Source organism: Erpetoichthys calabaricus, chromosome 12 (assembly GCF_900747795.2).
Source record: "Erpetoichthys calabaricus chromosome 12, fErpCal1.3, whole genome shotgun sequence".
NCBI classification, from domain to species: Eukaryota; Metazoa; Chordata; class Cladistia; order Polypteriformes; family Polypteridae; genus Erpetoichthys; species Erpetoichthys calabaricus.
The window spans coordinates 4,531,378-4,659,379 of record NC_041405.2 but is presented as its reverse complement, the minus strand read 5'-3'; the positions used below and the strand labels follow the sequence as shown (position 1 = coordinate 4,659,379).

Below are 128,002 nucleotides of genomic sequence, written 5' to 3'. Positions count from 1 at the left end.
TCTACCTGCCTGGAGGAGATAGAGGCATGGATGAGGCTCAATTTTCTTCAGTTGAACAGATCCAAAACAGAAGCCATCTTAGTTGGTACATCACATCATCTTCGCTCTTCTACCATCACCAGTATTACTTTCTCTGGCCAAAATATTCCTCTTTCCTCATCTGTTACTAATTTGGGTGTTAGAATGGACTCCCAACTTACTTTTGACACCCACATCAAATATCTCTGTAAGTCATCTTTTTACCATCTCAAGAACATCGCCAAACTCCGCCCATTACTCACCCTGGCAGATGCAGAGAAGCTCGTCCATGCCTTTGTCTCTTCCAGGCTGGATTACTGTAATGCACTCCTCATTGGGATTCCTGGCAAGAGTATCCAGAGACTCCAGTATATTCAGAACAGCGCTGCCAGGATCCTGATGAGGGTGCGAAAGTATGATCACATCACCCCAATCCTGAAAACCCTTCACTGGCTCCCTGTTTCATTCAGAATAGAGTACAAGGTCTCCCTTCTTACCCATCAGTGCATTTATGGACATGCCCCTCTTTATCTACAGGAACTCCTTACCCCCCATAACTCCTTACGTTCCCTCCGCTCTGTACTCACTAACACTCTTCAAGTCCCCAGAACTAAGCTCAGCAGCATGGGTGACAGGGCGTTTTCATCGGTGGCGCCGAGGCTGTGGAATGCCCTCCCTGATTACCTGAGAGCCCCACAGTCGACTGAGGCCTTTAAGCGAAACCTAAAAACTCATCTTTTTAGAAAGTCATTTTGTTAAAGTATTTTATAGACTCTTCTGTTCTTTTTTTTTATTTTATTATTCTATTTTTACTCTGTAGCACTTTGGGATTGCTAAAATATAAAGTGCAATATAAATAAAATTTATTATTATTATTATTATTACACAAGTAGGGCGGTCTTAAAAGAGTGCGGTGGTCGGACGAGGCAGTCAATGCGGGGTAGCGCTGAGCCCTCATTTTGAACACACACAGTATATATTTTTAAAAGTCAATTCTTAATTTTAATAATAAAGTGTTACATACGAAATTGAACAAAATATACGCAAGTGTCCAAAATATTTTAAAATGTATATAACAAAACAATACGTTCAAAAATTCATTTTTAGCCATCTATGTTACAAACTATAAATACGAACATCAACGGCATATTAAAATCTTAAACATATAGTATATAAACAATCAACATGTGAGTAGTTTAAGAAAATATTCAATATTAAAATAATACAATATATAACCTTAAAAGTAAAGGAGAGACTTGAGTGAAATGAAACTCTTCAAACAGGATCATTTCAGGACGTTATTAGAGTTCATAATTATTAAGGAATACTAATAATTCTTTAAAAAAACTGATGATATTTAGAAATTTGTGTTTAATGTATTTGGCTAAAATTACAATATTGTTGATCAAAACATATTTCATTCTTAATATTTTGCTTAACTGCTTTACAGTGGAAAAATATATCATTTCTGTAGTTTTTATATCATTCAAATAAAAAAGTCAATGAGGATAAACAGTTCTAATTTGGGGTGTTCGTAAGAAATGCAATGATTTACCTCAGGAGGTAGAAATACATAATAAACAAGAATAAGTACAACATATATTTGAAATATAAAACTGTGTGCTTCAGTTTAAATGTTTACATTTTCTTCACTCTAATAGAAATGTGTCATTTGTTACCTTCTGATAGAGGTCCATACAGGGTTAGATCCCTAGTAAAGAATCAAAAATCACATTGTGTTTGTAATCACTGCCCGTGAAGTCATCCAAAATGATCCCCCGTGTACTTATGTTTGATATGTGTCTTTTTGAACCTTCTGGGAATGGCTATGACAAGCTGTAAAGGATAAAATCTCAATAATAGGATCATGTTTGTGATCAGCAACCTTGAAACAGCCCAAAACGACACTCCGCATGTCTGTATTACATATCTCCACTTTCTCAAAGTTTTGTGAAAAGGAATAACTCTGATCCCTCATATCCCATTATGGGGTGAGCTCCTGTGCTCGGTTCATGTGGCCTGCACAACTCCTAGTCCTTCTGATCATTTTGCTGAACACACCTATTAGTTTACTCTTAATTACAATGATTAGTAAAATCATCAAAAAAGTGAGGGTTTTTCAGGTGTGGAGGGCCATAAATAAGGGGCAACCCAAAAAAGCTCGACATCCAGGAATTCTGCTGTGATGGGGTTCAGGTTAATTGAAGTGGAGAAAGGCTTGCGGCAGGTTAAAACAAACCAGATGGTATATCAGGTCGGCTCTTAAAATCTTGCTTTAAGCAGCTCTCTCCAGTTTTTCAATTGCTTTTTAACTGGTTTCTGACCTGTGGTATTGTACCTAATCTGTGGAAACAATCAATCATTACCCCTGTATCTAAGGTTTCTAGGCCAAGCTGTTTAAATGAATACAGACCAGTGGCACTTACCTCTATTCCAATGAAATACTTTGAACATTTGGTAAAAAACATTTTAATGACAGACACTTTTTGAAATGTGCAGCTCCCCTTCTTTGTTGTTTGCTGTGATTTATAGACCTCCTGTAATTAATGATATCTTCATTTCTGAATTCTCTGATCTCCTGGCTGATATTACCCTCTCCCATGACAAAGTGTTTATTGTTGGTGATTTTAACATTCACGTTTGTTGTCAATCGAAACCTTTTTATCACTATTGGACTCATTTGATTTTGTCCAGCATATTAATACACCAACTCACTCTCTCGGTCACACCCTTGGTCTCGTTCTTACACATGATATTTCAGTTAATAATAATGATTTATATGATGTTTCTTTTACTGATCACTTTTCTATAATGATGGATTTGAATATTATTGTTGATGTTCCTACTACTAGTTGTGCTCCATGCTGTTCTCGCTTTTTAAATTCTTCTATTATATCCGATTTTAAAGCCATATTCTCTAGTCTTGATGTACATGTCCAATATGATGGTATCGATGATTCTGTCTTAGAATTTAATTCTTCTTGTAAAACGGTTTTAGACTCAATTGCTCTGCTCACGATACGCTGTAATAAGGGAAGACCTGCTCCCTGGCTAAATGAAACTATGTGACCGCTACGCTGCGCTTCTGTCGAATTGCGGAATGGCGTTGGAAAAAAGATGGACTGATAGTTTCTAAACAGATTTTTAGGACTTCTCTATTAAACTTCCAGGTTGCAGTTAAGAAAGCTAAACAGGATATCTTTGCTGATTTATTATCCTGTCATTCTAAGAATCCTAGGGTCCTATTTAATTCAATTAATGCGGCCATTCACCCTCATTCTGTGACAGGATTAAATAGTACTGTTCTATCATGTGAGCAGTTTCTTTCATTCTTTGTCAGTAAAATTGATACAATCCGCTGTGGTATTGTTCAAACTGGCTATGAACTTCCTACTGTCTTGGAATCTTTTGATCTTGTCTCACTTTCACAGTTAAAAAGAACCATTGGCACCCTTAAACAAACTCTCAGTCCTCTTGATATTGTACCACCACGCCTCTTAGTGGAAGCCTTTGATGTTTTGGGCCCATCTTTACTCGTCATTATCAATGGTTCCATTAGTGCGGGGGTTGTGCCCTCATTTTTTAAACATGCTGAGGTGCGTCCCTGTCTAAAAAAGGCAGAATTAGCTCCTGGAGTTTTAGCCAGTTTTTGCCCAATTTCCCAAATGCCATTTCTGGCTAAAATATTAGAAAGAATTATTTACAATCAATTGGTTGATCACCTTAACTCCAATAATTTGTTTGAGATCTATCAATCTGGCATTAGGCATTATCATGGTGTTGAGACAGCCATCCTGCAAGTATTCAATGACATCTCTATTATTACTGACTCAGGTGGCGCTGCAGTCCTTGTCCTCCTTGACCTGTCCGCTGCCTTTGACACTTTGAGATATTGCTGTTGTGGTTTGAACATCTTGTTGGGCTTAAAGGGGCTGCTCTTAACTGGTTCAGGTCATATCTAACTGGTAGACACTTTTCAGTGACTTTAAATTCCTCTTTTTCGCCTACTGCTCCTCTCAAATGTGGTGTTCCTCAGGGATCCATTTTGGGTCCTATTTTATTTTCTACTAGTCATTTAGCCCGTTACAATAACGGGTGCTAGAACAGTAGTGCATAAACATTAGTAGGAACAGTCTATATTAAATGGCAAGGGACCTTGACCTCATTCTGTTTGTTGGTCGTATTTTTCTTTGTCTTTCAGCCTTTCTTTTGTTGATGTTTACTTGCTGAGCTGACCGTTCTTCGTGGGCTGCCGCCGTGTATTGTGTGTCTTTAATTTTCTGTGACAGTAATACTGTCTTGTACGTCCGCTGGCTTGTACGTCCGTAATATACCTTTAATTTTCTCTGGCGGTAGTACAGGCGTGCGTGTCAGTAATATGCCTTTAATTTTCTCTGACAGTAATACTGGCTTGTATGTGGCTGTAATATGCGTCACTGTATTGTGTACCTTTAATTTCCTTTTGCAGTAATACTGGTTTGTATTTCCGTAAAACGCCTGTGATTTTCTCTGACAGTAATATCGCGCATCGCACCGTGCCCCGCGCATGCGCACTTCGCCAGAAGACACACACACACGGACACCTGGACGCACACAGGGATTTTATTATTTGGCTGTAATATGCGTCACTGTATTGTGTACCTTTAATTTCCTCTCGCAGTAATACTGGTTTGTATTTCCATAAAACACCTGTAATTTTCTCTGACAGTAATATCGTGCATCGCACCGTGCCCCGCGCATGCACACTTCACCAGAAGACACACACACACGGACACCTGGACGCACACAGGGATTTTATTAACAAGGATATACCTTCACCCTATTGGAGATATTTTTAGGAAATTTAACATTTCTTTTCACTGCTATGCTGATGACACACAGGTTTATATTCCCGTCTGCAACTCTGCAATGAATCAACTGCCTTTTTCAACTAAGATCCTGGATGGCTAATAATTTTCTTGATCTGAATCAAAATAAAATGGAGGTGCTTATAGTGGGTTCATCAGCTAAAGCCCAAATTGGTCTTGGACTTCTCAGCTCTTTCTCTGTCTTTTGCAAACCTCAAGTCTGCAGTCTTGGTGTTATCTTTGACAGTAACCACTCTTTTGAGAAACAGATTAATTCTGTAGTCAAGAGTTGCTTTTTCCAGCTTTGTCTTTTAGGTAAGATCAAGCCTTTTTTATCATCTAGGGATCTTGAGAAAGCTACTCATGCTTTTCTCGCCTTGATTACTGCAACTCACTGTATTCTGGGATTAGAAAATCCCTGATACGCAGGTTACAGTTGGTCCAGAATGCTGCCACTTGCTTTCTGTTTGACGCAAGAAAGTCTGATTCTGTTTCTCCAATATTAGCTTCTTTACACGGGCTGCCTGTCAGTTTTTGAATTGATTTTAAAATCTTGCTGCTAGTTTTTAAATCTTTACATGGGCTTGCTCCTGCCTAGTTATCTGAATTGTGTGCTTTACACCAGCCATCTAGAGTGCTTAGATCTTCTGGTCAGTTGTCTCTTGTCCCTTGTACCAAGTGTAAAACTAAGGGGGACAGGCCTTTTGCAGCTGCTGCTCCTCACCTGTGGAACTCTTTACCTCATCACATAAAGGAGTCGTCTACAATTCAGAACAAGATTAAAGACTCATTTCTATTTACTTTCCATGACCTTCAGTAATACTGATGGTTTCCTCATTGTGATTATGTACTCTTACTTCTATTTTTTATTTATTTTATTTATTTATTTCTATTTATGTTATTTATGTTAATTGTATTTTTTTTTCTTCTTTTATTGTAAAGCACTTTGGCCACAGCATTCCTATGTTGTTTTAAATGTGCTATATAAATAAATTGACATTGACAACAATCAATTTGCTTACTGTGCAAACAGAAGTGTGGACAATGCTCTGCTTGTTATCTTACATCAAATCTACACCTTTCTTGATCAGCCTGGTTCATATGTCAGAGCACTATTTTTGGATTTTTCTTCAGCGTTCAATACCATACAGCCTCATATACTGATCAGGAAATTGAACAGTATGAATGTAAACCCATTTATTACACTATGGATTCAGGACTTTCTTTTAAATCGTTCACAGACAGTTAAAGTATAGGACACTTTTTCAATAGTCATTCATTCAAACACAGGAGAGGTGAAAAAGAGAGTGCAGGCAGGGTGGAATGGGTGGAGAAGAATGTCAGGAGTAATTTGTGACAGATACCAAGAGTGAAAGGGAAGGTCTACATGTGAATTTCCCATTGGGATTAATAAAGTATCTATCTATCTATCTATCTATCTATCTATCTATCTATCTATCTATCTATCTATCTATCTATCTATCTATCTATCTATCTATCTATCTATCTATCTATCTATCTATCTATCTATCTATCTATCTATCTATCTATCTATCTATCTATCTATCTATCTATCTATCTATCTACAGGACGGTAGTGAGACCAGCTATGTTATATGGGTTGGAGACGGTGGCACAGGAGACAGAGCTGGAGGTAGCAGAGTTAAAGATGCTAAGATTTGCGTTGAGTGTGACGAGGATGGACAGGATTAGAAATGATGACATTAGAGGGTCAGCTCAAGTTGGACGGTTGGGAGACAAAGTCAGAGAGGCGAGATTGCATTGGTTTGGACATGTGCAGAGGAGAGATGCTGGGTATATTGGGAGAAGGGTGCTAAGGATAGAGCTGCCAGGGAAGAGGAGAAGAGGAAGGCCTAAGAGAAGGTTTATGGATGTGGTGAGAGAGGACATGCAGATGATGGGTGTAACAGAACAAGATGCAGAGGACAGAAAGATATAGAAGAAGATGATCCGCTGTAGCAACCCCTAACGGGAGCAGCCGAAAGAAGAAGAAGATTCATTCAGACACAGGAAGTCCACAGGGGTGTGTCTTATCACCATTACTGCTGACTCTGTACACAAGTGACCTGAGACAGAACAATGACCACTGCTCCATTATCAAGCATGCTGATGACACCATGCTCATAGGAGGCATATCTGGGGAGGATGAAAGCCACTACTTAAATCAAGTGGACTGTATGGTAAACCGGTGCAATAAAAACTCTCTCACACTCTGGTTGTAAAAAAGACCAAAGAAATGATATTTGATTTTAAGAGACAGAAATCTGTATGTTCACCCATTGTAGTTCTGGGAGAGGAGGTAGAAATAGTGACTGAATATAAATACTTAGGAACTAACCTAGATAACAATCTTAACTGGAATATTAATACAAAAAAAATATTCTTTAAATGCAACCAGCGCTTATTTCTCCTCCATAAACTCAAACTATTTAAAGTAGACAAGGACCTCATGATGTCCTTTTATCGCAGTGTGATCCAGTCTGTGATCACTTTCAGTTTCATTGCTTGGTTTAATAGTCTGACAAACCAAAACTCAAAAAAGCTCCAGCAGATTACGAAGTATGCAGCTAAAGTTATTGGGGCTGATGTAGATGATGTGACTAGTGTGTGTCAAAGGGCAATGTTAATCCATCCATCCATCCATCCATTGTCTCCCGCTTATCCGAGGTCGGGTCGCGGGGGCAGCAGCTTGAGCAGAGATGCCCAGACTTCCCTCTCCCCGGCCACTTCTTCTAGCTCTTCCGGGAGAATCCCAAGGCGTTCCCAGGCCAGTCGAGAGACATAGTCCCTCCAGCGTGTCCTGGGTCTTCCCCGGGGCCTCCTCCCGGTTGGACGTGCCTGGAACACCTCACCAGGGAGGCGTCCAGGAGGCATCCTGATCAGATGCCTGAGCCACCTCATCTGACTCCTCTCGATGCGGAGGAGCAGCGGCTCTACTCTGAGCCCCTCCCGGATGACTGAGCTTCTCACCCTATCTTTAAGGGAAAGCCCAAACACCCTGCGGAGGAAACTCATTTCAGCCGCTTGTATTCGCGATCTCGTTCTTTCGGTCACTACCCATAGCTCATGACCATAGGTGAGGGTAGGAACATAGATCGACTGGTAAATTGAGAGCTTCGCCTTGCGGCTCAGCTCCTTTTTCACCACGACAGACCGATGCAACGCCCGCATTACTGCGGATGCCGCACCGATCCGCCTGTCGATCTCACGCTCCATTCTTCCCTCACTCGTGAACAAGACCCCGAGATACTTGAACTCCTCCACTTGGGGCAGGATCTCGCTACCAACCCTGAGAGGGCACTCCACCCTTTTCCGGTTGAGGACCATGGTCTCGGATTTGGAGGTGCTGATTCTCATCCCAGCCGCTTCACACTCGGCTGCGAACCGATCCAGAGAGAGCTGAAGATCACGGCCTGATGAAGCAAACAGGACAACATCATCTGCAAAAAGCAGTGACCCAATCCTGAGCCCACCAAACCGGACCCCCTCAACACCCTGGCTGCGCCTAGAAATTCTGTCCATAAAAGTTATGAACAGAATCAGTGACAAAGGGCAGCCCTGGCGGAGTCCAACTCTCACTGGAAATGGGTTCGACTTACTGCCGGCAATGCGGACCAAGCTCTGGCACTGATCGTACAGGGACTGAACAGCCCTTATCAGGGGGGCCGGTACCCCATACTCTCGGAGTACCCCCCACAGGATTCCCCGAGGGACACGGTCGAATGCCTTTTCTAAGTCCACAAAACACATGTAGACTGGTTGGGCAAACTCCCATGCACCCTCCAGGACCCTGCTAAGGGTATAGAGCTGGTCCACTGTTCCGCGACCAGGACGAAAACCACACTGTTCCTCCTGAATCCGAGGCTCGACTATCCGACGAACCCTCCTCTCCAGGACCCCTGAATAGACTTTTCCAGGGAGGCTGAGGAGTGTGATCCCTCTGTAGTTGGAACACACCCTCCGATCCCCCTTCTTAAAGAGGGGGACCACCACCCCGGTCTGCCAATCCAGAGGCACTGTCCCTGATGCCCATGCGATGTTGCAGAGGCGTGTCAGCCAAGACAGTCCTACAACATCCAGAGCCTTGAGGAACTCCGGGCGTATCTCATCCACCCCCGGGGCCCTGCCACCAAGGAGTTTTTTGACCACCTCGGTGACCTCAGTCCCAGAGATGGGGGAGCCCACCTCTGAGTCCCCAGGCTCTGCTTCCTCATTGGAAGGCATGTTAATGGGATTGAGGAGGTCTTCGAAGTATTCCCCCCACCGACCCACAGCGTCCCGAGTCGAGGTCAGCAGCGCACCATCCCCACCATATACAGTGTTGACACTGCACTGCTTCCTCTTCCTGAGACGCCGGATGGTGGACCAGAATCTCCTCGAAGCCGTCCGAAAGTCATTCTCCATGGCCTCCCCAAACTCCTCCCACGCCCGAGTTTTTGCCTCAGCAACCACCAAAGCCGCATTCCGCTTGGCCTGCCGGTACCTATCAGCTGCCTCCGGGGTCCCACAGGACAAAAGGGTCCTGTAGGACTCCTTCTTCAGCTTGACGGCATCCTTCACCGCCGGTGTCCACCAGCGGGTTCGGGGATTGCCGCCACGACAGGCACCGACCACCTTACGGCCACAGCTCCGGTCAGCTGCCTCAACAATAGAGGCACGGAACATGGCCCATTCGGACTCAATGTCCCCCACCTCCCTCGGGATGTGGTCGAAGTTCTGCCGGAGGTGGGAGTTGAAGCTACTTCTGACAGGGGGCTCTGCCAGACGTTCCCAGCAGACCCTCACAACACGTTTGGGCCTACCACGCCTGACCGGCATCCTCCCCCACCATCGAAGCCAACTCACCACCAGGTGGTGATCAGTTGACAGCTCCGCCCCTCTCTTCAGCCGAGTGTCCAAGACATGTGGCCGCAAGTCCGACGACACAACCACAAAGTCGATCATCGAACTGAGGCCTAGGGTGTCCTGGTGCCAAGTGCACATATGAACACCCCTATGCTTGAACATGGTGTTCGTTATGGACAATCCGTGACGAGCACAGAAGTCCAATAACAAAACACCGCTCGGGTTCAGATCAGGGGGGCCATTCCTCCCAATCACGCCCTTCCAGGTCTCACTGTCATTGCCCACGTGAGCATTGAAGTCTCCCAGCAGAACGAGGGAGTCCCCAGAAGGTATGCCCTCTAGCACCCCCTCCAGGGACTCCAAAAAGGGTGGGTACTCCGAACTGCTGTTCGGTGCATACGCACAAACAACAGTTAGGACCCGTCCCCCCACCCGAAGGCGAAGGGAGGCTACCCTCTCGTCCACCGGGGTAAACCCCAATGTACAGGCTCCAAGTTGGGGGGCAATAAGTATACCCACACCTGCTCGGCGCCTCTCACCGGGGGCAACTCCAGAGTGGTAGAGAGTCCAGCCCCTCTCAAGGAGATTGGTTCCAGAGTCCAAGCTGTGCGTCGAGGTGAGCCCGACTATATCTAGCCGGAACCTCTCAACTTCGCGCACTAGCTCAGGCTCCTTCCCCTTCAGAGAGGTGACATTCCACGTCCCAAGAGCCAGTTTCTGTAGCCGAGGATCGGACCGCCAAGGTCCCCGCCTTCGGCCACCACCCAACTCACACTGCACCCGACCTCCTTGGCCCCTCCCATAGGTGGTGAGCCCATGGGAAGGGGGACCCACGTTGCCTCTTCGGGCTGTGCCCGGCCGAGCCCCATGGGTGCAGGCCCGGCCACCAGGCGCTCGCCATCGAGCCCCACCTCCAGGCCTGGCTCCAGAGTGGGGCCCCGGTGACCCGCGTCCGGGCAAGGGAAAACGCCGTCCAAAATGGTTTTTCTTCATAGGAGGTTTGTTTAACCGCTCTTTGTCTCATCCCTCACCTAGGACCAGTTTGCCTTAGGTGGCCCTACCAGGGGCATAAAGCCCCGGACAACAGAGCTCCTAGGATCATTGGGACACGCAAACCCCTCCACCACGATAAGGTGACGGTTAAAGGAGGGGGGGTAATGTTAAAGAAAGTGGAAATCATCTCAACTGATGACAGACATCCATTACACGTAAAACTAAACTTCAGTAAATCAGGAAGGAGAGTCGCTTTGAAAACCCACACAAATCGCACCAGAAACTCCTTTCTTCCTTGTGCCATATGACTTTTCAATAAGAAATATCGGAGATAATGATTAAGGTTTTGATATATATCCTGTAACCTTTTTTGGTGTAAATATGCATTATCTAACTCCTTACCTTAACCTGTGTCTGTTATTAGATGCAACTGAGAAGGCAAATTTCATGTTTTCTTGTGTAAACATGACTAAATAAAGAAACCTTAAATCTTGCATAACTGGACATAAAGACGAGTCCAATGGCTTATCAAATGTGGGGTCTTTCTCATACTTTGAGTCAGGAAGTGCCAGACCATAAACAATAAAAAAAAAGAAGTGATTTCAAAGCATTCAGAAATACTTCTTATAAGCACAACAATTATTACAGTCTAAATTAAATTTCAACCTTAAAAAGACATTAAAAGGACATGTATCTTTCAAAATGGTGACTGATCTCAGAGGCCCCTTGGCACTCCTGAAATCCACCACTGGCTCTTTTGTTTTGCTGATGTTGAGTTGCAGGTTGTTGTCCTCCACAACCTCCCTGTACTCGGACTCATCTGTGTGATTAATGCAACCTGTGAAGGACGAGTCATCTGAAAATGTCTATAGATGGCAAGCGCTGCTGTTGTGCTGGAAGTCTGTTGTGTAGAGGCTGACGAGGAAGGAAGACAGGACGGCTCTCTGAGGTGCCAGTTCACTTAACCGGCAATGTCTTTGGACAGTGGGAGGAAACCTATATAGACACGGGAAGAACGTTCAAACTCCTGTATGGGATATGTCTCAAATAATAATAACAATAAAAAAATCATCAGAAATGAAGGAGGTGTAATTATTAGATTTGTTCTGGTAGAAGAAAATAACATCCTTTAATTTGAAAAAAATGAAATAACTCAATTTCTGGGCAATCCAAGTAGACATTTCTTTCCATAAGTTTCTTGAGACAGGAGAATGAAAAGAAAAAAAAAGGCAGTGAACATTTTCTGGTAATGAATTACAAAAGATGCAATTAATATCTATATCTAGAAACATTTTACTTCTAAGGACATTATCTGGGAAAATTTTATATTGGATTTCACATTAACTTTGCTAAAACAGGATCATTCTTAGCAATTAACCAAGCTTTCTGACAATTCTATGCTGCTGCTGGAGTATGTGAATTTCCCCTTCGGATTAATAAAGCATCTATCTATCTGTCTATCTATCTAATTAATTTTATCTTTAATAATGCCTTACTCATAAACTATACACTCTTGGATTTGATAAAGGGACATGCATCTGGATACATTTATTATTACATTTTTGTTTGGAGTGTCCATAAGATAGATCTGGAATACTTAGGAAGCTGAATGATAATACTTACTAAACATTAATACAGCAAGTTCACTGGAATAGCATTTAAAACTAAAACGAATTTCAAAAAAGATACAGAGAAACCATATGTTAATATAAATTTGTAATGTAAAATATTGTCATCAATGTCAAATAGGTACAAAATAAAAATAACATTATTATTATTCCAGGCAGCCAAAATGAAGATATATTTCATACAAAATACATTTATTCCAGATAGTAACTTTATTTGGTGAAAAAAATTAGAAAGAAAGAAAGAAAGAAAGAAAGAAAGAAAGAAAGAAACCGTAATTTTTCTGCTTTTAGCACTTTAGCCAAAAATTTTACAAAGAACCTGAATCTTTAAAACAGATTGACGAAAAATGAAGGAAGGATCGTTTCTACAAAAGTACATAGGATATAATGGCTCTGTGCAAAAATCACGAATTACTTTATTTGACAAAATCTTTACTTATACAATACAATACAATACAGTTTATTTTTGTATAGCCCAAAATCACACAGGAAGTGCCGCAATGGGCTTTAACAGGCCCTGCCTCTTGACAGCCCCCCAGCCTTGACTCTCTAAGAAGACAAGGAAAAACTCCCAAAAAAACCTTGTAGGGAAAAAATGGAAGAAACCTTGGGAAAGGCAGTTCAAAGAGAGACCCCTTTCCAGGTAGGTTGGGCGTGCAGTGGGTGTCCAAAGAAGGGGGTCAATACAATACAATGCAGTTCACAGAACAGAACAATTCCTCAATATAGTAAGAAATAAAAAATATAAATTTTAGAAGTACAGAGCAGAATTTAACAGTAGATGATATATCCTATGATAAGATTTGGATTTGTGTAGAGTCCTGGAGACCTCATCCTTCAAGCTGCCTCCCCCATTTGGCCATTCCACGGCTAAAATAGTGCTGGGCCAGCCAATCCGATGAAAGGACCCCTCTTTCCCACGATTCCTGCGATCCTCCATCTGGGATGACTTTTCCTTAGGCAGACAAAACAACTTGGCAGGTGGGCCATGGCACCAAGTGCCACATTTGAGTACCGAGAAGAAAAACAGAATAAGTGAGGGTTAGTATACAATTATAACTGTCAAGTTACTTATGTTTAAGTGCTAATGACTAACAACAGAGATGCAGTCTGTACAGTTAATCAGCAGCTCTAGTCAGGATATGCTAAACTGAAGTAGTGAGTCTTCAGCCGGGATTTAAAAGCTGAGACCGAATGGGCATCTCTTATAGTAGCAGGCAGACCATTCCACAGTTTAGAGGCCCTGTAACTAAAAGCTCGACCTCCCATTGTTATTTTATTAATCCTTGGAATCATAAGCAGACCGGCATCTTGAGATCTTAATGTGCGCTCAGGTTTGTAAGTCATGATAAGTTCAGACAAGTAAGCCGGACCTCGACCATTTAATGCTTTATATGTTAAAAGAAGGATTTTGAAATCTGCCCTAAACTTAACCGGGAGCCATTGTAAGGATTTAAGAACTGGAGTTATGTGTTCGTATTTTCTTGTTCTTGTAATAATTCTCGCAGCCGCATTTTGGATTAACTGGAGGCTGTATAAAGAACAGTTTGAACATCCAGTGAACACCGCATTGCAGTAGTCAATCCTACTAGAGATAAATGCATGAATTAGTTTCTCAGAATCCTGTTTATTTAAAAAGCGCCTTAATTTCCTAACATTTTTAAGATGGAAGAAACATGTTTTGGACAACTTTGTAATATGTGCTTTAAATGACATGCTAGAGTCAAAGATAACTCCTAGATTGCGGGCTGATTCAGTAAAATTGACTGGGATTCCCACTGAGTTAAAGGATGACAAAATATTGTTGTGATCAGCATCATTCCCTCCAACAATTAACATCTCTGTTTTATCTGTATTTAAAGACAAGTAGTTCTTATTCATCCACTCCTTTAATTCACTAACACAACTAATTAAAGACAACATTGGAGAAACTTCATTTGATTTAAATGAAAGGTATAACTGGGTGTCATCTGCATACGAGTGAAAATTAACATTATGTTTCCTAATGAGAGATCCCAGTGGAAGCATGTACAGTGAAAACAGTAAAGGTCCCAGTACTGAGCCCTGCGGGACACCATATTGAACTTCTGTGTATAATGATGGAGTACTGTCAGCACATTTCTGTACATATTGGAATCGATTTGATAAGTAAGAACTAAACCAAGCGAGCACGGTGCCTGTAAACCCAACATCATTTTCTAGCCTGTGCAGTAAAATAGAATGGTCGATGGTGTCAAATGCTGCACTTAAGTCCAACAACATAATTACAGTGGATTATACAATACTCATCACCAATATGTAAAAGTGGAAAGAAGAATTTCGTGTTTTTAATCATCGGAATAAAAGAAGCTGGAATACTCTTAATATGCTTACGAATTGCTGGGCAAACTTTGTTCTTCAAGTACTGTGATGTTTTGCGTCGCGTCGTTCTTTAACTCCACCCCCTTCCTTTTGTTTTACCACGCCCTCCTCTCAAAGAGCTGCTACCGTAAACTGAAGCTCTCTGCTGAAGACGTCAATAAGAGGGCGTGACTAATCGAGACTGATGGAAGGGTCACAAAAGTTCGTTTTTTGGCGCGAGCTGCAGCCGCTCAGGAAGAGAACAAGCGGCGGAGTTGTGTCAGTGGCGTTTGGAGTTTACAAAACAACAAGAAACATTTCTTTATCCCGGCTTGGGCAATGGCTTGTGCTTACCGACTCTACTCTCCCCTCATTTCGGTTTTCTATTTAATCTGAAAAGCCGGAAGTATGCTGTAGTTATGTTTGCCAGGCAGATTCTTTAAATTCCATTTCTGGCTGCGGTAGAGGTAAGAAACTTAGTTCATTCTTTTCTCCCGATTGATAACAACGCAGATTGCTATGAAAAGCAGTCGATTATAACTGCACGCTTGCCTGGAGTGGTTTTTTAATTTTTTGCGCATGCCATTATGTCACCTGAAAGTGTCGATTAAAGACAAACGTAGAGTTTTACAGTTTTAATCTTCCCGTGTATACAGACGAGGAGGAGGCCCCTCCCCTCCATCTTGGTGTCGTCGTGTCGTGTCTGTCGTGTCGTGTCGTATGTTTGAACTGGCTAATTTTAAGTGCAGCCTCACCAGATGGCCATTGGGGTTTGACAGCTGCAGTAGCCCGAGCTGGAATTCACAAAAAATGTTTTATCGGTAGATTGTTCGAAATTGTAATTTGGTCTGATAGCATTCCTTTTCACCTGCAGCTCCTTATTGATATCCGATAACAGTATATCCAGGACGGGTGTTTGGATTGTGGGGCGCCGGGTGTCACTTTTTCCTAGTCCGAGGGAGGGCTGCTTAACACGACTTCGGACGTTTGGTTCGAGCGAACCGGTTCCACTGGTGGCCGCCGCTTTCACATTCACACTGAAGTGGTGTGACTGGAGCTTCCAGGGCTATGGAAAACCCTCTTAACCACACTCGATTTTTCGGTTTTGGCTGGCTTGGACAGTCGTAGTTGTGGGGTTTGGCCGGGAATGTTAGTATTACCTGTCATTCACAGATTTTTGACAATAAAAACTCAAGTAGGACAATTTTATGGGACGATAGTTAGGAAAGCAATGACCCTTCAGAAGAAGAAAGATACACGTTTAAGGTAAATATTTAATGGGGGCGGTGGCGAGGGGTTATCGGCGCTGCTGGTATGGAGACCTGGGTTCAGTGTAAAGTTTGCATGTTCATGTGTGTATAGGTTGTGGGTTTGCCCCCACAGTCCAAAGACCTTCAGGTTAGGAGGACTGGCGAAGCTAAATTGTCCAACGTGTGTCATTTTGTGATGTACTGGCATCCTGACTGGGGACTGTTCCTGCCTAACCCCCAGTGCTTGCTGGGATAGGCTCTAGTTTCCCCTTGACCCTGCTCAGGATAAGCTGGTTTGGAAAGTTTAGACAGATATTTAAGAAGGTCAGTAACTCTTTGGTGTGACTCAATGTCCATGACACCTTACTAAAAAATAGACCTACTATGTGGTTAGAAAGAGAGCAACAAATAAATTGAAAATAAAGTTTAAAAGTTATTATCAAGATAAAAGGTTAAATACAGAATGCCACTGAAAAGGGAAGAGTAAGTAACATGTGGCGAAAGGGAAGGAACGGATGAAGTTAGTGCAGATGAAAGGAGAAAAGGTATAGGAAAAAGCTGCCATTAGAGAAGATGGAGGGAGACATTTAAAAAAAGCTTGTTGGTCATTAGGGCCTGGAGAAATCTGTGAACTCAGGCTGAGTATGAGCTTAGATTCTTTTGTTTGAAAAGGGTCTTTAAAGCCCTGTGAAAGAGCACAAATGGAGAGATCAGTATGGCTGTGATCAAGGGATGTGAAGTGTCCTGCAGAATGCTTTGTAAGGCCTCAGACATTCTGCCTGAAATTGTCAGCTAGCCGTCACCTATGTTGATGGCTGGACTCTACCTAGAAGAAATGCAGCAGATAAGATTTTTAGACTTGCAGGGGGCCCCTTCTTTGATACTGAGTTTACCAGAGGAGCCACATACAATGACGTCACCAATGACACACTTGTATACACTCCGGTATCGTTCTGTTACTGGTGCAAAAGCTGGTGTCCGTACAGACGTCAAAATGTTAGTAACAATGCAACACTGTCATAGACACAAGACAAGGTCTCGTCCTGGAATGGATGACAGTCGAGCACAGGATATGCTTTCACAGCAAGCCAGCTTATCGATGGCTATCGAGCTAGTGGCATTATTGAAAGGAATCTTCTCAGTATCCGTTAACAATATTATGGTTAAACAGTGCCTCACGATACAAGGCATTGGTGAAAAACTAGCAATTCTTTGCACTTGGTGGCAAAGATGGGTACTGCCCAGGGTGTGGTGAAATTGCTAATTAACTGGAACAAATGAAAGGAGATGGGCTAAATGAGACCAAAAATGAAGTAAAAAAACTAAAACAGTTTTAAAAAGACATGGTGGTTCTCGAGGCCTGGCTAATCCATCCTTGTTCTTTTTATTTAACTAGAGGAAAATTTTTGCACGTGCGTTAGAATGTTAAAGCTAATGGGTGCTGTAGTCTATCCACATGGAGTTTCCAGAAGGACCGTTTTGTGTCTTTTGGGGCCTGATAATGTATTTTGTGGGCGGAATGGTGAGTAGAAACTGTAGCAATTATCAAAGAGCAAATTCGGGGCAATGAAAGCCATTTATGCAGTGAATTGCACTGAGCTGCACCCGGAAATGAGCTTTACGAATTTGTTTGGTGTAAATTTACACATTAAAAAAAAAAAAAGCCAGGAAAGAGTGGCAGGAAATTTTAACATATGACTAGAGGCTATTCAGTTCAACAAGCTTGTTAGATTAAACAACAGATAAAAGACCCTCCTGCCCCCACTGTCTGAAGCTTTGTGGCATGAGGGCCAAACATATAACCCTGAGGGAGCATTATCTTTATTTTGGAGTGAGAGAAAGAAGGTTTCCCAATATTTTCTTCAAGAAGAAGCATAAAAATGGCCCTTGTTCTGTAATCTTGAGAGATGTGGGCTGCAGTCTTCAGGACAGACCTGGGGCCTCATGTATAAACGGTGCATGCTCAAATTGCAATGTATAAAACCTAAACTTGGCGTAAAGCCGCGCACATTTTTATGGTAGCTAAATGCTTGGCGTACGCAAGTTCTCCGCTTGGTTTTGCAAACTGGCGGCACCCACCGTCAAAGCAGTGCTACTGTTCCAGTATGGTTTCCCTTTCTTTTTTAGATCCACATCCCTGACGCGGCTTTATAAATACACTGAAATTAACCGCATATTGTTTATTTGTTTAATGCATCTGATTGTAATTAACCTGTAACAATAGAATGGTCCACAGAATAGTCAAACTATTCTAAGTACCATAATTGCTTTAGCGTTGTTACTCTCACTGCACCTTCTTCTTCTTCTTCTTTCGGCTGCTCCCGTTAGGGGTTGTCACAGTGGATCATCTTTTTCCATATTACCACTCGGAGTATTTTTATCATTGTATCTAAGTGGGGAATCACAGATCTACAGCAGCTGATTGGTTAGAGAATTATCGATATACAGCATCAAGCACACGCTGCCTCAGCCATGCTGCCTATTTGAACTGCTCTCATACGGCAAACGCTTCAGAGCTTTTCCTGTACGGACCTCGCAGTTCAGAAACAGTTTCATCCCAAGAACTCTAAATGCACTCAGTCCATCAAGTGCTCCTTGTAGAACTGTTTGTACTTATAAGTACAATTACCTCATTGTAAACTTGCGATACAGTTATAATATTGCACAACTTGAGCCACTTTATAAAGCGCGTATTTACATATGATGACGATATCATTTTTAAGATGAAATGCAGCAAAATATGTTTATTATATTGTACAGATAAAACTTTAACTTCATTTAAATAATCTGTATTGTTAATAATTAAACATGTGAGGACATGGTGCCACAGTGCTAGCGAGGAGCTGGTGCTCCGTTCACGGATTGTTCCTGCCTCGCGCTGTATTCTTGCTGGTGCTGACGTGACACTGGAAGGATAGATGGACAGAATAATTAAACATGTACTACGAAGATATTTCAATGTTCCTTAAAAGTTTTGAAGAATCGGCGTTCTAAGCTTATAGATAGCTTAACGTCTATTACAGAGATGATTGTGTGGCGATTGGGTATTTGGAGAAAGAAAACTAAGGACAGGAATTGGGGGTTAGTACGTTTGAAAGAGACAGTACTGCTGAAATAAATTATTTCATCGAAGGTTGCGCACGGCGCAGCAAGCATCTTGCGTGAGGCAGGAACAATCACTGCACCACCGTGTTCCCATGTTTAATACATGCTTTAATCCCTATTATCATGAAAATGATATCAAGTATACATTTCAGTATTTTAATTATTCAGAGAGCTGTAATATCATGAATGTAATGGATTCTGTGTCCTGTCGGTGGAAGGGAAAGCCCGTTTAAGAAGCACATAGTGATTCACACACACAGAGCACACAGAAGATCAAATACAAAACAAAGCATTTAACGTACCACATTAGTTACAATGAGATTTGAGAAACTAGTAAATTAAACGATTTTAAGTTGAAGTTTATGATGTTCTACTTTAATGATTATTTTAAAGACAAAATAAACTGTGATTAAAATGGAAATTTCAAGATTACAGTTGACATTTCGAGCTTTTTTCATACTGTGTACCAATTTTTTTTTTTTTTTTTTTTTTCCCTCTGTACCCTAATAAGCTTTCATATGACACTCGGATGGTGAGCTACAACTTGCCTTTTCACGGCGACTTTGATATCTGACAACTTCTTTTTTTATTTCGGGTACTGTGCGACTTTGTGAACTTGAACTTTTGAGTTTCTCCATCACTCAATGTCCCTCAATCAACTTCCTTTTGTTGTTTATACCACTGTTTAAACCAACAAATAGTACGTTTTTCTTTGCCTCCACTTAGTATTCGCTGAAATTCTTCTATTTCTCCCATGTTTTTGCCATTGTCTTTTCACAGAATGCTGAGCTTGAGGGCTATTTATATTGATTTGCATATTCAAAGAGGTATAATTCTGGGAGGAGATGGGGCGGGACAGCAGGCACGTGCACGTGCGTTACTTTTCACGCTGACCGGGATTTATGTACTAGAAGAATGTGGAAGTTGGTGAATGCACAGATTTGTGCATCTGGATTTTTTTGTGCATATGCACATTTCCGCTTTTGTCCTTACGCCATGTTTTAGTGTGAATTCTACACACAGCATTATGCATGAGGCACCTGGTGATCTGCCATCTTTAGACTGAAAGTGGTCTTCATTCCCTGTGAGTGGAGCGAGTCCTCTTCACCAGTGTATTTGAGTTTGGTTTCTGACAAGGTACAAAAATGTCGGAGTTGTGCTTGATTGTATTGTACGAGAATCAACCCGTCGGAGCCAAGGAGCTTCTTCTATGCATAACATGTTGATATTTGCAGCGTGAATTATGCAATTTTCTATTTTTCCCCATGGATTATGAATTGGCCGTCTTTGCCGCTGGTCAGGCCCCAGGTACAGACTGGCCTGTCTCTGTGATGATGTGAGACAGAAAGGGAATGGCACCCTGAGTGATTTCCAACCAGTGACATTTGGAAATAGAAAGTTTTATTATAAACGTCAGCTGTCCTGCACAGTCCCTTTCCTCCTTCCTCTGTCTATTCAGGACCATTTGGCCGTCACACCACTCGAATTGCAGATGGGTTATAACCTCAGGTTATAAGTTTTCAAGGATTACTCATAGTGATAGCTGCAAGTGTTAATTTTATATATATCGTCTGATATTTTATTTAATGCATGTGTTGAACTGATTATCTTTCATTGGTATTGTACCACTGACAGAAGTCTGTAGGGAATGTTCAAGTAAGAACCTTCTTGTACTGTGTACGAAAGACGGGTGCATACAAATGTGGGCACATTAGAGGACTGTTGTAGTAAAATGCTAATACGTGAGAACTTCACCACATGTTCAAACTTGTTTGTTCTGATCGTACGTGTATGCTTTAGCATCAAATGATCTGTTTTTTATTTTCTCCTATACATAGTATAGAGAAAGTATAGGAATTGTGAAAATATTCGACCTCGAGATTTTGATGAATCTTAACGTTTTAGGCCTTCCTGAGTCTGAAAATACAATTTTTTGGAAATGATGTCTGTCTGTTTTTAAACACGATAATTCGAAAGCTTTGCCCTCCTTGGTCAGTGAGATTTTGTACAACTGCTTTATATCAAAAATAAGCAATCCTGTCAACTTTTCGGGCACTTCCGGCAACCGGACATGGTACTTTAACTGAATACTTTTGTGAATTTTCAAGTAAACTATGGTTATAATTACAGATAGGTGATTCAAATTTGGTTTAGATATATAAAACTAGCTGTGTAAGCCTGTGCTGTAAAAAGCCTGGGGTCCTGGAAACTATTGAAATCGTCACAAAATAAACTGAAATGCAGAGATGTCGGGTAATTGAAAGGAACTACTCTGGGCGTCTCCCTCCTAGGAGGATTAGTTTTGCCAACATGTTTGCCTCGCTTGTGCATTAGCAGCAGGAGGAAAAGTAAAACGGATACCGTTTTGCCGATGTTAGCGGCTAAGCGACTGTCTTTCTTCGGAGGTTTTGTTTTGCCGATGTGTTTGCCTCGCTTGTGTTATTAGCGGCTAAGCGAGTTTCTGTTTCCTAGGTGGCGGAACCCTTACCCCGACTCTACCTCTCACTTCCAGGACGGACGGACAGAAACACACTTCAGTGTGTAGATGTTTATATATAAGATGACTAGCAAAATACCCGTGCTTCGCAGCGGAGAAGTAGTGTGTTAAAGAGGTTATGAAAAAGAAAAGGAAACATTTTAAAAATAACGTAACATGATTGTCAATGTAATTGTGTTGTCATTGTTATGAGTGTTGCTATACACACACACACACATAAACATATATATACATATCTACATATATATATATATATATATATATATATATATATATATATATATATATATATATATATATATATATATACACATCCACATCCATATATATATATATATATATACACACATACATACACACACACATATACATATATACATATACACATACATACATACACATACACACACACATACATATATATATATATATAATATACACACACAGACACATATATATACATATATATTTACATATCTACATATATACACATATATATATATATATATATATATATCTAGACATACATATAAAAATACATTGACACACATACATATCTACATATATATATGTAATTGTGTTGTCACTGTTATGAGTGTTGCTGTCATATATATATATATATATAATATACACACACACACATAAACATATATATACATATACAGTAATCCCTCGCTATATTGCGCTTCGCCTTTCGCGGCTTCACTCTATCGCGGATTTTATATGTAAGCATATTTAAATATATATTGCAGATTTTTTGCTGGTTCGCGGATTTCTGCGGACAATGGGTCTTTTAATTTCTGGTACATGCTTCCTCAGTTGGTTTGCCCAGTTGATTTCATACAAGGGACGCTATTGGCAGATGGCTGAGAAGCTACCCAACTTACTTTTCTCTCTCTCTCTCGCGCTGACTCTCTCTGATCCTGACGTAGGGGGTGTGAGCAGGGGGGCTGTTCGCACACCTAGACTATACGGACGCTCGTCTAAAAATGCTGAAAGATTATCTTCATGTTGCTACCTTCTGTGTGCAGCTGCTTCGTGAAGCGACATGCTGCAAGGTGCTTCGCATACTTAAAAGCTCAAAGGGCATGTATTGATTTTTCTCTGTCTCTCTCTCTCTCTCTCTCTCCCTGCTCCTGACGGAGGGGGTGTGAGCTGCCTCCTTCAACAGCTTTGTGCCGCGGTGCTTCGCATACTTAAAAGCCAAACAGCCCTATTGATTTGTTTGCTTCACTCCTTTGAAGAGGAAGATATGTTTGCATTCTTTTAATTGTGAGACGGAACTGTCATCTCTGTCTTGTCATGGAGCACAGTTTAAACTTTTGAAAAAGAGACAAATGTTTGTTTGCAGTGTTTGAATAACGTTCCTGTCTCTCTACAACCTCCTGTGTTTCTGCGCAAATCTGTGACCCAAGCATGACAATATAAAAATAACCATATAAACATATGATTTCTACTTCGCGGATTTTCTTATTTCGCGGGTGGCTCTGGAACGCAACCCCCGCGATGGAGGAGGGATTACTGTACATATATACATATATATACATATGTACATATACACATATACACATATACACATCTACATATATATACACATACATACATACACATACATATATATATACACACATACATACATACATACATACATACACACACACACATATATATATATATATATATATATATATATATATATATATATATATTTATATATCTACATATATATATATATATATTTATATATCTACATATATATATATATATATTTATATATCTACATATATATATATATATATATTTATATATCTACATATATATACACATATATATATATATATCTACATATATATACACATATATATATACATATCTACATATATATACACATATATATATATACATATCTACATATATATATACACATCTACACATATATACACATATATATATACATATCTACATATATCTAGACATACGTATATACATACATACATTGACATATATATATATATATATATATATATATATATATATATCTATCAAATCAGTGTCAACCTTTTGTAGGGTCTGTCCCCGAGACTTATTAATTGTCATTGCGAAGCAGAGCCTTAGTGGAAATTGGAGGCGTTTGAATTGAAATGGGAGATCAGAGGGTATAACGGGGATGCGAGGAATAAAAACTCTCTCCCCTGAGCCACCGCCAGTAAAAATAGTTGCCTGAATGAGGTTCTTTTGCAGACACGTGACCTGAAGTCTCGTGCCATCACAAAGTTTCAGTGGCTGTACGGAAATCCACAATCGGATTGTGGATTGTTTTCATACCTTATCAATTGTGTAATGTGTTTTTTGAACAGGTTTGATTCATTGAAGTGATCACTCCTGCTGCGTTCAGTCACTTCACGTGAGCCGCTCTCTTGTGTGATGTTGCGATGTCCACGGGTTTATTTAATGTTAGCTAAGACCCGGCAGTTAAAAGTTTCTCGCTACAGCAATTTTAACTCTGTCACAAAGAGATCCAAACTGTCGTTTATACCTCGTGTCTTCTCATTAAACTTGTATGTCGCGAATATGGCATTGCAAACGGCAGCGGGTCAGTTCACGTGCTTTCATGGGAGGCGTGATGACGCGATATATTTTGATATATATCAAAATACCCGCGCTTCGCAGCGGCGAAGTACTGCTTTAAAATTTTTATTAAGAAGAAAAGTAAACCTTTTTAAACTGAGGGAAAATGAATCAATAATTATTTCTTAAGGATCTCTTTGTATACCACATTGTCAGTTCGCCCTTCCGGTTGTAATATGACCAAGCTGTGTGCTGAGCTTACTCTTGAGTATGAAATCTAACGTGGTTTGTGCCCTTCAGAATGAAAACAGTTTGCATTCACCTTTTTAATAAAAGGCGAGCTTTTAAGCCTGAGAAATCACCCCGTAAATGCACACGTTTAATTGCACGTGTTAATATGTATGCTTACACAGTATTAAAAGACACTCAACAACGTCATTTACCTTTGTTCCCGCGTTTGATAAAAGGCGAGCTTTTAAGCCTGAGAAATCACCCCGTAAATGCACACGTTTAATTGCACATGTGTTAATATGTATGTTTACACAGTATTAAAAGACACTCAAAAATTAACGTCATTTACCTTCGTTCCCGCGTTTGACTCGTGCTGTAAATCTCTTCCTTGTTTTTAGTTCACGTGATTACGTAGGAGGCGTGATGACGCGATATGTGACTCCGCCTCCTCCATTAGAGTATATGGACAAAAAACAGGTTCCAGTTAAGACCATTACGCGTAGAATTTCGAAATGAAACCTGCCTAACTTTTGTAAGTAAGCTATAAGGAATGAGACTGCCAAATTTCAGCCTTCTATCTACACGGAAAGTTGGAGAATTAGTGATGAGTGAGTCAGTCAGTCAGTCAGTGAGTCAGTGAGGGCTTTGCCTTTTATTAGTATAGATAAAAAGCAAACAGATATGAAATTTGAGAAAAATGACTCAACCGGAAGTTATTTTATTTAAACAACCATCCAAATTTTTTGTATTATGAAAATATAAATGTGTACACGATATTAAAAACTGTATTCAATATAACACATATTCTTTCAATAACTATTGTTAATTTTTATTTTAATTTATACATCATCAGTTTAATAATAACGTGTAAAAATTGAACATGCCATGTAAATATAAAGATGTGATGGGAACAATAAGCTGCTACGTCCCCGTCGTGTTCCTGGTAATACGTTTAATTTAGATTTTTTTTTCCTTCCCACCATCATTATCATAATTAAATGTCGCTAAATGCAGTTTTTCCTAGAGCAATGTATTGCAACAAATATTATATAATACTAAAACTTTTTCTGTGTTTTTAGGTGACTATAACTCTTTTTACTTTGCACGTAATCGAGGTAATGCATGTGTAATCGTGAAAAAATTCCACTACCGTTTTCAACCTCCCTAAGTGAGAAAATATAATTTTAATATAAAGTGCAATTATAAATAGAGATAAATGATTGTGTATCGATATTAGCAGACAAAGGGATATGATATTTGAGAAATATTGAATAACTGATAGTGGTTCTGTTGACCTTATCCTCTATTTCAGTATACGAGAAAGTCGAGGGGAGGACACTCCAGATTTTTTTATTTAACAGAATTATGGACTTTTTAAGTTGTACTAACATGTCGCCTATATTTTTATTTCTCCTACACAGTGTAATGTCTGCATTGTTCAACAGAAGCAGGAGATGGCCCTGCTTTTCTTGCATTATGGATCTCCTACAAGGGCTTCAGCTGCTCTGTGTGATTTATGAACTGCACCTAAACCACTGAAATGCGTGCCGAAGACCTCCACAGAGAGCACAGCCATGTTTTAAACCATCTTCCAGAAACGAATTAGATGACGCCAGTGTCATTCACAATGCCAATGCCTCCTGAACCAAAAGTTCTCCACACACCCATTCCTGTACCCATTTTCTTTAATGAAGGGAGGACCTTCTCCTTAAAGAAGAGGGCGCCAGCCAATGGCTCATCTTCCACGGCAAATGCCCTTTGCCAGTCTCTTCCTCCCCGCCCTCCTTCCAAGGGTTGTGCTCCTGTCAGCCGTATGTTCCTCAACCATGAGTACTCATGGAGCCATCCTCGTCCCCGTGGAGTCTCATTCCGGAAGTCAGCTGAGCAGAACTTGTCTTTCAGTCATTATGACGAGAGCAAAAAGGAGTCTTACTTTCAGCAGTGTTTCCAGTGCATCTGCATACTGGGCAGGGGATCATTTGGAGAAGTCTATAAGGTACGTTTTTACATGTGTCTTCCTGTGGTGTTTTCTGTAGGTGCTGTGTCTATGGCAGGGGTGCCCAACTCCAGTCCTGCAGGTTTTCATTCTAACCCTTTTCTTAATTAGTGACCTGTTTTTGCTGCTAATTAACTTCTTTTGAATTCATTTTATTTGACTTGCTCTTGAAGACTCGGACCCCTCAATTGTTTCTTTTTCCTTAATTGGCAGCCAAACAATATTGAGATACAAAATGAGCCAAAACAGGACCAGCAAACTGCGACCATCATACAATATCTGAAAATAAAGAAAGGTGAAGGTCTCAGGAATGCTGATCTGCTCTTAGAAAAGAGAAAATCCACAATTTCGGAAATGTCTGCTATCGCACATTGAGAGCAGCAACAAGCCATGGAATTAAAGAACGGGTTTAATTAACGACAAGACTCAGCGCCTCATTAAGCAACTGGTCGGAGTGAAATTGGTTGGAGTGTGAGGCCCTGACTTAGTTGGTCTTCTGTTGGCTCACTCACTTCACATTTCACTTCTGTTTGGGTGCCATTTAAGGAAAGAAATGAAGCAACTCAGAGGAATGATGAAGAAATTCAGGAAAACATTTCTTTAAAACCAAGTCAATTAAAATTAATTCAAAAGAAGTTAATTAACAGCAAAAACAGATCACTAATTAAAAAAAGGGTTAGAATGAAAACCTGCTGCCACTGCAGCCCTCCAGGACTGGAGTTGGGCACCCCTGGTCTATGGATTATTCCTGATGCTTTATAGGAATTGGGTTCAGTTTGGTGGGAAATTGTAATAGCAACTATACCCCACTCAGTACACTCAAAAGTGAGACTTCAGCTGTTGAATCTACTCTAGTCAAGTCTTATTGGAGCTTATTTGGAAAAGCAGTAGCTTTGGACTTGGATTAATGTCTCCATAATGTGGTCTATGATGTTCTAGCATTTGCAAAGTACAATAAGTGTGGTAGCCCTATTCTACAACCTTCAAAGCTGAAAATTCTCCTCAGTTATTCCATAATTCTATGTAACACATCTTATCACTCCCACCTCCTTCCACATTCTAAAAATGTTAATAATCTCTATATATACAGTATATATATATATATATATATATATATATATATATACAGTATATATAACGCCTGCCTGTATGTCTGTCCGCTTTTCACGAGAGAACTACTTAACGGATTTAGATTGGGTTTTTTTTTTTTTTTTTATATATATATATATATATATAATTTGCTTGAACATTCCGGTTGATTTTGCGACTTCACTCTTCGAGCTAAGAATCATAGTTCACTCGTAGGAGCAATATATTTGTGCTAATCCGAGAGAGAGGCTGCAAGCCAATGTGAGGCGGAAGCATGACATTAGGAGTGGGGAGCCAGGCAGGGCCCTTGTCACTCACACGCCAGACTCTGTTCGAGTTGGCCTACCTCTGTGTTTTGGAGTGTACATGGCCTCCACTTAGCTAGCGATGTTTGTTTATTGACTTTTAAAGTTTGTCCTGTTTCACGTGGAGCCACGGGGGACAGCTAGTTTGTATATATGGGTGGGTATGTGTGTCCGGTAGTGAACTGGAGTCCTATTCACAGCTGGTTCCTCCATTATTCTTGATGCTGTTTGGATAATCTGAATCAAAATATCGTTATCATGAGGCAAACATCTTATCAGGTTAAAATATTTACAGCAGTTATTATGAGCGAGCCTCTGTGCTCGCTTTGCTCGCCTACCCCTCGGCCTGCGCTACACGCCAGCCACTTCACATCTCTGCTGGCATGCGTATGTGGATTTCACTTTCACCAAACAACAAATCTTTTAATTCTCGCGGATACGCCTCTTCGTTGCGAAGAAACACTACTTTTCCCTGATGGCAACGCGAATTAGACGATCTACAAGTGTCTGACTTAAAGTTTAAATCCGAACAATATATTCAATCTCTTTTCGCTGTTCCGTTATTTCACTGAGTAATAATTTCCGCTTGTTAGTGCTAATGCGATCTTTACTATCAGTTTTTTGAGACTTTCGAATTTTAGTTCTTTCATAATCTCTAACCTGCTCTTCATGTGTATCGCGGCACTGTTTTTGAACCTATTTATGGCGTTCTACTTTATCTACTCTTTGTCTTTTTTATTTCCGACCCTGCTTGGAGCTGAGAGTCCAGGAACTGTGTCTGACAATAGCATTCACACGAATGAGAAGTGCATGGACCGTGGGTGCACCAGCCACTTTGCATCTCTGCTGCATGCGTATGTGGATTTCACTTTTAACAAACAACCAGTCTTTTAATTCTCTCAGATACGCCTCTTCATTGGGAAGAAACACTACTTCTCCCTGATGGCAACACGAATTAGACGATCTATAACTGTCCGACTTAAAGTTTAAATCTGAACAATATATTCAATCTCTTTTCACTGTTCCGTTATTTCACTGAGTAATAATTTCCATTTGTTTGTGCTAACGTGATCTTTACTATCATTTTATTGAGACTTTTGAATTTTAGTACTTTCATTATCTCTAACCTGCTCTGCATGTGTACCACGCCAACGTTTTTCAATTCTTTACAACGTTCTACTTTGTCATCTACTCTTTGTCTTTTATTTCAGGCCCCAGGTATGGTTAAATCCCTTGGCTCAAAGACTCGTCTCGCGGGACGTGAAAGTGTCTCTCTGAGAAAGATCACGTTTCGTCTCTAAAAAGTCTCGTCTCCCAAGATTTTTTTATTATAATAGAGAGAAAAGCTCTTGATCTAGAGTGTGTGTATGTGTGTATGTATATGTATATGTATATTATATATATATATATATATATATATATATATAAAATGTGTGATTTTGGTTTTGTTGGGTTAACTTTAAAGCATATTATTTCATGTCAAATTGCCTAGATGTAATTTTCAGTCCAGAGGCCATTACATTTCATGTTTTCTGCAGCTGTCAAGTGAATAACGTATATTTTTTTTACTGAAAGATCTCTTGTCAGATATTTGTCAAAGGTGCCAATCAAACGCAGGCATTTATTTCACTTTTTTGTTTTTTATTTTTACTCCTACACAGACATTGTTGCTTGTATTGCATTAAGTTTTAATTGTCTGGTGATCCTCTTCAGGTTCGGAGCCTTGAAGACGGACAGCTTTATGCAGTCAAGTGTTCCATGGAACGTTTCCGGGGTGTGGGAGACCGGCAGCAAAAGCTGCAGGAGGTGCTAAAACATGAGCGCCTACCCCCTCATCCAAACTGTGTTACTTTCAAGAAAGCCTGGGAAGAAAAAGGACGGCTGTACATCCAGACTGAGCTGTGCCAGGGCAGCCTGCAGCAGCTGCTCCCATCTAGTGAAGGTGAGGTCTGGGATATCCTCTCTGACTTACTTTGTGCTCTACGTCATCTGCACAGTCACAACATGCTCCATCTGGACATTAAGCCTGCCAATGTTTTCCTGTCTACTTCTGGCCGGTGCAAACTTGGAGATTTCGGCTTGGTCTTGGACCTAGGGGACAAGAAGGATGGCATGGAAGGTGATCCCCGCTACATGGCTCCTGAACTGCTGCAAGGAAAGTTTACACCTGCTGCTGATGTTTTCAGGTAATAGAACATAAGGATAAGATTAGTGGGTAAGCTGGTCATTAGAGAAGAAAGGTGTGCTGACTGCATGTTGTACTGTGGCCTCTGTTCTAACGAACACTGGAGGCCATGATTAACATCCTTTTGCTTTCCGTAGCTTGGGTATGACAATTTTGGAACTGGCGTGCAACATAGAATTGCCTAAAGGAGGTGACGCCTGGCAGCAACTACGGCAGGGATATCTCCCCCCAGAGATAACTTCAGGTATTAAGACGTCCCCATCTAGATTTTGCAATATTGAAAATGGCAACATTAATTCTCATACTCTCTCCATTATGCATGTAGGCCTGTCTCCCATGATGCTGAACATTTTACAGATGATGTTGCATCCCAATCCATCGAAGCGGGCCACTGTCTTCCAGCTCTGCAGCCTTCCATTTATCAGACGTATCCTCTGGAAGCGGAATCTGTCACTAAAGCTGAAGGAGTCTCTAAGAAGCATGCAGGCTGCCATCCAGGTACTGTGAGAGTCAGGAACAGTCTGTCTCTGTGTTAGCTGTTCTTCAGAGGCTGCAGATGAGGTAATAGCTTGAGATGATGCCACTTGATGTGTGGAAATGACTGGCTTCTTTATAACATACCACTATTTAAAAATGCTTGCCACCATACTGTAAGCATAGAAGGCAACACATTCATTTATATTCTGAGGCTAAAGTCTACACGCAGCTTCAGCCCTCTTGTACATGCTGCATTGTGATCTGCGGTGGACATGATAAGGCGGGTTATAAGTGCATTTTCAATTTTTAGAAAAAATGAAGTGGAAGAGTACATGGCCAGATTTGTTTAGGTTCGCAATAAAAAGGTAAACTCAATGGGGTCTGGTCTTATGTGTTCTGGGATGCTTGCACTGTTGTAATAATGCAACAATAGTGACACATTTGGCAGCCATGCAAACAATTCAGACGTCAGGTGGTCAGCCAGACATTTCATGATCGTTGTGGCAGGTAGGCACTTGCACAACATCTACTTCACCGTTTTGCACCGTTCACTGTAGTGACCCCCATCCTTTTGTCATCAGGTGAAACTTTGGTTTGGACAAAGGGTTGATGGCTCTGTCCACAGTATAGGTTGATTTTCATGCATATTGGGCCCATGCTTTTGGCGTTGTTTCTACATTTTTTTTTTTGTCACAGAGTGCATGAATAAAAGACAACACACTGTATAGTATTTTATGGTTCTGAGCAGCTGCTGGAGCAAAGGGCGCAAAGAGTAGCCAGTTGATTTGCTTGTCAAGGTACCAAAATTACAACACAAGTCCAAATGTAAATTAAAAATGTCTCTCTCTCTCCCCTTAAACATCAGTGGATTATGTCCCTGGTGTGTTGGTCCTGGTTCTCCCTTATACCCCTACCTCCACGATGGAAGCTCAAGCAGCCGGAGACACCTACTCGCAGTGAAAGCAGCTCCAGCTACAGCGACACACAGCAAGATAGTCTCAAGGACGAGGTCTTCCATTTCCCGCTACCCCAATTAGATGTTTCACCCATCATTCTGAGGAGGTACGTTATTGTTTTTATTAGATTCTGCCATTGTTGTCAACTTGGCTTCCTTGTGTGCTTCCTATGTTACTGGACTCTCTGTGGAGTTGGCCCTTTGCTTTTATAGTCATTAATAAGAAGATGCCTTCCATGTCCATCTTTTTGCCATCTCTGTTTTGACATAATGTCTACAATTGGAGGAACTGGAATCAGTGCAATTTAGAATTGCAGTATTTTATTGTTATCTTCATAAATGGCTAGTTTCTAGTGGGTGTTCCTAGGCATCACATGTAGTGGACTGTTCTTAAACACATTTTTGCAGTTCCCCTAAAATACAGAGCCTTCAGAAAGTAATGAAAAACATTCACTTTTTTCAAATGTGTTATGTTTCAGTCTAGTGATTAAAATCATTTAAATTCACTTTTTCCCCACATCAAACAACACTCAGTATCCTAGAATAACAAAACAAAAATGGGATTTTAGGAAAAATATCTTAATATTATATAAGAAAATCCTGAGACAAGAGGAGACTTTGGCCAAGAGATTTTTTCAAATCACGCCCTGCTCTCAACCTTATTCCACCACACCCACAGTAATCTCACATCTCATACGTGTGAAAGCTTTTGACAGACACAGTTCCTGCTCTCTCAGCTCTTATAAATTTTAACGTTTTCCTCACTTTAAGTTCCCAATTAAGACGTATTACGTCCAAATCTTTTTGAACAATTTCATCATGAAGGGTTATCAACAGAAAAAATTAGTACATTGGCAATCCTAGCACCAAGAAACGATGAAGTCAAACGAATTAACGCCAACAAATGTCGATCGGTTACACGGCAGATTGGTTAAGTGCGTATCGATAGACTATGCTGAGACAGTTGATGGTGATGGTGCAAAAGATGAAAACATCAACATACAATATCAAAAAGAATATCTATAACTGTTAACACTGTCTGGTCTTCCACCACACGAATTACTGTAGAAAGAAGGATGTATACAAGAAAAGTAATGTAGTACATCTTCCACAGATAACATTAGACACCCAAGGAGATCTTGATATGCCATTCGTATTAAAATGTTAACAGTTTCCCGTTTAGAATTGCTTTTGCAAAGACAATTAACAAATCTCAAAGCCAAACATTCAAAAAAGTCGTTTTCTTTAATAGAGAGAAAGAAACGAAATTCAAACACGAACAGTTATACGTTGCGTGGTCACGATGTAAGTCCAAACACAGAATCAAAATTCAATGCGATATTGGCGAAAATTGAATTAAAAAAATTTTTACTGAAGTTTTACAGTAAAAGTGTAAGTTTAAAAAGTATTTGCATGCTAATTTCAAAGCCAAACAGAACAAAGTCGTATTGCGCACTGAATAAATCTAACGCAACATGAAACATAATTTACTTTCAACTTATTATATTTTACTATTTTTTAATATGGTTAATTACTCACTGTAATGCAAATAGTTCTATTATGCATATGTAACAATTCACATGAAAATAACAATTTGTTAAAATTGTACATCCGCATCCCCATACGCGAGCAGCAGAACTGCAAAGAGGCTAATGCATAGTGCCTGCTTGGAGGTTGCCGAGCAAAGTGAGCAGGGGGCAAAGTCCCCTAGTTATTTAAAGAAAAAAAAAAAAAATCTGAAATATCACATTGACATAAGTATTCAGACTCTTTGCCATTGACACTTGAAATCTGACTCGGGCGCATCTTATTATATTGATCATCATTGAGATGTTTCTGTTCATTTGCAAAGGCACACATTTGTTTAAAGAAGGTCCTAACAGAGCATAAAACCAAGCCATGAGGTTGAAGGGATTGCAGAGCTTAGATACAGGAACTGAAGTTTCACATTGACACAAGTGTTCTGACTGTTTGCTATAAAACTTAATCTGGCTTAGGTTCGCCACATTACACCAGTCATTGTTGAGATGTTTTTGTATACCTTGCTTGGAATCCAGGAGTGACTGATTGAAATGGTTAAAACTGATCAGTAAAGGCCCAGACCTGCCTGTAGAATGTCCTACAGTTTGAGATTGAAGGAATTACTTTCAGAGCTTAGAGAAAAGAGTGTGTCAAGGCACAGATATGGAGAATATAACAGACAAATTCTGCAGAGTTGTCAGATGCAAAGGTGCCTCCATAATTCTTAAATCTCTCTATTATAATAAAAATAATCCTGGGACGAGACGTGACTTTTTCAGAGAGATACTTTCACATCCCGCCAGATGAGACTTTGTGCCAAAAGATTTAACCAGACCCGGGGCCGGAAATAAAAGACAAAGAGTAGATCACAAAGTAGAACATCGTAAAGAATTCAAAAAAGTTGGTGCAATACACATGCAGAGCAGGTTAGAGATAATGAAAGCAATCAAATTCGAAAGTCTCAAAAAACTGATAGTAAAGATCACATTAGCGCAAACAAACGGAAATTATTACTCAGTGAAATAACGGAACAGCAAAAAGAGATTGAATATATTGTTCGGATTTAAACGTTAAGTTGGAGACTTGCAGATCATGTAATTCGTGTTGCCATCAGGGAAAAGTAGTATTTCTTCCCAATGATAAGGTGTATCTGCGAGAATTAAAAGATTTGTTGTTTGGTGAAAGTGAGCGACAGAGACGTGAAGTGGCAGCCCGGGTGGGCAAGCAAAGCGAGCAGGGGGGCAAAAAAAAACAAAAAAAAAAACCCCTCTTCCTAGAACTGGCCACCAAGCCAAACTGAGCAGTCACTGGAGAAGAGTCACGGTAAGAGAGGTGACCAAGAAACTGTTTGTCACTGGATTGGATTAGCTCCACGGGAACTGTGTGGAGATGAGAGAAACTGCAAGAAGTAACAGCCATCACTGCAACACTCCACCAGTCTGGGCTTTATAACAGAATGGCCAGATGGAAGACATTCTTCTCTAAAAGACAAATGAAAGCCCACTGGGAGTTTACAAAAAGGCCCCTAAAGGGCTTGCAGACTGTGAGAAACAATGTGATGAAACCAAAATTGAACTGCTAGCCTTCAACTCTTAGGATCATGTCCAGACAAAATCAGACCCAACTCCTAACCTGTGCAGTAACATTCCAGCATTAAATCATGGTAGTGGCAGCATCATGCTGTGGGGTTATTTTTCAGCAACATGGACTGGGAGACAAATCAGGGTCAAAGGAAAGCTGAATGGACTAAAGCAGGGGTAGGCAACGTCGGTCCTGGAGTGCCACAGTATGTGCAGGTTTTTGTTCCAACCCAGTTCCTTAACGAGAACTCAATTATTGCTGATGAAGCACATATTGCTTAAGTGACATTTTAATGCTTCATTTTAGTGGTCTCGCTTGTTAAGGTTCTCCAACCTTAATTGCTTATTTCAATCTTAAACTGCTGCATTCAGTGTTTTAATTGCTCCTTATTAGCAATAAGATGTAAAAGACAAAGCAGCCAGCAGTTCTCCAGCTAGCTTTTTTCCAATTACATCTGTGTGTGTTGATCATGCACGGTTTGATTTAATAAAACACTAAATAGAAAAATGTGACAGACTGAAAATGATCTGTTTTAGGCTTCACATCATTTGGATGATATCCTTGGAAAGGAAAAAAATCTACGATATAAAAGCCTTACATTGCACAGACTAACAAGCCATAAAATTAAATAAGGTCTGAGATTGGCAATGATTGGTTTCTAATTAAGCAATTGGGTTGGAATGAAAACCTGCACATACTGTGGCACTCCAGGACCGACGTTGCCTACCCCTGGACTAAAGTACAGAAATATCCTTAAAGCAAACATGCTGCAGGGCACTCTGAACCTCACACCTTCCAACAGGACAAAGCAAAGACAACACAGGAGGGGCTTGGGGTCAACTCTGTGAACGTTCTGGAGTCCTAATCACATACAATCATTTAAATTGACCACAGATTGTCTTCAAACAAGGTTTGGAAACATCTCAATGGTGATTAATAAAATACGATGCACCTGAACCAAATTTTAAGCGTCATATCGAAGGGTCTGAATACTTATGTCAATGTAATGCTGCAGTTGTTTTGTAAATTTTGCTGTAATTTTAAAAATTTTTTTTTTTTTTTTTTTGCTCTGTAATTCTGTGATATTGAATGTTGCTTGATGAGGGGAAAAAATTAATTTAAATGATATCAACATTAGGCTACAACATAAGAAAATTTGAAACAAATGAAGGAGTCAGAACGCTGGAAAAGGTGCAAGGCTGTAAGGAAATGGTGGCCAATGCCCACCTTATACCTGTTTGGAAAAATAGACCTACTGTATGTGTTATTTCCCATTTCTTCCAACAGTGGTTGTCATTCTCCTGCCTTGCCAAGCAGATTGTCACTGGGCAGCACCTCCACTCCGCAGCATTTATATCGTGAAATTGATCACAACCACATAGAGAGGTAAGAACTCTTTATCATTACTTCTCATTCTCCATCTCTTCATATAGCCAGGATTGTTTTTTGTCTAACTGAGCTCTCCAGATGTACATATTAACCCTAAATAAAATGACCATTCATTTAAGTATTTCTCTTGGATTGTGTCTTTCCCCCTGGATAAATAGGCAAAGATTGTGTTTTTCTGTTCAAGAAATTGGGCATAACACGGTATTATATGGTTGAGGTGCGGAAATTGTCTTCTTTGCAGAGTGAAGTTTAAGCAAAATTACCAGAATATTATATGAGATCATAAAGGGTGATGGAACCAGTTAGTTTTCTTCCTGGATATAATGTTTTTATTTACAATTCCCATGGGTGACATTTAAAAGCAAAGGTGTGCTGTTAAGTGAGCATTCGACTTGCTTTTGTTTTCAAATGATTCCACTGCATTGTGCGTACTTGGCGACCTTTCTCTTCCAAAGTAGATCCTTGCCCCTCACATACAGTGGTGCGTAGGAGGTAAACTTCAAAATTACCGCAGTAATGAAACAACCAAAGTTTAACTTGGGTACATTTATTCATTGGTGAATGGCACCATTGGAATAAACAGAGCTGGCACAGTTTTCAGGACTCCAATTAGTCATTAAGACAATTGCATACACCAGCAATTCACTGCATAGGCATACAGTACATAAACTGAAGGTATTAAAGGCACGTTTTGTTTTAGTACGCATTCAGTGTAAAACATCAGTCAAGTATCGCCTCATTTCAATATCTAAACCACCAATGGAACCTGAGACATACATTTCCTGGCTTACTCACATTACTCAAATACCACGTGTCTATTTGGCACAGTCACGTCTATGGTTCTCAAATAACGTGAGCTCAGTTTTTGCCTGACCCCTGATTCATACTTAATGATATGTAGTTACACCTCACATTCACTAATTTTGTTTTCTGAAGGTAGAAGAGGTATTGAAGTCCCTGACAGAACACCTGTTACAGCTCAAACTGTGCATTCTACCACGGCTTAAATATCTGTAAGACTACTGCATTCTGCCACCTCCATAGTGGATCCTCATTAACACTCACAGGAGGGGGGCTTCAAAACATAAGTAATGGGAACTGAAAGCTCTCATCATGCAGTGCGCTTTATCTTTGATCCATTTTAAAATATTAAGATATCTTTACATGAAGATACTGTTTTTAAGTAGTACAAGTCCTGTTTGATTTCAGCACAATATTTTAGAAATCAACACTTTTCAGATATGTTTTCATTAAATAGGTATAAATAAGTAAATTATTTTATGGCAGTTTACAGCATTTTAACCAAATGTTCATTGGGAGGCCACAAGACAAATTTAGTTTTTTCAGCTGTTTCCAGCAGGGGGTGCAAGATCCACTGGAAGTTTGTTGTAGATCTAGTTACCAAGAAGAATGCAAACCAGGACGTCCACTCCAATCCTCGAAAAGAGAAAATACAATTGTATGAAATCAGGGAAAGGATTGTACTTCACTTGTTTGCTTATTTTCTTTTAAGGAATGATTCCTTAACTTCTCTATTAAGAACAGCTAAAAAAATCCCATTGCAAAATGGATGATTGCAGTAAGGTCTTTTAAAACTCTGTATATTTACATACAGTTCGTATGGTCTGGAACGGATTAATTGTATTTACATACAATCCTATGGGAGAAATTGCTTCGGTTCACGACCAAATCGGTTTACAACCAGACTTTGGGAACGAATTATGGTCGTGAACCGAGGTTCCACTGCATTCTTTTCGGTTATGACGCATGACTGCGTCCACCATCGCAAACTGTTTTACACGCCATGGTCTTAGAGTTGGTGGGCGGGTCTCTGTGAGTTGCTCTTGCGAGCGGGCACATGACCAGGCAGTGTGTATGCTTCGAGAACGAAGGTGGACGTGGCAGGACCATCTAAGAAGAGGCATGTTTGTCGCGGATGTGAATCGCTGTATGCGGCGTGTAAAACAGTTTGCGAGGGGTATCCAATGCTCTTAGAGTTGGTGGGCAGGTCTCTGTTAGATGCTCTTGCGAGTGGGCACATGACCAAGCAGTGTGTATGCTCTGAAAGCAAGGGTGGACGCGAAAGCACCATCTAAGAAGAATCATATTTGTTGCGGATGTGAATCGCTGTATGCAGCGTGTAAAACAGTTTGCAAGGGGTATTCCATGGTCTTAGCAGTGTCTATACTTCGATGTGAATCGCTGTATGCAGCGTGTAAAACGCTGTATTGTATGTTGCCCTCTCCAGAGTTACATCTTTTCATTCACCTACAGTCGTATCCTCAAAACCAACCCCATTTGGACAACTGTGTCTTTCAGGAAGTGTTCACCCATCAATACATAATTATATGGCGTATGCTACACCGCGGGTTGGCTAGTTTATATATATTTTTAGGCTTTATAAACCTTTCCCACACTCTTATAGACACTTCCTATGGTCTTAAATACTTTCTACACTCTTAAACCTACATAATTTTAACAACATCTAAAATTCTATATGGGTACTCACCAGTACCCATCCATCACCCAATAGTATATATATATAAATATATATTTAAAAAACCCGCGAAACAGTGAAGCCGCAATAGGTGAACCGCGATATGGCGAGGGACGACTGTGATATATATATATAATAAAAATATGATAGAGGGAGAGAGATAGTAGGGGGGCCTAACCCCTAGTTGCGGCCAGAATATTAGTAAAATCTGTAAATGTACAAAAGAAACATTATTATTTAATGGAGTAAAAATCATGAAATGAGAATAAAATATTTTGTCTCTTACCGATTGGAGTATTCCCGTTAAACTGAGGTCCACTATGCTCGATGAGTATTTATAAGAGACTAAATAAATGATCCATTCATTTTAACTGACATTCTTATAGATAAAAAAACTTTTTTTTTTTTTTAAATTTACTCATTTAAACAACTGGAAAAATCATGTGAAAACTAAAGTGGTATGCAATGGATCAGCGTAACTCGACCTTCAGCTAACTAAATCCCCTAAATACAAACATTGGCATTATGAATAGATCATTTTTTTTAATAGTTTGTTCCAGTGAAAGAAAGTTTACTCGATCAAAACTAATGTAATTTATTGAATTAAATTCTTTAAATAAATTATTGAAATAATGATTTATTGAAATTAAAAAACACGACTTTTTTGATTTTAAAAACCACAACTTTCTTGATATTTTAATTTATAATTTAAAAATGGAAGAAGAATCTGAAAATCTAACATCACATTAAAGTTTGATAAATTCTGAAAAGAATGATACCAAACATATATATGTAGGTTTTAAAATAAGCCCGATTTAAAGCATAACAAAAAAGTGACATAAAATCGTTGCACTTTTAGGCTTAGGATTTTATATATATATATATATATATTTATATATTATATATATATATATATATATATATATATATATATATATATATATATATATATATATATATATATATATATATATATACATACACGCTCCATTCTTCCCTCACTCGTGAACAAGATCCCGAGATACTTGAACTCCTCCACTTGAGGCAGGATCTCGCTACCAACCCTTTTCCGGCTGAGGACCATGGTCTCGGATTTGGAGGTGCTGATTCTCATCCCAGCCGCTTCACACTCAGCTGCGAACTGATCCAGAGAGAGCTGAAGATCACGGCCTGATGAAGCAAACAGGACAACATCATCTGCAAAAAGCAGTGACCCAATCCTGAGCCCACCAAACCGGACCCCCTCAACACCCTGGCTGCGCCTAGAAATTCTGTCCATAAAAGTTATGAACAGAATCGGTGACAAAGGGCAGCCTTGGCGGAGTCCAACTCTCACTGGAAACGGGTTTGACTTACTGCCGGCAATGCGGACCAAGCTCTGGCACCGATCGTACAGGGACCGAACAGCCCTTATCAGGGGGGCCGGTACCCCATACTCTCGGAGTACCCCCCACAGGATTCCCCGAGGGACACGGTCGAATGCCTTTTCCAAGTCCACAAAACACATGTAGACTGGTTGGGCAAACTCCCATGCACCCTCCAGGACCCTGCTAAGGGTATAGAGCTGGTCCACTGAGATCGACAGGCGGATCGGTGCGGCATCCGCAGTAATGCGGGCGCTGCATCGGTCTGTCGTGGTGAAAAAGGAGCTGAGCCGCAAGGCGAAGCTCTCAATTTACCAGTCAATCTATGTTCCTACCCTCACCTATGGTCATGAACTATGGGTAGTGACCGAAAGAACGAGATCGCGAATACAAGCGGCTGAAATGAGTTTCCTCCGCAGGGTGTCTGGGCTTTCCCTTAAAGATAGGGTGAGAAGCTCAGTCATCCGGGAGGGGCTCAGAGTAGAGCCGCTGCTCCTCCGCATCGAGAGGAGTCAGATGAGGTGGCTTGGGCATCTGATCAGGATGCCTCCTGGACGCCTCCCTGGTGAGGTGTTCCGGGCACGTCCAACCGGGAGGAGGCCCCAGGGAAGACCCAGGACACGTTAGAGGGACTATGTCTCTCGACTGGCCTGGGAACGCCTTGGGATTCTCCCGGAAGAGCTAGAAGAAGTGGCCGGGGAGAGGGAAGTCTGGGCATCTCTGCTCAAGCTGCTGCCCCCGCGACCCGACCTCGGATAAGCGGGAGACAATGGATGGATGGATGGATATACATACAGTGGAACCTCTAGATACGAGTTTAATTCGTTCCAGCACTGAGCTTGTATAGCGAATTTCTCGTATCTAGAACAAATTTCCCCATTGAAAATAATGGAAATCCAGTTAATCCGTTCCGCACCCCAAATATATTAACATAAAAATCAATTTTCCTAACAAATAACACTGATAAATTATATATACTGTAGTCTACCTTTAATAAATAACACTGGTAAATAATAACTGATTATTAAAAGAATCAAAACAGGTGTCCAAAGTGCAGTAGAGCATTCAATAAATCTTTAAATAAATAATCCTTAAAACAGTTGTGAAGTGGTTTAAAATACACAAAAATAACAATCCTTTAACACGAGGTTAAAACGTCAAAAGGATGCAGTCTTTAAAAAACAGATGACAATCCCCAGTGCTTCTTCTCTGTTAGCGTCTCACCTGCGGACCTTGCAACAGGCGAGACACTCTTAATGCAGCTGACCTTCGCTATACCGTCCTGCTTCAGCTGTTTGGCTCGCCTGTTCAGCTCACTGTTCAGCTACATGCGAGCCTGCACTTGCTCGCTCGCTCGCTCTCCCGCACCGACTTCCTTCCTTCCTTCCTGCCTGCCTTCTCTCTCTCTTTTCTTTTACTTCTTCTCCCCCTTAACCGGCTCGCGCTTCTCTATATATGCGGGGAGGACATGGCAGCTGCAGCCCATCAGCCACAGGAACAATCATGGATGTGGGCAGTTTCCCACCTGTGCACTTAAGTGAGAAACGCAGACACCGCAGATCGCGGCTCGCAACTGCTACCACGCCCCCTCGCTAAGCCGCGAGCTATACCCACAGCCTGGCTAGTGGCTCGTTACGCGAGCCAATGCTCGCATTTAGATCTTAATTTTTCGCTCATACTTTCCTCGTATTTTGAATTTCTCGTATACAGAGGTGATCGTATCTCGAGGTTCCACTGTATGTATATATATATATATATATATATATATATATATATATATATATATATATATATATATATATATATATAAAATATAATACACACATATATATAATATATAATAATATTCATAAATATTGTGGTAGATGGCCGGTTGGTCATCCCAGCCAATACCCCCAGGCCGCTAGATGGAGCCCTCCCTGTAGCATGGAAGTGCCCCGAAGACCAGCAGGGAATTATGGACAATGGAGTTTTTATTCCCAACCCTGCTGGACACCATGGGGCCCACCAGAGGATGCTGCAGGGAGGCTCAAGGACTTATACGTACCCTATAACCCGGAAGTACGTCATGATCACATGACCAGAAGGAACGACGTGCTTCCGGGTTGAAGAAAAGGACTTTTTATCTGACCCGGAAGTGATAAGGAATCATGGACTGTAGGATGGGAAACACTTCCGGGTCAGGGAATATAAAAGGACTGTGGGAAGTGTCTGGGCTTTGAGAGCCCTGTCACAGGTGGCTGGGTGCGGTCAGCAATCAGCCGCCTATTTAAGGAGCCGCCTTCCTGCAATCAAGGCTGGAGTCGGGTGAGGAGGAAGACGAGGTCGGTGCAGAGGAGGCGAGGAGAGGCCCGAATGAGAGTGTTGTGTGAGAAGAAGAAAGTGGCTATTGAGAGCCTGGACTTTGGGAGACTGTGGGGCTTGGTGGCGGTGCACATAGTGACTTTGTATATAGTAGTATTGTGAATAAACGTGGTGATGAGTGAATCGGTGTCCGCCTGTGTGTGTCCGGGCCGTCCTATTTCACAGCCCTTACTAATCATTAGTATGAAAACAAGTTGTCTTTGCAAAAAGATTACAAAATCAATGCTTTGAATATCATTATAAGACACCCATAACCAAACAAATCTTTTGAGTGCAATTAATTTGTATAATTTATGAGAAAAAACTGCAGTATAGTATGGTTCTTTGATCTGTCACACAATAGAATTCTTTGTGGCACTTTCTTTTGGCAAAATGAAACCATAGTAAAGATAAAGGCCAATTAAAATTAGGAACTATTGCCACACAATATCCTGTCCAACACACACTTCAGACCTGATGATATCACAAACACTGCCACATATAGCACCAGTCCTTTAGTGTTACTGTCAAGTAGGGTTGAGGAGAGGGGAACAGGTGCATGTGTGACACTTACAGACTCGCTTTGTTGAAGTTCAGCTCACCAATGAGCAAAAAGCAGCCCTTTGTCTTCTCTGAGGCAGTTTGTCAAGTGATCTTCAAACATTTTGGTGGCTTTACACTACTGGTTATTCGGCAACACAGCAAATCATGTTCTTATTGCCGCCAGTTCTCAAAAATTCCTATTGCCGTGTGCTGCTCAATCTTTTCCTTTAATAATTCCTTCCATTAATTTACCTGTGATGCATGTTAAGCTTACTGGCTTAGAGTTATTGGATCTTCCCGATCACCCTTTTTATATAATGGAATAGTTTTTGCTATTTTCCCGTCCTTAGAAATTTTCCCCAGTGTGCAGTGACTTTCTTAAAAATATGTGTCAAGGGTTTATATCTGTACTCGCACACCTCCTTTAGTTCTCGAGGATAAATGTTATCTGGTCATGATGATTTGTTAGATTTCAGCCTACAAGATCTAAGCAGCATTTCTCCCTCTTCTTCACTTTCCAAATCACTCAATACCTCCTTAGTAGTCCCTGTTACTGCTGGGAGCTTAACCACTTTCTCACATGTGAAAACTTTATAAAAATGTAAGTTTAGAGCAGGAGTCGTCAAGTCCAGTCCTGGAGGACCACCGTGGCTGCAGGTTTTCATTCTAACCCTTTTTTTAATGAGTGCCCTATTTGTGCTGCTAATTAACTTTTTGTGAATTAATTTTAATTGAATTGCTTTTTTAAGATTAACTCCCCTGAATTTCTTCATCGTTCCTCTGAATTTCTTCATTTCTTTCCTTAAATGGCACCCAAACAGAAATGAAATGTGAAGTGTGGAAGCCAACTAAGTCAGGGCCTCAAACTCCAACCAATTTCTCTCCAACCAGCTGCTTAATGAGGGGCCGATTCTTGTCGTTAATTAAACCCGCTCTTTAATTTTGTGGCTTTGTTGCTGCTCTTGTGGTGCATTAGCAGACATTTCTGAAACTGTTGATTTTTCTCTTTCAATGAGCACCGTTAAAATTTTTGTGAACCTGAGCAGATCGACATTTCTGAGACCTTCACCCTTCTTTATTTTCAGATATTGTATGATGGACACCAGTTGTTTTGGCTCATTTTGTATCTCATTATTATTTGGCTGCTAATTAAGGAAAAAGAAACCATTAAGGGGTCTGAGTCTTCAAGAGCAAGTCGGTGAAAATTAGATCAAAAAAAGTTAATTAGCAAAAACAGGTCACTCATTAAGAAAAGTGTTAGAATGAAAACCTGCAGCCACTAAGGTCCCACCAGGACCGGAGTGGGCGACCCCTGGTTTAGAGTATTTGCCATTTCACTGTCTCTATTTTTTAATTCCCCCATACTATTCCTGATAGTGTTCTTTGCAATGTGATCTTAAGGAACACAAAACGAGCCTCTGCTGAGTGCCACTGAAACTGACCCCACCATGGGTCACTGGTTTCACTGTGGCACAAGTCTCTAGCTGCAGTGCAGCTGCTCCTCTACCACTCTGACAAAAACGAGACCATCAGCAGAATGAAAGTCATGCAGTCAGACTTATACTTTGAGCAGCTTTCCTACCTAGTCATGAGACATGCATTCTCCTGATTTGCAAATTACTTGCATTGTTTTTATTTTTTTCTGAAATTACTTTTCCCTTATTGTGGACAAATTATGCATTTTCTATCCTGGAATTAAGTACCCTTATTAACATTTGATCCTCTAATCTAGGTCTGAAGACTGTGGCCCGGACATGAGCTGGATTAGCGGTTCTTCTGAGAGCACTTCCCCTGTGCGGACGCCCTCTTGTAGCAGTAGCAGCAGCCCAATGGGAGATGACCTTAATCACAGGAAGCAACGACGGCCAGGCTTTGAGCCCAAGAACCTGCTGAGCTTGTTTGAGGAGGCTTCCATGGAGGAATGAAGTGTCTCCTTTTTGACTTGTTTTGCACTGGAGCCAGAGAGACACTTGGAACACAAGTTCCCTTTAGGCTGTACCTGTTTTGCACATCTGATCCTTAAAAAGTGACTTTATTTCCTTTAAACACACACACACATGACAGTCATGCAGTGCAGTATCCCTGCTGTCAGGCCAGGCAGCTTAGACAAGTCGAACATCCTGTGCTTTGTATGGCAGGTTGGTCTCGCTCCAGCTTGGCCTTTGAGAGCTTGCTGGATTGTGCTCTTTCTCAAGGTCTGAGCCGTGGCTGCATGGCACGGTGCCCAAATTAAAACAAGGGAACATTGCTTGTTTGACAAAAGCAGTCTGTCTTGCCTGCCAGGTCAGTGTTAGTAATTCTGGTGCTTCTGAACTGCCTTTTAGGAACTGGTAGCTATTGGTGTGAACATACACTGTAGCAGATGCATTTAGGGGTTCGAAGAGTGGAGTCTCCTAAATATCAGGAGCTTGGCAATTTCATTGCCTGGGTGTTTACAGACTTGGAGCTTAAAGGCTAGGAACTGAGAATATCCGAATGACTTCCCAGGGAACACATTTGTGAATTCTGGTTTAGTCTGTAAAAGAATAATGTCAAGTAAAAGCTACTGACTTGTGGCATTTCATGCTTTACACTTTCAAGAGCCTAGTATGTTTTGTAAATAAGTAGAGTTTCTGGTAGCAGGTCACAGCAGCAAACTGTGTCTTCAGTACATGCTGTCACGCTTATAACATGTGTTGTCTGGCGGGTATAAGAAGTAGTTGTGGATTATTACACATCACCCAGTATCCTCTGTTGGGTTTGTATGGTAGTTTCTTGGGGACCCTTTGCTGTCCGACCATGCTTCGATCCCAAGAGTGTGTGTTTCATTTCTTCAGGTCATAACGTTTTCAGCTTTGCAGTATATCATTTGATTTTGCAGTGACTTTGCTTTGTGATAGTTAATTACCTGCCTTTGTTCTTTTTGCTTTGTTTGTCCCCTGATATGTTATATTAAAACAAAAGTATCAATTTTTATTAAATAAAGTTGGGGAAAAGGGAGCAACTTTATCAAATGATGTCAAATGTGTTTTACATGAAAAAATAAATCAATACAATGGGTTTCTACTAATAGGCTTTGGTTAGAACAAAACAGGTAGCAACAGTGGATGGATAGGAACACAAGTTTGATAAATGAGAGGAGACCCTTAAGTCTGTCGTGCGTGTTTGGGTAGCTACGGAGTCCCAGTGCCTCATTTCAGGTACTTTGTAGAAGTGGTTTGGATTTCCACTTCGACTCCATGACTCGGTCGTTGGTTTCACGTTGCTGTGACTGTTTGTGTGAAGAAGTACTTCCTGCCTTCAGTTATAAATGCACTTTGCTTTAACTTGCATTAAGTGTCCTCAAGCTTATCATTCCCAGTTTAATCAAAGGAATTCTGCCTGATAAACCTGGACAGGTTTGAGAATCTGAAGACCTTTTATTAGGTCCCCAGGTGTAAAGAAGTTTTAATTCCCTGAGGCTAACACAGCAAGACATGCATTTTAGTCCAGCTGTGACGGTCGCTCTTGTCTGCACAGCTTCTGGAGCTGCTGTCTGTTTTTCAGTGTGGTTGTGCACAGATGCCATCTCACTAGTGTACTCTGCTTCTGAGCATAACAAATATACAGGCTTTAAAAAAAAAAAATATTAAAATGTAAAAAGAACAATAACATGGAGCTCAACAAATACAAGATACAATTTTGAGTAGATTATGCAGTATATAGTTAAAAAAATAAAAAATCAACTCTCCATGTCCTGGTGAATTAAATATCATACTGACAGGTTGCAGGTGCGTAAAGGCCCTAGTAGGCAGAGTGAGAGAGAAAGAAAAGATAATAGGAGTAAGTCCATCCAGTCCTCCAACAAACGGGCAGCAGCAACATCCATGGACTTGTAAACAATGTGGTTTACAGCATACCCTAACATTTTATTTGCCTGTTTAATTGCTACAGCACATTGACTAGACCAGGGGTCCCCAACTCCGGTCCTGGAGGGCCCCAGTGGCTGCAGGTTTTCGTTCTAACCATTTTCTTGTTAAAATGTTTTGAGGACCTGAGTGGATCAGCATTCCCGAGAACGTCATCTTTCTTTATTTTCAGATATTGTATGATGGACACAGTTTGCTGGTCATGTTTTGACTCATTTTATATCTCATTATTGTTTGGCTGCTAATTACGGAAAAAGAAACAATTAAGGGGTTTGAGTCTTCCAAGAGCAAGTCAATTAAAATGAATAGAAAAGAAGTTAATTAGCAGCAAAAACAGGTCACTATTTAAGAAAACAATTAGAATGAAAACCTGCAGCCACTGCAGCCCTCCAGGACTGGAGTTGGGGCCCCCTAGACTAGAGAGTGAGAATGTTGTGTCAAGTTTTAAGCTGCCGGATCCTTTTCTGAGTCTGCTACCTGTAATTCACCGCCACTTTTAACATTGGACAACACTTTTTTCAGATGTTTTGCTTACAGAAAAACTTCTGGTGATTATGATAGCTTTAAGCTGAAAGCAATTATGGTTTGCAATTATGCAATTTGGAGAAATGTGACATTAACGTTTAATTGAATTTAGCGTGTTTTCTCTTGATTTAGTTCTGTTGAGCTAAACATGTTCTGCTGCCGATTTTTGTTTGTACTCCAAATCTGATGCTTCTCGTTTCAGTGTCTGACTATAAGCCAACTGTCTTATCGTGAAGTTTGTTAAACTTATCTGGAACATTTATTGGGTTCATGTACTCTCATCCTTGAGATTAACATACACCCAGATACATATAACGATCCTCGACAGACAAAGACTCAAGTGGTGCCAATTGCCAGTCACTCCGCAATATTCCACATCGGCTTCACTGTCACCTGCTCTAACAAACCTGCGGGTGTCGTCATGACACACATAAAAGCGCAGCTATTTTCGTTAGATGCCACTTACTAACCAAACAATGTCTTGCTTTTACTGCAGTTGTTCAGATTATTGACGAACGATTTACACCCTGTGATAAAGAAGGTAGCGATTTCACTCACAATTGGGTACCTTTTTGTTATTTCAATCACTTTACATAAGAGACAAAGTATTGAAAACATAAAAACCAACATGGTGTTTATTAATGTATAACAATACCAAATAGAAGAAAATAAAACAGAAAAGCAAAGTCTTTGAAAAAGCTCCCAGAAAATCAGAAATGTCAAGTGGTGGGTGTTGTCCTGGGCGGCTTTTGATTCAGTGATTAGTGTTATTCATACTGTAGGTTACGTTCTTCAACGTCCAAGTGAAATAGTCACAGGTCTCTTGACATTGGATGTCCCTTCTTTCGTCGCCTTTCTGCCGTTTTCTTCTTCTTGGTCCGTCAGCCAGCCATATTGATGTTGAAATGCACGCATGGGGTTTCAGGACATGTGCCATTGCTCGCATTTGATTGGTTATCTTGCCCAGATGACGAATGACTCATGTCGAAGTGTTTGATCTTTTAATTAACTCCGCACTCCTTCCTTTCCCAATTCTGTAATTCCTACTCGTATGGTGTCCATCCTTTCTCAGGTTATAAACTAATTAAAACAAGTTCTGTGGCATCTGTACTTATTTTGCATGCCCAGGTCGTAAACTGCTTGGAAAAGAAATCGACTGAAAACAAATGCATAAATTATAGGTACGATACAAAAGGATGCTTGCAATGCCTACAATTAAAGTCCTGTAAATTCAGTTCATCCTGGCTCGTTTGAGCAAAATAATTACAATTTTAATATAAACAGTCTGCTGTTCAAAAATTGAACATTTTTCCACACCAAGAGACCAACCTTTATGGTTACCCCTTGCCCTCATACTGGTTTTCCTTAATTGCAATGCCCTGGTGAAACCTTTGTTTTCATCAGGGACGGCTCCAAGACTAGCGCTGTGAATCTTTAGTGACATGTTGCACGCCATTGGTTGTTTATACTGGAAGCATTTTGTCAACCAGCTCGACATAGCTGGCAAGAAAAATTCTCCAGAACATCCTCGAATTGACTTTAATGCAATTCCCCTAACCAGTGGCACTACTTTTAGACCATCACAGATATTCCTGTTGTAGTTGTGCTGTATATGTGTACTGGGAGCTAAGCATTCTATAACATATATGTATGTGACAAATCTTCAAAGCAAACTGCAAAAATGGGTGATTGCGATAAAATAGTACTCTATGTGATAAGATAATTTAAAGACGTGAGCAGTAGGTGAAAATCCATAATTATTTGGGAAGCAAAATGTTTTTTGTCCTGTGTAATTAACGTTCCTTTTGCCTGCACTTTCCCACATTAAATGGAGTTTTCCAAGATTCTGCCCAGTGTTGTTCCAGAACTTTCCTAGTTGTTTTTGATACCAGATCAGTATTTGCCGTTCCCCAAGTCGTAGCTGTCATCTGCACAAATGGATGGATAAAGCGGAAAAAAATAGAATAGGAACAGAGCAGATTGAAACATCTCAACCCTCAGAGTACAGCACATACATTAGGACTGGAGGCTCGGATACAAAAATTGTGGAAGACATCTGTGTATCGATTAAACAGTGAGTGAATTTTTTTTGTGTGTGTGATTTCCATGTTGTCGGACCACAGCCACTTGTCACTCTGCTTTTATTTCAGATAAGTGCCGTCCAACAGAAAAGACGCTTGGCAGTTCACCTTGTGCTTGGTTAAAACACGCGTAACTGTGTTGAATTCCTGCAATTCGAGGCCAGCACTGTGTGTCTAGGAAGGACAGCAATATCAGGTAAAAAAATAAAAGTCACAGATGCATAATTCATTATTAGTGTTGGAAGTCATTCAATATAATAGAATCATTTAAGCCTGTGGTTGCATTAAAATGATATCGGAGCACTTCGAAGACAACAAATAACACTGATATTACAACCTCTGCATATCTGAGGCTGGTTCGTAACACAGGACTTTGATAAACTAGAGGAGGCCATTCAGTCCATCAAGCCCGTTTGTTTACCTAATAGCTAAGCTGCTTTAATAAACTCATCCAGATTCTTCTTAGCGCTTCAACTCCACGTCTTGTAGTTTGTTCCAGATTCCCACAACTCTTTGCTTAAAGAAGAGCCTCCTGGCTTCAGTCCGACTCCTAAATGCACTTCCCTGTAATTTCCACCGATGTCCTCAAGTGTGTAATTCACCCTTAAGCTGCCTCTCTGTATTTGACTACACTCATCCTCCCCTCCATCCTGACCAGTCTCCTTGTCCCTACAGCCTTATAACAGTGACGCTGCACCATAAGGATGGTATTGGGAAGGTAAAGAGCAAAGCCTGGTCTCTGTCAGACATAGTGCTTGGAGTTCTGCCCAAAGAGTTCAATTTTTGTCTCATCTGACCAGAGAATCTTTTCCATCAAACTCGGAGTCCTTTAATAAAGTGCCATATGCCTTTTCCTCAACAGTGGCCTTCATCTAACCGTTCTGCCATAAACACCTGATTGATGGAATCCTTCCAACAAGTTCTCCCATTTCAACGGAGGACTTCTGAACCTCTCTTAGAGTGACCAGTAGGCTTTTTGCACAGTTTATAAGTGCCAGAAGCCATGACATTTTCTGGAGCTGTTGTGGTAATATCTTTGTCAAAGCTAAGGTGCTGGGCTCAATGGTACTCTTCCTATCATATTTAAAATGGGCCTGGTTAGTCAGTTTGGCCGAATGGCCAACTCTAGAAAGACTCGTAGTGGTTCCAAACTTCAGGGTGGCCACTGTCCTCCTGGGAATGCTGAAAGCATTAGAAATGGTTTTATCCCCTTGCCCTGATCTCTGCCTCACCACAATTTGATCATGAGGTTCAACAGAGAGTTCCTGGGACTTCATGGCCTGAGTTTTGTCCTGAAATGCTGTGTGAATTGTGGGACCTTCTATACACAGGTACATGTGGGCCAGTCTTAATAATGTGCAATCAATTCAGTTTGCCTTAGGTGGGCTCCAGTCACGTTCTCAACACATCTGAAGGAGAATTAGATGAGATAAACTTAACTAATTCCAAGGAGAAATTTAGATGCATACATCACCAGAAACATAAAAACAAAGACATGGACTCAGGGGACAAATAATACAATCAAGCAATGATTAGATAAATAAATGAATAATAAATGAATTAAAGCAAATGGGGTGCACAGAAGCACGACTTTGTAGTGCCACAGCAAAGGGTCTAAATACTTACAAGGAGTGAGAGGTTTCAGTTTTTGATTTAAAATAAATTTGCAAGCATTCCTGAAAACATGTTTTCACTTTGTCATTATGGGTTATTCAGTGTAGATTGATAGGCAAAAATGGCAAATGTATCCATTTAAAATTAAATGTACAACACGATAAAGTGTGCAGAAAATGATGGGGTCTGAATTCTCGCTGAATCCACTGTATGTAATAAATACAAACACAAAAAAAATTACCTTTAAACATATATAGATAGATATAGATAGATAGTTACTTTATTAATCCCAAGGGGAAATTCACTGTACGTATGTGTGTGTGCGTGTGTGTGGGTGTGTGTATATATTATATATATCTCTGGCCAAACAGAAGGTAGGTACACTCCAACATCAAACGTTTCCACTGTAACTGATTGTGTTGAGCTCTGACTGAAGAGCGTCCCCCGCGTTGGGAGAAGAGCATGTGGCCGTGATATCTCTGCCAGTGAGCAGCTACCCTCTAAAACACATGGAGTTCTGATCTCTCTCTTAAAAACGTCAAACGTTACTCTTTAAAAATCCCTAGATGATAATGTCTGCTGAACAAACAGGTATTGCTAGCTAAGGGGAGGCAAAGTGCGCTCCAACACATGGCGAGTGGTAGAGCGACTTGTATGGAGAATGGCATGGAAGTGAGGAGGCCCCGACCGGCTCCCCACTCCTCTGCCCGCAGCCTTTGTCTCGGATTTGCATAAATAAGTCGGTACCGCAAACGAACTATGATACTTAGCGCAATGAGAGAAGTTGTAAAATCAACCGGAATGTTCAAGCAAGTTATAGAAAAAAAAACCAGATCTAAATCCGTGAAGTAGTTCTCTTGTGAAAAGAAAATCAGACCCCAACTTATACGCCCGTTCAGAAATAAAACACTTACATTTTTTATTTAGTTATTTACCGTTTTTACTCGTGTATCACGCGCCCTTGTGTAAGACGCGACCCTAATTTTTACAAAGAAAATCACGAAAACCATTTTGCCCTGTGTACGACATGCGTTGTGATTGTATAGGAAGCGTTTAGGGCACGTTTTCCGCAAAATGCCCTTCTGTTTTTGTTGCACGACAAAAGTTTTTCTTTCTTCCGTCACGAGAGAGAGAGAGAGCCCAAGTAGAAGAAGTAAACATTACAGAAAACAATTTCCTCGTGTATGATGCGCACCTGATTTTCTAATGCTAATTTTCGGGGAAAAATGTGCGCGTGGTACATGCGTAAATACAGTATTTTTTTACATCTTCTTTCCTCCTCCAGTCTCACACCAGTTTCTCAGACACATCAAATTTTGCTGCAGCAGCGCAGTTACCAATTTCTTTCACCACTTCAACGACTTTTAAGTTAAAACCACTTTGTATTTTCTTCTGATCGAACACTCCATCGTAGATATGAGATGCTCTTACGATAAAGGTGAATGAGGGTGTGAGATACACAAAAGAGTCCAAACGTCGCTTCGGAATAGTTCGGGTATCACCGTGTGGTCATGTAGGCACAATACATAGGAAAAAAAAAAGGCTGTGGGCTCCGTGGTTACTCTCTCAGGTGGGCGTTAGCATATCATAATCTCTTGGACCAATAGCGTGAGTTTTCCACATTCGACTTATACCAACAACATTACCGGATAGTATATGGTAAAATCAAGCCCCGACTTATCTGCGGGATAACTTAAATGCGAGTATATACGGTATATATATATACATCGCCACTCTCCAGCATCTTGCACCATGACTAGCGAGTGTCACTTCTGTCCTTCTTAATTGAGAAATCGCCGAGAATTACCATTAAAATGTTTAGATTTTATTAACACTTTAACCACTGCTCCTCCTCAATGCTTCATACAGTATTGTTTGTGGTAAAAGAAACTTCTTAAAGAACAATATCCAACAGCGTGACACCTTAAAAGACAAAGAAAAACACAGCGTTTTTGAGCAAACAGTAGCACAGTTTATAGCTGCAAGAAGTCACAACATGTTCAGTAGCCTTTGTGGTAACATCTTGGTCAAAGTTAAGCTGCTGGCTTCAACGGTACTTTGGTGTCATAGTTAAAATGGAAGCATGTGGTTAACATTCTGGTGCAATTTAAGCAGTGTGTTTGGGGAAAAAACTCCTCCAGCAGCCAATCAAAATCTATTGACACATGCAAGAGGACTTTTTGGACTTTTAATTCACTTCAAATGAAGGTAGTGGATCAGACTATCAAAACCTGCAAATGAAAACACAGGATATACCGTTATGTAATTATGCAGAGGGGCAGATCGTAAGAACAAAGGAGGAATTACTTTTGGTTGTCCTTATTAAAATGGAATTATTTAGTCAGAAGTAAAAGAGATTAAGGTATTACTTTTCATTTATCCTTCCTAATTCTACAAGCAATAAGCTACAGTTTATTTTTGAATATGTGAATCATTGTCAGCAGACCGCATTTATGATGATAAATGAAACTCTTCTTCTGTATCATACAATACATGGTATGTGCTTCTTTATAAAGTAGATCAATATAATAATTTTACAGTACATTATAGCCTTTTCAATCGCACTGAATCGAGTTCATGTATAGGGGACTAACCCGGCACCATCAAGAACAAGGCAGGCACAAACTCTGGCTGGAGCGCCACTCCATTACAGGGCTCGCTCAAAGTCAGGCTCACCCGGAGCCAAATAGGAAGGCTGCCAAATAACCTGCCATGCAAAGTGAATTGCCGTGGACTCCCACCACAAAGCAACTCCATTCAAAGATTTGTACTGTGATGAACTACTAGTGGTCAGCCACAAACCCCACGGCATCTGGCTCAGAATCGGTCTCCTGGCAGAGTGAGCTAATAGGAGAACTCATCTTCTCGACTGTGTAGGGGGACCGCTTCTGAACACTGCGAGCAGCAGGCTTCCTGATGACGTCAGCTGAACTCTCGCTCTGTCATTTTCCAGAGGTCAGGCCGTGCTTCTGGTTTCTGCTGCTCTAAGCAAAGGCCATGTGGGGAGAGCAAAGACCAAGCCAGGCCAGAGATTAATCATCATGAGACAGAGAGCCACCAGGTAGTAAGCATGTTGACACAAGATGAGCAGCTGCTGCTTAGGTTGTACTCGTATTTTTGCCACACTCATTTTATTTTGTTTATTATTTTGGGTATACTATCTATAATACATGATGAATAAGTGTGTAACTTTCTTTTCTGTTAGTAATCTATTGACTATCTAATTGCCTTTTACAGCTGTTAATGAAAGGGGTACAGTAGCAGCCAACCCAGACGGTGTGATAAGAGTATAGAATTTGGAGCATTTTATTCAGGTCTTCATAACAGAGAGTAAAAAAGGGGAGAATATGGTCAGCCAAGGACCCAACTGCAAGTAAACACACGTCTTTTAGGTATGAGAGTAAAATACACACAGACACTGAGAGAACATAAAGACTGCACTTAGATGGTGGCTCACCAGAGCATTTGAAATCCAGGGCACCACGTCAGTGAGGCTGCAGCACCACCAAAAGGGGATGCCCATTATAACACTGTACATGAGAAAGCTGGGTCTGAGGCTTTGCCACCCAGTAACTGAGGCCCACAAAAGGAGACACTGCACACAGACTTAAAAATATAAACTTTGTGTTTATTTCTCCATTTTACAGGTGGATGACAGCTTATTTATGATGACATTGTTTAAATGCTGGGACAAATTAGCATTTCCCACAGGACCTGCAGCAAAGTGTCAGCAAGTAGTATTGGGCATAGATGTATGTGGATGGACTAAAGTGCACAAGGTGGCAACTGACCTCCTGGACCCTGCACTCTTCCTCCCCCAATGCCATATTGGTCTGCTGCCCACACCCAGTATGAATTTGATGCTCCTGAATGAGGGTGAGTCCAAGTGCGATTTTAATTTTTCGGAACACGGTGAATTTTGACACCTCCTGTGATAGATGTTCATAGTGTGGGAAAATGGTGGGGTGGACACTGGTCACCTTGAGCTTTCACATCAGAAGAACGGGACCTACTGAAAGAAGCATGGCTTAAACTAAGCCTAGTGATGGGACTGGAGACAAAGTTTAACTGGAAATGTTAATGGAGTATTAATGGGCCCCCTCCAACCTTTGTTCCCGGAGGCTACTGCATAGATGTTACAGGTTAGGCCATGCTTCCTTCATCAGAATATCTGTCAGTCTCTTTTATAGTTGGGCATGATTAAAAGAAGAAGTGGCTTTGCTTCTTCATCTTTATTGTTCAGACAGATTCATGGGCTGCAGGTTTCAAAATGACTTGCACAGGAGCTGCGCTTTTGCAGCCAAGGTACAACATGCCAGTCGTCATTCAACCCTCACTCTGGCGCACTGCCATTCTGATGCACAATATAAATTTACATAAGTGCTCCTTGTTAATGCACTGCCCGCAAAAGCTGCCGATGTAGCAACATCTGCTCTGCAGCGGCCTTCCTGAGGCTGTGCAGCTGGGCATCTCACATTTCTGTCTCCGTCACCTCACATCCTGAGGTGCACTGTTACTTACTGTAAGTGAAGGGCACACGGGGGCACCTCTAAACATGGTGGATTTATTTGAAAGCCTGGACAATTTTGAGTAAGGGTCATCTTTGCCATGCTAGAACACTGGGTATAGAAGTAATATTTCATCTCCTGGAGCATGAAATTCTTGAGTTACCTAACCTTTCATCCAATAGATATCGGGCCAAAAGCTTTATTCAGTCAAGGTGGAACACATGCACACGCGGCCTAAACTTCAGACAGGTCTGACAAAAGCAAACAAATCTGTTAATTCTGCAACTAGTGGTGCACCTCAATTTTGTTTGTACCCCTTACCCTCCCTCCACTGGGCACAAACTGTACCTTTACATGCTACCACTTCCAACAGCCGACATGACTGTCCCATCCACATTGACATCCTCAGTAATACCAATGGACATGCCCCATTACCATGCAGCTGTTGATACACAACCTCTTTTTTCAGATGCATTCTTAAGTTACGTCCACACTACTACATTTTCATTTAAAAATGGTGTAATTTCATAAAAACGACCTTCATCCATGCTACCGTTTTCGCAACGTTTATTAAAATAGTTTTGTCCAAACCAAAACCAAAAACACATGTGATGGGTGCAGTGGCAAAAACTTTTTGAAGGGATGGTAAAGCCACCAGCCACAGCGTTTATCGCAAAAATGTTAGTCTTTTACTTATTACATTTAGCACATGAATGCAGCATTCTGACTCTACAAAACACAATTTAGATGCAGACAAACAAGGCCCATGAGAAAAACTCCTGTTTGTGACATTGGCTGTGAAGTGTGACCAGATCACGGAATGAGATGTTATAATGAGTGGGAAGTGATACGTAGTATGAACAAAATATAATCAGAGTGCGATTACAGTCTGCGTCTCTAAAAGTCTGCGTTTGCATCCATCCACATTGTAACACCAAGCCAGCGTTTTCTGAAGTATACGACTCTGGAGAGCATTTTCCTAAAATCTTTGTTTTCTTGGGTTAGAAATGCAAGGGTAGTGTGAACGAAAGACAAAAGATTAAGCAGTAGTGTGGATGTAAGCTTAAGAGCACCTCCAGACTTCAGGCTAAACCTTCCCTCTCCTCTTCTAGTGGACCTACCTCTCTGTCTTCTGGTTCTTATACCCCACCTGTAATAGCTGACATGCACCACTTCTGCACCACCCCTATTACCAGACACACCAATCACGGCCATCTTCGCCAGAAGACTCACCTCCTTATGATTTATCTGCTACCACAAGTCTTTTACTCTGCCAGACCACTCTTTAGAATTGCCTCCTCTGATTGTTGGACACACCCCTTCTCCCCCCACCTCATTTTTTTTTTTACCTGGACTACACTTAGTCCACACCTCTATTATCCCCATCTCCACTGGTGTAGCTGTTACTGCACAGCCCTGCCCCTTTGCCAGCCCCATTCTTTTACACCACCTCCTACAGTAAGCACTTCTGCTTCGCCTCTAATGGCAGACTTGCCTCTTATGGTGCCCAAGTGCCCAACAAGCTTCTTTAAGCTGCCTGCAAGGTGTGGCAAACCCTGCAATATACCCCCCTATGTCTACTTATGCCCACATTACTCCATTTCACTAACGAGCCAGCGTTCATGTTAATAGTAGCTAATCTTTTTTTGCCGTCTTACAATGAATACTTTTGTCTTTGCCCTTTCATTAAACTTTGTGAAATCATTCTTTGATAAAACGGAATAAGTTGGGATGAAGAAAGTGCTGGTTGGGCATCTGTCCCTCCTTGATTATAGTGCATTGCAGAAAACCAAAGGGGGCTAGCACAGTGGCGCCAGTTCTCATTTCATTCAACAAAGTAGTTGTACTAAAATGCAAATTTGGGCCGCAACCACATTCCAAAAGGTGGCATGCTAAATGTTTCTAGAAACTTCTATCTAATGCAAGCCTACCTCCATCGGTGGACCCTACAGTGTCCAATCAGTGACAATTTTGACTTTCATCAGATGCAGATTAGCAAACAAGTCAGTGGACATTCTCAGATACTGAAAGGAAGACTCGTGAAGGGCTTGACTGGTGTAATTGATATGAAAATATCCAACCACAAGTTCTCTGTCTGAAGGGCAGGCTCAACATATTGGAATCCAACCTGTGATGGATTGAACTCTGTCACTGGCACAAGAGCATCCTATATGAGGATGTCCTGTCTCTGAAAGGTGGACTGAACCTATTAGCACCAGACACCTGAGATGATTGTGTCCGTCTCTCTGAGTGAAGGTCAAGCTCATCCTATCAGCATCATACATGCAAGAATATAAACTAATGAGATAGACACAAGAGAAGTTCAATCAGTGGAGATTCTCCAACTGAAGTGTGGACTATCAAACTTACTGAGAAGACAAATTGATGTGATGGACCCACTATTTCCCAATCAGTAGGAACACTTTCTGAAGGCCAAGCTCTCCTCAAAGTTATAAAACCCACGAGATGACAAGCCAATACATGACACGTGTTAACTTGTAATGAGTGGAAGTTCTGTCCTGCATGGAGTAGGCTCCTGATTGGGTGTAAAGATATCAGATCAATGGTGGACTCTCAGAGATTTGGGACGGATGGATGTGAAGTCAGTGGAAGCTCTATGTCCCACTAATGAGACAAATGCAAGGATGTCCGGTCCATGGAAGATCTCTCTCTGAAAGGCGGGTTATTGTTTAGAACATCACACACTGCTGATCCAGTCAGCGGTGGGTACATCTTTTCAAGATGGTGAGGTAATGATCCGCCATGGAGCTGCCACTGTCAACATTTGACTGAGAAATCTTCCATTGGGTAACTGCCCAGGTTTTACTCGGCCACCTTTAAAGAGGATCCAGGTGCTTGGTAGAATGAAGGACAAGTGAGTGCCTTTGTAGGGGTGACAGTGGGGGGGATTCGGGAAAATAAAAGTATTCTAGTAAGTGACAGCACCCACTCGCACCCTAACCCAAGCCTTGCCTGCCACTTTGCTGCTTAGCTGTCACCCGCCATAACAGCTCCATTGAAGAATGCCTGAGTGTTTAGTTACACATTACTCTTGCAATGTATTTTGTCTAACTCACAACTAGTTTCATATAATAAAACCATTTTTTTTTTTTGCATTTGACCCCAAAAGCCCTTAATACTGAATTATATTGCATTTCTAAAAAATAATAAATACTGTACATAAGGTAATAATTAGCATTTTATCTAATAGTAATAATACTTCTCAAATGCATCATGCCCACTTTGGCCAAGTTCGTGCGTCTCCTTCTGCTCCATACATTCCCATGTGGCCTAAGAGAGGGGTAACTGACACCACCCACAAACCCCCCATTACTGGACGTAACTCCTTTTTGTTTTAGTGAATGTTTTGCACTTGGCCCCCCACCACTTCTACTCCATTTTCAATCTTCTTGCTGAGACTATGGTAGTACTTGACCCATAATCCGCTATGCTAACCCTAGAAAGCACACTGCTTAGTATATTATTAATAAGAATACTTGTCATAGATTAGTTAATTTTGAATTTTCCGGAAGTTTCTGTCAAGTCGACACATTTTTTTTTTCTTTGCTGCTCCAAAAAGGTTACAGACTTGCTCAGAGGCGGCTGTGCAGTACTGGCTCTTCTTGATTTGATAACAACTCGCTCTTCTAATGGGGGTCCTACCACTTTTTAGATGGACACATCCATACTGACTCAGTCCATCTGTTACTTCAATTATTAGACTCGTACAGTGCTGGTCCAGATTAAAATGGCTTCTAGTTTGAGATATTAATCCAGGGGTTCTCTGTTAAATCCATTTTCATACAGAATCTTGTAAATCTCCTCTGGTCAAACATGACTTTTCTGATTTCTGTGGACCATGTACAAATGGGTGTTTGGATGTGAGAAAAAGAGAGAGTCGTATTTGGTCAAACTGGTTCTATGAGATAGACCTATTTTGGATCAGGACCACTCCTAACACTTGTTCCCATTTTGATCCAAAACGATCCACGGTTACTTCTGACAAGATGATCACAGAATCACTCTTTGGGGTCTAGTCCAAAGAGACTTGGCTTTTGGGTAGGAGACCAACTCCTTTGGGGTTTGTTTGTTCCAGACAGGTTGACTTTTTCTATTCTGAGACATCGGAGACCATCATGCTAAACAAGCTCATCTGATTTGGGACCGGTTTTGTCAGGTTTCTGTTGGATTGAGGCAAACCCATTGTTTGTTTGGTAAGATTTTGGATTGAGATCTGCTTCATCAAGACTATGATTACTTGTGTAGATCTGATTTTATTAGGGTTAGTTCTTCTGGCCTGATGCAGACTTTTCTTGTGGCCTTTGGCCAGATAGATCTTTGGGATTCAAAATTTGAATTGGTCACATTGGATACATTGATATAGACTCATCTGGGGCTTCATTTGATAAATGAGTTTTGCTTTGAGGCAGACTTCTTTAGAGGGGGTTCCTTCTGGTGTAATCTCCTGGTTTCATATAGACCATTTCAGAGTTTATTTCTTCAAGTTGGTTACTTGTGGAATACGACTGGTACCTCCTGGTTTTATACTGATCCAAATCAGAATTCCATCAGTTGTTTTCTTTGATTTTTGTATATCCGGTCCCATGGTGTGATACTGAATCAGTGATGTTTCTATCAGAAGTTATTTTAAATCTCCTCTATATTTGGTACCATCTCACTGGATTTTTTTCAAGTTTGAGCTTCTTTCACAAATAATTTAGAGAGGGTCTTTCTGTTCTCAATCTCATCTAGGTCTACTTTAGTGGGCTTTTCTGGTTAGAGTCAAACTCCTTCACGGTAAGTTTGGTCAGATGGATTCTTTCTGGTGTGAAACCTCATACCATCACTCATTCTCCCCATCTGACAAAGACCGTTTCAGGGTTTACTTGGTCATTTGGGGGCTTCTTCTAGTGTGAAACAGACTTGCTTAGATCAGGTCCACTTAGGCTGGATTTCCTGATTGCTGGTCCCACCTGAAGTTTCCTTTGACCCACCTCTATATCCAGTCCTATCAAATTGGGTTCTGATTCTGTTTAAAGACCAACATTTAAAGAATTTGATCAAGCTGGATCCTTCTGGTTCGAGACTCGCCTAGGTCTGATTCTAGTTAGAGCCCAGCTTCTTCAGGGTGTATTTGTTTCTTTTTAGTTTGAGATCTGGTTCATTCAGCCATTGTTCTCAAGGTTTGACACACATCTGTTTCATGGGTTATGTTTTTATGTGGAACAGACTTGCTTAGACTAGGACTTCTCGAACTGAATCTCCTAGTTGGTGGCTGCTTCCGAAGGTATCTTTGACTCTGGCTGTGGGTTTATCTAATTTAAGATAAGATGTTCTACGAGGATCTTTCTGGTTTGGTACTTCTATAGGTCTGATTCAGTCCCAAAAGGCTCTTCTAGCCAGAGACAGGTGTCCATGAAGTTTATTTATTGGTATTGTTTGTTTAGCGAAGGTGGTCCACTACAGACTGTTTCTTCCTGGCTTAATAGAGATACCAATCAGGATGGTGGTTTTATCAGAAATTATTTTTTGACATAATGTAGGTTCTCCTATATCAGATTCACCCTGAGTTCTTCCATTTTGAAGCAGACTCTCTCCAGTTTTGCACAGAAGGGAACCTAATTCCTAGGCTTAATTCAGTCCCACAAGCTCTTCTGTTTAGATTGGGTTCTTCTGGATCCACACAGATTCTTCAGGGTTTGTTTGATTAATTGAACAAATTAAACACTTTTTGGTTTAGGCCAGGTCCACTCAGACTGCTCCCTCACTGGAGGTTTCATCACAGGGTACTTTTGACTGAATTCTGCCCCAGTAAATCCATTCCTGGCAGACTAGGCTCTTCCGGTTTAAAGCAGACACTAAGTGGAGTTGACCTGGCTTTATCCTTCTGGTTTCAGACTTGTTTAGGCCCGATTCGGTCCCACAGGGCACTTCTGTTTAGAGACAGACTCCTTCAGGTTATGTTTGGGCAGATAGGTTCTTTCTGGTTTGAAATTTGGTCAGCCATTGTTCTCCTGGTCTGATTAGAGACTTGTGTGGTTTATTTGGTCAATTTAGTTAATCCTAGCGAGGGACACACTTCTTTAGTCCAGACTCGGTCTGCTTCCATCTGGATTGATGCTGATCTGCTAGAGTTTGCCTCGGGTTAGAGTTTACTGGTCATTCAAGTTACTTATGATCTAAAACCAACTTCTCTGTCTCCAGTCCTATCAAGGGTAGTTCTTCTGGTTTGGGATGCATTCTTGGAGGATTTGTTCAGACAATACTTGATAGTTGTGTAGACCTAATTTAGTCCCGCAGGACTCTTCTAGGAAGCTGACAGACTCCTTCATGGTTTTTTAGTTCAATGGGTTTCTTCTGGTGTGATTTCTTTAGGCCAGGTCCACTTAGACTACTTGATACTGGTTTCATACAGGGTGGTGTTTCTTTTGACTCCTATCTGTCCAGTCCTGTTGCACCGGTCCCTTCTAGTTTAATACAGACGCACTCATGGATTCATTGGAAGTTAGTTATTTTTCACTGAACCCGGGCTCTTATATATTTTGCCCTATCAGTCTCGGTCCTGCTGGTTTAAGACTCACTCTACAAGGACTTGTTTGGACAGGATTCTTCAGGCTTGACCTTTGTCTAAGCCCGATTTGTTCCCACTGGTCTGTTCTACATAGCTGACAGACCCCTCCAACGCTTGCTCGTTCTGGATGAGTTAGTTCTGGCTTGAGGTCTACTTCTACCATAAACTGCATTCTTCTGGTCTGAGGTGGGTTCATCCTGGACTTGCTGTGCTGAGTGGGTTTGTTTTGTTACCTGGCATCATTGTGGTTTAATACTCTTCAAAGGCTGCTCCATTCTTCTTCTTACCAGCTTGGTTGAAAGCAAATTCATTACAAGTGTTGGGTGTGCAGGGCCTGGCAAAGGAGAGTCCAGTGCTTTGCAAAGTGGATAGTGAGCTCCCACAGGACTCACGATTCATCATTTGAGTGCCTGTTGTGCACTTGTTTGGGACCAAAGGACGTATTGATTTGAGAGTTCGGCTGAGGTCAAAGGTCATTCAACTGGACATCGGTGGCTACTGATCCAGAGCAGGTCATCCAGCACACCCCAGTGCAGGTACATAATGGAGCCCACCACCAGTACATGCATAATCTGGTGGCTGTTACACCAATAGTCAAACTTGCCGGGCCGCCAGCGCTCGGGCACACGTGTGATGTTGATGAGCCCACCGAGCAGAGCTAGGAAGTCCATGATAAAGTACTGCTGCAGTGAGGTGGGGCTGCCTGTGCCAAGGCCAACCCAACGTAGGTAGAAGAAGAAAAAACGGAAGAGTGCCTGCCAGGCAAAGGACTGCAACCGGCGCACGCTGCTCCGTGCCGTCACAGCACAGTAGATGGAGTAGGCTGACAGGATGATGTAGGCAAGTAGCGCCACACTGCGGGTGGATGGGTAGCAGAGCAGAGTGGTGTAGACAATCGGTAGGGCACCTGCGGGGGGCACAGGAGGAGACATTAAGAGGGATACAATACAATACAACGTTTATTTATATAGCACATTTTCGTACAAAAAGTAGCTCAAAGTGCTTTACGTAATGAAGAAAAGAAAAATAAAAGACAAAATAAGAAATTAAAATAAGACAACATTAGTTAACATAGAAAAGGAGTAAGGTCCGATGGCCAGGGTGGACAGAAAAAACACAAAAAAAAAAAACTCCAGAAGGCTGGAGAAAAAAAGTAAAATCTGTAGGGGTTCCAGGCCACGAGACCGCCCAGTCCCCTCTGGGCATTCTACCTAACATAAATGAAATAGTCCACTTTGTAGTTAGGGTTCTCACGGAGTCACTTGATGATGATGGTCATACAGACTTCTGGCTTTTAATCCAATGGCAGGGCAAGAGAAAGAAAGGCAGACACATAGTCATGAATGGCCAGAGGCATAGACAGACACACGCAGTCATGCCCGGCTAGTCACAAAACTGACGGATGGACAGACGGAGAGTCCGGCGTGACAGTTTACTAGATGGACAGACAAACAGATGCAGTCATGCCTGGCCAGTCACTAGACAGACAGTGAGCACGACAAGTCATTAGACGGACAGAGATAGACACACGCCGTCATGCCTGACCAGTCTCCAAGACAGACAGAGAGCCTTGGGCCTGACAACTCATTAGATGGACAGACAGATGTGGTCATGTCTGGCAAATCACAAAATGGACAGGCATTCAGGCATAACAATTCACTAGATGGACAGACAAACACTGGCCTGTCCAGCTAGTCACTAAGTGGACACATTGACGCATCTGAAATGTCTTCAGATGCACTGAATGGACAGACAAATGCACAGTCATATTTGGCTGTCACCACAAAGGCAGAAAGATAGTCAGACAGACAGACATACAGACACAGCCATGCCAAGCCAGTCACTACAGTACATGAATAGAGTCAGACAAACAGTCACACTGGTTATCATATGTAGACAGACGGACAACGATACCCAGTCCATCTCTAGCTGGTCAGACTAGACAGACAGACAGACAGACAGTCAGGCATTGGTAATTAACTAGACGGACAGATACAGCCATGACCAGCTAGTCAGTAAGTGGACACACAGACACATCTGGAATGTCTTCAGATGCACCGAATGGACAGACAGGTACACAGTCATATCTGACTGTCACCACATATGCTGAAAGATAGTCAGATGTGACCGTTCACAAGATGGACAGACAGACGCAGCCATGCCATGCCAAGCCAGTCACTAGATAAATAGAGTGAGACAAACAGTCACACTGGTCATCATAAATAGACAGACGGATAACGATACCCAGTGCGTGTCTAGCTGGTCAGACAGTCAGGCATGGTAATTCACTAGACGGACAGACACATCCATGTCACTAAGTGGACACACAGACACCCCTGGGATGTCTTCAGATGCACACACAGAGAGTCACACATGATAAATCACTAGATGGACAGACAGCCCTGTAATATCTGGCTGTCACCACACAGAAGAAAGGTAGTCAGGTATGACAGTTCACTAGACAGACAGACAGACACAGCCTTGCCTAGCCAGTCACTTGATTAACAGAGTCAGACAAACAATCACACCTGCCAGCTCAGATAGACAGACTGACAACCACACCTAGTCCATCACTAATTGGACAGACAGATGGACACATTCCTGTCAAGCCAGTCACTAGACAGACAAACAGACAGGCATGGGACGGACAGACACAGCCATGTCCAGATTGTCACTAAGTGAGCACACAGTCACACCTGGAACGTCTTTAGATGCACAAACAGACACATGTGACAAATCACTAGTTAGACAGACAGACAGACATACAGTCAAACCTAAAGAGAAATCAGATTGGCACAAAAACAGTGAAATTTGAACACTTACTAGACAGACACACACAGGCCTGCCGGGCCAGTCATTAGCTAGATGTCCAGACAGATGGTCAGACATGACAATTCACAAGATGGACAGAGAGACAGACAGACATACGGACATAGAAAGATTGACCCCCCCAGCTCTCCCGATTGGCTAATGGACAGACAGACAGACACACTTGTGCCACTGGCCTAAGAGAAAGACAAACAGGTGACCAGCGCACAGTGTCCACTCACCCAGCGTGTTGATCATGCAGATGCCACACATGTCCAGGGTGAGCAGCGTGTGGTAGATGGGCGCTCCTCCTTCATGGTTCATAAACAAGTGGTAGAGCACACTGCCCAGCTGGGGGGACAAGCATGCCAAGAAGTGCACAACACCCAGCCAGGTGACGGTGATCTGCGCCCAGGGGATGTTGAGGGGCAGCAGGAAGAGGAAGCAGAGCAGCGGGATCCCTGTGGCAAGACAGGAGGAATTGAGACATAAGACAGTAAAAAAAAAAAAAGGCTGTTGGACCAGGCTGGCATCAATTCAGTGAGGACAGTAAGGAGGAGGAGGACAGAATGAAAAGAAACATCACAATCATTTTAAGTGGAGTGGATAGATGAGAACTACTTGTCTTTAAACACAGATAAAACAGAGATGTTAATTGTTGGAGGGAATGACGCTGATCACAACAATATTTTGTCATCATTTAACTCAGTTGGAATCCCCATTAATTTTACTGAATCAGCCCGCAATCTAGGAGTTATCTTTGACTCTAGCATGTCATTTAAAGCACATATTACAAAGTTGTCCAAATCGTGTTTCTTCCATCTTAAAAATGTTGCGAAATTAAGGTGCTTTCTAAATAAACAGGATCGTGAAAAATGATTTAATATTTATTTCTAGTAGGATTGACTACTGCAATGCAGTGTTAACTGGATGTTCAAACTGTTCTTTATACAGCCTCCAGTTAATCCAAAATGCGGCTGCGAGAATTATTACAAGAACAAGAAAATATGAACACATCACTCCGGTCCTAGAGTCGTTACACTGGCTCCCGGTTAAGTTTAGGGCAGATTTCAAAATCCTCCATTTAACATATAAAGCATTAAATGGCCGAGGTCCGGCTTACTTGTATGAACTTATCATGACTTGCAAACCAGAGCGCACATTAATAATAATAAATAATAATAATAATACATTTTATTTATATAGCGCCTTTCCCATGCTCAAGGCACTTACAGAATAAATAAAGAACGGCAGAATATACAGTATATAGCATTGCATTAAGATCTCTAGACGCCGGTCTGCTTATGATTCCAAGGATTAATTAAATAAATGGTGGGAGGTCGACTGTGGTGGGTTGGCACCCTGCCCGGGATTGGTTCCTGCCTTGTGCCCTGTGTTGGCTGGAATTGGCTCCAGCAGACCCCCGTGACCCTGTGTTTGGATTCAGCGGGTTGGACAATGGATGGATGGACAGTAGGAGGTCGAGCTTTTAGTTACAGGGCCCCTAAACTGTGGAGTGGTCTGCCTGCTACTATAAGAGACGCCCCTTCGGTCTCAGCTTTTAAATCCTGGCTGAAGACTCACTACTTCAGTTTAGCACACCCTGACTAGAGCTGCTGATTAACTGTACAGACTGCATCTCTGTTGTTAGTTATTAGCACTAAAACATCAGTAACATGATAGATATAATTTGTTACTAACCCTCACCTATTCTGTTTCTCTTCTCGGTACTCAAATGTGCCACTTGGTGCCACGGCCCACCTGCCAAGTTGTTTTGCCTGCTTAAGGTAAAGTCATCCCTGATGGAGGATCGCAGGAATCGTGGGGTAGAGGGGTCCCTTCATTGGATTGGCTGGCCCAGCGTTGGCCAAATGGGGGAGGCAGCTTGATGGCTGAGGTCTCCAGGACTCTAAACAAATCCATATCATATTATGGGATATCATCTACTGTTAAATTCTGCTCCATACTTGTAAAATTTTTATTTTTATACTGTATTGAGGATTTGTTCTGTTCTGTGTATTATATTGTATTGACCCCCTTCTTTTTGACACCCACTGCACACCTGAAAAGGGGTCTCTCTCTGAACTGCCTTTCCTGAGGTTTCTTCAGTTTTGTTTTGCCCTACAAGGGTTTTTTTTGGGAGTTTTTTCTTGTCTTCTTAGGCTGGGGGGCTGTCAAGAGGCAGGGCCTGTTAAAGCCCATTGTGACACTTCTTGTGTGATTTTGGGCTATACAAAAATAAATTGTATTGTATAAGTGTTATCAACCAAGCCGGACTCTCTGGGGACCTTGGTGGCCCCTGGTGGATTAAAGTACACATGGCACCCCCAGCTGCCAGGTCCTCCAGCAGGTGATCAGAAGAGTAAAGGAGCTACTGTAGGTCGGGGGGCTAAAAGGCGGGTTCTAGTGGAACAGTTATGCCCCCTTGAAAAGGATGCCAGGAGCTTTGGAATCTTGAGCTTTTGGAAGGGAAAAGGCAATGCTAAAAGCAACATCAGTTGTTTACTGGCATCGTCACGCTGTTTGGCTCCAGCTGTTGGAGGAAAGCCTGGGGAGAGACTGAGAGAAAAAAAAAAAGCCATCTTTCCTTGCCAACTATGCCACCCCACAGAGCCAGCTTTGTTCAACAGGACAAAAAAGAAAGCAAGCCTCCAAAACAGTGACCTAGTCTGTGCCAGTGGGAATGGGGACTGTCCCTTGGGGTGCGGTGGCTTAGGAGTGAGACTTGCTGTGGGGAGCATGGGTACATGTCTCTGGGCCCGGGCATGGATACTGGACATTGCTGTTTGTTTTATTGGGAGGGATGCCCTGTGTTGGAGCTCAGACCAGCAGCCTACTTGAAGAAGACGTGCTAGTCGAATGTCTGCACACAAAAAAAAAAAAACAAAACTGTATCATATGATGGAAATGTCGCACCCCTGAGAAATAAAAAGGCCTGGGAGAAATTGGAGGACAAAAATAATAATAAACAGGTAAGAAAATGTCTGCAAGGCGCAACGTTCAGGGGGCTTAGTTAACTGTTTGGAAAGTTTGGAGCAGTTTTATATTTTCTAGTCACTTCCTCTAAGAGGTGGCTATCACAATTTTGTTTATTAAATATTTTAGTAACAATACGCTAACAGAGCAAGATGCAGAAGACAGAACGATATGGAAGAAGATGATCCGCTGTGGCAAACCCTAACAGGAGCAGCTGAAAGAAGAAGAAGCAACAATAAGCCATACTGAAATCCAACAGTGATAAGAGAATGTAATTAGAAGTATCAGTGGAGAACATTAAATATGATTAGGAACGCCAGAGCCTATCTGACTATGTGCATCCTGGCACAGCCACAACTGACCCCCATCTTCTAATGGCAACTTGGACCAAAGTGGCTTTATGAACATGACAATGATGTGTACCGGATACAGAGCCGGTGACTGGCAAGGCTACTGAAGAACAGTGAACACCCAGTGGTATGTGGCAGAATGGCAGATTTGCAGCTGACAAACCTGCAGACGTTGCATGAGGCCACCGTGTCAGCATGGAGTGGAATCTCAAAATGAATGTTGCCAACATCTTATGGATTCCACGTGTGAAAGAAAAAAAAACTACTTGCAAGCTATGAAGGGTTAAAAACTGTTCTGCTATAGCAAAAGGTTATTAATACAGGCGCCTGCCATATGACAAGGTGAAGTAAGCCAGCGTTTCTCAACCTTTAACTATTTGCAACATAACAGTTTTAATCGCACCCCCCCCTAACGTTTTTTTGAAAGGAGCCCACTAATACCAATTTGTTCTTTTTTAATTAATGATATATCATAAATACATATTTTATTATACATACTTAACTTTTATCGACATTTATCTAACTCTATATTTATTTTTTCTAGTATCAGAATGTAGTTTAAGTTAATTTGTTTTGGTTTCAATAGATGTATTTTTCATATTTTCGATTCTTGTTTTCTTTTTTTTCACATCTTCGTGCCCACCCCCTAGGGAGGCCCGCCCCACAGTTTGAGAACCACTGAAGTAAGCTGACCTAGGGTAACTCCCATTTCTAGGAACGCATCTGTTAGACACAGCAAAGATACTCCTTTGGGGCCCCTCTGACACGTACACAAAACTGAAATGATTAGCCGATTTGTGCAATATAAAATGAAATGCGTACGTAAACAATATTATGCTTTTTTATAAGTAATGGGAAGGGGGAGAAAGAAAATATAAAAAAGCCGACTGAAAAGCAGAACTTTGCTCTCCTGCCTTCCAACATGGAATCCATGTTCTCATCTGTGACTCAATAAAGACTGACTGAATGATTGAACTATTCCTGCCATCCTCAGAGATCTCCTTCCACACCTGCCACAAAGAACCAAAAGGAGGCTCGGCCCAGGATTTGTACTGTAGGGTGGTCCCAAGAGTTTGTTCATTGAGTGCAGTTATAAGCGTAGCCTAAGTAGACGTGTGGTGGCTCATGCTGGTGCTTCCCCGCTGCATGAACTCTGGGTCATTTGTCATTCTAGATAAATTTTTTGTAGCTCCTACTCCAGGGTACGTACTTTTTGTTCAACAAGGAACTATTATGGGTGGGGCTCGGGAGAGATCAGTTGTGCTGATTGGTTGACCACAACCACTGGAGCCATCCAATAAGTGCTATAAATCATAGCTGCGTCATGCACCTCATCGAAGCAATAAACTCCCTTGTGAAGTTGCAGTCGCTTCAGAGCAATAAGATGGGGGGGTTTGCTCCCATGTGAACACCTGGCACCACATTAGCCTGCATTGTGGGGGGGATCTGAGGGTCCTCATCAACTTCCAGATGGGCCTCACTTCGCACCAGATCACTCTTCTTCGCACATAACACGTTTTGCTCAAAGGTTACGGTTCCTGTAGTGCGGGCGGCCTTGGGCTTACATTGTAGAGGAACTCAAGTTGCAGAGGTGGGGAGAGCAGATTCCAATTCAAGTGATGGAAAAATGGCATTGGTGGATGTCATCTACTCAGTAGATAGATAGATAGATACTTTATTAATACCGATCATAGCCTTTATCTCTGAATGTGGAATCTTTGGCTTCTCCTCCGTGTTCTTTATCCCTGCTGTCACCCCAATGAGCATCATGAGGATCACTTTCCTGAGGGTGTCCACCCCCGGGTTCACGGACTCCATCCCTGGGCTCTCTGCCTCTTATGCGAGGCCGCACATCCCGTTCATCTCCATACCCTGCATATGGGTCCCTAGCAATCACCTTCCCAAGGATGTCCAGCACGTGGCTAACGACCAGCATCTCTAGGCTCTCAGCCTCTAACAGGTGAATGTGAGTGGGGCCTGACATCCCTTTCATCTCCAAAGCCTCCATATCGGTCAGTTCATGGAGGACTTTGTCAGGACGGAAATTTATGTTGTCTTTGCTTCACTGCCATATTAATATCTGTGCCAGCAGGAGAAGCCCAGTTTTCCATGGTTGGTTACTGTCAGTTTTGACACAGCAGGTTCGGGCAGTCAGATGGCACCTGTGGCCAACCTTGCCGTACGTCCAGTCTGTTGCCCCTTCTCCTTAAGATACACAGAAAAAATAACCAATGAGTATGGGGTCAAACACTAAAACAGAAAATAACTAAAGAACAAAATGACCCTCTTCAACTAAGCAAATGCCCACTGTCCTAACGTGAGTTGCTCATTCTGGAGGGTCTACAGCCATAACTGCAGTTCAAATTTCTTAAAGCATAAACCCTTTTCAAAGGGGTACCCGATGGAAATTTCAAATCTGCATTGAAGTCTCAAGGTAAAATCGTTGGGTGTATTTGACTATGATGGATAGCGGGGTCACTGTGGCGCTTCACCGATCAATTAAAGTGTCAGAGAAATATTAAATCATGAGGATCTGCAGGCAGCGCGGCCCGTGAAGTTGTTTTTGGCCTAACAGAAATGTGAACGGACGTTTAGTCACACGTATGCTCAGCGCCTCACAGAGCCTGTTTCTTCTTGCATTCGTTTCTACATAAGTGAACTTGTTTGCATTTTTCTTTACTTTTAGGCTCACATGAGGCCTTCTATTCCACCCACAAGGGCCAGGACAAATGAGGCACAGGAGCCGTGTCTACAGGCAGCACATCAAGCAGCGCATGCGACCCTGCAGGTGTTTCACACTCAGCAGAATGGAGGAATGTGTAAGACCAAGCAAAATAAATACGCAAAGAAACAAATGCAAACGCCACGCCAGGTGAGCATAAATAATTAAGTGTGTCATGAGATGTTTCTGTGTGCATTTATTTTATTTCTTCTCCATTTGTTTATTTCAGGGACACTGCACGCAACATGAGATACGCGATGAAAGAAAAACTGTCGTCAAAGAAGCTGAGCCCGAGCGAGTCGACTTCCTACAACTCAGGTGAAAAGGTACTGAGCTTTTCAATCCGTCCAGTCACTTTCTAACCTGATTATCCAGATCAGCATCGTGCAGGGGCATAAGCCTGTGCCAACAGCATTGATGCAAGGCAGGAGTCAACTCTGGGCGGGGCGGTGCCAGTCCATCAAGGTGCCCATTCAGAATCACTCATAGCAGGCCAGCTTAGTGAAAAGCCTATGGAGACAATGTGACGATGCCACAGGGACAGGGACTAGACCAGGATTTGAACCCTTGATGATGGGAAAAAAAATGGAAACAATTTTAGCACAAGGCTGCAACATAATAAAACGTAAAAAAAAAAAAAATGAAGGTCTGAATGCTTTCCGGTAGAATTGTAAACAAATAAAAATGTAACGGGCGGCACGGTGGTGCAGTGGTATCACCGGGTTCGCTTCCCGGGTCCTCCCTGCGTGGAGTTTGCATGTTCTCCCCGTGTCTGGTGGGTTTCCTCCCACAGTCCAAAGACATGCAGGTTAGGTGAACTGGCGATCCTAACTTGACACTAGTGTGTGCTTGGTGTGTGGGTTTGTGCCCTGCTGAGGGCTGGCGCCCTGCCCAGAGTTTGTTTTCTGCCTTGCGCCCTATGTTGGCTGGGATATAGCAGGTTGGATAATGGATGGATGGATGGATAAAAATGTAACCCGCCCCTGAGCTGAGCAACTAGGGTTTGAAAATATTAAAAATGCAGTAAATGAAGAAATACGACGACTTAAGATCAAAGTAAATAAACATAAGAAATGTAGGCACTAAGAAAACGTTCAAGTTTAAATTGCATGTTTGGTGAACTGGTGGTTCTAAATTGACCGGTGTGAGGAAGGAATGGTGTTCTGTCCAGAGTTGGTCCCAATTCTCACACCCAGGGCCATCTACCTTGGTGCCATCCCCTCATGTCATTGAACTACATAAGCACGGCCACTAAGCTTGGAAATGTCATGAACGTGAGAGCTTGTTAATTTACTTAGTTATATGAGCCTTTGATGACATGTGGCCATCCCTTTCAGTTTGAAAGCCACGCCCCTTTCGTGTTGCTAAGCGACAGTGTCCAGGTCACTGCATTACTGCTGACCACTTGCCGTTGCTGATTTCTGGCCTTTCTTGATTCCTCCTCTCTCCTGGTGTTTTGGTTCCTCATTTCGCTATTCTGACCCCACTAGCTTCTGCTTCTACTCCATACTTTAATTCTACGGCCTTCATTCGTGCTTCACTTCCAGTTCCCATTTTGAACTGAGTCACATGCCGCTGATGAGGTCCAGTTTTTAAATGGTGACCAGAGAGGTAAACACATCTGTTATTGATCAAGACCCCTCTGACAAAATATCACTAGTGGGCAGTCCAACCACACCAAAGGTGCTCCACCAATAATCACAAAATAAATGCCCAGTGACAACCAGGCGGCACCTCTCTGAGCTCCTCTACTTCTAGACAAATGCACCCCCCCCATCACTGCCACTTCAGTAATCCCAGCTAATTGGAAGTGACAGAAAAATCTGCTGAGCCTGATGATCCTGAACGGATCAGAGCCTTCAAGAGCAGGAAGGATGAAGAAGGACATGACAGGGTGAACAGAGGTGTGAGTGGGCATGAGCTGCTTTCAGCTGCCCCATTTTTGGAAAATTGCTGCCAGCCCCCTGAAATGCAGGGAGGGTTTCATAGAAGAGCTGTCCCCAAAATTTGCTGGAATTATCACCACCTCACTCACATCACTGGAACCTCCATGCCAGCAGCCTGCGTGGACGTTCGGAGTTCCACCTTTTCCTGCCTCCTCTGCTACTGAAACCAGAGTACAGAACCTTCTTGCCCCACTCTAAATGTGCTCCATAATCAGCCACAGTGCCCCCTTGATCCCCTCATAATTAATCTCCTTCGTTCTTCCTTAATGCTCTTTGAAGTTCAGCACTTGCCTGGCACTGGTGGCACTTACCATGGCCAACAGGTGATTACGTGTCCTAAGTAAAGAGTGGGAAAGGTCAGAGGCGGAAGGAATTTCGTTCTACGTCCCGCTTTGGCATCCTGAGCGAAGGGATTGGGGTCAGAACTAAAAAGATTACATTGTATCCAGCGCTCGGCCAAACCTCAGCCCACCCCAAATTCCTTAAGCTGATCAGCCTACTTAGGGTTCAACTTTGCTTTGCTGGCATCCTCACTCTTCTCAATTATAGAAGGTGAACTTCTATGCCCCTCACCCCTAAGCCACCAATTTCCTTATCTTAGGTTCTTATACAGTATATAGTGCCATTCAACTTGTAGGTGAATCACCTAATAGATAATGAAACTCGTGATCCAAAAAGCGACACCCTTTATAATTGAGATACAACATGGCACACTGCGGGCTTCGTCGGGGCTGCCTGAACTCGGCCCACATGGTGCTTCTCGGTGACTGAAGTAAAGCAGACGGTTGGTGCCAAACTTCATTATGCAGCACTAAACAGGAGCCCCGGGCAGGAAGAGCAATCCGGACAGCAGCTGATTGGCCTGCCGACTACTCTGTGCTACAGCAGTTCATTTTAAAGCACTGGCATGCCAGCCAATGTGCCACCCATCACGTATTGTGCCATATAACTTATAGGTGTAAATTGGTCCAGATTCTGTTTTTGAGGTTTCATTTTCAACTTTGCTCCCATCTTGTTTTTCGTAGCTAACACAATGTGTTTTGGATGTGTCACGTGACTGCGATTGTTGATGTCACATAAGAGGGTTCGAAGCTCGTGCTACAGTGCATTGGACCACCCACCACATGACAAACCAACTCAGGGTCCCAGATTAGGGGGTAACACCTCAGATGAAATGGAACAGTGTGCCAGGTTTTGTTTACGGTGGCTGGAGTGCCAATTCTACCACCAGCCCCCAGGTTTTTCCCTGCAGAGCCAGATGAAGATTAACGTCATACCCAGGATGGAGCAGTTGTAGGTTACAACAAAGTGGAGTCACATTTGGCATTTACGAGATTTGAACCAGCAACCTTCCCATTGCCAGTGCAGATCCCAAGCCTCAGGGCCAGCACTCCGCCCTTGATGTCACAGAAGTGACGGTATAACTATTGTGACATTTACGACGTGGGTCATCTCACTGTGGACTACTGTATCTCTAGCAGAGTTCGATTCACAGCAAAGCAGGCTCTGGTATCAAGTATGACTTTCTTTTTTCTTCTAACTTTCGATGCTCATTTTTGCCCCCTTGACTCCTGATAGGCTACTTGTTGTCATCTTTTCTCTCCTGACCACTTGCCGCTCCTGAACACAATTAACCCTGCATCTCATCTCCTGGTCTTTTTTCCCCATTCCTCATAATAATCCTCAGACCTTTGTGTGTCTCTAAACACTTACTGCATATTAAATTTCTTCATTTTAAAAGGGTTGTCCAGCATGGGGTTGTTGTTAGGGGGCTGCCGGACAGTTAAAATTGTTGCGCTACTGCCAGGACCACCAGCTGGAGAGATGGGCTGAGTGTAAGCAGCAGGTGTTGCATCCAATTCAGTCCCCCTTGTGGCAAAAATAGCAATCAAACCTTGAAATCCGTGACATTTCATGATGGGGGCTTGTGCGGAAATCAGTACTAGACGTCGCCCTTCTCTACGGATCACTGCAAGGTCCTCATTTTGTTTTTTTGTTCTTTATTTTGCTTTATACAATTTCTTGTATTAGGAATTTGTTAGTTTTCGCATACCCCTTGGGGTCAGAGCGCAGGGTCGGCCATTGTACAGCGCCCCTGGAGCAAGTGAAGGTTAAGGGTCTCGCTCAAGGGCCCGGCCAAGTAAGATCTCTTTTGGCAGTGACGGGGATTCGAACCGGCAACCTTTGGGATACCAGCGCAGATCCTTAGCCTCAGAGCCTTACGCATGCTCCGCTGACAACAAGGAACCCATGAAAACGTGTATTTCTGCGGCTCGTTCACAAATTGCACACACAATGCTCGATTCTTTTCATATCCTACAGTAATGTCATACACTAATTAATAACTGGTCCACAAGTGATGGCTATTGGAGGAGAACGGTCATCCCAGCCAGAATGGCGGAATACCCTTTACCCGGATTGGAGGCCAGAGTGATGACGCAGACAAATTGGCCAGCGGAACAAATAAATAACTTTGCGTCCTGCTGGTGTCAAATAATGGAAGGAGCAGCAATAACGTGAATGCGGGAGCGGTTCAGTCCCCCCATATACGAAGGTGGCAGTGGTCCTCACATGGGAACCCAGTCAGGCTAACCGCAGGGGTGCTTGGGAAATAGAGTTCAGAAATACAGCCCTTTAGGAGTCTCTATGGACTGATATTGGGCAATGTTGGGGGAAGACCTCTTTTTTTTCTTTAGGGCCCAGAAGTGCTTCCCGGAAGGTACAGAATTCCCGGGTGTGGGTTAGCAACACTCAAATGAAGGACGGAAGAAGGACGATTCGCTGCTTTATTGTGATTGTATGTGTGGCTGATTGTTGGAAAGAGTTCTGTGGAAAGGTGCTTTAGAAGGAATAGCAGTCCTTCCTCTTCTTCATATACCTTATGCTGTATTGCTACATCTGTGCTTTGGGGCTCTCTGGCTCCCCCAGTGTGGTCACACGGCACACTGCAAGACACCGATTACACTACGATGAAGTCGGACAACACACCTCACTCCATTTTAATGAATCATGAAGCAGCCTTCCACTTGGTCACCACTAGTGCCCTAGTGGGGACCTCTGATGGCGAGGGTGGAGTGGTGGCTTTCTGGTAACTCAAAGGTTGCCAGTTTGAATTTTGGCAGTGGCTGCTACTCCACTGGGCCCTTGAGCAAGGCCCTAAATCTACAATTGCTCCATGGGTGCTGTACAAGTAGCAGACCCTGCGCACTGACCCCAAAACTCTGTGTGTCTCTCTGGAGAGTAAGTTGGGGTGTGCGAAAAATTACAAATTCCTAATACAAGAAATTGCATATGGAGAAAAAAAGTATTAAAAAAAATCAAAACCAGTTCTTCAGAGCAATGCCATAGGGGGAACCATCCTCATGAAGGTCTTAGGAGGACCCCCTGTTTATTCAGATCCATAACAGGAACAGGAAGAGGTCATAACAGATTGCCCCACAGACACATGGACTAAGCTACCAAGTTGTATGGTGGACGGTGGGATTTTGGGGACTTTCAAAACTGGACTTAATGTTTTTCCATCCATCATCCAACCTGCTATATCCTAACTACAGGGTCACGGGGGTCTGCTGGAGCCAATCCCAGCCAACACAGGGCGCAAGGCAGGAACAAATCCTGGGTAGGGTGCCAGCCCACCACAGGGCACACACACAGGACAATTTAGGACCTCCAATGCACCTAAGCTGCATGTCTTTGGACTGTGGGAGGAAACCCACGCAGACACGGGGAGAACATGCAAACTCCACACAGGGAGGACCCGGGAAGCGAACACCCAGGCCTCCTTACTGCAATGCAGCAGCGCTACCCACTGTGCCACCGTGCCGCCCGACTTGATGTTTTTGCTTTTTTTTTAAAGACCTGAGTGGACAGGACTGCCAAGCTTTGTTGAGCTGAATGGCCCATCCTCGTTCCCGGTTGTTCAGATGTTCTAATTTGTGAGTCACCAGTGGGTTCCTGGTTCTTAAAGCTGCACGCCATCTCACAGGCTCAGCTCAAATTTTCTTACTAATGTCCTGTTAGGTTGCCTACAAGACATTAAATGTGTCTGTTTGGTCCACACATTAGGAACCTTCTCCAAGCCCAAAGATCCAACTTGATATGCAAAGAACCCACCGCCGACGTATGAAATGTTCCGTTTTTATCAAACAGTGGAACCCCACAAACCTAAAGAAGCAGCATCTTTGAAGAGAGTGTGTGTGCACAGTGTGCAGGTTTTCCATGTTTCGCTCCACCACTGCCAGACATGCTGCTTTGGTTGATCTGCAACTCGGAAATTGGCCCACCGCTAGATTGTGCCCCAAAATGGACTGCTGGCACACATTGAGCTATAGCTGGAAAATGAGATTCAAAGACTGAACGGAGCAGCAAAGGGTGCAGAGCAACACCGATGGGTGGAAGTGGGAGCAGCCTCAGTGGTCCGGTGTAAAGGAGAATAGAAAAGGGCCGAGACCCCGTTTCAATCAGACGAGAGTTTAACCTTATAAAATACGAGCTGAAGTACCCGGCATTGCCCAGGTTTATTTTCACAATGTGATAAGGAAAGAAAGCAAAGGTCTGTGTGGTTTTAAAATGGTGCCCCACTTCTGCCATTGCCAGCTGTCCCATCCGTCACCCACGCCATTACATTTGCTGGTTCTTTACTGGGTTGGGTGGTTCCATTGCTTGACCAAGCACCACTTCATTCTGGGACGGTTCTTTGTGCTTCGACAAAGTTCCTAATATGTAGAAAAGCTGACATTTTTTAATGTATGGTGGGTGACCTAGCAGAACCGTAGCAAAGGGGAACCTGAGCTCAGCCTGCATTAACATGTGCAGCCAGAGTCCATTTAAAATCAGGCACCTGTTATGTTATCTCACAAATCTGTGACCATCTCTTCATGGTTCTTCACCATATGTTATGGTGGTCTGTTATGGATTTGAATAAATCAAAGGTTCTTTCTGGACCTTTCATTTGGGAAGCCAAAACGGTTCCCCTATGGCATCGCTCTGAAGATCCGCTCTGGCACCTTCATTGCTTTCCCGTCGATGTGTGTACTGTCGTGAGTCGAGAACTGGTTCTTTTGGGGTCTTCTTGCTGGGATGTAACCACAAACTCTGCCACATCTGACTCGTCCCGTTAGTTCACGGTGGACAGTTTGTAGCACGTAAATTGTGAAGAAAAGCCGACAAAGCAGGAGTTAAACAACCACCCTGTGATTCTCCTTTGTGTTATCGAGCCTCACCCAACTGCCCCCTTACAAAGCGCCCGATACTCCTTTTAATATTACAGTTAATAGAAGCAGCATGTGGCACTGCCCGGGTACGTAATGCTCAGCTCTGCTCATTTTGTCTGCTAGTCTGGCTTCAGTCTGTTCAAATGTTTCACTTACTGTGAGCCAGCAGGTGGCAGTGTTGTGCAAACTCGAGAAAAAAAAAACACACTGGGACCCCCAGGCTACAAGTTTTGGGTGTAATAATAATTAATTTATATAGCGCTTTTCTCACTACTCGCTCTCCACACAGGGAGAACCCGGGAACCGAACCCACAGTCTCCTTACTGCACCACCTGTGACGATCTATCTCATCTGTATGGTCCTAGAGAGCAACTGTGGTTCAGTCCGGTCAAAGGGGATAGGATTTTATAGCAGGCAGACATTTTATTTGATTTTATTTTATATTATACAGACGATGAACAACCGCATGTTCTGTGCAATTTCCATTACAAGTCAGTGTGGATGTGGGAGTTTCCTTAAATTGCCTTCTAGATATTCCTGACTCTGCGCTCAGGCGAAAAGACTATTTCTCCTCAAGGATTAATAAAGCATATCATCATCATCATCATTATTAAATATGGGAGACAAATTTAAATTGCTAAGTTTTACGGATAGAAAACAAGCATTCGGATTACGTTGGGCTCGCTGTCCAGGGTCCTGAAACTGCCAGGTGCGGAATAAAATGAGGGGATTGCACAGGGAAGGACTGCTGACACCCCTCGCGACATGTTGGTCAGCCCATCCGGGCTACATGGGGCAACAGTTTGGCAAGAAAAGGGAAAAGTGGCGTACAGTGGAGACTACAATGACGGATCTGCGGCCACATCTGCTTTCACGTGTTGGTTTGGACAACTTAGCATCTGAACAACATGACGGGTTTGCGGACCACCCCTCACAATTTATAAAGATTACGGGTCTGTCAGGCGGCGGCCATCCTCTATTTCCTAAATTTCTTTTTTTTTTTTTTTTAATTTTGCCACCAGGCTACAGATTTAAGGTCCCAAGGGTGAAGAGCAGTAGATTTAAGAACTCCTTCTCTAACCCCAGAGCTGTAAGCATTTTGAATTCTAGTGGCTGTGGAGAATCCTGCTGAGTTCGGGCTGTCCGAGTTCATTATTTGTATTTGTAGACATCTCACGGGTTCGTGCGTGCCGATTGTTACAAACGCAGTCGCTTGGTTTATCTCCTCGAATTCGTCTTTATAATTTACGCCTTTACTTTATCCGAGGCGACTTCCAACATTTTGAGGTATAATTTGTTGCATTTCTTTTCATTTTCCAGTCGGAGCACAGACAGTTGAACTGACTGGCTCCCGGTCACACTTTCCAAAACAAATCTCCTTCTTTGGCTAATCGACCTAACTAAAAGGTGAAAGAACGAGAAAGTGCAAGGGTTTTGCACAGAACGTGGACCCCGCTTAAGGCGCATTTCGGTTGTGTTATCGCCGTACCGGACACCGAGTCAAGCAGCGCATGGCGCTTTATTCTTAAAGGGGAAAGCGGAAAGGGTTCATTTACTTGACATGTGGCTTGTGAATACTGTGAAGTCCCCACTCACTTCTTCCTGCTTAAACATACCTCTCTGCATTAAAGCTCAAAAAGGTTGAGGACCCCAGAGTTAGACGTGGCTTCTTTTTTGGCACCTGCGTGTGGACCGCGGAAGGCGATTCATTAAGAAGAGGGGTGTGAAACTCACCGTGCGTGTAGATGTTGCCCAGCTCATTGTGCAGGTAGAAGAGGCTCTTGAGGCACTCGTTGGCAGAGGAGACGGGTCGGTATCCCGTGAGCACGTACTTGTTGAACTGGAGATGCGGAGGTGAACTGGCCCAGTCCAGCAAGCGTGGCCCGCTGAGGAAAGCCATGGGAATCCAATGTGTCCATAGAAAAAAAAAAAAAGTCACACCATCCCACACCGCCGTCCTCACCAAAAGTCAAACGGGGCAGGGGCGAGTGTTGAAAAGTAACCCATCGGAGTGCATCCCGTCAAAAAAGAAAAACAGTCTCTTCACAGTTTGCGGATTTGACGTAAATTATTGCAGAAGTTTGACACCTACTTGTCTTCTGGCTTCCACTTTCTTCGGTATAGATTAGGTCAAGTTAATTATAATAAGACTATTAATAGACGGCTATTGAGGTGCATGTTATCCAAGGCTTTTACATCTCTGGATGGGCGCATGGACTTCTTAAATATACGTATATGTATATATTGCTATTTTATGGGCGATGTCAGTTTCAGCAAGACATACTTGGAATTCAACGCGATCCAAGATTGCTTGTATGGAACGGAGTTGAGCGACTTGGGAGTTTTTCAGGAAATCTTATCCTTTTTCCTTCTTCTTCGCTTTAAATAACGGTACATAAATGACGCTTCCAGGATTTTGCCTTAATGATCCCTTCAGTTGCTATCTCGCTTCAGACTCGCCGCATGGAGCCTGCCGGCTTCTTCCTGCTACGGCGACATGTGCCTTAAAGGACTGTTGTTACCAGTAAGAAGTCCAAATGTCAATTCCGCGGCGTGTCGCCGGTTCGCTCCCCCCCCCTAGGAATGCGGAAGAAAGCCCCGTCCGTGTGATGATCTGAAGAAAGTCGCTTCCGAGCCTCCTTCCGCCCAGGTGTCCACTCCGCCGGCCCCGCTTTTCACGCCTTCTCATGCAGGTGGACCTCGAGGTTGCTCCCCCTCCCTCCCCACCCACCCACAACCAGCACTCCTTCTGCGAGATCGTGCGGCTCTCCTTTTGTCGTCAAGCGGAATGAATTGACTGACGTTATCCGAATCTCTCTCTTCCGCCTGTGCCTTCCTTTGCCGTTTCCTTTTTTCTACTCGCAGGCAGCCCGGCGCGTTTGCCTTGTCCCGGGGAGAGGAGGAGGAGGAGGAGGACAAGGAAACGCGAGCGGGGATTTCTCGTCAGCCGGAGTGCGAGCGTCACACGGCGGCTGCTTCGCCCGGATCGGCTCGGATCGGCTCGACTCGACTCTATTAGCAGATGGCAAGGCAGAAGGGGATCTTTAAGGAAACGGTAAGGGGGGGGGGGATTGGGGGGGGGATGGAGGATGGATTAGAGGAGGGGTTAGAAAATGAAGGGAAGGGCGGGGCCAATCCATCACGCAATCGCCAGTGCGGCCCGCCCAGCGCTGATTAAGCACCGCCTTCTAAAAGCGGCAGGCTCTTCTTTCGGGCAGGGCGGAAGAACTTCGTGGCTCTCAAAGGCCCGTGCAACCGAGGACCCCTCTGTCCAAGTCAAATATGTGGAAGACCACCTATGGCCAGGGGTGATGTAGTGGCGCAGTGGCACCACTGCTCACACACACTGATGAGACCAAGGTTAGCTTTGTTGAGTTTGCATGTTCTCCCCGTGTCCGCATGGGTTTCCTCCCACAATCCAAAGACATGCAGATTTTGTTCCTGCCTTGCACCCTATTGGAAACTGGGATAGCACCCCCCCCCCCCCCCCCAAAAAAATGTCCCTGTTTTGGATTAAGCAGGTTAGAAAATGACATGACACCCTCTTATCACCATAAATTCCACCTTGCAATTACCACATTCTTTTTTCTGCTTTAATGGCCCGAGGTTGGCGCCCTGACACAGATGGTGAGTTAGCAGGCCTCAGCAAGCCTCTTCTTTGGTAAGCACCTCCTTTAATTTAAGTGCCTGTGCTTCTTCTGCTGTTACACCTTTGGAAGGTCCCCTCAGAAAAAAAAAGTCCAGCCCAGCACAAAGAGGACATTGTGAAACGCGCACAGCGACTCGATGTGCCACCATGCTGGCTTTGTACCCGCAGGTCTTCACCTCTCACCTGCTATCTTCCCTCAGGCATTTGGGTGCTCGGCCCAGTCTGGAGTCACATTGTAGAGTCCCAGATTTTAGCTAATGATCCATAATAAAGCCCTGAAAGTGGAAATTTAGGAATTGTTGTGGTCAGAGATCGACTCTTGAGGTGGATATCACAGAGGGTTGGACAGGAGAGATAGAGAGAGATGGGGAGACAAGATGTTAAATGAGGGAAAGAGAGGAGCGGGTAAGAACGTTGAGCTCTGTGGCTGGTGACATAGAGGTGGAACGTGTGACACTATCAGCAAGTGAGGTCCTTTTTAAAAAAAAATGACTCAGTCAGCCCATAGACCACCTAGTAAGGTCCGTGGAGCCTGGGCCGACTCCCCCATATAGGCAGTTGCTGAGGGTGGCTCAGATTCCAAACCAGCCGACATGATGGTCACATCAGGAAAGCCTTCATTGGGCTCAGGTTCATCTCTGCTAGTGGGCCTCAATGAGTCTAACCTCAACACCAGCGGCGCCTTTCCATGTCTATTAAATGGCAGACCTGGATTATTCCAGACGTAATTAGTACTGATCGGACTCTTACAGACTGTGTGACCTTTGAGGCCCGGAACTTGGTATTCTAGAGTCCAAAAGAGACGGGTAGAGCTCCAGTCAACACGAGGCTCAAGGAGAGCCCACCGCGCTCCGAGCAAACTGAAAGGCAGAAGGTCAGCCGTTAGTGGCAGCTGTCTATCGTCCATTAAAAAAAAAAAAAATGCCCTGTCAACATGCAGGTGTCCCACTTGTTGTAACAAGACACGGGCAAGTGACCTCCAGGACAGGTCTGTCCAATGAGACTTGCAACTGGAAAGCAGACATCAACAAGTCCTTAACTGTACTTCTTCAGTTTGAGGTAAGCGGAGCACATAAGAAAGAAAGAAAGAGAAAGAATTCTATGCATTTACGAGGGACGTTCAGAAAGTTTCCGCACTTTTATATTTTCGTTGGAAACGGTGAAGGCGGGAGGGAGGAGTAATTGGGCATTAAAAAGCTGGAACGGCGCTGGGAAAATTGCATCGCAAACGAAGGTGACGATGTAGAAAAGTGATGTGATTTGTTTTTGAAATTCTTAATAAATAGAATTAAAATAAGTGCGGAAACGTTGTGAACGTCCCTCGTATATAGCGCTTTTCTCAGAACTCAAAGTGCTCAGAGACGACTGGAACGTGAACCTGAGATCTATTTACTGCAACGCAGAAAAGAAAGAAAGAAAGAAAGAAAGAAAGAAAAAGAAAATAAAAATTTCCTTTTTCATTTATTAAGTGATTAGCTTAGACAGGAGAACAAATAAGTGAAATAATGAAAGTCTCGCTGTTAGTCAATGGTTTTGTTTAATATGCAATAACAATACAAAATACAATGCAACAGTAATGGCGCAAATTATACACAAAAGAAAACAAAAATACATGAAAGCTTCCGAGTTTGAAATATAAAAAGTAGAAATAAGAAAAAAGAATATAAGAGGAGGACAGAGAAATGAAGAAGAAGAAAACCTCCGCTAGTTTTTTTTTTTTTAATCAATTGACGTTCTTTAACCAAACCCAACAGTCGGCTGGCAGGTTTCGTCTTCATGAATTGCGAGGATAAGGCAATAAAAGATGACGTAACTTTCCTAAGTCTAGCTATCAGATACATTTTGTATTACTGACAAATTCGAGTTTATTGGCTTTCCTATTAATACCAAAAATGATATTTTCACGACTGCATTCTTTCAACCCAAAAATTCGTGGAAATACCCGGTGCTGCCTGCCTTTCCTAAAGAGTTTAGCAAACTTGAATTTATAAAACAGATGATCTTTTGTTTCAGCTTCTTCATCACAAAGATTACATTCCAGCTCAGACTCTCCAGAAGGATGTCGTTCCACCCCGGTAACAATTCTGAAGTGGATTTCCTTCACTCTTGGTGTTACTGGAAATGTAAGAGAATTCGTTTTCCTGTGTCTTCTTCTTCTTCTTCTTCTTCTTCTTCTTCTTCTTCTTCTTCTTCTTATTATTATTATTATTATTATTATTCCTGTTTCATTGGAAAGAGAATAGGAGGAGGTGAGGAGCAGGCACTGATACCGCGCATTGCTGTACTCACCACACGACAAACCACCTCAGGATCCCAGATTAGGACCCGAGTGCAGTCATGCGACAGGTGACACCTCAGCACCACACTGGTTCAGATGGAATGGGAAAGGGAATCCTCTGTCAATAAAGACTTTCCTGGTGGTGTTTGGAGGTTTGAGGCCAGTGAAGTTCTGCCCCTCCACTAAAGGCTATAGGAGGACACGGAGTTGAACCTGAAGCTTTCTGTGACGCCTTACACGACGCCCGCAGGTGCTGCTGGCCGGAGACTTTGCTTTACTGACTTTATTCAACGGTTTAAACAGAAATCTTCATATCTTTTAAAGTTTCCTCTCTATGATCCAGAAAGTGCACCCCTGGCCAGATCCCTTTTTTTTCCCAATACATTTTATTTGTAATCGGCACCTCCATTTTGTGAGATCTGTAATTGTGTTTGCGGATTCTTTTCCATTCTAGAAACAAGCGGTTGATGGAATTGTGATAACCTGACAGGCTGTCGTTTTAAATCAAAGTCACATCTTATCCCTCCCAGAAAAAAAAATTTCGAATATGACACCATAAACTGTTTCAACTCTTTAAAAAATCTCAGCCAGTTCATCTTGAGAGTACGGTTAACGCAGTCCATATGTGAGCCTTACAGCCCCCCTTCTTTGTAGTCTTTAACTTCTTCTGTTTTTCTAACGTCGTGTTTTTTAATTCAGATGTCATCCAGATTTGCATGGTTTGCCACTTTAAAATCAAATTAATTAAGCTCGTCTCTCTTTTTTCTCTGACACTCGCGTTTAAACCTGTCGTCTTTCCCACTAGGCCCATCTTTGTGTCAGTGACAGCTCATGGCACGCACGTCTCGCCTCAGGACTCTCCGCTTTCCTTTTTAGAGTTAATCGTTCCGAGCGCCTGTTTGATGTTCCTCGACTTAACCAATCAGCGTTTCAGAAGGGAGAAGGCGCAATCGCAGTGGGAGGAGTTAACAAGTGTTTTTTTTTTCTCCTTCATTCAGCTGTCAAGCTTCTCTATTGCCCAATCCGATTTCTCCAGAGCGTCAAATGAAGGCGGGGCTAACCTCTGTTCGAAATCTCACCTCTTCGAACGTCACGGTAAGCGCGGCAGGCATCTGGCAGCCAATCAGAGCGCAAACCAGGCGGGCTTATTTAAACTGCTTATGTGTTTATTTAGCAAGGGAGGAAAGATTACAAAATGCGACGCCGCTTTAACAATTCTTTATTAAAAGCCCCCAATAATGTTTGGCAGCATCGGGGGTTGACAACGAGGGCACCAGTCCTGAGTGGGGCGTCAGACCCCCGCGCATTGCACTCTCACGTGCTGCACATTTTCAGTCGCAAAGTGATCCAAACACGCAAGGCTTTAAGATGTGGGAGTTAAAAACAGAAAGGCGCGGAGAGAACCTACAAGCTCCACATACTGTACATATAGAAACTGCGCTTAACAAGGCTGGCACTGTAATGGCACCGTACTGACGTGTGTGCTTCCTCGTAACTCCATTGCTTGACAAAGAACAATTTCATTCTGGGAAGATGGTTCATAGGGCTGTGAAAAGGTTCAGAAAACAGAAATCTTTAATGTCTAGTTGGCTACCTAGCAGGATATAACTGATGAAGAACACCTGAAGTGAGCCTGTGGGATTGTAACAGCGAGGGTCCTTTGTTGGGATTTCACAAATCCGTTACCCCCAATTCATGATTATCCACATCTAAATAACTAATGACTTTTCTAGAACCTTCCCTTGGATGGGAACCAAACGTGGACCCCCTGTGGCATCGCGCTCAAGGACCACCCTGACTCCTTCCTTTTTAAGATTACTATAAATGACTGTCATGGTTGTCAGTTTTCGGCGAGTGTTTGGTGTCGCGTACCGACTCTTTGATTTCGTGTCTTTCTTCTTCACTCCCGACACTGAAGTGATGACTTTCTCGCTTTTCGGTGCTTCAGTGGGATTCACTTCTCGACTTTTTATTTAGTTTCCTAGTCCCGGGCTGTCTCGTGTGTGTCGGTGAGTTTCCTGCTTTTCGACACTTTCAGTTTCTGGGCCCTCAGCCCTTCAATGAGATTCTTCGGTTTCAATTTTCAACACTTCAGTGGGTTTTATTTTATTTGTGTCGACCTCAATGTCCACTCTCGGCGCTTCATTTCAGGTCCTTTCTCACGGCCTTCTGTCACATAACGAACGAGTCTCCTGCTGGTCATCTTCACCTTAGCCAGCCGGATGGTTTGGGGTCTTATTTACACAGTGGGGGGCTCGCCCTGTCTCTGTCTGTGTTCAGCCAAGCAGCCCCTCACTACACACAGAGCTTTATCGGGTCCCCAGGTCACGAGTACAGAGTCCGGGGAAATTGTGACAACGTGAGACACGTCAACACTCCACGGCACTGGGGTGAGCGATAGTTAGATAGATAGAGTGAAAGGCACTATAAATTAGATAGATGGAATTTGGTATAGTAGGCAGGATTAGATTACATAGATAGATAGAGTGAAAGGCACTATATAATAGATAGAATTTGGCATAGTAGGGAGGATTAGATAGAGTGAAAGGCACTATAAATTAGATAGATAGAGTGAAAGGCGCTATGTAATAGATAGATAGATAGAATTTGGTATAATAGGCAGGATTAGATAGATAGATAGAGTGAAAGGCACTATATAATAGATAGATAGATAGATAGAATTTGGCATAGTAGGGAGGATTAGATAGAAAGAGTGAAAGGCACTATAAATTAGATAGAGTGAAAGGCACTATAAATTAGATAGATAGAATTTGGTATAATAGGCAGGATTAGATAGATTGATAGATAGATAGATGGAATTTGGTATAGTAGGCAGGATTAGATTACATAGATAGATAGAGTGAAAGGCACTATATAATAGATAGATAGAATTTGGCATAGTAGGGAGGATTAGATAGATAGAGTGAAAGGCACTATAAATTAGATAGATAGAGTGAAAGGCGCTATGTAATAGATAGATAGATAGAATTTGGTATAATAGGCAGGATTAGATAGATAGATAGAGTGAAAGGCACTATATAATAGATATATAGATAGAGTGAAAGGCACTATATAATAGATAGAATTTGGCATAGTAGGGAGCATTAGATAGAAAGAGTGAAAGGCACTATAAATTAGATAGATAGATAGAGTGAAAGGCACTGTAAATTAGATAGATAGAATTTGGCATAGTAGGGAGGATTAGATAGAAAGAGTGAAAGGCACTATAAATTAGATAGATAGATAGATAGAGTGAAAGGCACTATAAATTAGATAGATAGAATTTGGTATAATAGGCAGGATTAGATAGATTGATAGATAGATAGATGGAATTTGGTATAGTAGGCAGGATTAGATTACATAGATAGATAGAGTGAAAGGCACTATATAATAGATAGATAGATAGATGGATAGATAGATAGAATTTGGCATAGTAGGGAGGATTAGATAGATAGAGTGAAAGGCACTATAAATTAGGTAGATAGATAGATAGAGTGAAAGGCACTATGTAATAGATAGATAGATAGAATTTGGTATAATAGGCAGGATTAGATAGATAGATAGAGTGAAAGGCACTATATAATAGATATATAGATAGAGTGAAAGGCACTATAAATTAGATAGATAGAATTTGGTATAATAGGCAGGATTAGATAGATTGATAGATAGATAGATGGAATTTGGTATAGTAGGCAGGATTAGATTACATAGATAGATAGAGTGAAAGGCACTATATAATAGATAGATGGATAGATAGATAGAATTTGGCATAGTAGGGAGGATTAGATAGATAGAGTGAAAGGCACTATAAATTAGGTAGATAGATAGAGTGAAAGGCACTATGTAATAGATAGATAGATAGAATTTGGTATAATAGGCAGGATTAGATAGATAGATAGAGTGAAAGGCACTATATAATAGATATATAGATAGAGTGAAAGGCACTATATAATAGATAGATAGATAGAGTGAAAGGCACTATATAATAGATAGATAGATAGACAGGCACTATATAATAGATAGATAGATGAAATTTGGTATAGTAGGCAGGATTAGATTAGATAGATAGATAGATAGAGTGAAAGGCACTATATAATACATGGATAGAATTTGGCATAGTAGGCAGGATTAGATAGATAGATAGATAGATAGATATGAAAGACACTATATGCTAGATAGATAGATAGATAGATAGGCACTATATAATAGATAGATGAAATTTAGTGCAGTAGGCAGGATTAGATTAGATAGATAGATAGATAGATAGATAGAGTGAAAGGCACTATATAATAGATAGATAGATAGAGTGAAAGGCACTATATAATAGATAGATAGATAGATAGAGTGAAAGGCACTATATAATAGATAGATAGATAGAGTGAAAGGCACTATATAATAGATAGATAGATAGATAGACAGACAGATGTGAAGATGCTGTCTAATTCGTTTATTGGGCCTTCATTGCCTCGTGTGCAGAGTCCAGTGGAATTCTTACTTGAATGTGCTGATCTTTAGTCTGCCAACATCATTAGCGATATGTACTTATGAAGGGTGTTATAAAATTGGTTGATAATTTAATAAAAATGTGATTAAAGGGTTAAATTAATGTGAAAGGCACCATATAATAAATATACTGTAGATGTTAATGGTGTTATATGATATATAGATTTGAAATGTGTTGTATAATAGATGGGCTGCTACATGTCAAAGGCTCTATGTAATACATAGATAGATGAGAAAGGAGCTATATAATATTTATATTTTTATATTTAGGTGTTATTAATCTTTGTATATATTATTTATTGTCCAGTGAAATTCCTAGCTGCCTGTGCTACACATTTCCATCTTTGGCACTATCATTAGTCACAGATCATTATGAAAGGCGCTATCTAATTGGTTTATAATGTCACTATTGTCACATCAGTTGGCTCTCTCCTCAATGGTGACAATTGGGGTCTCGTCCGGGGTTGCTTAGTGTGGGGCCGGGGATAGTGAGGGGCTGAGCAATGAAGGCCTCCGGTGACCTCACAGCTGCAGTAGACATCAGTGTCCCCCTCATTCAGATCAGCTAAGCCCCTGCCTGCTGACTCGGAGACCCCCCAGTTCGTAGCCATCTTCTCTGTGTGAGGAAGTCAAATGAAAGGGGAGCGGGGTGCTGAGTAATTTCTCATCAGGGACAGGCCGTTAGAGTAATGTGCAGAATGGAAGCCCCCTTTTCAGGGTTGTGACAGCTCCCCAGCCTTATCTCTGAAGCTCTTTTCATTTTTCTCCTCGTTCTACCAAACCCACTGCTCCTCAGCCTGTGACACAAAGGACCCCACACCGTCATCTTTGTTTTTTTTTTTCAAGGCTTTATTTCCAAAATTAATAAATATGACTTCCAAAAATAACATGCAACACAGACAAAAAATTCACCATAAAAGTGCTTTAAGTTTTTTTTTTCATTAAACTAAAACCCAACGAGGCCTTCAGTAGTTTAAAGTTTGATCAAATACATTCAACAGTTTAGTGTGGAGAGGGAGAATACTGACGGGGGCGTCAAACAGCACAGTGCCAGGCACCATATTAAGGCTGCTGAGGCGCTGGCATAATGAGTGGGCACTTCGGCCCGAGGGACGACAGATTTATTTACTGCATGGTGCCCTCTAGTGGACAGGTCGTGCAGTACAGCCACATGCTACAACATTAAAGCGGCGTTACGTGTTAGGACGAATGTTTGCGCACTTTGGATTAAAGGACAGCAGATGTAGTCTCTGCAGAGTGCCCCCTAGTGGGCATATCATTTAGTACAGCCGCAAGGCACTATAGGAAAGCGCTAAGGTTTTTGTATAATGCGTGGACGCTTTGGCCCGATTGGCCGCAGATTTATTCATTGCATGGTGCCCTCTAGTGGACAAATCGTACGGTGCAGCTGCAAAGCACTGTATTAAAGCCGCTTACGTGGTTGTAGAATTTCTTTCTGAGTTGCCTCGAAAGCTTGCATATTGTAATCTTTTTAGTTAGCCAATAAAAGGTGTCATTTTGCTTGGCTCTTCTCTACTTTCCATTGAGAGAAGACAGTAGTGGGCACATCATAAGCGCTATAGTAAAGCTGGTTGTACTTGTACAATGCAAGTCTATTTTGGCCCATGTGGCACAATATAGCGCACCCCTAATGGGCGCATCATACTTTCCAGTTGCAAGGCACTATATTAAAGATGCTTTAGGTGGTAGATACTTCGTGCCCATTTTGGTTCAAAAGGACTGCAGTCAAATTTGTTTAATTTTCCCCTTAATGGGTGCATGATGCCACAAAATACAATGCAAGGCACTATATTAAAGCAGCTGTTGATGACTGGATGTGTAATGTTGGCACACTTTGGCCCAATTGATTGCTGACTTGTTTCACCGCAGAGGACCCCCTAGTGGGCACATCATGCAGTAAAGTTGCAAGGCACTATATTAAGGCTGCTTTAGGCGGTGGCGTCATTTCTGTCCACTGGCAGAAGACAGCAGAGTTCCTCACTGCAGTGTGCCCCCTAGTGGGCAAATTACACCATACAGTGCAAGGCACTACATTAAAGCTGCTTGCCCTGGTTATACAGGGTGGTCCAGATCTAACTACGGAACGTTTAATGCAATGCAATAATTAGATCTGGACCACCCTGTATAACGCCTGAGCAGTTTGGACCAAATGACAACAGATGTATTCACTGCATTGCGCCCCCTGGTGGGCACATCATACAGTACAGTGAAAGGCACTATATTACAGATGCTTGGTGGTTGTATAAGGCGCGTCCTCTTTGGTTAAAAATGGGAGCAGATTTAATTACCGCAGAGTGCCCCCTAGTGGACAAACCATATTATACAGTGCAAGGTACTATATTAAAGCAGTTTAAGTTAGTTTTATAATATCTGCCAATTTTAGTCCATAATCACTGCATAGTTCCACCCAATAGATGCCTCATGGAACACAGTGCAAGGCGCTATATTAAAGCCACCTGAGGGGGCTGTATGTTGTTTTTGTTCCAAAATGGCAGCAGCTTTAGTCCTAGCACAGTGCCCTCTAGTGGAGGCATCATGCCCTACAGTTAGGTGGTCAGTTTGGTCCAAAACAGCTGAATTATTTTGTCCCTGCATAGTGCCACCTAGTGGGCGCAATGCACTTTGTTACAGCTGCCAGAGGCAATTGTATGATTTCTGTCCACTTTGGTCCAAGTGGCAGCAGATTTTATCCATAGTGCTCCTTAGTGGGTACATCGTTCCATACAGTGTAAGGCGCCATATTAACGGCGCTTTAGTGGGTTGTATAAAGTCTGCTCCTTTTGGTCCACAATGCCAGCAGATTTTCTGACTGCACAGTGCCCCCTAGTGGGCACATCACAACATACAGTGCAAGGCGCTATATGAAGGCTACTTTATGCAGTTGTATCTGCTTTGTGCACTTTAGTCCAACATGAGGGTTTCCGCACTGCACAGTGCCACCTCGTGGTTATTTCAGTCCACTGCAGGGATTTTTTTGTTTTATCCTCCCCAACTCGAAAATGAACCTCCGCTGGGGAATTCGTCAGCTCACAGCCCACCTCTCTGAAGGCGTCTTGGGCTAAATGCCCAGCGCAGGTACAGGTGACAGGGTCACAGCAGCTCAGCACTTTGCCAGACCCCATTTAAATGGAGGAAATGAGGGACCTCAGGGAGGACTGCGTTGACACCGACTGCCTGCTGCCATAGAGAAGGAGACTGGGCTGTGGGGTCAAAGCCACCGAGGTGGGGTCGCACAGACACCCCGTGTCTTCTTCACTGCTGCTGCCCGTACCGCAGAGCCCGTCCTCTTTGCTCTGCCCGCACACAATGACCCGAGTGTGTCTGTAGGTGACACTCCAGCCCTGGCCGCCCCCACAGTGGACACCTGAGCCTGGACCGATCAGCAGGACGCCTCCGGCGGGCTTCTTCTTCACAAACAGGCAGGTTCTGGAGGAGAGAGTGTGGGGTCAAAAACGTCACCACCAGCATAAAACATCCCGAGCCTTTAGATATCAAATGACAATCTGGCGAAACCCAGGAGAGGCCCAAGCAACGAGGAAAAACGAGGCAATGAGTGACAAGAGAGCAAGCTGTCAGCAGAGAAGCCCCAGCCCCCCCTAGTCCAGCGGCGGTGGTGGTCGCTCCTTACCTTTTGTGCAGGCAGAAGATCAGCGCAGAGGCCAAAGCTGCAGACGCCAGGCACGCGGCGCACAGGAGCCAAGCTGCCAAAAGAGAAACTGCAGTGTCAGAGCGCCAACGCCAGAGGGCAGCAGAGACACGCGCGCCGCTTTCCGGCGCCTTCGCGCTGTCCGCCTGTCTGTCTCTTTTTTATCCTTCTCTGCATCTGGAATTCTTTTTAAAACTGCTACGCGTAACTCAAATGCAGGAAAGTCTTTCATTTAGCAACGAAGAGCGTCAATCAAAATAAACAGAAAAAACTCGAGCATTAAATTTAAATCGCGCCCTGCGGTGGGCTGGCACCCTGCCCGGGGTTTGTTTCCTGCCTTGTGCCCTGTGCTGGCTGGGATTGGCTCCAGCAGACCCCTGTGACCCTGTAGTTAGGATATAGCGGGTTGGATAATGGGTGGATGGATTTAATTTAAATACAACTGGAACAAAAGTCACCCGCCTGCACACCACTGAAACTGAATTCAATTCGATTTCAGGATCGTTCAGATACAACGTGATAAGGAGCCGAAGAATTCAACGTGAGCGGGCGAGGAGAAGAAACGGGGAAATAATGAGCAGAGAAGTGTATAAAAATATTTATATTGTAGACATAGTGAAATAAAAATCATAGCTAGAAAGATACGAAAGGCACTATATAATAGATAGATATGAAAGGCACTATATGATAGATAGATAGATGTGAAAGGCACTATAGATAGATAGATAGATAGATGTGAAAGGCACTATATGATAGATAGATAGATAGATAGATAGATGTGAAAGGCACTATATGATAGATAGATAGATAGATCAGAAAGGCACTATATGATAGATAGATAGATAGATAGATAGATAGATAGATAGATAGATAGATAGATAGATAGATAGATAGATAGATGGGAAAGGCACTATATGATAGATAGATAGATGGGAAAGGCACTATATGATAGATAGATAGATTGATAGATAGATGGGAAAGGCACTATATGATAGATAGATAGATAGATAGATAGATGTGAAAGGCACTATATGATAGATAGATAGATCAGAAAGGCACTATATGATAGATAGATAGATAGATAGATGTGAAAGGCACTATATGATAGATAGATGTGAAACGCACTACATGATAGATAGATAGATAGATAGATAGATAGATAGATAGATAGATAGATGTGAAAGGCACTATATGATAGATAGATAGATCAGAAAGGCACTATATGATAGATAGATAGATAGACGTGAAAGGCACTATATGATAGATAGATAGAGAGATAGATAGATAGATAGATCAGAAAGGCACTATATGATAGATAGATAGCTAGATAGACGTGAAAGGCACTATATGATAGATAGATAGATAGATAGATAGATAGATAGATAGATAGATAGATAGATAGATAGATAGATAGATGTGAAAGGCACTATATGATAGATAGATAGATGTGAAAGGCACTATATGATAGATAGATAGATAGATAGATATGAAAGGCACTATAAGATAGATAGATAGATGTGAAAGGCACTATATGATAGATAGATAGATAGATAGATAGATAGATAGATAGATAGATGTGAAAGGCACTATATGATAGATAGATAGATAGATAGATAGATGTGAAAGGCACTATATGATAGATAGATAGATAGATAGATAGATAGATAGAATGTGGTATAGTAGGCAGGATTAGATAGATAGATAGATAGATGTGAAAGGCACTATATGATAGATAGATAGATCAGAAAGGCACTATATGATAGATAGATAGATGTGAAAGGCACTATATGATAGATAGATAGATATGAAAGGCACTATAAGATAGATAGATGATAGATAGATAGATAGATAGATAGATAGATAGAATGTGGTATAGTAGGCAGGATTAGATAGATAGATAGATAGATAGATAGATAGATAGATAGATAGATAGATAGATAGATAGATGTGAAAGGCACTATATGATAGATAGATAGATCAGAAAGGCACTATATGATAGATAGATAGATAGATGTGAAAGGCACTATATGATAGATAGATAGATAGATGTGAAAGGCACTATATGATAGATAGATAGATAGATAGATAGATAGATAGATAGATAGATAGATAGATAGATAGATAGATATGAAAGGCACTATAAGATAGATAGATAGATAGATAGATAGATAGATAGATAGATAGATAGATATGAAAGGCACTATATGATAGATAGATAGATAGATGTGAAAGGCCATATCTGAAGCACTATATTAGTATTATTTATTGATTTCCATGCCCTCTCTACTCCTTCATTCTCTCACACCCTTCACTCATTCACTAGATCACTATTTTTTCACTCTCTTAACTCACTGACATGACCCTCCTTCGTCACTCCCTCCCTCTCACATCGCTCTCTTTTCTCACTCTTTCATTCACTTCCTCTCTCACTCCCTCACATGACCCACCTTATTCTCACTCATTCAGTCACATGACCGCCCCCCCCCCCCCTCTCCCCACTGTCCACATTCTGACCAGCCATTCAGTGAGACCCCCGCACGACTGCCTTCTCTAAATTTCGGTCCGGTTTCCTTCTCACCTGCACTGCTGCCAATGGCACCGTTCGATGGCACAGCGGTGGGCGAGGTGGCGTTAAGGTGCGTCGGTGGTCCCGTTGAGGCTCCTTCCTCTGTCGCATTGGCTTCCAGTCCTGACAAGACACATTTAGGCGGTTAGACCCTCAGCAAGCCCCCCCCTGTTCCCTTTTACCCAGAAGCCCCCGGTGCTTTACCCACCTTTGTACGCCAGTGCGAAGCCCTGGCCTTGGACGATGCCATCCGACTGGAATGTGACGAGGATGCTGTCACCAAAGAAGACTTCGGTCCTGCCCTGCCGCCCCGGCCCCACTGCTCCTTGGAAGCGCGACAAGAGGCGCCCTGTGCGCGGATCCCAGATGGCGAGCACATCCCGGGGGTCCCGCACCTCGAAGAGCTCGAGCCGCACCTCGACGGCAGCCGCTCCACCCCCGGGAGCGATGAGCCAGGAGCAGTTACTGTCCGAGGGGTAATCGTCGGGGAAATCCGGGGAGAACAACACGCCCGATGCTGAGGAGAGGTTACCGGAGCAGGAGCCGACAGCGACTGCGAGCGAGGAAGAGGAAGAGTGAGGAGGAGGAGGAGGAGCAGGAGAAGGAGGAGAGGTTCGAAGACACTCTGAGCACCGGGGGTGCGCGCTACTCACCGTCATACACGCCGATGCGGCCGTCACCCCCGCAGAGCTCGCTCGACTTCCCGAAGCACACCTGGTCGCACTCCACGGCGCTCACCCGCTCGTTACGCACCAGGTCGGACTCGTCCCCGCAGAAACAGGCGTAGCCCGCCTCGACCCCCGCCACCTGCAAAACCAGCAACCGTCAATCCCGGGACCCCGTCGATCAACCCAACGGTCTCGCGCCCCGAGATTAGCGGCAGGAAGCCTCACCGAGTATCCACGACGACGGCAGAAGCGGATGCACACCTGCACGGTCAGCTTGGTGGACGTCCCGCTGCTGCCGGAGAGAGCAGGTGGGTTTCCAGAGTCCAGGAAGCAACCGCGATAGCCGGGCACTGTTGAGAGGAAAGGAGGAGCCCAGTTAGTCCTTCCGAAATGTCCGAACCTCCTCGTGTGGAAATCTGATGGGCACTCGGGGGAAACTACCTGCCAGGGGGATCTCCACATTGAGGGCAATACTGATGGACCAGTAACAGGACCAGTAAGTCGCAGGTCATCTGAGATGGGACCTCACCGAAATCTAACCTGGGCCCACTCCTATGGACCCTAATGACCCAGCTGGTCTCGCTGACCCCCCACTGACTCTGATAAAATCTTAATTGTTGTCATAGAGACCTGCTGACCAGTGGGGACCCTGCTGACCTCAATGACAACAAATTTTTAATGACGCTGCTCACCTTAAAAACACCAGACCAGTTGAGACCCTGTGGACCACAATGACACCTGTTCACTTTACTTAAAAAGTCCATTGTTGAACCTGCTGACCACAAAGGACTCTGGTGCTGTGTGCACCTGCTGACCTTAATGACACCTGACCATTTAGTGACCCTGCTGACCTAAGTGACAACAAATCAGTGGAGATCCTGCTGACTTCAATGACAACAGATTAATGTTGACCCTGCTGACCGTAGCAACACCAGACCACTGGTGATCCTGCTGACCACTATGACAGCAGACCAGTGATGACCCTGTGGACCACAATGACATCTGACCACTGTTGACCCCATTCATTTAAAAAGTCCATTGTTGATCCTGCTGACCACAATGATAACCTGACCAGTGGTGAGCCTGCTGGCTTCAGTGACAACAGATTGTTATTGACACTACTGACCTCAATGACAGCAGACTACTGGAGATCATGCTGTCCACAATGACACCAGAGCAATGGCAACCTTGCTGATGTCAATAACAGCAGACCATTGGAGACCCTGTGGACCACAATGACATATGGTCCTTGGTGCACCTGCTGACCTCAATGACATCTGACCACTGGAGACCCTGTGGACCACAATGACACCTCTGAACTCCCACAACCCTGGCCTGACCCTGTCCAGGACCCTAATGAAACCTCTCATTATTTGTGACCCTCCTGCCTCACTGCTGACCCTGGTGACCACTATGAAACTTGACCAGACCTAATCCCATGATCCTTTGGGTCACCTGAGCAGATATAGCCCTGCTGACCGCAGTGTCCCTTAATTAAATCCGGCCCATCGGCTGTCCCTGACACGTGAGCTGACGTGGTGCTACAGACCTTTCCTTACTGACCAAGCCTGACCCTGGTGACCTTTGTGACACCTGACTAGGTGTCCTCCTGCTAGCTCCTAACTAGTTATGGGCCAGAGTTACACCTGATTAAACCTTATGAACACCCAGCCATCCTCAATACTAACTCTTGTGACCCCTAGGAGACCTGGTTAGACCTTGTCTTGTGCCACCCTGGTGACCTCAGTGACACTTCATTAAAACTGGCCCTTCTGGCCTCACTGAGACTATTAATGACCTGACCATACAGACCTGAGCAAAAACATCCCTACTGAGACCTGGCCCTGTTGGCATTAGTGACACCTCATGACACCTCACGGGACGTCACCCTGATGAGACCTCTTTAGCCTCCTTCTAAACAAGCCTGACCCTTCTGAGCTGAGTGACACCGGACTGAAACTCACCCTGGGGACCCCACTGAGACCTTTCCGTGCCCAATTTCAGCTGAACTTGTGGACCTGAAAAGACCAAACTCTGAGCCGAGCTCACTTGTCTCTGATCCTGATGATCACGGCCATGCCAGCCAGATGTATCTCTCCAAACTTGACCTTTCACAACTCATTCGGCTCTGAGCCTGCTGGCCTGAGTGACATCTGATTCAAACTGACCACAATGACCCCCTGAAAGCTGTCCAGTTGGGTCCTAATTCTGAAAAGAACATTCCTTGGTCTCGTACTGCCAGGCAGCAGCATTGCCACTGTGCCACCAAGTGCTTTTTTTCATTTGTTAACACTACCAGTGGTGCTGCTGCTTTCCATGGCCCCCTGTAGTGCCCACCATTAATTGTGCTGCCCCTATAAACACACGTGGCACTAAAAACAGCAGCAGTGTCTGCAGTGAAGACGTCCTAACAAAGTCTTTCACTGCAGCACCCGCTGCAAGGCAGGAGCCCACCGTGGGCACAGCCATGCTAACCAAACCTGACCCTGATGACCCCCTGAAAGCTGTCCAGTTCGGTTCCAGTTCTGAAAAGAGCAACCCGTATGGTGACTTCATCTGCCCAGATGTGGTCCTGCTGACCTCATGTCACCCCACTACCCCTTGTGCCCTCACTGCGACCAAACCCACCTAAATCTGAGCAGACCCAGCGACTCCTAACCAAGCTGCGACCCTCTGACCCCAAAAACCGACCTTCGATGACGTCACAGAAGCCCTCCACTCACTCTGGCAGGTGGGGATGTCGCAGTACTTCCAGTAGATGCCCTCCTCGCTCTCGGACACGTAGCACCAGGGCTGCACATCCCCGTCGGGGTTCCTAAGGGAGAAGAGACACGAGAAGTTCAGGAAGAGCAGCGGTTGGGGGGCCTCCCTCCCTCCCCTGGGGTCCCGACCCTGCCCCGCGGGGACTTCACCTGCAGTAGTTATGGTTGCCCAAGCCCCACTGTCCGTTGGGGAAACGCTCCGTGTTGTAGGCGTGCTGGTGAGTCTGGTTCCAGTACAAGCAGGGCTTACCATCGGGCACGGAGGTCTGGTTCTGAAAGCCCCGGTAATCCGCCCCGTTCACTTGGAAGCATTCGGACCAGTCTGCGGGATTCGAGGGAAGGCGGGATCGAGTAAAGCACTCGGAGGTGCAGCAGAATGAATAAAGTTCAGTGAGCGCAAGGCGCTATATATAACAAAAAGGGGGGGTCCTGTGCGGTGCACTCACCTGTTTTTTTAGTCGCCAGACTGACGTGGAGAAAAGCTTCGAGGAGGAGCAGCATTGGAGCCGCGAGTGACATCGCTCGGCTACTTCTTTGGGTCGGAGCTCTCTGGGTGCCCTTCGGCTTTCTTTAGGACAGCGACATCCCCTCAAAACGTGCCAAGAAAGAAAGAAAGAAAGAAAGAAAGAAAGAAAGAAAGAAAGAAAGAAAGAAAGAAAGGTGTGCGTTGTGCTGCGCGGTCCCCGGCGCTCCTGTCCGCGCGCTGCGTGTGCACGAACGTTTCGGATTCGGTTCGGCCAACTGCCGCTCGGTCCTCCTCCTCCTCCTTCTTCTTCTTCTTCTTCCAGCTGCCGTCTCCTCTCCTTCTCGCTCCCGTTTAAAGTCCAGACGAGAGTGTCTCCACACTACCTGCGCTGCCCTGTTTTGCCCCCAGAACTTTTCGAAAACACGCGTTTGAAGTTTGAAGACTGAAGTTACAACTTGTCCGGCCTCCCTCCCTCCCTCATCCCAAAAAAAAAAAATAAAGAATCCACAACAAAGGAGCCGGGTGTCTTCTTCACAGCACAGCGCACCTCTCGTCACAGTCTGCTCCGCTCGCTCGCACCCCCTGGACCCCCCACCCCCCCCAAGCGCACTAAAAAACGACGAGATCCGCTCCCGAGGGTCCCGGCAAATGCGGCAACCTGGTGCAGGGAATGAAAGTTCAAACAAAAAAGGAGAGCCCGGCGCGCCAAGGCCACGCGTCGAAGATCTGACTGACTTATCACAGCAGTCGTAAGCAGTAAGCAGTGATGGGGGTCTCTCGTGTTTTGGGGGTCTTCCACAGTTCAGTCTCTTCTGATATTTCGCAAGCCACCAGACAAAACGTCATGGGTAAAATTAATCATCTAACTGGCGGTTATGTGAACCTAAGAAGTTTCTTTTCTTTTATTGTTCATAAACGGCATTCCGTTGTTGCGCGTGCCCGCCGCAGAGCTGCACAATCCCGACCAGGTCACGCACTGGAGTCTCGGTGGTCTCCTGATTTCGTTTCAGGTCACAAAACGGACACGAAGTGTTTAGAAACTGACACGAATGTGAGCGAGAGAAAGTGAGAGAGAGGGGGGGGGGACCAGTCCAGTGCCCGAGTCCCCACCAAAGGAGCCTGAATGTGGACACGCGGGTTTAGACAATGGATGGATGAGAAGTATTAATACTATTGTTATTTTAATATTGGCACAGGATTCTCTTCAAGCGACTGCCAATTCTCTCCGCTCCAGCGACGAGTCGGGCACCTGACTGTCCACCTGAGGTCCACTCCCCACAGTACAAGGTGTTCGTTTTCCCATCCTGGACCACTCAATGTTTGGAGCTGCACGTTGCTCTTGTGGGTTTGACCCACGCTGTCCACAACCACCTCAGCACATCGACAGGTCTGCGGTGGGACTGGTCAAGAGCACAAAAATTCCTTAGCGTGCACCTTACCTGGTCACTTTACATGACCCCCATAGCCAAGAAGGTCCAGCAGCAGCAGCAGCTTCTCCACTTCCTTCAAGGTGGTCGAGGAAGACCACCCTGCCGGCCTGTCTAACTCACACATTCTACAGGGGTCACCATCACCAGTGTTCTGACCAGCTCCATCAACGTCTGGTTTGGAAAAACTGGGTGGTCTCCGACCGCAGGGTCCTACAGCGGACCGTGCACACAGCAGAAAAGAACTTTGGGACCCCTCTGCCCTCCATCAAGTGTTGCATCCACAAAAAGCCAGGACCACTGAAGGACCACTCCCACCCCTCCTATGGTCTTTTTGTCCCATTTCCATCTGGCAGAACCCAAAACCAGCTCTGCCAGGTTCTGCCCACTTCATCTGGATGCCCCCCGCCCTCAGATCTGCTCCTAATGGCTCATTTATATGCGGGACATCTGACGACTGTTGTCTTTCTTATTAGTTGTTGTTATCATGAATTGTTTTATTACTATTTCAGCTTATTACCGATATTTCTTATCCATTTACAGCGTGCCAGACCGGGGGTCCTGCAGGACGTCACTTTGCGTCACTCTCTGCTGCCATGCTGTGTACAGATAGCTCTCTTCACGGAGCGCAGATTCCTTCCACCTCATTGAGATGTGCTTTTGGGCCAAATGCCAACTCTAAACTTTGCCAGTGCACGTAGAGTGAGGGTGGGCAGTGAGTGTGGCATCCCCAGCTGCCATAGTGAGTGGAGGGGGTTCTGTGACATCCTCAAGGGCAGGTCTGTCGGGTGTGGTGGGCTGTCCGAACATCTCAGCTTGGTTAGGAGTCTCTGGGTCTGCTCAGATTTAGGTGGGTTTGATCACAGTGAGGGCACAAAGGTTAGTCAGGCCGGGCCACACCTGGGCAGATATAACTGAGGTCACCATGTTGGTTGCCCTTTTCAGAATTGGAACATAATTGGACAGCTTTCAGGGGGTTACCAGGGTCCGTTTTAGTCAGGTGTCACTCAGGTTTGGTCAGCATGGCTGTGCCCACGGTGGGCTCCTGGAATGATCGGCTTTGTTAGGACGCCTTCACTGCAGGCACTGCTGCTGTTTTTAGTGCCATGTGTGTTTATAGGGGCAGCACAGTTCGCGGTGGGCACTACAGAAGGACATGAAAAGCAGCAGAGCCACTGCTAGTGTTAACAAGTAAAGAACACCATTGGCTCAAAGTACTGGGTGGCATGGTGGGACAGTGGCAACACTGCTGCCTGGCTCACATCCCAGGTGCTCCCTGCATGGAGTCCACATGTTCTTCTTGTGTTTGTGTGGGTCTCCTCTGGGTGGGCCGATCTCTACCCCCAGTGTAAAGATATGTGCGGGAGGTGGATTGATGTTGATGAATTAGAGCGAGTGTCTATATGTCTGTGTGTGTTTGCCCTGTGAGGACTGGCGCCGGCTCTGGACAAGTACGCTTACAAGACGGATGGATAGTCTGAAGCGAGGGGCACCGAAGTTAGCAACAGCTGCCTTGGCATTGCAGGTCCTCACTGTGTGGGGTTGGCATGTGTGGGTTTCCTCCCACAGTCTAAAGACATGCAGGGCAGGTGGACTGGCATTGCTAAAGCGGCTCAAGTGCGTGTTTGGTTTGGTTTGAGTGTGTTCACCCTGCGCTGGACTGGCACCCCATCCCGTGAGGGTAAGGGTTGTTCCTAAATAAGCGAGTTTGTAAAATGGATGGGGAGTTTAAAGTGAAGGGCACCACAGTTGGCACTACCAGGAGACCACATGGGGTCGATACCACCTGGGGGGTTGACACCCAGACTGGGGTTTGATTCTGCCTCGTCCTTGATGATGATGATGGTCTGCATGACAATGAAGTGCATGGGCGGCTCACAACGTTTAGTGCAGAATTAAATGTAAAAATTAATAATAAGAATACGACAGCAGGGGCACAGCGAACGTTACTAATTACTGCAGTCCTAGAAACGCGTTATGCCAATGGGGTTGATGGCGATTTGAATGTTCAGTATACTTCGAGCTGTAGGATTACCGTATTCACACTTCAATTATCCTAACTGGTAGCAAGTTTACCACGAGAGGGTCTGTTAATACGTCCGAACACAAGATTGGCATTCACAGCGCATGAGCAACACGACAAATGAGTGTTAAAAGCTTTTAGGAGTTTGATTATTCTCGGCTGCAGGGCGCTATATAACCTTAACATTATTATGGCTGGTGTTGCTTCTGTAGTTTTTAGGGAAACTTGAGTTTTAAATTAGCAGTCGCACAAGATAATTGGTTATTATTAGTGGAAGTACATGTAACTAAGGATAACCCGTCTATAAATAAATATATTAAAATGTATAAAACTGACTCCGGTTTCCTCCCACAGTTCAAAGACATACAGGTTAGGTGCATTGGCGATTCTAAATTGTCCCTGGTGTATGCCCTGCGGTGGACTGGCGCCTTGCCCGGGGTTTGCGTCCTGCCTTGCGCCCTGTGCTGCCTGGGATTGGCTCCAGCAGACCCCCGCGACCCTGTAATTAGGATATAGCGGGTTGGACAATGGATGTATAAAACTGCCATTTCTTTATCTTGTGTGGAATTGGTTTGTTTTCTCGTGCCCTCCACGCACTTGTGGCGATTAATGGCGACTTTAAAGACGATCCACGCCGGTAGTTCTGCTCCGTCTTCCAGCCGGGATTATCCTGTAGGAACACCTGAAGGTTTACTGCGAGTCTTTTGCTGTCAATCACCCATCCAGCCCCGCCCATCGTCAATGTAATATGCTGCCTACTGCAGTACTGTGTGCGCCCAGGACCACCAGGGTGGTGACACTGTGACATCACCTGCAATCCACATTTGGGCCAACAACCTCCACCTGCGTGTTGCCGATCACACCGGCGCTTTGCTGGAGTGCAGCTCACTTTAACTAATCACCTCACGAGGGGTGTAAACGTGTTCATGTGCGCCATACCTCACCTGTCGTAAGGGCCGCTCCGAGTGCGTGAAAGGTTTGGTTGTGACAAACTCATCGTGGCCTTTGGAAAGCTGCACTGTCTCTCTGCCTAAAGAAAATAAAATGACCGACACTTGAATCGGGGCTGACAGCACCTGCCGTCTCCAATTTGACGGCCCGATCATGTCACACAGCAGATGTGTCACGAATGCGACGCCATCTTTGTCACATCGATCCATTTGTAGGAGTTCGTAATTATCTAACATTTCCAGAACATTCCTGCTTTCCCGGGATGTGTGTGAGGATCTCTACCTGAACGCCATCATCCGGCAGCTCCTAGCCAGTTCTCCTAAATCCTGGTGAAGTTTTGGGTGGTTTCCTAAATTAGCGAAACCGACCCAATGCTTAAACTCCAACGCGGACAGCATTGAACATCTTCGTGTTTCCTACTCTGAGGTGCCTGACGTGCACGAGGCTGGAACCGAGAACCCGTGGCCGGACCTGACAAAGGCTGCTCGACTTGCGATGACCAGGACGAATGGAGAGAAATGGGGGAGTGGACAGGGAGAAGACTCGGGACAGCCATCTGCTAGACACGGACGTGAACGGATGCAGCTAGTCACGCCATTGGTTACTTGGTGTTCATTTATAGAGTTTAGTTCGAGCACTTGGCAGGGGTCTGTTTTTTGCTTCTTTTTCTGTTCACCCGTGTTAAAAAATACGAATTTAATGGACTGGGATCCAGTGGTAATAATAAAATATGAAAACCTCTGGTGGAGGAAGGTTGAGACGTGAATAATTCGTGTAGGCACAGAGACCCCTGAGGGAGTGACAAGCTACAGTGGCTTACATGGGTGAGACTGCGCAGGCGGCAGGAGGTGCTCGGGGGGGCTTCACTGTACTCTCTCTCATTATATATAAAATTATATATATATATATATATATTACATACACACACACACAAATGGAGTTGTGTTAAAACTGTTCAGGAGAAGAATACAAAGAACACTACAGAGAATGAAAGACGTTACCTTTTCTGTCTATCTGTTCACAGCAAACAGCTGCCCCAAGACGTTTATCACATAGGAGGCGCCACGGACCTCAGCACACAATCGACTCTGACCTGATCTCACGTCCAACTTCGCACACCCTTCACTCTCACAGTGGTGTATCAGCAGGTGCAGCGCGCATCCTCCCCAAATCTGCCATCACAAGAGCGCAAATAAAGCGGCAAACACCGCAATACACAGCACCCCCAGCTGGACAAACACCTAAAACACTCGCAACACCGTCACAAGGAAGGGACCCGCGACAACCAACTTCAACTGGGACACACGTTTAACTGGGACACGGTGCAAGTCGAATTCAGGGCCAACATTAAGGGTGCCAGAGAGCTGGTGGAATCAAATGAGAACGCCATTAAGTGAGACTTGGACTTGAACCCAGAATATGCAGCCTTAAAAAGAAGAAGATCTAATGTAATTAAAAAAAAAGACTTTATGACCAACACCCTCCGAATCCCACCTTATCCTGCTACAGTATATAGTGCCTTAGATTCCTGAACGTCTAATCATTTTGCACTGCTGATGACAGATGACACCTGGCAGGTTGTTGAAAACTTAGGAATAAAAACTATTTTAGGATACACGACTCATGGATGGGGCGGCACGGTGGTAGCGCTGCTGCCTCGCAGTTAGGAGACCCGGGTTCGCTTCCTGGAGTTTGCATGTTCTCCCCGTGTCTGCGTAGGTTTCCTCCCACAGTCCAAAGACATGCAGGTTACGAGGATTGGCGATTCTAAATTGGCCCTAGTGTGGGTGTTTGTGTGTGTCCTGCGGTGGGTTGGCACCCTTCCCAGGATTGGTTCCTGCCTTGTGCCCTGTGTTGGCTGGGATTGGCTCCAGCAGACCCACGTGACCCTGTGTTCGGATTCAGCAGGATGGAAAATGGATGGATTCATTTTCTCCATTTGTGGATTACTAGCTACATATATATACACACACACACACGCACAATACAAGACCCCCATATTAATCACAGCCTTCAAAGATGCAAGACACAAAACGACTCTTTACGTCCGAGTGGTCTGCGCCAGCTGCGGCTCTGAAAGGCGCTATATAAACACTGTGCAGGTCCCATTCTCTCCCCCATGGTGTTTCCCCAACGCCTGTGACGGCTTGCCCCCAAAACCTGGGCTGCTGCTTCTCTTCTTCCTCCCACCTTTTTTGTCTTCCACTGAAATTAGAGCCTGCCTGCCTGCTGCCCCCCTCCCTTTCCCCCCCAACGGGTTCAAAGGGTGCCATCTTCAAACACGTGCTAATTACAGCTCTGCCCGCGCCCTCCGGCACTCTCCAGTAGCTGTGCACACCGAGTGGCTGCTGGTACAGGAGGGTCGCAGTGGGCCGGAGGGGGGGGGGGGGGGGGGGGGGGGGGGGGGGGGTTGTTTGCGGCCTGACCCTGTCCCGCAATAAAGCACCCATGCAGCCGTAAAATGGACATCGAAGCCCCTGCCCTCACCTAAGAAGCGCTGACAGGTAAGGGTGGGCTTGCCCCACCCCCACATGTGATGTGGTTTTATATTCGCTTCCCAGCTGCTGTGCAGATGTGAGACCCCCCATACAACCCACCCCCCCAATCACTCAATCTCTTTCAAGTTAGGATGAAACACAAAGAAAAAGAGCAAACCGAGAGGCAAAGGACGGCATGTTAGGAAATAAATCCATTAAACACAAACTTAAAACGACTTGCGGTTATTTTTTTTTTTCTTTTTGTCTTCAAGCCCCCCACCCCACCCCAGCCCAGCCCCCATTACTTCTCTCCAGTTTTGAACACATGAGCACTGTCAGATGAAGCTGGGGGTCTTATGTAGCAGCAGACCCCATGACAAAGCCAGGGGCAGGCAGTCCAGCAGCACACTGTACCCCCAAAGCCATGGCACCTCGCTGCTCCTCCTCGCACTCCTCACTCTTCATCAGAGCTGGAGTCCTCCTCTGCGTCAGAGAGGTCAGCAATGGGGAAGCGGAGGATGGCAGCCACGCCGCTCAGTTGGTTCAATTCTGTGAAAGAGAGATGGGGAGATGGGCTTGAATCGTGCGACTAGGGGGGCACAACGGTGGGTCGGTCGGGTGGGCGGGCAGACAGTTACTTACGCTCTCCTGACACATGCAGGCTGGAAAATATCCTGGAAAACAGAGAGGCCAGTGGTGAGGACACTAGAGAGTGTGTGTGTGTGGCAGGTCACATAAGGACATTGGCTCTTACCTGACAGTCCCCCCATTATCACGGACGTTGTCCACAAGCTTGACATAGCGACTTCGGGTGGCCACTTCCTGGTGCCTGGACCGACAGACCAACACATGGGTTTAGTACACTGGGAGATACTCAGGGGTGACAAACACTCTGCTCCCTCGCCACTCACTTGGCATTCACACACCAAACCAATTCCAAGGCTGCCTTGGCGGCACTGGGCACAAGCCTGAAGCCAACCCTGGACGGTCATGCCAGTCTATCACAGGGCCAAATGGCTTACAGAGTCACCCATTAACCCTAATGTTGCATGAATCTGGAATGAGGGAACACAGCTGGCACAGACAGGGATGGGACATGCCATCTCCACAATGGCAGCAAGCAGGCACTGACTTTGCCCCTGAGGACATTTGTGAGGCACCGCTGTGCTCCATCTTCACTAAAGAGCCCACCACCTCACTATGGGCTGACCAGATCCCACCTGTGTCTCCCTCACTAAGGCGACACGCAGGCCCCCTAAACTTAATGGTCACATGGCTGCTACAGGAGTGTCGCCTCTCACTTTCTTGGAGGGGTGTGTGTGTGTGTGTGTGTGAGAGAGAGCATGTGTGTGTGTGTGTTTGCAAACGGCCCAGTCACAACTTTCCCTCCTGTTCTTTACCAAGTAACCAGTAACACGGACACTTATGGAGGGCTGTAGACTTAAAAACCGTAACTCTGCTGTTCCTCCCCTCGCTAGGGGGTGCTGCAGACTCATCACATCAACCCTTCTGTTCCCCACTGAATAACTGGGGAGGGGTTTGGGGCTGGGGGGGGGGGGGGGGGGGCGTATTAATCACCTCTTCCTCACCAGAGTACCCTGCAGGCTCTTGAACGCGCACCCCTTACTCACATAGGAGGTGTTCCCACTCCAGACTCAACCCTCTTCTTAATCTTCAAGATGGGGCGTTTGGAGGGAGTTCTTCAAATTCAGCCCCAATATCCTCTGCAAAGTAGCACACCCCCCCCCCCCCCCCTTCATTTTACTAAACACAGACCCTTCTCTCTCTTCTGGGGAGGCCTAGATTAGAGTTGGATTGGTGCTAACATTTTGACTTTCCCATCAATACCATCTTTTGGATCTCAGTTCCAGGCCCAAAACAAAACGGTACCAAAGCAAAACGGTGACAACTCTACGCTTCGTTCCTCCAGCCCACAAACACTCCCGCCTTCCTGCTACACCACCCCCCGCAGATCTTTAACAGGAGTGCGCTCTCCCCCTTGGGGAATCCAGTGCGCTTTTATGTTAATATTCTACGCTAACAGACCAGTCTGTCTCCCTTGCTGCTTCAACTTAAAGATAAATTAAATCGAAGAATCCCCATTGGAGATCTCATCGCACTAATAAACGACGGAGCATGTGGTGCTTGAAAACTGCCATCTACTAACTTCTGAAAGGAAAGAAATCCTGGTGGCGTACCATTTTAAAAGTCGGGTTGGTATACCGTGCAGCCCCACCCTACATTCCTTATGGGTCTCAATCTCTTCTTCCTCATTGGAGGATTCTTGCTCTCGAGCTTTAAACTGGGCTGAACGTTCATTCGAGAACATGTCACATCGCTCTGTGCCTACCAAACTGGACAGAACAACTGACTTAAACCCACTCCTTCTTACATGAGAGTGTGGGCCTTGTGTGCTCCTCTGGCTTGGACCACTTCTTCTGTACAAGCAGACCTAAACCCTCATCACACCCGGTCTTCCTCCCATAGTGGGGGCTCTTATATTCCTTACAGTCTTCAATCTCCTCTTCCTCTCACTGGGAATGCACAGCTCTACAGCCAACACATCACACTTGAGGCTGGGACCTCCACACTCTCTGGGCCTGATGAACTTCGTCCTTACAAGACTCTCTCCATCCCGAAGCCTCATTCATCCACACCTCACGTAGTGACAAACGTGATATTAATAATGTCAGGTCTGGACTCATAAAATAGAGGAACAATAGAAGCTTTATGTTCTGGAAGTCTGTGATGGTCAGTGAGGTGTGCTGGGCCAATAACATCACCCACCGAATCAACTCGCTGATTAGAAAAGCAGGTTCAGTTATGGGATGCTTCCTGGACCTGCCGGAGGTATTACTGGACTAGAGAATGAAGACAATACTGATGGTCAATAAGAACAATGCTGCACATTCTCCTTGTGACAAACAAGCACAGAGAATTTTTTTGAGCCAACAAATTATTCAGCAACAGTGTCTCAAGAAATGACACTGGCGATCCTTCATAGCTACGACAGTACGCCTTTATACAGCCTTATTGGGACAGCTCTCATTTAGCCAAATCAGAGGCGTTCTGCTTTTTGTATTTCTTGTGAGTATTGTAGAATGGTGGTTGTTGTTGCTAGTTATAAACCACCTTAATATTTAAAAACATACATGTCGGTGCATCTGTGTATTTGTCTGTTGATATCTGTTTGCCATGTCTCTGGCATTCCAACATATGGTGCATAACAAACATTTGTAGTAATAAGTAATGCATTTATTTACTATAAATGTTTGTGATGTACCATCTGTTGCAATGACAAATGCAATTCATGTTATTATTGCATGCATTATAAAACACCCTCCAATAGATGGCGCACTGCAAACGTTAACACTGAGCACTAGGTTGATCACTTAGTTTTCAGCCCACGTTAAGACGGATAGCTCAGCTAGTCTTCTATATAAACGTCTACGTGTCTAAGTGTGTGTGTCTGTCCGGCCCGGAAGTGACAGGTGGAGTCGGGGTAAGGGCTCTCTGCCTCCAAGGAAACAGAAAACTCGCTTAGCCGCTAACACCACAAGCGATGCAAGCAAAACGAAACCTCCGAAGAAAGAAAGTCGCTTAGCCACCAACATCGGCAAAACGCTAGCCCTTTTCTTTTCCTCCCACTGCTAATACACAAGCGAGGCGAGCGCGTCGGCAAATTGAATCCTCCTAGGACAGAGACCCCCAGAGTAGTTCCTTTCAATTACCTGACATCTCTACATTGCAATTTTTTTTCCTGACAATTTCAATAGTTTCTAGGACCCCGGGCTTTTTACAGCTTATTTATATATTTCTTAAATTTCTGTAAAAAGCAAAAATCTCCCCCTTGGGATGAATAAAGTTATGATATAGCGCCTTTATCTCTCTACCTATTGTTACATTTACAGAGTACAGTAAAATTTTTTACTTGCACACCTGACCCACACCATTCATCACGCTTCTTGGTATAAGAAGAGCCCCATTGTATTTACAAGAAAACACAAACTGGCACACCCGGCGCCCACCTTATTCCCGCTTCTGCTCTCCCATGACCTGAAATCGTCACTGCATCCTGGTGCGACGGTCCTTCAGTTAACTTGGCGGGACAACACAAGACCCCCATAGTTTCACATTGGGTCATTATATGTACAATGCAGTAAAATTCTTACTTGCATAAGCAACTCAACCCCTCGCCACTCTTCTGCAGACATGATTAGCGAGTATATTTGTATATACATTGACATAAATGCAACATCAGCGTGTTCTGTCAATTATCACTTTGCATTATAAAAGAATTAACTGGTTAACACTAGAATTACCAGAGCCTACGAAAAAAGCTCGTAGATCCGTCCCACCTTAAAACGCTTTGCACCTCTCCATCAGTGCCTTTTGTCTTCTAAATGTGTGGGTAAGCAGCAAACAGCAAGCTATCACATCCCCCCCCCCCCCCCCCCGCACAGTTTTCTCAGCTCAAGTCTGTTTATCTGCATGTCAGTTGCTTAGAGTTGTATAGAGTGAGAAGTCAAGCAAAATGACACCTTTTATAAATACTATATCATTATTTGGAACACTTGCATTTCATGTGTGTTCCGTGTCTACAACAATCTATATACAGTAAACACATCGTTAAAACAAACGTTTTTTGTGTTTTGGTAATAATTGACAAAATGTAGATATGAAGTATATAATGTGTGAAGCCTGAATTCCAAATATCAAAGAAACACTTTCACAAAAGGTACAAATATAACAGAACAAATGCACTTTTATTCAAAAATAACCGCAGAAAAACAACCCGCGTTTACCTGCGACATTGACACACATTTGCTACGACAGCTTCGGTGGCGCAATGGTATCAGCTATTGACTGGTAATCAAAGCGTCACGGGTTCGATTCCGGACGAGTCCATTTTGAGAACTGAGCTGCTCGTATTCTTAATATTTTAGAATAAAAACTTACATTTGATTCCAGTCTGTAACAGCCGGTGTAATTTGCGATACTTGTAAAGGTTAGCATTGTTTTTTTATTCTGTTATTCTCTCAGCCGTGTTCACGGTCCCACTCGCCAGATCTACAGCGTAAAGTTACGAGTGCAGAGCTTCCCATGTACATATACAAAGTACAGCGATGGCAAAGATGCATTCTTGATCCGATGTAGAATCGTCGTCATGATTTGAGTTTACCTATGTTATAGCGCGTCTATGTGAAAACAGCAGTGTCGAATGCGGGGGGTTGGGATTGTGAACGCGGCTGAGAGAATAACAGAATAAAAAAAAACAAAGCTAACCTTTACAAGTATCATTAATTACACTGGTTGTTACAGACTGGAATCAAATGTATGTTTTTATTCTAAAATAGTAAGAATACGAGCAGCGCAGTTCTCTAAACGAACTCGTCCGGGATCTAACCCGTGAAGCTTTGATTACCAGTCAATAGCGGATACCGTTGCGCCACCGAAGCTGTCGTAGCAAATGTGTGTCAATGTCACAGGTAAACGCGGGTTGTTTTTCTGCAGTTATATTTTTGAATAAAAGTGCATTTGTTCCATTATATTTGTACCTTTTGTGAAAGTGTTTCTTTGATATTTGGAATTCAGGCTTCACACATTATATACTTCATGTCTACATTTTGTCAATTATTACCAAAACATGAAAAATGTTTCTGTTTTAATGATGTGTTTACTGTTCATAGATTGTTGTAGACACGGAACACACATGAAATGCAAGTGTTCAAAATAACGATATAGCATGTATAAAAGGTGTCATTTTGCTTGACTTCTCACTCTATACAACTGACATGCAGGTAAACAGACTTGAGCGGAGACAACTGTGTGGGGAGGATGTGATAGTAGGCTACTTGCTGTTTGCTGCTTATCCACACATTTAGAAGACAAAAGACGCTGACGGAGAGGTGCAAAGCGTTTTAAGGTGGGACGGATCTACGAGTTTTTTCATAGGCTCTGGTAATTCTAGTGTTAAGCACCCCCCACCATGCTGAAAGTGAATTGCATTTTTAATGGCTACATTGTTGGAGTGGCTCGTGTAAATTCAGGTTCTGAAGACGTTCCTTATGGTCACTCCATCCCTAACCCTCCTCTTCCACACAGGGTGGGTTTTCCATTCCCTCTTTCCAATTCCTAGCCCTCTTCTTCCCTGTGTGTTTATGGCGACCACACTTTTCACTTCTCCCTCCCTAATTCTTCATGTTTGGCCTTCCTCCTCTGGTCTGGGTTGCAGTAACACATGCCCTTCTTTTCTTGACGGAGTTCCATACTCCATCCAGTGTCATTTCCCTTCCTCTTCATGGTTTTGAGGGTGCAGCAGCTTGGGACTCGCTAAACACAAACCTTCCTCTTTCTTATTGTAGATGTTAGCACTAAAGCCCTGAAGCTCTTCTTCGTGTCATGTAGAGGACAGGGTGGGACACACTACCTGAATCCTAACCTACACTCTCTCTCTCCATTTTCTGGGATGGATGGAGACCCACTGCCATTTTTCTTACAAAGGCTCATAGCCTTTCTCTTGCACACTTGTGGTCTATACTCTTTCCACATGCCGCCCCCAACCCCCCCCCCCCCCCCCCCCATCTTTCTCCCCCCCTTTCTGCACCATCTGTATGCCCATTCTGGTCCTTTCTATTCTCTTTCCAGTCCTCACACTCTTCTTCCTCACTGGGTTTGCAGCTCGTGGTCGACTAACACCTCTCACTAAAGCCTAAAAATGTCCTTGTGGTCTTCATGGGGTGCACACATCAGTTGAACTCCCATGTCTCTTTCTTCCTCACTCCTCAGGCTTGTACTGCAGGCCAGTCTCCCTCACACTCATCAAAGCCCTTGTCCCAAATTCCCACCCTTAGAGGTGACAAACCTGAAAAGCTCATCACTGATGAGCAAGACGTCGATGGCCATGGCTTCATTCGCTTTTTCAACGTGAGCCACACTGTAAGAGAGAGAGAGAGAACAGAGAGTTTTAGAGACAGGCCAGACCACCCTCCCTACGCACCCTGACTCCACCAGTGGTCTACAATGTCCGGGGCACCACTTACTCCCTTCTTCTCCTGCTTGGCGTGGGCTGGTCGAACCTCAACCCGGCACTCATCCCGACCAGCAAGCAGCCAGGCTGGCAAACAAAGAGGGAGTGGCAAGCGAGCAGCGTGACTGACTAATCCCCTCGGGCTGTGAGAGCGGGGCTTTCCCTGAATTATGAAGGATTAAGAGTCAAAAACGAACGAGACAGTCTGCAAAAACAGAGGAGGGGGGAGGAAAAGGGGCACGTTTGTTCTACCTTCTGTTTGCACCCTTCCCTCTACCATGTTCTGCCTATGTCTTTAGGTTTGGTAAGCAAGGGGACACTATTCCTTGATGTCCCCTCTCACTAGGAGACAGAGGTTTGGGACTCTTGCTTGTGTTTTACTCGATAAAGCGCCTTGAGAAAGTACAATTTTAACATGCAGCTCGATCGTTCTGTCCGTACTCTCACTATGTGGACCGCAGCCCAATTCAACTTGCATGTCCTGTTGCCATTTTGAACTGCGATGTGGATACACCTTGGCCTGAACAGCTCACCACTTGGGGCGCCCACTCCATCACCCCCCCTCAGGTTAACTGTTCTTGTCTGTCAAGGACTGACTTAAGATCTCCAAGGGGCCAGTGACCCGCTAGCTTTTATGGAAAAGCGCCCTTGTCGTTCTGTCAAGTTCTTGCCTCTCCTGCGGCGGTAAACAGATTTACTGACGAGTGGCAACAAACGATGAATTATCTCTTCAAAAACATTAAAACTCCCAAAGGAACTGACACCTGAGTCTCCCCGGCAAACACAGAGGGATTAAGCACATAGCCTGACAGAGTGCGGCTCAGGGTAGGCTGCCAAAGCTGTGCTCAACTGTTAAAGCAGACTTCATTACCCTGTCACCACTTCAAAACGAGCCACTTAACTGCGCTCAGGTGCAATTAGCGCCTCCGCCAGACTACTACAGTAGAGAGCGACCCACCTCGATATAAATGGGAGCCTGCGTCATAAACCTGCCCCTCACACCTGGACAAGAACGAGGCAGCGGCAGACATACGAGGGGGCAGGCGCCCGCCAGTCGTGTGTGGGGTCACTTTGACCATCCGGTGACAAGCACCCTCCTCTCGGCAGGCTCATCTGCACACAGAAGCACCCATTCCTTGACACCGCAGGGTGGTGGTGGGGATTCTGCTTTGTGGTCACTTCTGGTACGTTGAAAGGCACACAGATCTGAGACATGGGTGCATGTTGGAGCATGTGGCCTTTGCCGCTTATTCCCGGAGATTAAAAGGATAAATTCTGAAGCTATTTAATAACTCCCCCCCACTCCAAACACTTCAGAGTGGGGGCAGATCAAGTTTCACAAGCCAGAGGGGAGAAACTGCTAAGATTTTTTTTTTTGATTTTGGTGTGTGTCCCAGAATTTCTCCTGGCAATAATTCTGAGGAGGCCGAGAAGTTGTGGGAGGATGCCGAGTACGACTTTCCTCAAGTAACCCATCAGTGAAAGCACAACCCACAGAGATGGGGGCTTTGGGGAAACCCCAAATACAATACCATTTTAATTCAGGGGATACTCAGGATATTCAGGTAGAAAAAGCAGGGAGCATGCTGGTCAGGGTAGAGGGTCACACAGATGTCACATGGTGGGCTCAGGTCAGAGGTGGCCTAAACACACGCAGCTTATCGACGTCAGACTGTCCTGAGGGTTAGGAGTGGGCGCAGACAAACGCCCTGAGTCACTCCTGTGAAGCAGATGGGCACATCTGGCTCACCGCCTTATAGCTATCCTCCTGAAAAGGGCGAGCGACAAGACGATTCAAAGTAAAGTTGTGGTCGGAACTGCTGGCGCCCCTTGCATTTTAGGCCTGTCATGTCCAGGATCTTCAAAAATAACTGGAAATTGACCAATTTTTGATCAGAATATTGTAATAGGCTGCGGTGGGCTGGCGCCCTGCCCGGGGTTTGTTTCCTGCCTTGCACCCTGTGCTGGCTGGGAATGGCTCCAGCAGACCCCCGTGACTTTGTAGTTAGGATATAGCTGGTTGGATAATGGATGGATGGATATTGTAATAGGGTGTCCAAAGGTGGGGTGTAGGCTTTTTTGTTTCCTCAGAAGGAAAATAAGACCACAACTTTACTAATAAAGACCTCACTCCCTAGCGTTTGACTGGTCACGACAGCCGCCAAATGTCTGTCAACATCTAGAAGCTTCTCACTTCTCCATTGGCTCCAACTCTTGAATGTTTCCAAACATTTGTACTCAATATGGCCGAAAAGGAGACAATAATCGTGTTATTTTTTTGGCCCGGAGCTACTCAGTATCAAACTGCCAATCACTTTTCCAGGAGATACTACTATACATGATAGTGTTGTGAAAAAGTATTTGCCCCCTTCCTGATTTTGTATTTTTTTGCATGTTTGTCACACTTAAAATGTTTCAGATCAGATTCAGAAGTAGGTTTGGATAGTTTTTTTCCTTAATAAATAAAATCACCACTTAAAAACTACATTTTGTGTTTACTGGGGTTATCTTTGTTTAAAATTTTAATTTGTTTGATGATCTGAAACATTTTAAGTGGGACAAACAAGCAAAAAAAAATATGAAATTGAGAAGGGGGCAAATACTTTTTCACAGCACTGAATATCTAAAAATGAAAAGGCATTGATAACTTTGACCGCAGCTGTGGATGAGACGTTTATTCTTTTTTTTTTTGGGGGGGGGGGGGTGTTGGTGGGTGTTAATGTTTGTTCAGACCCATAATTATCCCATGTGCTCAAGACCTCCTACACAGAGTAGACATATGGGGTGTTCCATACTGACCCGTAAAATGCTCGATCAGGCTCCTGCTGCAGCATCTTATAAAAATCTTCCAGGACCTTCACCTCACCGGCGGCCTGAAGCAAGGACAGACAGAAGGAATCAGCCAGGAGCTCACTTTATTAGGACCACCTGGCTGTAAACAAGAGTTTTACTAAGTGTTTGGTCAGACTTTTGAATGGGCAAGATGTGTCACCCAAGCCAGTTTGAATGTGGGGTGATGGTCGGTGGTTTAAGCAGCCCCTAAGGGATTGTCATGCACCTCCATCTCTACGGTTTACAGAGAAGTCAACACAAACATCAAGTGAGGTTAGAGATGTCAGACCACAAACCCTCAAACTACAACAGTGAGGTGCAGGAGGACACCAACAAATGAGTCAAACCCTCCACCAGAATAGCTACAGCAGCACATACGGGCCTATAATGATTTTAACTTTTAGTAACCGTACTGTGGGCACATGAGCAGCAAAACTGACCATTGAAGATCGGGGGAAAAACGATGAACCTCAATTTATGCTGCAACATGCGAATGGCTGGGTCATAATTTGGTGTAAACAGCATGAATCCATGGACTCATTCAGCCTTGTGGCAATGGTATAAGGCTGGTGGTGATTGGCTGATGCCATGGAGAAATTTTAGTTTGGGTATGCATTAGGCCTCTTAATACCAACTGATCATCATGTGAATTGCTGTGGACAATCCACGTCCTTGATGGCCACACTCTTACATTTTTCATATGGATAACACAATATGTCACAAAGAACTCATCTCCTCAAGCTGGTTCCACAAACACGTCTATATGAAATTTGTCCAACATATCCTTCAAAGATCGCAAAATCTAACAGAGCACCATTGAGAGGATATGGCATAGGAAGTCCACAGCTGAAGAATCCACAAGAACTATGTGAGGTTTTCAAGTTAGCATGGACCACAGAATGTTTGTGACAACGTGTTGAAATAACAGCTCAAAGAATTTGGGCTGCTTTGGGAGTAAAACAGGGAATCCTACCCGGCACTGGATAGACTGATCTCATAAAGTAGCCATTGTGGCCTTTCTAGGGGCTTGGTGCTAAATGCCACACTCAAAGAATTTGCTTTTATATGGCACCCTACAGAGTAAGCCAACTTGGAGCATAAAACAGATTATCTTAAGGGTGGCAGCATCTTACATCTCACCTTGGTGTCTGCAAGCCGACTGGTCACCGTGGGGTCTGACAGGACTTCTGTGGAGAGATGAGAAGAACTTTTAACAGTCGTAAGAAAAATGCACCCTTGAAAAAGAAAAAAAAAGTGATGCTGCCCCTACTGACAGCCTGATGCCCACCTTTCAGCGAGTACTTGTGGCCCGAGGAGGAGTGCACCTGCACAAACTTGGAGCGGTTCTCCAGCAGGATCTTGTTGTCGGTCTTTACCGCTTGCCCAAATAGGTAGGTGCAGAACTGGTCCTTGACGAAGCCTGGACTGGCGACCAGAACACACTTGACAACTTAAGAAAAATAAATAAATAAAAAGAAAGAGTGAGAGGGGAGGTTCTGCCCTGAAAGCTGCGCTCTTGTGGCTCTGAAGCACACTGCAACTCACTATCGAAACTGATGTGCCGGAGGATGCCCTGCATCACTGCCTCAAAGAAGCGCTCGAGAGCCTAAAACAGAAAAGAGCAGGGAGACGTGTGGGCACACAAGTTAGTGATTTTCTGTTTCCAGCCCAAGTTAGTCAGGCTGTTATTAATCCGAGATAATCAGAAAGTCTCTGGTTTGCTACAGGACCCACACCTCCCACTCCATAACCAGTAAGTGGGCCTCACCTCTCACATTCAGTCAGTCGCCTGTACCTTGTCATGTTGTGAGCAGTTCCCTCGGCGCTTCCTGGGGATGGTCACTTCTACTTTGGCCCTCAGTAAGGTCATAGCGGGAGTCACCAGCACAATGTTAGCCAAGCCTTCCTGCATGATGACAGCTGCCAGATCTGCTTGTTGGGCGGGGTCACAGGCCTGTTCTGTGCAAGGTGGGAAAGGCACGTGACTTAGAGGGATGAAAGGGAATAAGACTCGCAGTGGACACTGAAACACTACATTGAACTACAGTGTGGAGGACGGGCCCTGGAGTGATACGAGCAAACAAACCAAGGGAGGACCTGCCATAAATAAGGAAGGCAAATTTACCTCTGCCAATGGAACAACACCCAATACCAACTGCATGACTATCGTTCAGGGGTACTGGATGCATCTGTCCCTTGTATCTTAATTCACAGCTAGGTTACTCATTTTGTGTCATTCTTTTTTTTCCCCTAACATTTCTTTAAAGCAGGGGTAGGCAACGTCGGTCCTGGAGTGCCACAGTATGTGCAGGTTTTTGTTCCAACCCAGTTCCTTAACGAGAACTCAATTATTGCTGATGAAGCACATATTGCTTAAGTGACATTTTAATGCTTCATTTTAGTGGTCTCGCTTGTTAAGGTTCTCCAACCTTAATTGCTTATTTCAATCTTAAACTGCTGCATTCAGTGTTTTAATTGCTCCTTATTAGCAATAAGATGTAAAACAGGGGTAGGCAATGTCGGTCCTGGTGAGCCGCAGTGGCTACAGGTTTTCATTCAACCCAATTGCTTAATTAGAAACCAATCATTGCCAATCTCAGACCTTATTTAATTTTATGGCTTGTTAGTCTGTGCAATGTAAGGCTCTTATATCGTAGATTTTTTTCCTTTCCAAGGATATCATCCAAATGATTTGAAGCCTAAAACAGATCATTTTCAGTCTGTCACATTTTTCTATTAAGTGTTTTATTAAATCAAACCGTGCATGATGAACACACACAGATGTAATTGGAAAAAGCTAGCTGGAGAACTGCTGGCTGCTTTGTCTTTTACATCTTATTGCTAATAAGGAGCAATTAAAACACTGAATGCAGCAGTTTAAGATTGAAATAAGCAATTAAGGTTGGAGAACCTTAACAAGCGAGACCACTAAAATGAAGCATTAAAATGTCACTTAAGCAATATGTGCTTCATCAGCAATAATTGAGTTCTCATTAAGGAACTGGGTTGGAACAAAAACCTGCACATACTGTGGCACTCCAGGACCGCCGTTGCCTACCCCTGCTTTAAAGTACTGAAGTTTTGGAAGCATTCGGAAATTCAGCAAATTCAAAAAAATAAATAAATAAATAAATAAAAAATGAACAATAAAATTAAAAGATTATCGTTCAGTGGCCCTTACATCAGTTATAACAAAATGGCTGAAATGGCTGGTTCTTGCTCGCCTTCCACAGGTCAGCTCCTCTTAGGATCCCTTGCACTCTGCATACTGATAGATCCGCTCAATCGTGGATGAGGTCGTGACTATTCATCATACACTTTTGGAGAAACCACAATCCTTTAAACTCTGTTAGGGCTGATGTCGACTTTTGTCGAGGGCGCATATTGACAAAAGTCGACATCTGGAGTATCGAGGGCAATAATCAGCCGTTAATGGCGACAAAACTCACTGTTACATTAAAAGGTAGGCCCTCTTTGCTTGGAGGAATGGGAGCCTCGTTGACTCGGCATCTAATCCCAGCGTGTGTGCGAGTTACACAACGTTAACAAAGGCAAGACAGCATCGACATATCTTGAGGGAGCAAAGCAAGTGCAGAAAGCAAACTACTCCGCAGGCGATGTCTTGGGCATTATCGCCGAGTCGGACTCTGACTTTTCGGACTCTGATTTTGTTGAGAGTGATTAGGAGATCGAACACAAGAGCAAGGAACTGCCATCAGCTGATACAAATAATCCATTTAGGGTCAATGGAAACTGGGACTTGTGTAACAAAAGAGCAAAGATGCTGCTTAAATAACGGTTTCCAAATTTTACCATCTGGGAGGAGATACTTCCTGCTAAAATTGAAAATAAATAGAAATAGAAGACGGATGATAACTAAACTTTTAAACAGGCCAAATTCAATTTTGTTGAAATAACTATTCTAAAAATCTGTTATGTATATAAATGTTACCGATTTGTAAATTTTATTCATGCCCTATATGTTGCAATGTGTTCTTCTATGTTGCGGACCGGATCAAAGCAGACAATAAAAGTAAACTCAACTCAAGTCAACTCTCGCACAAATCACGAACGTCCTCCCTGTGCAGACTTTGAATTTCAAAAGCCAGAGCCTTTCTTGCCAGATACGACTCACGGCTGTCTCTCACATTAAGCTTTCTCTTTTTTATGTGGTTACTGCCAAGGGCTGAATGAATTCATTCCATCCCATGATGCAACACTACTGACAAAACGCAGCTGCCTTGCCAGTATTTTTGAAATTGTCGTGACTAAACAGACGCAAAGTAACCCTCGGCAAAAAACTACCTTTACATTTTAATCCAAAAAAAATAAATAAATAAATAAAAGCGAAGAAGCTCGTCTCCAGTTTCACTTTTAACTTCATTTTATGTGATCACATGACTTATTAAAAAAAAAAAGCAAAAGAAGGGATTCTTTCATTATTACACATTGATAATAATGATAACTGTAACCACACTCAGCTCACCAATGCGCTCCAGTACCACGCTGTCCCAGACCTTCTTGGCCAGTGTGAACTTTCTGTTCAGCTCCAGCTCGATGGTGTGGTAGGCTCCCATCTGCAAGAGACCAGAGGGTTAAGATGAGCTCGGGGTGTACAAACCCGATCCAAACACCCACGGACTCCACTTTCATTCTGTGCTGCGGTTCGCTGCCAAACTGCACCGTTGGACCGAGCGGCAGCCTGTACGTTTTTCCAGCTCCTCCCGGGGAGTTCCCATTTGCTCAAATTCAGGTGTGTGAGGCATCAAACAAAAGGCTGCCGAAGACGCTTTGAACTTAGTGCCGAGTAAAGGGTCTAATAATTACGTTAATGGGATATTGTTTTTTTATTTTAAATACATTTGCAAAAAAATCCTAAAATCCTGTTTTAAAATGAATTTAAATACATTTATCACAAGGCTACAACATAAAAATTGTGAGCACAGGACCCCACAAGCATCTCCATTGACTACTACGTAGTTGAGAATCAAGCATTTGGACTTGACGTGTGCTGCTGCGGGAAGCCAATGTGTTTATGCGAAGAGAGTAATGACATGTGCTCGTCTCTGCTGGTTGAACACTAGACGTGCCGTTGCATTCTGGTAACACGTGCAGGACGTCCGGCCAACAGAGAGTCGCAGTAGTCCAGACGTGAGAAGGCCAAAGCTTGGAGCACAACTTGTGTCAGTGAGATGCAGTCTGCTCTTACACACAGCGTGAATCTGCAAGATTGAGAGACTGCTGCAATGTGTGTTTTCACACCTCTTACTCTCGTTGATCACAATATACTCTCAGCACTCACTACCATGCCCCTGCCCACTGACACCATACCTGCACTCAGGATCTGTGAAGGGGATGTGAGTCAGCTTTTCAGGAGACAGAAGATCAGGAAGGCACCAGGCCCAGATGGCGTGTCACCCTCCTGTCTCAAAGTCTGTGCTGATCAGCTGGCCCCCATATTTACACAGATCTTCAACAGATCCTTGGAGCTATGTAAAGTTCCTTCCTGTCTTAAGCGCTCCACAATTATCCCGGTTCCCAAGAAAACCTCCACCGCAGGGTTAAATGACTACAGGCCTGTCGCCCGGACGTCTGTGGTCATGAAATCATTTGAAAGACTGGTGTTGACCTACCTGAAGGACATCACAGGCCTCCTGCTTGACGCCCAACAGTTTGCTTACCGAGCAAACAGGTCAGTGGAAGATGCAATCAACATGGGACTGCACTACATCCTGCAACATCTTGACTTTCCAGGGACATATGCTAGGATCTTGTTTATGGACTTCAGCTCGGCGTTCAATACTATCATTCCAGGCTCATGGTACCAGCTCCCATCTGCCAGTGGATCACAAACTTCCTGACAGATAGGAAGCAGCAAGTGAGACTGGGAAAAATCATATCCAGCACATGAACAGTCAGCACTGGCGTCCCCCAGGGATGTGTCCTCTCCCTCTATACAAATGACTGCACCTCAAGAGACCCGTCTGTTAAAAACTTGAAGTCTGCAGATGATATGACAGTCATTGGCCTCATCAAGGACAGTGATGAGTCTGTATACAGACGAGAGGTCAAACAGCTGGCCCTCTGGTGCGGTCAAAACAACTTGGAGCTGAACAAGCTTAAAACTGTGGAGATGACAGTGGACTTCAGGAGGAGCCCTCCAGTGTTGCCCCCTCTCACACTACTCAACAGCATTGTGTCTGATGTGGAAAACGTTAGGTTTCTGGGATCCATAATTTCCCAGGACCTGAAGTGGGCACCAAACATAGATACAATCGTCAAAAAGGCCCAGCAGAGGTTGTACTTCCTGCGTCAGCTCAGGAAGTTCAACCTGCGTCAGGAGCTGCTCATTCTGTTTTACTCCGCAGTAATCCAGTCTGTTCTCTGTTCATCTCATAGTCTGGTTTGGTTCAGCCACAAAACAGGACAGGAACAGACTACAACGGACAGTCAGGACTGCAGAAAAAAATCATTGGTGCTGATCTGCCCTCTATTCAGGACTTATATAGATCTCGAGTCAGGAAACAGGCAGAAAACATCACTGCAGATCCATCACACCCTGGTCACAATCTTTTTCAACTACTTCCTTCTGGTAGGTACCACACAGCACTGTACGCCAAAACTACCAGACATATGAACAGTTTCTTCCCTCAGGCCATCACTCTCATGGACACTAAAATTATCTCATAGCATCAGAGAGAATACTAGGTAAAAAAAACGGAGTCCAATTCCTTGTATGTGTATATATACTTGGCCAATAAAGCCGATTCTGATTCTGATGTGGACAGTGGAGGACTGCTGGTCATCGATTACCACCCCAAGGTGGTACACTGCTTTGGCAGGTGTTAGCGACAATAAACCAAGCTGAACTGAGACAGGGTGTTGAATAGACAGAAGTGGCTGGGATACCAAGGAGGTTCGTCTTTGCCAGGTTGAGCTGGAGGTGGTGTTCCTTCATCCAGGTTGAGATATCAGTGAGACAACCTGAGGTCCTAGTTGATGACCATGCAGTACCCCACAGGGAATGACAGGTACAGCTGTGTGTCCTTGGCATATCACCGATAGGAGAAATCAGGGGCCAAGGTTTGAGAGAAGAGGAGAGGACCCCCTGATGCACCCTTCATACCCCCCCCCCCCCCAAACCAGCACACATAGTAGGATCTCAAACCACCTGACAGCCGTTCCCGTGATTCTAGGGGGTTAGAGAAAGTGTGGTAAGGAGGAACCCCACCAACACTGCTGTGCCTACCTTAACATATTCATTCTCCTGGATATTGGTGCCTTTTACCCGCAGCTGGCACGCCTGTGTGTCAAAGTCAATGGCCTCCACGGAGATGGTGAGGGTGGTTCTCACTCGATTGCTCCCAACACTACCAGTAGACGACTCTGTCAGAACTTTCCTACGATACAAATTACACACATTACCGTGAGTAAGAAATCAAATGACTTTACCACTGACAGGAGAACATATCCCACCTACCTGAAGGTGGATGCCCGCAAGCTGTCGCCCACCTGCAGAAGATTGTAAGTGTGCCACATGTCTTCAGGCTCTTCGGGCATCAGAGTCACCTGACTTAAGAGCCCACCCCCACCCAAAAAAGAATTAGCATAAGCGGCCATAATTCAGGGTGTTCATTAAGAAATGAAACAACTTACTTCACGAGGTAAAAGTACATAATAAACAAGAACAGTTGAACCAGATATTTGAAATATTAAAATGTGTGCTTCAATTTAAACATTTAAAGTCTACAAATATTTGTGATTGTAATAGAAATTCATCATTTTCCGACCTCAGGGAGGGCTAGACCCCTAATAAAGGATCAAACCTATATCATATTCATAATTACTGACCTTGAAATAGTCTAAAACGACACCCCCCACATGCCTGTGTTTGAAATTAACCTTCTGGGAGTGGCTCTTAGGGGGCTGGGACCACCAGTTCAGAATCAAATATCAAGAATATGATCATATTTGTGATCAGCAACCTTGAAATAGCAAAAAAACAAAACGACACCCCACATGTCGATATTACCAAACCTCATTTTTTGAAGTTCTGTGAAAAGGACTAACTTTGACCCCTCATATCCCATTAGGAGGGTTTGTTCATAGATAGATAGATACTTTATTAATCCCGATGGGAAATTCACAAGGAAATTCATATGGCCCGCACGTCAAGTCCTCCTGATCATTTAGTGCTGAAGACACCAATTGGTTCACTCTGTGCCATGAAGGTATAATTTCCGGCACAAAATATGGTCCAAAAATGGCCTACAAATTAGGGTTTTTCGGGACAAGAAGCCGGAAATACACAAGAGCCCCCAAAGCTTGACATGTTACATTACTGGACATCGAGACGAGTCGAACAGGTTTTCTCATACCGGTGAGTCAGGAGTAGTGTGGCATTAGAACTAACATTCTGACTCGGGTTTCAGTGCCAGCTTTTTGGACATTAGTACTGACACCAAAAGCAAATGCGGTAACGCCAAAACCCCTTACCTCTTATTCCAGCCTCCTAAGTGTGCTGCAGGCTTTCCCCCATGATGTCCAGATCGCGTTGAAGCTTTGGTCCCCTAATTGTGTCAAAGCAGGTCCCTCGTTTTGTGAAGTCTCAGAGATGGATGCGTTTTAAGGGAAGGAAGGGGGGTTTGATAGTAGAGCTAACGTTTACTTCCGGTACCAAAAATCCCAAAATGCTATAACATACCATTGTAAAATCTGGGTTTTCCAGCACCTTTCCAATACCCGTATACCACAGATCTCTAGTCGTGTTGGACTGGTAGTAAAACTTTGACACCCAGTTTCAGACCTCAGTACCGATACCAAACCGGTTCACAAGCAAATCAATTACAGAGAATTCCCGTCTTACTCCAGCCTCACCACGGTGAAGTCCCGATTGTGATGAAGCACAGGGGGCCCGGGGGTTTGCAGCGGCAGGTCCCCTGTGAACTGACCAATCACGTTGAAGCGGGTGCTTTTGTCTTCGTGAAAGAGATTCTCAAAACTGCAATAGTGAGTGTCGAGGTAAAGAGGGGACAGACAGAACAGTGAATGTGTATATCCCGTTCCAAAAAATACTAGAATACTTGTACCATCCCGTTTTATAATTTGGGTGTTTCCGAAATGGTATACCACACAACCCTAGTCAGGGGTGTGGGGGGGATTCACCTGACAAAACTAACGAAAGTAATTGTTACGAATGTAAAAATACATGAGACACACTGCAGGGTTGAATTACATGCATGCCAGACGTCACAATCACCTTGTCACTGCCACAGTAGTGGCTACACCTCTGCCTGGGGGGGGGCTTCTCTCCTGTTGCAGGTTTGGGTCCAGTGACGGCCTGACACCCATTCCAGGGTCTGTGCCGATTCCCAGTAAAACTGATGGTTCGATTACGTGTTGGGACGGCTTTAACACAGAATGAGCACAGCTCGCCAGCCCTTCGGTCGTACCGTTTTATGGAGTTGGATTTGCCGTCCGGTCTGTGGATGAACTGCGAGGCTTCACTTTAACGACTTGGACAGGCGCCCTCGCCTCGTCTCCAGTATCACAATCGGCTTTCCTGCCGTTCATCACGTCACACCGGTTTCCCCTTCGTTGTACCAACCCGAGTTGTTCATTTTACGTTTAGAATTCCGCTTTCACGCCCGTTTCTCCAACAGATGGTATTCTTACAGCAGCCCCCCTCCCCACGCCAATGATTCGCCCGTGTCTCTCATTATCGCGACAACCCACGTCACCGGGCTTTTATTTAGTCATTCGGGCTCTCGCATTCCTTTTACCCCTGGCCTCGTGCGAGGCTGTGACACAATTCGCCGGCTTTCGGAACTAAAGAGCCCGGTCGTTTCGTCATTGCTCGTTTGTATGAGAATTCAGACACCGGCACTTACCCGCCATTGTCCTTCTCAATGGCTTTGCTGAGTAACTTCATCTTGGAAAGAAATGTTTTTCTACCGGAATATCATTGATTACTACTTAAACCATATCTGAATTACACAGTAAACTCAAATGCCTTATCGATTTCCACGGAAGCGAGCCACAGCAGCATTCCGCCGGCAGCCCACCATGCAACGAGAAGGAAACGCCGCTGACGTCACAGGAAATGCCTGCCGTCTTAAAGATTGGGCGCGCGCTCTGTCGGCGCCATCTTTGTTAGGGGCAGAGCGTTGCGGGTGTGTGAAGTTATTTAATGTTTATCCTTACCGTCTACTGCAAATTATTACGTGAAATGGTAACGATTAGTTAAACGTTCTTTAATGTGTTAAAGAAAATAGGCATTAAGATGGTGAGAGGGAGGAGGCTTTGTATGTTACCAGTTTGTGTGGGATGTTTAGTGGGTGCCAAGGCGTTTATTAACATTGATAAAAACACAAATAAAAAAGTAAAATGAAACATCCTTTTATTGTCCCACCAGAAAGCGAAAGATAATTGTAAACTAATAGGGAAATAAAATGGAGAAGGACTTGCAAAACTAATAATAGCAGCAGTGGCTGCAGGTTTTCATTCTAACCATCTTCTTAATTAGTGAGCCATTTTTGCTGCTGATTAACGTGTTTTGCCTTCATTTTAATTGATGTGACTCGGACCCCCTTAGTTGGTTCTTTTTCCTTAATGAGTAGCCATAATGAGACACAAAACAAGCAGATCACCCGAAAATAAAGAGAGGTGAGGGTCTCAGTCAGGTCGGTGTGCTCAAGTCACCAAAACAGAAAATCAACAGCCTGCTGTGGCAGAATGAGAGCAGCAACAAGTCCTGATATTCAATAACGGCTTTAATTAACAACAATAACTGGCTTCTCATTAACAAACTGGCGGGAGTGAAATTGGCTGAGTTTGACCTTCCAGTTTAGCTGGTCATCTATTGGCTCGTCTCACGTCTCATTTCTGATTGGCTGCCATTTAATTCAGAGGACTGAATCCTTAAAAACAGGAGTTAATTAGCAGTGAAAACTGATTAGGAAAAGCGTGAGAATGAAAACCTGCAGCCACTGCGGCCCACCAGGACCAGCGTTGGACGCCCCTGATTTATATAGCGGCTTTCCTATACTCAAAGTGCTTAGACAAGCGGGGAGACGACTTCAGCCACCACTAATGTGGATCACCCACCTGGGTGATGTGATGGCAGCCATTAGTGCACCAGTACGCTCACCTCACATGGACTGATAGGTGGTGAAGGGATGAGTGAGAGAGATAGCCAGGGGGTGATTAAGGGGCCAGAATGACCAGGCCGTGGGGGGCCCCCTACTCCTTGCAAAGGATGCCCACAGAGATTCAGGACCTCGGCTTTATGTCTCGTCTGAAGGACGGCACCATTTTTAGGGCATCATATCCCCATCACGGAGATGCACACACAGACCACAGGGTAAGCGCCCCCTGCTGGCCTCACCATCACCTCTTCCAGCAGCAAGCCAAGTAGTGGCTGGGCGCACACATGCTTAGCTTCAGGTGGGTGACCTCTTCTGAAGCACAGGTGGCATGACTGCTGAACTAGAGGGAACCAACCCCCCCCGCTGTCCAAACGTTATTAGGTCTGACATCGCGGGAGATGAGCTGAGCTAAGCTTTGGGATTTTGTGACCCGATTGCATCTTGCAGATCTCCTTGACATGTGAGCAGACCTCTCTATGCTAAGTGCTTCATTGTGACCAGACCAGACCCCAATGATCAAAAAACAGGACATTACAAGAATATGAACCTTTAAAGACCATAACCCCCCCCCCCCATTAAATAACTAGGCCATTAAAAGCTACAAATAATAAAATGATCTCTGCCGGCTTGAGTCCGTGAATTCATTAAAAAATAGCCTGGCACCTAACCCACTTGCTGTTTCATCTCCTGGTCTTCGTTCCTCACTGGCTCAACTCAACCCACTGCTGCCACCATTTGTGATTGTCCGGGTCGGCTCCATGCTTCTCGTTCCATTCAGGAGACTCTTGAACCTGCACCATTGATAGTCCAGAACCGGGCCAAATGAGGACATACGCTTCTTTATTTAAAATCTGCTCTATGCTCATGGACCACCTATCACACACGGGCACTGATGTGCCAGTTTTGATTTTATTCAGATTTGGAACGATCAGACTTTGTAATGTGCAAAGAATAAAAAAGATTAATGGTTATTTCCATGCTGAAAAGGAAAGAAGGTTAAAAACACAACACTTCAGCTGTACAGCTTTCATCGGGTGTGCAAGTGAAAAGAAGAAATCAGGTAACAAATAGTAGAGAAGGAGAAGGGAACAGGTGAAAGGTAAGAGGAGGAGGAGAAGATGAAAGGAGCGACAAGTCAGTCGTCCATTAAGACCTGGAGAGACGTGAGATTCCTGGCTCTTTGAAAAGTGTCTTTGAAGCCCTGAGAAAGAACACAAACAGAGAGCACAATGTGGCGATGGTCACTTTGACGTGAGTTGTTCTACAGAAGGCTTTGTTAAGGTCTTTGGTTTTAACGGCTCAGACGTGTCCCCTGAAACTGATTCTCCGTGTCACGCTCCCTACTAGAAACACGGTAAATGAAATCTTTAGACTGGCCAGAGGCCCGATGTTGAAGATTGGATTTACCAGAGGGACCAGAGACAAGAGCATTGTTGGTGACATATTTGCAAGTGACACAGCGGCTCCTCTTACAGCTCACAGTGCCTGGAGGGGAATGTGGCTCTCCTCTGTGATGTGACCTTTCAACTTCTTTTAGCCGTAAACATGTCTCTCTACTCCTGATCACATAGAAGCTTGTGGCCCCAACTCTATGGTTTGATTTGCTAAAGATGCCAGCATCACACCCTGAATCACTGCAAGGACTGAAATGCCTTAAAGAGAAGAGGTGCCAGGGCAACACTCTGTCAGGACCATGAAGCTGGTCATAGACATTAGGAAGCAGAAGGCCGCCCACAGTCCAGTTACTATGAAGAGAGTGAGAAGTGAC

General features: G+C 43.8%; 4 protein-coding genes across 5 annotated transcripts; 1 reads left to right on the top strand and 3 right to left on the bottom strand.

Annotated features, from left to right (window-relative positions):
• The first annotated feature begins 14,880 nt into the window (after positions 1 to 14,880).
• Positions 14,881 to 44,614, top strand: pkmyt1 (protein kinase, membrane associated tyrosine/threonine 1). Its single transcript, XM_028814934.2, has 8 exons — positions 14,881 to 15,158; positions 25,764 to 26,338; positions 29,446 to 29,918; positions 30,055 to 30,161; positions 30,243 to 30,415; positions 31,260 to 31,456; positions 35,739 to 35,837; positions 44,320 to 44,614. Exons 2-8 carry the CDS (start codon positions 25,949 to 25,951, stop codon positions 44,510 to 44,512), a joined length of 1,632 nt encoding a protein of 543 aa, XP_028670767.1. The 5' UTR covers positions 14,881 to 15,158; positions 25,764 to 25,948; the 3' UTR covers positions 44,513 to 44,614.
• A 9,687-nt stretch (positions 44,615 to 54,301) lies between these two features.
• Positions 54,302 to 81,118, bottom strand: LOC114661748 (progestin and adipoQ receptor family member 4-like). The gene is made up of 3 exons (XM_028814932.2): positions 79,523 to 81,118; positions 64,824 to 65,042; positions 54,302 to 62,680 (listed from the first exon to the last, which is right to left on the bottom strand). The coding sequence occupies exons 1-3, from the start codon at positions 79,686 to 79,688 to the stop codon at positions 62,247 to 62,249; spliced, it is 819 nt and encodes a 272-aa protein (XP_028670765.1). The 5' UTR covers positions 79,689 to 81,118; the 3' UTR covers positions 54,302 to 62,246.
• A 7,937-nt stretch (positions 81,119 to 89,055) lies between these two features.
• On the bottom strand, positions 89,056 to 98,861 carry LOC114661747 (kremen protein 2-like). 2 transcript variants are annotated; one of them, XM_028814931.2, is made up of 10 exons: positions 98,328 to 98,861; positions 98,132 to 98,203; positions 97,843 to 97,934; positions 95,345 to 95,469; positions 95,105 to 95,258; positions 94,660 to 95,004; positions 94,464 to 94,574; positions 91,868 to 91,940; positions 90,369 to 91,665; positions 89,056 to 90,287 (listed from the first exon to the last, which is right to left on the bottom strand). In XM_028814931.2, exons 2-9 carry the CDS (start codon positions 98,191 to 98,193, stop codon positions 91,362 to 91,364), a joined length of 1,266 nt encoding a protein of 421 aa, XP_028670764.1. In that variant the 5' UTR covers positions 98,194 to 98,203; positions 98,328 to 98,861; the 3' UTR covers positions 89,056 to 90,287; positions 90,369 to 91,361. The 2 variants fall into 2 exon arrangements, with proteins under 2 accessions (XP_028670764.1, XP_028670763.1); XM_028814930.2 differs by having other exon boundaries at positions 98,032 to 98,203; positions 98,328 to 98,860.
• A 6,545-nt stretch (positions 98,862 to 105,406) lies between these two features.
• Positions 105,407 to 125,174, bottom strand: pelo (pelota mRNA surveillance and ribosome rescue factor). Its single transcript, XM_028814929.2, has 13 exons — positions 124,978 to 125,174; positions 122,568 to 122,660; positions 122,337 to 122,487; positions 119,574 to 119,664; positions 116,883 to 117,046; positions 116,633 to 116,693; positions 116,376 to 116,537; positions 116,228 to 116,274; positions 115,055 to 115,128; positions 112,091 to 112,162; positions 105,980 to 106,054; positions 105,868 to 105,899; positions 105,407 to 105,774 (listed from the first exon to the last, which is right to left on the bottom strand). The coding sequence occupies exons 1-13, from the start codon at positions 125,016 to 125,018 to the stop codon at positions 105,680 to 105,682; spliced, it is 1,158 nt and encodes a 385-aa protein (XP_028670762.1). The 5' UTR covers positions 125,019 to 125,174; the 3' UTR covers positions 105,407 to 105,679.
• Positions 125,175 to 128,002: the final 2,828 nt, after the last annotated feature.

Excerpts from the sequence above, each read along its gene's own strand:
- pkmyt1 (XM_028814934.2), top strand. The coding sequence starts at position 25,949 with ATGACGCCAGTGTCATTCACAATGCCAATGCCTCCTGAACCAAAAGTT. Across the intron at positions 26,339-29,445 it reads CATTTGGAGAAGTCTATAAG|GTTCGGAGCCTTGAAGACGG; the intron begins GTACGTTTTTAC and ends GATCCTCTTCAG. Across the intron at positions 29,919-30,054 it reads CCTGCTGCTGATGTTTTCAG|CTTGGGTATGACAATTTTGG; the intron begins GTAATAGAACAT and ends TGCTTTCCGTAG.
- LOC114661748 (XM_028814932.2), bottom strand. The coding sequence starts at position 79,688 with ATGGCTTTCCTCAGCGGGCCACGCTTGCTGGACTGGGCCAGTTCACCT. Across the intron at positions 65,043-79,522 it reads GGGCAACATCTACACGCACG|GGATCCCGCTGCTCTGCTTC; the intron begins GTGAGTTTCACA and ends GTCTTGCCACAG. Across the intron at positions 62,681-64,823 it reads CTGCATGATCAACACGCTGG|GTGCCCTACCGATTGTCTAC; the intron begins GTGAGTGGACAC and ends TGCCCCCCGCAG.
- LOC114661747 (XM_028814930.2), bottom strand. The coding sequence starts at position 98,400 with ATGTCACTCGCGGCTCCAATGCTGCTCCTCCTCGAAGCTTTTCTCCAC. Across the intron at positions 98,204-98,327 it reads TCTGGCGACTAAAAAAACAG|ACTGGTCCGAATGCTTCCAA; the intron begins GTGAGTGCACCG and ends CGAATCCCGCAG. Across the intron at positions 94,575-94,659 it reads CTTCGCACTGGCGTACAAAG|GACTGGAAGCCAATGCGACA; the intron begins GTGGGTAAAGCA and ends GTGTCTTGTCAG.
- pelo (XM_028814929.2), bottom strand. The coding sequence starts at position 125,018 with ATGAAGTTACTCAGCAAAGCCATTGAGAAGGACAATGGCGG. Across the intron at positions 115,129-116,227 it reads GTCGGCTTGCAGACACCAAG|GCCGCCGGTGAGGTGAAGGT; the intron begins GTGAGATGTAAG and ends TCCTTGCTTCAG. Across the intron at positions 112,163-115,054 it reads CCTGATCGAGCATTTTACGG|TGTGGCTCACGTTGAAAAAG; the intron begins GTCAGTATGGAA and ends TCTCTCTTACAG.